This window comes from Dermacentor variabilis, chromosome 5, assembly GCF_050947875.1.
Source record: "Dermacentor variabilis isolate Ectoservices chromosome 5, ASM5094787v1, whole genome shotgun sequence".
Taxonomy (NCBI): domain Eukaryota; kingdom Metazoa; phylum Arthropoda; class Arachnida; order Ixodida; family Ixodidae; genus Dermacentor; species Dermacentor variabilis.
Genome location: NC_134572.1, coordinates 166,798,402 through 166,925,583, shown reverse-complemented (window position 1 = coordinate 166,925,583; position 127,182 = coordinate 166,798,402). Strand labels below are relative to the sequence as shown.

Genomic DNA, 127,182 nt, shown 5'->3' with positions numbered 1-127,182 from the left:
TCTGGGCTCTTGGTGCCGCAGCCCCTGCAGATCTTGTCCTAGGGATCTGGGCAGACATTCATACGGTGGCCCAGTCTACTGCATTGGTGACAGATGTCGACCTTCTTCCTGTACAGCGAACAGCGAAACAGAGTGCCTCCGTACCTGACGAGGGCAAGTACTTTCAGGCCTTCGAAGACGATGATGATTTTCGTTTGTGTTGCTAAGACGCTTGGCTGCTAGGGCTGTTGGATTCCTGTCGTTGACGATCCTCAAGTTAATGGTCCTGGCGTCTTCTTCGAGGGGTATGCTTCAGTTGACCCACTTGGCCGTAGAATCGTGTGCCGTTTCACATGCGTTGACCTCATATTGGCGGTCGTCGATCCCGATGGCCTCGAGCTTCTTGTATTTTTCTACGTTGGTGCTACTGGGTGTGCTGATAACGACGATGTTTTGATGGGTGTTGGGGTAGACGGTATCTTCGCTGGCGTGTGAATCGGGTACTCCTGCAGTCCGGTTTAGGCACCGTGCACGCGGACGGACGCGCCACTGGTGGCGGCCGTGCGCAGAACACGCGGGAGAGGAGCCTGGCGCGCGCCGTAGTCTGTTGTGTGGTTGATCGTGCTTCTCTGTTTTATTCACGTTTTCAGAGCAAGATAGGCAACACCATTCGCACGTGTGAGGCGGCCAAAGCTTCAGGGAATGTCGAAGAAGAATTGTTGCAGGGTGGGGGGCTCAAATACCGGTGAAAACGTGCCGGCGATACGGTTCTAATCATTCCCGGCAAAACCTCATCAGCGGGAGCAACGGTAGAAAAAAATGATCGTCGCTTCGAAGGGAAATTTCTTGCTCTCATCCTTTCCTTTGTCTCGTCGGTGTTTTTTTACACTCGATCATAGGTAGACGCGGGAGCAACGAAGTTCGTCTGCAGTGCAGCATGAGGTTTAAAGGCATTTCGCTAAATTTCGGAATGCTGTTTGCCGCTTATATTGGTTTTCGCTTCTTTACCGCGTTGCGCTAGCTAGGCAGCACGACTGCACGAGCGCATTGTGTTGTATGTTAAAGCTACTGAAGTTTGCAAGAACTGAAATTGTTGGTTTCATTTGGCACGGTAAATCCTCTCATCAGCTGTCACGCACTTCATGTTTCTACATCTATTTTATGCGTGGCTTCGCCTTTGTTTAACTGTTGCTAGTTGCTGCATGCATAACTCTTGTCGATTCTATTGAGCTGTGAAGTTTTCACGCTGCCTTGTTTGTAAAGGGTATAAATCACGCTGTGTCTCATCGGAATGATACCAAAGAAGTGCTTCTTTAACAGGTTTATTCTTTTCACCCGAGGGCATCTTAGATATTGTTTGCGTTTTTGGAAATGTGTTTAGAAAATAGGTAGTTCAGGGCGAGAATTGCTATTAGCTGCTGCATATGGTATTTTTGTTCCAGTCCCGTTTGGGACTGGAACAATTCGCGTCCCGTTTGGGAAGTCATCACACGTGGATGCTGCCTGAGCAAACTTAACACGCCGAGTGATTTGTTTGTTTCACAACGTAGTCCCTTCTTGCATGTGAGTTTTGTACTCAACTGAATTCTTTCTTATACTTACGCTGCAGACGGCTAAACGGGGCCTTGCCGCCAGCGCTCATCTACTTTGACTGGCGCTGCTCTGCCTTTAAATATATCATGTGGCACCTCTCTCTAGTAATATAAAAAGTACTGAAAAGTTAGTCAGTCCTTAGCTTTGTACGTTTCCAAGAAGCTCTCTCGGGGAATTTAAAATTGCAGAAACTGTAGTTCGTCGGCGTATGCAGCAGAATCGCATCGGTGGTACAGCACTAACACGCGCTTTTGTTAACCCGTGTGTTTGGTGACTTCGTTGGCTAGTGTACGCGTTTCCATCAATAAATTGGCAATTACTCTTCTTGAGGCGACTTCTACTGCAGTTATTCGGCGATGCCACATGTATTCATCGGCAGAAAAATCACAACGGCATATGCAGAGATTACACCATGTGTATTTGTTTGATATAAGTCTGCACTAACGACGGGTGCTTATTATTCAGGTACAGAAGCAGCACTGCGGCAAGGGTAGAATAAAAAAAAACATCGAGAGATCGCATCACTCAACAAAATTTATAGGCTAGTCAACATGAGCTCCACGTCATATAAATGGGGTTCTGGCGTTTGTCAGCGGGACACACCTTGCACGTATGTGGACCATGTTGTCTCAAACACCGGTAACATCGTGTTCATACCCGCTCGTACAGAGGTCAGCATCTTCTCTACAGCTGTTACCGCAGAAGAAGGAGCCTCGCACCCGAACAAAGGAGAAATCGCAGCCGCGAACTTCGGTCATCCTTGCTGCAAAGGGTTGTCGTCTGCTACTGCTCCTGCGTGTACAGTTGGAAGTGTCCGCTAGGTGGCTTTCTGTGGCGCCTCTATGGGGAACCAGCGCTGGAGTTTTCACAGCGCCTGCAGCGCCGCCCTGGCGGTCAGAACGTGCACAATGCAGCCTCCCCCGCGGACAAAAATTGCGTTGCGTGCCCTTAAAGTCGAAGGAAAACAAAAGGGCGCCGACGATACTGTTGCGTACACAAGTGCCACAACTAAGTCGGGATGAGGGAGGATGTATCCTTCTGCGTCTTTCCATCTAAACCCTACGAACAAGAACGGAGGCGGCGTTGGATCCAAGCAGTCAGGCGAGCGGAGTAAGCTCCCGTCTTGTCGCCCTGTCAAGCGGTGTCGGGCTGGTTTCTAAATCAAATTTTGCGTGTATCCTTGGTTTATTCGATAGTGAAGACGGTCAGCCATGGCAGACAGTACCAAACAGCAGAATCTGCTGTCGGTATTTCGTCGGAAACAAAATGAGCCATAGCATGCACCATCCGGCATATGTACCATTTTTCCTTCGCAATGCCACCGCCAAGCCCCTTCCAACGCCACCGCACCAAGTGAACGATACGAAAGGTAAAAATTATCCATTCATTGCCAAGAATTATGTAGGAGGGAAGCTGCCTTGTAATACGAGTTGTATGCGCATAGTGCCGGCGCACGCGCGACTAAGCCACCTATGTGTTTATAAATATGCGCATGCGGATGAGGACTCGGCGCTGAGATGCATCCGGCAAATTAATGTAATTAGTGCTAAATGTAGCCAGAATTGTTACGGATCAAGCAGCCGAGCACTCAAACCTTTGCTTGCGCGAGTCAGCTGATGCGATAAAGCTTTCTTCTCCATTGACTGCTGTGGCGAAGTAACATCAGAATTTTTAATGTCTAGCCAGAGAAATATGGAATATCTTCAGGCCAACTAATACTTCCGAAACCATAGCGCAGCACGACCGGAGCCATAACTGCTAGATTTGCGAGGCAGGCAGCCACGCAAGCATGGCATCGATACACGACGCAACCGTTAAAGAAACACACGTGCTCGCCGCGACGCACTGTGAAAAATGTATAAAGCTTAAAAAGCTTCTTTCGTCATTTCTTCACTTGATGGCGCTAGCTTCTTTACAAAAACTCCACTTGAAGGGGCGCGAAAACGGAAACATACGAACTATAATACGGCTGCGTATGCGTGTGTCGTCTGGTTGTGTGGCTGGAATATGCCGCGTTTCGTCGCCAGGGCGGCGTGCAACGCACTCTTTTCGACGCGCCGCCTATCCAGCGCTGGTTCCCCATAGACCAGAACACGACAGCCTCGCACCCAGACTAACCGAACGCATACTCTCGCACCCGGGTTGCCCGATCGACCGGCGCCATCTTGTACTGGGCTGCCAAAGCGTGTTCGCCGGCGACCGGCACAAATGGCGCGCGTCAGCTCTAGGACTCCAAAGTGCGGAAATGTGCCCGTTCACGCGGATCCAAAGTACAAGAAGTCATCTGGGCATCATTGCGTCGTGTTTGGATGCCAAAACAACCAGCGCAAAAGGAGCAGGTTGCTTAGCGCTGTTTGCGAAGAGCACAACACACGTAGGGAATCGTGCCGGTGCGGTGTTTTCAGCCTGCACCGATTTCCATCCGCAACGAAGAATGCCAAGCTGCGCCACCGGTGGATAGCTGCTGTGAATAGGAAGAACTACCAACCCAGTGAAAATGCACGAGTGAGTATTCGATCTCTGTATATTTTGGTGCCACGTTCAACTTTGCGCCCTACGAACGTAATATGTGTAACACGCAGGTTTGCTCCGAGCACTTTCTGGGCAACAAGCCTACAGAGCAGAATCCCGTGCCGGTGCTTCGCCTTGGCTATAACAAGAAGACGAGCCTTTTCGTGTTTTTAGTCATGCAGAGCCCTCGACGGTTAAGCGGAACAGTTGAGTTTGCGGTTAGCGATACTTGCAGCTGGTGCACGGCATGACCACTAAGCGTGAACCACAAGTTGTAGGCAATAGAATGTTGCCCTGCTGGTGAGCGTTATTGCTATGAAAGTAAACCGAAGTCTGCTCGTCACGTAGCACGCGTCCATAAAAACGTAAACGATGACTGCTTGTCGCCGAAGGTGCTCGTGCAGCGCGCCTGTCTTTACGAGCTGGTGTTGCAGGTGTCTTTCGTGACGAAATCATTTGAGCTTCCTGAGCTCTAAGCTGCGCGCGGGCTGTTATGCGGGGTAAAGCGCAAGATTTTTCCGTTCATATAGCGAGGAAAATAAGGTGGTTAGTTATTGTTGTATTTTGTAACAAAATTTTGCTCGTTCTCGCCAGTTTTTTTATTTTACTGTTTTCTTTTCTAAGGGAGCGCCAACAATCCGATATGGCCTCGCACAGGCGAAACAGGTCTGATACCAGGTAGCTGCAGTTGGTGGGGCTAATTTAATGCAGGTGCGGTTGTTGTATTGTACACAAAGGGGACCCTGATGATGCAGCTTAAAGTAGGGATGGTAATTTTATGTGCCCTGTCATGGTTTTTGCAGCAGCTGTACAACACCTGCATCTGTCATGCTCACCCTGCTATACGGGCTTTGACTGCACATGTAGTTGAGCATTATAACTACTGTAGTTCCTCATTTTCCATTGAGTGCAGGTTTAGCTTCGTATGCTGCTTGTTCGAGTGCGGTAGGCTTGTGTTCTGAATGTTGTACTCTTAAGTGGTTGCACGATACAATTTGCCTGGTGTATTTTTCATATTGAGAGGACTTTATATCTTCGCAATAGTGATGGCATGGGAAAGAACTACAGCCGTTCTTACTATAACATATATTTTGTTTTCAATGTGCAGGTGGTGAAGGGCAGGCGTCCGCTAATCAGGCAGTCTATAAGCCCAGTCATACGACCTCGCCAGTTGGTTGCCAAACGCGGCCAACCCTGTAGTGACCATGACAAACAAGACCAAACTGAAAGTGCAGAGGACAATGTTCTGCGTGCTTTATTAATATATGGCACCAACACAGTGCTGTATATTTCTTCACAGGTTACGTGCCAAAAATGCGGAGATATTACAGCTCACACGTGTTCTAGCATATAGTGCGCGGTTTTTACAAACGTAATAGCGTACTTGGCCGATGTATTTGCTTCTGCAGCCTGCACAGCACTCAGTGTGGCCATTGCGGACTTGCATGATGTCTTGAAGTTTGATTGGATCGAGACAGCGAAAATTACAGGTTAGAAAAAACGCGACACACGCCTTCCGCCCAGCTGAAAAGCCCAAGTTTCGCTTATGCGCCGGGTCGCATGCAGGAGACACACGGTACGATTCGGCGTCCGATCCGACGTGCGGCTCCGCATGCTCCGGCATGCGGCATACGACGATTCGGGGCACACGGTGCGTGCATCCGAAAGCTTGAGCGGCGCGTAAGCTCCGCCCAGATCCAGCCCCCCCAGCTTGACTTCATAGCCACGTCGAGAAACGCAATATAAACAACTCTGCACAACATTGCTTGGCTTTACGCGAACACTTTCAATAAAATTATGCCCCTGCGAGTGACAGAACACTTCACGACGGCGCGTTGTCCACTGACGACTCCGCTAACAGCCAGCGATAGGGCCGGTAGGCCTAGCTAGGCAGACGCATCCAAACCGAGCTCGTCGAAGAGCGCTTATGTTTGCCAAAACAATTAACATTGTACGCTTAGGTCGCCCGTAATTAAATATAATTGGTTTACTCGACGCAGTCGTTGCGAAGGGCAAACGTGCAAGCGAAGCGAGCAGCCTCGCTCAGGCGGTCGGTGTGTGATGTCTGCCCGCGAAATGCCCTCGCGTCGCGGCTCCCGAGCTCGCCAGTAGCTTAGTACTGGTGTGCTAGGCGCTGCTTTGCATAACAGGCACACGTTCGAGATAATTTTACTGAACTGGTAACTATTTCGTGTCGGAAACAAACTGCAGCAGGCAAGGAAAAAAAAACACTGCGAGAAACCGGCCAGCCAGCGCCGCCTCCGTGGAAGGAACGTCAGGGAACGTCACATGCCAGCCGCGCTGTCATTGGCTGCGGACGAACGACGGTGCGGTTGTCAGACGCGTCGGACGATGAAAATCTGCCCGGTTTGTCGCACGCCGGACGTCCGATCCGGCGCTTCGGCACGGCAAAACACCGGTTCCGGCTGCCGTTCCGGCGCGTCGGACGCCGGATCGGACACCGAATCGGACCGTGTGTCTCCCGCTTTAGCGTAATATAATGTGTAGGGCCGAGAACTTAATTGCGATGCCATGCTGCTGCGCCTTCGGCTGCCGCAACAGACCCAGCGAGGGCAAAAAGTTTTTTGCTTTGCCGTCCGGCGGGCGCAACGCAAAAAGAAGTGTGTATTCGCACGATCAGGCGGGCTGACTTCGAGGAAGTGGCAAAGAACGCACGGCTTAGTGAGTAAGGGCCGCGGCTACTCACAACCTCTTATTTCGAGCCTAGTTCACGCCTTCCGCTTCGAAAAAGTGTGTGTTCATGCTCTGTGTGGTTTTTAGCGCGTTGCTTGACTTCTTTTTTTTTTTTTGTGGAATGTGCTCTCTTTGTTTCATGTAGTTTCGTCTTGCGGTGAAATGCACGCATCTGCAGCTGGCCTGTAACATAAAAGCGACTTTATTCAGGGTGTGTTTTGAGCTCCACCAGAAGTTAGCACATTCTCGACGCTTTTGCAAGGCTCAGTAAGACTTACGATGCAGTCTAATTTTAGCTTCGAATCTACGCTCGCATGTATTGATTTGGTTTGTGGTGATTAACGTTTTTAACGTTCCGAAGCGACTAAAGCTAGGATGCAGGTCGTAGTGGATGGCTCCGGATAACTTTATCTAGCTCGCCCGGGGATGTTTAACGTGCACTTTGATCGTAGAGTCGTACGTGGGCCGGTAAATTCCTCGATGGCGTTTCATAATACTCGCTCGGGCGCGCTAGCGCTGCTTTAGAAGTTGGCGCCTCGGCGCGATTGTATTTCTTCAATAAATTTTATTTACTAGTTGTTACACCTTGTCATTATTTCGTATTATTGACGGCGCCTCCAGGGCACCAAAGCGGCAACGGGAACACCAAAGCTAGAAGCAGGGCTGGATGGGGCTCGCCGTAGCCTGTGCATGCCAAGGGGGTATAAGATCGCGGACAGCCAATTTTGCATGTGAACACTCCCTGCGACGCCTGCATTATTGTAATGTCACTAGCTCTTCAGAGACCTCCGTTAGCCATTACATGTGCCCTCCTGGAGCAGTACTTGTTCACACAGCCGCACACAGCCATCCGGGCTGTGTGCGGTCAGCAATCTCTCACGCACCGGCCGAACAAAAGTATCCTGCAGGTACGTAAATGAACCTACGAAACCACGTACACATACTTTTACGCTGTCAACACCTGAAACTTTGGTAATTACGCGCGTTTGAGTACACCGCGAGCTTGCGTCGTGTTTCAGCAACACGAACTCTCAACGTCGCGTGCTTTACGCCTTAAATACGCCTTGAATAATGGTCCTTTTCTCTATTTCTTCCGCAATTCGAACACGAAATTCTAAAGGCCAGTTACCGACTGACGAAGAAAGATCTCGATTGAAAAAACTGCTCCGCAGGGCTCGAACGAACTTTTCTGCGGATTTCCTCCCGTAGCGTGTTAGCCGTCGTCTGCTACGGCAGGCCCACCACCGGCGGCGCCACCGTCGAGGCCGCGCCGAGCGGAGGAGGAGGGAAGCGAATGGCGCTACTTTGGGAGATTCAGGGGTTTTACCTCTATTGGCCTCGAGCTCCACCACTGGAAAAGCTGGCGCCACCGTCGGCGTGACGTGCTAGGAGGGATCACGTGGACATAGCGGCCGCGTCGGCTGCTTCGGGCGCGCCGGTGCGAGCTGAAAACGAGTTTAATTCCCTCGTACGCTGCGGTCCTAATTTAGTGGCGAAATTTTCCCGCTTCGAATGTCTCCATTACAACGCTTCAAAGCACTACAATAGGTAGTGGCTGCCTTTGAAGGCGCGCAACATGGTAGGCTACTGCTCGGTTCCGCAGGGCCGGACGCACTTAACGGAGGCCGGTGTCAGCCTTATTCACACGTAGCCGCAGGACAAGAAGCTGCGTGAAGCTTGGCTCGCGAAACATAAAACCGGCAAACAGTCATCGGCTACAACTCGGGTATGCAGGAAGCACAGACGCGAGAAGCACAGACGCCCGGTCTGCGATGTTCTGAAAACGCGCACTGAGACGCTCGCCCGAGTCCGCTGCCCGACTAATGTCATGACGGTTTGGTCTATGAACTTGTCGATGCTATAGATACTCGCAAGTTCAGTGGAGTGGAAAGGCAGCGGTAAGAAGCACATTTAAAAAAAGCATGGCATATGGTCATGTTTGTGTTATGAATTAATGCACTCGATTACAAAAAAGGAGCAGCGGGAAATTGCACGCTGAGAACACAGATAAACATACAGTGCGACGCAACTCGAGAAATAATATTGAAAGGTCAAAGAATTTAGAAGAAAAAAAAAAGATTGAATCGTCGCGACGGGACATCACAGTCCCCGTAGGCGTCGAAGTCTCTACAATGAAATTATTTTTGAACAGCTCTGATAGCGCCCACGCAACAATGGTTGCTTGTATACTGTCAAATGCTCATATTGTGCGGCCTAAAGCTCATGACACGGTGCGAAAACGCGCGCGCGGAGAAAGCGAAACAGTGCGCGGACAAGCATGCAGACGCGCAGTCGGTCGCTGCGAATCTGCGCGATAGCTGAATTGAGGCTTCGTTCTATTACGCTCCATTTAGTTATACAAACACTATAAGAACATATTTCACATAGTTTGCTCTCAGCGTTTACCTACCTTTCACGCAAGAAGCCGGTTCGGGAGACTCCATCGCGGCGACCGCGCGCAGTGGCATTCACTGTACGTATTCGGTAAGGAGATAGCGTCTGTAAACGATTGTGTGCTTTCAGTTTGCCCAAGACTATTGTTTAGACAGTAAGAAACTTCTCTCGTTTCGAAAGTACTTATAGAAATGTCCGGGAGAGCTCGCGCGTGGTGTTTTCAGTGAGCGCTGACAGCAAAACCTATGAGGAGCGCGCCGCATGATCCCTCATACTACGCCAGCGAGGCGCTTCCGATAGATGGCGACTCCGTAACTCCTCGCCGCCAATAGGCGGTGCACGAGGCGTATATGGATGACGCAATCCTGACTGCGCCGATCGTTGCGGTGTTGAGGCCGCCCTTGGGTCTAACGACGATCTTGAAGTCATTCCTTGGGAGGGCCGGTATTCTGCTGGCCTTAATTGAGTACTTGTTGTTTTACGTTCCGCCGACGTCGCGGCGGTTGTCGACCGCCTCCCTCGCCGGTGCGGGAGTAGGTTTCGTTCTTAGGTCTATCCCTCGATGCGCTGGCGCCGGACCGGCTTTTGGAGCCGATAGTGCACCAGCCCGCACCTCTATGAAATTCTTCGGGGGACATCTCTCCTTCGACCTGGACCTCGATGCTTGGCAAAAAATTGGTGCGTAGGGCTTGGGTACTGCTCGTCATGGCGGGCGGTAGCACGCCTTGACTTGGCTCCAGGCGCGCGCAGCGTCTTAACGTGGCTTCGGGGTGACTCGCGTGAAACTTCCTCGTGAAGTAGCGAAAAATCGTTTCCCGATGTTTGGAATCCCACCGATGGCATCGGTTGTTGGGAACTCGGCGCTGACGCCCGTGGTTGTACCTGGGTCGCAAGCCCCAAGGGTAGCGTTGGCCTGGCGGCCTGGGGTACAACTGGAAGCATCCGAAGGTCCCGGCAAAGCATGAGTCGACTGGTAACAACAAAACAACTTGTTTATTTTAACATCGCAAAGAGTTGGCGGTCAGGTTGACCGAAGTAGAGAGACGGGAGAGCACTTTACTCAACAGAAGAAATCGGAGCCCTCCTTTTGGCGTCCGGGGGCAGCTGTTTTTATACTCTCGCAGTTGAGGGCAAGAAGGAACCCCTCAATAGACGAGCACGTGAATGTACAATGGGCTAATGGTGACGCACACTGTCGTAGCGCTGCCGGTCGGGCACAATGACTGGAATGAGAGGGTGACCTCTGCTGTCGCACCGCTTGGTTCGGGTACAATGACAGGAAGGAGAGGGTGACCCCTGCTGTCGCACCGCCTGGTTCGGGCACAATGACTGGAAGGAGAGGGTGACCCCTGCTGTCGCATCGCCTGGTCCGGGCACAATGGCACATACACTCACACACGCACATGAAGACACGTGGCATCGGAACATGCCTGGAAACGCCTGGAAACGCCTGGCGGGGAGCGTTGCGGCGACGACGAACGGGCCAAAATGTCTGCCGCCCCGCCGCAGTCGCGCCGGCAAAACCGCGTGTCGCAGGCGAAACGCAACAGACCGCCCCGCCGGGGGAAGGAGATCCCGATGGACAGGGGACTGCATCCGCTGTCCGGAGGGATGTCGCTCGATGATGCTCATAACCGAAGTCGGGCGTCCCTCGACGTTTCTTGAGCGCAGCGCACAGAGAAGGCCTCGTTCTCTCGTTCAGGTTCGCACGGGACACTGCAAAGTGACTTCGGGAGAGTTCACATTTTTGTTCTCGTTCCCGGCAAGCGTTAGAACTACGCTGAAACTCAACCGCTCAGTCAGCAAGCACGGCACAACCCTCACTAAGCCCTGCCAGGCTCTTTCCCCTTTTTATACCACTGCCTAGTTCCTTACAGTAGTCTAGCATCACTCAGAACGCGTCCACAAATTGGAAAATTGCACTAGAAAGCATATCATCACTTTGAAACACTAAACAAAAGCAATATGTTAAAAAAAATCCTGCCTCAGGAAGAAAAACATCAGTAACCAACAATTTTGAGGCTGATTCCTACGTTAGGGGCTTCGACTTAAGCCATCGGCGTTACCGTTGAGACTCCCCTTTTTGTAACGCACCTCAAAGGAATATTGTTGTAAAGCGAGGCTCCAGCGCAGGAGGCGGCCATTTTTGGGAGAGATGGTCTGCAGCCATTGGAGAGGGCAGTGATCCGTCTCAATGATAAACCTCGAGCCGGCTAGATAGCATGACAATTTCTGAACGGCCCACACGAGACATGCACACTCTTTCTCGGTGGCGCTATACGCCTGCTCACGACTGGTCAGCTTACGACTAGCATACAGGACGGGGTGTTCTACTTCTCCCTTTTCCCGTTGGCACAGTACAACGCCCATGCCTCGCTCACTAGCATCGCACTGAACAATGAACCCTTTTGTATAGTCTGGCGATCGTAGCACAGGCTGGTTTGTTAGGGCACTCTTTAGGGCGCTAAAAGCTCTTTCCTTTGTCTCGTCCCAGACGACTGTTTGAGGCTCTGTCTTTCTTAGAGCATCCGTCAGGGGAGCCGCGATATCAGAGTACCTAGGGATGTACCTCTGATAGTAGCCGGCGACACCCAAGAACGACCGAATATCGGTCTTGGTGCGCGGTTGCGGAAAGTCTCGCACAGCGGCCACTTTTATTTCAGAGGGGCGGCGACGACCCTGACCAATCACGTGACCGAGGTAGACAACCTCGGCCTGTGCTAACTGGCTCTTAGGAGCCTTTACTGTCAAGCCCGCTTCGCGCAGGCGGGTTAGCACTGCCCGCAAGTGTGCCATATGCTCAGACCAGGATGCGGAGAATATCGCTACGTCGTCTAGATACGGTAAAGCGAATTCTTGCTGTCCCCGCAACACTTTATCCATGAGGCTTGAAAAACAGTATGGCGCGTTCTTCAAACCAAAACTCAACACTTTAGGACGGAATGTTCCCATTGGTGAAATGAACGCCGCATACCTACTAGCCTCTTCTGTGAGTGGAACCTGCCAATAACCCCTGACAAGATCTAGGGTGGAAATAAACTGAGCGCTACTAACTTTCTCAAGGCGCTCCTCGATGTTAGGGATCGGATAAATTTGATCCTTAGTGATGGAATTAAGCCTGCGGTAGTCGACGCAAGGACGAGGTTCCTTGCCCGGTACCTCAACTAAAATCAAAGGGGAGGTATAATCACTCTCACCTGCCTCAATAACACCGAGCTGTAGCATTTTCTTTACCTCAGCCTCCATAATATCGCTCTGGCGGGGTGACACCCGATACGCCTTGGATCGTACTGGCTCTGGGGAGGTAAGTTCTATATCATGAGTAAGTACAGAAGTCCTACCAGGCCTCTCAGAGAACAGACCTTGAAACTCTTGTAATAGCTGGTGTAGTTCGGTTTTCTGCTCGGGCGACAGCGGTGCTTTACTGATAAGGTCACTAATGACTTGACCGGTGTCTTCCCTGTTCGTCACTGAGCCTAGTCCCGGAAGCTCGACCGGAAGCTCTTCAGGAACGTTTACCATCATGCACACCACTGCTTCCCTTTGTCTTTAACGTTTGAGCAGATTACAGTGGTAAACTTGCTGTGCTTTCCGCTTTCCTGGCAGACTTACCACGTAGTTAACGTCCGACAGTTTCTGAACAATTCGTGCGGGGCCCTCCCACTGCACGTCTAGTTTGTTGTTTAGCGATGTGCGCAATATCATGACCTCATCGCCCACCTCAAAACGACGGGCCCTGGCGGTCCGATCATAATAAACCTTGGCCCTCTGCTGGGCCTTTGCCATTGCTTCACCTGACAACTCCTGTGCCCTTCTTAAGCGTTCGAGGAGCTTAAGTACGTACTCCACCACGACTGGGTCGTCGCCCCTGCCTTCCCATGATTCTCGAAGCATGCGAAGCGGAGATCGAAGCGAGCGACCGTACACCAGTTCAGCTGGCGAAAACCCCGTAGCCGCATGCGGCGCGGTCCTTAAAGCAAACATCACCCCAGGCAGACACAGCTCCCAGTCAGTTCGATGTTCAAAACACAATGCTCTCAACACGCGCTTCATGACGGAGTGGAGCTTCTCAACGGAATTCGACTGTGGGTGGTACACTGAGCTGTGTAACAGCTTTACCCCACACCTTTCGAGAAAAGTTGTCGTCAAAGCGCTAGTAAACACTGTGCCCTGATCTGATTGGATTTCCGCAGGAAAACCAACTGGCGCAAATATGGACAGTAGTGCATTGACTATCTCAACTGAGCTGAGTTCTTTAAGCGGCACTGCTTCAGGGAACTTTGTCGCTGGGCAGATCACAGTCAAAATGTGTCTGTACCCCGTAGCTGTTACCGGCAGAGGTCCCACTGTATCAATAACGAGCCGTCTAAAAGGCTCCGTAATGATAGGTACCAATTTCAACGGCGCCCTCGATTTGTCCCCTGGTTTGCCCACCCGCTGACAAGTGTCACATGTCCTCACGAAATGGTCTGCGTCCCGAAAACATCCTGGCCAATAGTACTCTTGCAAGAGACGGTCCTTAGTTTTCTTAACTCCTAGGTGTCCGGACCACGAACCCCCGTGTGACAAGCGCAACAGATCCTGACGATAGCATTGAGGCAGGATCAGCTGATCGAACTCCACTCCTCGGCGGTCTAGATACTTCCGGTACAGGACTCCACCTCTTTCCACAAAACGCGCATTTTTCCTGGCGATACCTTCCTTGACATTGCAGCGTATGTTTTCTAGGCTACCATCCTTCTTTTGCTCGGCTATCAAAGCCGACCGGCTGACTTTTAGCAACCTATCAAGTCCGTCTGACGTAGGCGCGATGAACAAATCAGTAGATAGCTCTTCTAACTTTCCCGTGTCGGGCATTTCCTCTCCAGTATCTGGCGCCTTTAACGTTACAGACTCAAGTTTATTCAGTTCGGGCGTGCTCTGAATATCAGCTTGCTGTGCCTCTGACCCTTTTTCGTTGTTTGATAACGTCGGCCCCGCAACTACCGCCTTTGCAGCGAGCTCCCGAACCTTCGATCTGGTTAAGGCCTGAACACTAGCTTCACCAAACAAAAGCCCCTTCTCGCGCAGGAGGTGATCGGACCTGTTTGAAAATAGGTACGGGTACTGGGGGGGCAGCATAGATGACACTGCCGCCTCCGTCTCAAGCGCTCCGAAAGGTCCTTCAATAAGCACTTTTGCTACCGGCAGACACACGCTATGAGCTTCCACGGCTTGCTTGATCCATGCGCACTCGCCCGTGAACATATGGGGTTCTACATAAGACGGGTGAACTACATCCATCGTAGCTGCGGAATCGCGAAGCACTCGGCACTCTTTCCCGTTCACGAGGAGGTCTCGCATGTAAGGCTCGAGAAGCTTCATGTTCTCGTCAGTGCTGCCTATTGAAAAAAACACAACTTTTGGTGTTGTTTCCGGACACTGCGCCGAAAAGTGACCCGGCTTCTGGCACGTATAACAAACGCGCGCTTGCCTCATCTCGAACCGCTTTCTGCGTTCGGCTTCGGCTGCCGCCGTCTCCTTAGGTTCCGTCGCACTGCTTCCACTCGCATCCGCACTACGCGTGTTCCCCTTTGCTCTCATGGGTGTGAACTTCGGCCTCTCAAACTTCGAGCCAAATTCACCCTTTTGACCGTCCTTAGCTCCGCGAGCCCGACGCGTCACGAACTCCTCGGCTAGCTCAGCGGCTTTAGCCACCGTACAAACGTCTGGCCTATCCAAGACCCAGTACCGCACGTTCTCCGGTAACCGACTATAAAACTGTTCTAGCCCGAAACACTGCAGAACTTTATCGTGGTCACCAAACGCTTTTTCTTCTTTGAGCCACTCCTGCATGTTTGACATTAGCCTGTACGCAAACTCTGTGTATGACTCACTTTTGCCTTTCTCATTTTCCCGAAACTTCCGACGGAACGCCTCCGCAGACAGCCGGTACTTTTTTAGCAGACTCGATTTTACTTTGTCGAAATCCTCTGCCTCCTCTCTATCCAAGCGAGCGACTACGTCGGCCGCCTCGCCGGGTAACAAAGTGAGCAAGCGCTGTGGCCACGTTTCCCGAGAGAACCCCTGCTTCTCGCACGTTCGCTCAAAGTTAACCAGGAACAAACCAATGTCCTCTCCAAGCTTAAACGGCCGCATCAGGTCAGTCATTTTGAACAATACGCGTTCTCCTGCACCGTGTGCCTGACTTCCATTACGAGCGCGTTCCATCTCTATCTCGAGACGCTTCATTTCCAACGCGTGTTGACGGTCGCGCTCTTCTTTTTTCTCTTGTTGCTCTCGCTCTTTCTGTTCTTTACGTTCACGCTCTTCTTTTTCTTTCTGTTCTTTAAGTTCGCGCTCCTGTCTTTTTGCAGTCTCCCTCTCTTCAATGGTCTCAAGGCATTCCGACAGCTCGTCATCCTCAGCTTCTAACTCAAGAATAGCCTTTAGCAGTTCAGGTTTTCTTAGTTTGTCTGAGACATCCAGACCCAACTCTCTTGCAAGCTCCAACAATTTCGGTTTGCGCAACGACTTCAAATCCATGGCTGCTCTGAATGCTGCTTTCTCTACTGCTTACTATTGTCTTGCCGCAAACTAACCCGGCAGCAACGACAACCACAATTACCAGCTCTGTTTCTGACACTAACAAAAGCCTGGCAAAGCTCAGAAGAAGAAAGTCCCGCACTCACCAAACCTCGCAGGCAGGAATTCCGCGCAGTCGTTCCGCTGCAGGCAACCAGTCGTCACACAGGGCTCGTTGCACTGCTCCCGGATCGTCGTTGAGCTGCTCAGCATACAGTCAACTGCATCTCTTCGCTGCTGGCCTCCGTTGTCGCGATCTCACCGCTGGCAGACAGTTGTTTGGAGTCGGAGGCGATCTCACCGCTGCCAACCAGATGTTTGGGATCGCACCGATGGCGCGAGTTGTTGTCGGGAACTCGGCGCTGACGCCCGTGGTTGTACCTGGGTCGCAAGCCCCAAGGGTAGCGTTGGCCTGGCGGCCTGGGGTACAACTGGAAGCATCCGAAGGTCCCGGCAAAGCATGAGTCGACTGGTAACAACAAAACAACTTGTTTATTTTAACATCGCAAAGAGTTGGCGGTCAGGTTGACCGAAGTAGAGAGACGGGAGAGCACTTTACTCAACAGAAGAAATCGGAGCCCTCCTTTTGGCGTCCGGGGGCAGCTGTTTTTATACTCTCGCAGTTGAGGGCAAGAAGGAACCCCTCAATAGACGAGCACGTGAATGTACAATGGGCTAATGGTGACGCACACTGTCGTAGCGCTGCCGGTCGGGCACAATGACTGGAATGAGAGGGTGACCCCTGCTGTCGCACCGCCTGGTTCGGGTACAATGACTGGAAGGAGAGGGTGACCCTTGCTGTCGCACCGCCTGGTTCGGGCACAATGACTGGAAGGAGAGGGTGACCCCTGCTGTCGCATCGCCTGGTCCGGGCACAATGGCACATACACTCACACACGCACATGAAGACACGTGGCATCGGAACATGCCTGGAAACGCCTGGAAACGCCTGGCGGGGAGCGTTGCGGCGACGACGAACGGGCCAAAATGTCTGCCGCCCCGCCGCAGTCGCGCCGGCAGAACCGCGTGTCGCAGGCGAAACGCAACACCACGTTGAAACTTTATACCAGCAGGCTCCTGGCAGCGTGCTGCATGCGGAAACAGTTGAGCTAGAAAAAAAGCGTTCTCTCTTGGAAATTTCGGCCGAAAATAATAGTCATCCCAGTCACCACCAGGACAGGAGGACAGACAGGGTTAAAGCGTTACAAAAATCACTAGATAAACAGCAAGGGGTGTTCTACACGGATGCAGCAGAATATGAAAGCAGACCAGGTTTTGTCTCAGTGACGACACAGGCTAACGGTGAGAACTCAAAGAGCTGCAGTACCCCGCAAAACAGTGTGGAGGTTGCAGAGGAGGTGGCCATAGCCCTAGCTTTGACTCAAAAAGGGGTGAAAATCATAGTGTCAGATTCCAAAACAGCTATCAGGAATTATACCGCAGGGAGAATCTCCAAAGAGGCGCTCAACATATTGGAGAAAGGACCAATTCCAGAAGAATTAGTGAACCTTATATGGACTCCTGCCCACGAAGGCTTGCGCGGCAATGAGAAAGCGCATGCATTGGCCCGAGAGCTTATTTACCGGTCCACCAATGCAGCCTCTACAGCCAGGGAGCCCCTACAAGAAGAGGAAGGTATAAACACTTACAGCGAAATTCTCGATTATTATAGAATGGGAAGGAAAACACTGCCAGAGGCGCATAAGAAACTAAGTAAGCAAGAAGAGATAACATAAAGGCAACTCCAAGCGGGGGTGATCTGCAACCCCTACATTCTGAAGAGATGGCACGATAGCATTGAGGACATGAGTTGCAAACACTGCGGGGCAAAGGCGGACATGATCCACATACTATGGACATGTCCTAGATACAATAAACCAGATAGGGATAGACAATCCTGGGAGACTTTAATGACCAGCTCGAAGGAAGATGACCAAAGAGAAGTCATCCGCATGGCCCTGGACACCGCTGAGCTCCAAGGAGCATCAGCCAGCTGAAAGGGGAGGAGTAAACCGAAGAGACAGGAAGACTCTTGCCTCCTCGGGGCTCTTTTTGCGGGTGCAAATAAACGTTATTTCTCTCTCTCTCTCTCATCTAAATAACAACTCCCACTTGAGACCACGGGGGATGGAGTCCATAAATTTCTCGAAGGTTGCTGGGGCATTACATAGGCCAAACGGCATGACGTTAAACTCATAGAGTCCGTGAGGCGTAACAAAAGCGGTCTTTTCTCTGTCAGACGGGTGCATCGGTATCTGCCAGTGCCCGGACCGGATGGGAATTGACGAAAAGTGCGATGCGGAGTGAAGGCAGTCAACAGCATCGTCAATCCGCGGTAAGGGATACGGATCTTTCTTTATGACGGCATTCAGGCGGTGGTAGTCGACACAGGATCTCCACGAGTTGTATATTATTATCCGTCAAAAATGTCGTTACCCGAAAGCACTTTCAATAACCGAGTAATTACACTGCTTGGACGCAGGGACCACATTATCGATCCCTCTTGGACTTCATTAGGTAAGCAAATCTATTTTCATTCATTTAATCATCCTTATTCAACCCCATCCCATACCCTTGTATGCCCTGAGGCATTTATCCTCGCATTAAAAAAAAATAACCAAGTACGAAGTGGCGTCTTCCAATGCGTCTATGAGTGAGCCCACCGAACGCGTGCTGTCGCGCGCGGAAGCGCGTCTTTGTGGATGCAAACCACCATTTTCGCCGATACGAGACGCCAACTTTAAGGGTCAGTCGGCTCATGTGCTTACAGAGTCGCAGCCAGCTTGTCGACTCTTCATGCGGGGAACGCTACCGCGCAGCGCCCAAAGAATACTCGGCTCACGACTGGACCTGGACCATGGCATTACATGGTGCCCCGCGCACAACGGACTCGACGGGAACGAAAGGGCAGACCGCATAGCTCGAGGAAGCAACGACCGAGCAGCGGCCAAAACCCTAGAGGAACCACTCTCCGCAGTGCGCGACATATTAGAGAATCAGAGGAGGGAGAGCCGGACCGACGTCCCTCCGCACTGCAAACTAAATAGAAGACAAGCCCAAGACTGGCGTCGCATACAAACTTATTCATACCCACACCTAAACCTCTTACACAAGAAGCACCCGACATATTACACCGACACCTGCCCGTGGTGCGGCGCAAAACCCACGTTGGCCCACATAACGTGGGAATGTCAAGCAACGTCAATTCACCTTTTCAGACACAAGCTCTGACGAGCGCCGACGCTCGCTCCTTGGCTGCGGCGCACTGTTGCTTGACCACTTTGTTTTCTACCGTCCAAGCCCGGCATACAACAGCCTGCTCTAAACTGAGCTTGAAACAATAACTTAGTGATCTGTGTGCTCTTTTAGACGCAAAATAAAATCAAGTTTGAATAACGCATGTACGCCTGCCACAACTGTTTCTTTTTACCTTTGAAGTAACAATATTGCACAAAATATTGACATCAGTACTTGCGCTCGCGTTGTCGTCTGTCTACCAGAACGATTTGCGGACACCTGCGCGACAATGCCATGTCATATCAAAAGCTGTCGTATAATTTCATTTTTTGGTAGGTCATTGCACAGCCAGGAGGAGGAATAAACTTTATGTGAAGAAATGAGCTGACGGTGAGATCGTCCGGGGTGAGCACAGCCAACTATGCAAGAATTAGGCGTGCAAAGTATAAATGAAAAAATTGCATTAGAAATATCATCACACGGTATTGACTGTGAAGAATGACAAAGAGTCAAAACTGGGAGTTGCAAATTTAGCTCTTTATTGGGCAAACTTGCGCTCCGCAAAACAAGTAACACTCAATCGCAAAGATAGCGGCGAGCAAAGTCAGCGATCGTCGAAAATCTGTCCTGCGGGTCAAGTGCGTCAGCTTCAAACTAAATTATGGGGTTCTACGTGCGAAAACCACGATATGATTATGAGGCACGCCCTAATGGAGGACTCCGAAAATTTCGACCACCTGGGCATCTGGGACTCTTTAACGTGCGCGTCGCTTTTTAGACATCAGTTGTCGAAAGTTCCAGCGTATTCGCTGGCGCCCGCGCGCCTTCCAGAAAGTACTACACAATTCGTGTCGCGTACGCAGTCAGATTATACAAGGTTCATCGACAAGCAGACAACGGATAGAAGTATCAATAACATTAGCGAAACTTCCGGTACATACAGGCGCTTCCTGCGTCGAGTGATAACGTTTAGTTTTTGTTAGCCGGCGATATACTACGGTCACCGGATACAGATAAAGTATGCATGTTAATATAATTATGCTTGTTGGTGTATGAAAAAAAAATTACCGACGATTACGTTACTTCCTAATGCGAAATTTGAGCGCAGCAAATAAGCTGTTTCACCTTTTCGATAGATTGAGGCAAAGAAATCGAGCAACACATGTATGCGCTATCACAGAATTTTTTTTTTTTTCACACGTATTCCTTTAACAAAGACTCCACTAGGTAAGCTTCTGCTTCGGCGGCACGCACCTGGGGATTCTGACGGCGACGGCGCTGGGCCTCTGCTCTGGCAGCTCGTTTAGCAGCAGCAGCAGCAGCAGCAGCAGCAGACGGAGGACTTCCATCGGTCGTCTCGCTCATGGCTCAGAAAGAACTGGCAGATAATTTCGCAGTGGCGAACGGCAGCGGCAATTTCGGCTCGGGCGGTGCACATATACAGATCCACCGCCACCGATCTGGCTCTCTGATTGCCACCGCACAGGGCGAACGGCAGCGGCAATTTCGGCTCGGGCGGTGCACATATACAAATCCGCCGCCACCGATCTGGCTCTCTGATTGCCACCGCACAGGGGTTGATAAAGGGGTTGATAAAGGGAGGAGGGAAGAGATAGCAGCGACTGACTGATGCCGCTGACGCCGATAGTGAGTCAACCCCAGCTGCGGAGTTGGTTTCAGGGACAACGCCGCCGATGCCGACACAAACAATATGATACCCTCGCTTCCGCAGCGCTAAGAACCAGGTCTAGCCGTGGGAAGGTGGTCACGCATTCGTCGACGTGCCGGGGCCTACGTGAAATAACCGGCGCGTCGGCAACTGAAGAGCACCCTATCCGCCACACAAGAACAGGGGGGGGGGGACCCTTTCCTCCTCTTTCTGCATGGCGGCGACGGTGTTCTATGCAGTCACGTTATCTTGACTCTCTAGCGGCGTCAGCGGCATCCAGCGGTATCAGTCGGTCGCTGCTAGCGCTGGGGGGATGAAAGGGGGGCGGAGCTGGTTACGAGGCCGACGACAACGCCGACGACGACGCGAAACCCAGGAACGGACGCCAAAGAGCTGCGCTCTAAAAAACGTGAAAAAGTAGGCTCTGTGAAAGTAATCAAAAAGAGTTGAAACACCTGTAGCACTCACAAAAAATATCTAGAGCAGCTAAAATTTCCGTAATTCCTAGCTTGTCTATTCCCTGATTCTTCTTTCTGTCTAATCTTGCCATGGAGCAACCTCATTTATGTTTTATGTTCATTTATGTATGTTGTTTTGAAGCATAAACATCGCATCCAGGCCTTCACATTGAGCGGGATTGTATGTATTGATAGAAAAGCTTTCAATCAGTAAAGACCATGTTCTATTGTAACTGGTTTCAACATGTGAAGTCTGTTTTTCTCAACATTAATGAAATGACATACCGGTAAGTACTACAAACTAGAGAATCGGAGGTTTCTTTAGGTGTCATTAGTCGTCCTTTGCCAAGTTGTACTATTGAAGCGCTTATTCAAATGTATCAGGCCAACTCATTTGCATAATATGTATATAGAAATGTATATAGAAACAGGTTATTTTCACATTTTATACACTTCAAGTAACCAAGAAAGAAATAGCAGTTTCTTTTCAGCCTACTGTAATGTTTCGACTGAGAAGGACATTCAAATTGTTCTGTGAAGCACACAACAATTGCTGTGGCATATTTTATCACACAACACTGGATAAGGCAGCCAGCCGCTATTAAACCTCAGAAGAAATTATTAGCACCGTGCATATGATTAGGCACATAGCATTTTATTGTACTTTCTTAATTCATGCTTCCCTTCTCCAATTGTCACACTATAACAATATTACACAAACGCTACTGAACCGAAATAATATACTAGTATATACCTGAAAATACGATTTTAATCTACAATGATATTCAATCAGTCAATGATATATTTATTATCGGGCCCAGAAACAGCTAGAGCCTTCGTACTGGTGCACTTAAAAAGCAATATGTGACCCAAAATGTACAGAGAACACGAATGTGGTAGACAAAACAATGCGAGATAGAGAAACAAAGAGTGAAAAAGCAAACGAGGAAGCTTAAAAGGGAGTTAATCATACCGGATTATCTACATATATACAAAACAGTGGAAATGAACTCTTAAATATGCCAATACAGGCACAATTCTTATTACGTTTCTTTTTTGGAGTCGAGTTTTATATAGGACAGTATTTTATGATCAAGAAGCTATGCAGAATGTATATTGCCATAGACCACCTTACAAAGGAACAAAAGGTCCGATTAATTAAGTCTTGAGTCTAGAGGTGTTTGTTGAAGCAAGTTTGAGAGGGCTGGACTGTGGTCGCCAGAATGGCAAAAGTGGCAATTGAAGATAGATATCAATTTATTCGGGACGCGCTCAATCAGGTCGGAATTAGATTTTCACGTTGCACCCCAATCTACAGAGGCATACTCCAGTAGTGGAAGGCACACAGCAGAACACAATTTGAGAAACAGAACAGGTGAGTGGAAATCATGCAATATGTGGCATACAATTCCAAGAGCATGAAGGGCATTTAGTGCACATTTAACGTGTGTATAGAAGCTTAGCGTTTTGTCGAAGTGCACACCATGACATTTCATCGACCCTGGGCAGGGGAGCATCCCGAAGGGTGTATAAAATTGCGCATAGTGTGATTTCCGCGTGTCTGTTAATACCATCTTTTTGGAAGCATTTAAGAGTACCTTATTGCTTCTGCACCAGTTTGAGAGCGATAAAATATCATTTTAGAGGTCAATGCAGTCGTGAACACTGTTGACTGTCTTAAATAGCTTTAAGTCATCGGCATACAAAGCCATGCTGTTCATCTATTATAATGTTTTAGCACTAGCAGAAAGCAGGGAATGCAATACCGATTCAAACACTTTTGACGCACTGCAGAGAATGTAAGCCGGTAGTCAGTAAATACCATGTTAGCACCCGATTTGGGCACGGGCAATGTCCATGCTACCTTTAAAGGGCTAGAAAACGCACTATACTGAAGGTAACTATTGAAGATGCTTGTGAGAACAGGGACATGTATGCTTCCAAACGTGTTAATTAAGCAGTGCGGGAGGAATATCACCAAAACCGCAAGAGAGGGAAGGTTTGAGGTACTTCATACCCCCCCCCCCCCGCCACACATACATGCACGCACTTAGGGCAAGAACCGGGCAGTCGACGGGTGCACAACGCGCAGGCGCGCCGCTTCACTCCGGTCTCAAAAAAGGGCATCCCGAATGGCCAAGGGGATGAAAAGAAAGCTCTGTAGGCCAGATATAAGGATGCAGTTGCGGTGTCGGGCCATACAGGCGTGATGAAGGCTTAGGCTGTGCCATATATTCAGACGAACTGAAGAAGAAAGATGAGTGCTGTCCAGAGAGCCGTCAAGCAACCTACAGAATAGACGGACTAGTGCAGTGTGGGTCTGGTATTCCAGGGTGTGCAACTTGAGGGCTTTCAGGTGATCCTCGTAGGCTTGCACGAGCTTGTGATGTCCAAAAAGACGGGAGTAGAGAGTGAGTGTTGCCTGGCGCTGCAAAAGCACAAGTTTGTCATCGAGGTGAGTTTGGTAAGGGAACTATACTTATGAGCAGTACTCAAGCAGTGGCAGAATGCAGGAGTGTAGAGTGCTCTGAAAACCTCAGGTGCACAGGGAAGGGAGACATGGGACACAAACCCAGAATACAGTGCTTGTGACATGTGCAGAAAAGTGAGAGGAGATCTGAATGGGATGGGAAGGGCCTTAACGGTCTTAATAGGGGTGCCTCCGAGGAAGTAGGTTGGGCACGCAGCAGTTTTGTTGTGGCTGATACCAATGGCAGTACTTATTTCAGTGCTATACAAAGTTTTCATTGCGGACACAGTTGTTCACCTTGCCAGAAAGTATGTACTTCAAGCGCATATGCCGCATTGTATAACGCTGCAGTGGAAGTGTTAACTTGTTAATTAAAGACATTCTGAGAAGATGCATTAGGAACTTGGTTTTGAGTCAATCTCTTTCCTGACTGCAGTTTATAGTACCGCATCGAGAAGCATTTTAGAGGAAGCTTAAGAGATTTGGGCAGTTTAAGCATACCGACTGCACAAAGCACTGATGACCCATATTGCCCTTTCCCGCAATGCAATCACACCACCTGCTCTTTCCATAAACAGAAAAGTAGCTCAAATCCTATGACAGTTTCATTGAGGTAGTACGTGCTGCTTCTCAAGCAGGCATCGAAGCGATCCTGGTATGCGCGGCTACATGCATAGGTCTTGTATAATGCAGGTCCTCCTATACATTGCACGCAGTGAACGTATTGCAAACAGATCATTTTTTACAGTGCTCAAGCACAACGACACACAGATTCAAACATGACAGCACTGTGCGTCATGTTTCGTTCAGTGCGTTAGCGTTCTTCAGTGCTGCACGAGCGGTTTATCTCCAACTAGTCCATCAGACGCCTGCACATGAAATAAGTGAGTGAAGTAGTACTGTGAACTTGCACAGAATTGTATTCACATGCCGAATAGAAGAGCGCACTTTCTGCTGAAGCGGACGGCATGGCTGATGATGTACTTCAAATTGTTCGGCTACTAGCGTCTTTCGCTTTCGAAATTTATCTTTGCCGCTGGAAACACCGCAGAGCTCGCCTGTTTAACTTGAGTCACCTGAGACCACATGAAACACGCCGCGGTTCACCACCCGAAGTTCCACACGGTTCATTCGCCATATCACACACCGCACGAAATCAGGAGTGCCATATTCAAATCGCTGCAGCACCAAACGGAACTGAAAGTTTATTTCCTTCGACAGAGTTTCTCAGCTGGGCTCGTTCACTCACCAGTTACAAACTTGATGGACACGCTAGGCCTACGCGTAATGTAAACAACATCGGCGGTAGGCGAGGGCTGATTAACCAGACTTCGCAGTTCCGAAGCATTCATTCGTTTCGAGCACAACAAAATATACATACAAGCACAGGCGTTGTGGCAATCGTTAGTTGGTTGGATGTTTTAGCAGACGATCGAATTGAGACCGGCGGAACCCATTGGCGTCATCAGTGTTGGCGTCATTCGAACTCGGCTCGTATCCACGTCCCACTGCCACAACCCATGGTCATCAGTCATGTCGTTGTCGGCCTAGTATCACAAAACTGCCTTTCAGGAACACTGGTCGCGCGCGTGGTGCGTTCAACGAACTCGGACGATCGTTGGTGTCGGCGCATTCGCATCGGCGGCCATCACAGGCATAGCAGCTGGAGGCCTCACACCCACTGATTGGTGGACGCCGGCGAAGCATCGCAGCCTCTGATTGGTGCACACCAGCGACGCGTCGCCAATCTTCTAGAACCGGTAGTCGGCAAAATCTCTGCGCGTTGCCATGCGTCACCCTGTTCGCGACCGATGCTTCTGACGCATTTGGCGTATTGGCGCCTGCCGAAGCGTGCCGATGCACGTCAGTGGTTGGGGACTATAGGCGCCCATTCCCGGGCTGAGCGTCGCCGTCCCTCGGCGTAACCGCGCAAATGCGCGCGTGCTACTGATCGCGCCTTCATCGTCGTTTTCTTGAACAGCTGGCCCCGATGCCGCTCATCATGCCAGGGTTCCCATACTGTCGCTCCCTCTGCGAAGGCGCCGGCGCCACTAGCCCACTGCCAGCGAGTGCGGCGATTTCGGTCTCAAATATCTTGCGTCAATATGTCGCGAAATCAAAAGATGTATACAGCTGCGCTCAAATTTATCGCATGGGAGTATCGTATGATATGGTATGGTATGAAGAACTTTATTTAGGTCCTGAGGGATCAGTCTGTGGGAGTATCGTAATCACCGGACATTTTTTTCACGCCTCCGTTCTCATTCTTCTCCCATTTTGGCGACGTAAAATGTCACATCAGCTGTGAGCATAGCGTGGCGCAATGCCACTGCCAGTTGCCTACCATGGCGGGTAGCCCAGTGGGTCGATCTCGAATATGTGAGTCGATCCTGAAGATGGAGTGCACTCTAAGAATGGGGCCCATCCCAAAGATAGTGCAGTTAAAATTTTTAAGCAGTCCGGCGCTCCTCCTACGCCCTTCACGTGAGGGCTGACGTGATAGAGCGCCATCTGTAGCGATTTCACCCCATTCTCATCTCCAACTCAATCCGGAAGACTTTGTCTTCCTTAGACTTCAAATGGAGGTTAAATCACCCTTCCAACTTTTCAGCTTTCCTTTCTATCTTTAATGTACCGCCAACATAGCGTGAATCTCAGCCGCATAGATCTTATTTCCTACAGCTGACTACTACTTGGCAACTCATCACAATTGGCAACTGCCACAGCTATCGTGGTCATCCTCATCACCACCTTCAACAACAACGTCTTCATCATTAGTTCGTCCGTCGGTTCTTGCACTTATATTGTCGGTGTTGTGTTTCATTTCATTCGATTGAGACTGTCTGCTACGTATGTCCTGTGTACTTCACGTTCACGTTCTAGTTTTCATTTTATTTGAGGTGAGACTAATATCTTACGTACCTTTTCTGATATTCCCTCATTGTGAGTGTACACTACACCTTAAAAGATGAAGATGAAGAAGAAGAAGCATGCTCGAGGTCTCGTCATGGGGTCACGAGGTCGTCCGAGTACAATATATCACGTCGCTGTAGTCTGCAAGCGTCCACCAATTCTAAGACTCAGATTTTGAATCCTATCATGGCGAACCAGGAAGGAGCGACCAAGACATCAAAGCGAAGCCGCCGTTCTACCAAGAAGGCCGTCGCCCAGGCCAATGCTCAGCCTGTCACCCTGTCCGTAGCCCAGCCAGTCGCACAGCTGGACACGGGGCCCGACGCTCAGCCTGACGCCCTGCGCGACGCCCAGCCCGACGCCCAGCCCGACGCCCAGCCCGACGCCCAGCCCGATGCCGAGCGCGGCGCTCAGCCCGACACCCAGCCAACAATCCTGCCAACGTCGCCATTGTCCCCAGACGGCCCCCAAGAGCCCGGCGCCACCACGGCCACAACTTCCACGGTAATGACTTCTCCACTGGACCATATCCTCATTTTCGGCCATGGCCGCTTCCAGTGGCTCGTACTCCTTTGCACCACGCTCGCTTACTTCACAACCATCTCGCATAGCATGGCCACCGCCGGCCTGGCGCGTCCAATCGATCACTGGTGCAGGCTTCCTCCTGAGTACTCCGGCATTCCAGAGGCGACGTGGAAGAACAGCAGCATTCCGTTTGAGGCTGATGGCAAGACACGCAGTGAATGTCTGCGGTACGAACCACCATTTTCCATGCCGGAAGAACAAGGCGCTGAAAACCGCACAGTCATTTCCTGCGACGCAGGCTGGGACTACGACAAGGCAGCAGAGGCGGACGTTGGCGTATATTCCATCGTCAACCAGTGGGACCTAGTCTGCGAGCGCCACTGGATAATGGCCTTGCTGATGGCGTTATACATGTCGGGAGGTGTACTGGGAGCTGCGATATCGGGAATCAGTGCCGACACCGTCGGACGCCGTCCCGTGCTCTGCATCTCGATTTTTCTACTTGCATTAGCCGGCGTTACGCTTACTTTCTCCAGGACTCTCGCAATGTTCGCCACACTGCGCACCATCATATCTGCAGCAGCCTCCAGCGTCGTTGTCACATCCGTTGTGATCCTCTTTGAGGTCACTGACACACCACATCGAGCCCTTTTCAGCACCCTTGCCGTAGCTGGCGGCTCACTCACAGCAGTAGTCTACGGCGAGCTTGTCAACCAACTGGCCCCAAGTTGGCAGCTCGCCCAGATGGCTTACATGGCGCCCACCAGCATCCTGATAGCGGCGGTCTACTGGATGGAAGAGTCCCCCTGCTGGCTGCTGGCCGTCTCTAACATGCGGCGCGCGGAGAGCGTGCTGGGCTGGGCGGCACGAGTGAACAAGATTGAGCCAGAGGTGTTCAAGACGCGTCTGTCTGGGCTGAGGATGGAACTCAAGAGGCAGCAAGAACAGCCTGAACCGGGAGGACCAGAAATCTTCACTCAGGAACATGGTTTGTGCTGATACTTTGTAATGAGAATGTCTTAAAGGTGTGCTTTTCTGCTTAAAATCAGAGTAACCTTTAACCACGCTAAATTAAAGCTCCTGACGAAAGAGAGCGTTTGCAGAGATGTACAGACTAAACCCCTTACTACTTGGGAGCTAAGGAAGACGTCTGCCATTCTCATGATCAACATTTCTGTTGCGCTGAGACAGGTGCAATACTTAAACACAGTGCAGCGTCATCCCTCACAGGCTGGTCTATCATATATATTTCGCTACAAACATACATCAAGGAAATTTTGTCTTGATAGAAAAATATCTCATTCGAAGTAATAAACGTTAGCGTGGCTGAAGTAAATAAAAGCATGGCCACCGCTCAGCTAGAAACTAGTGCTCATAAGATGTCTTTGTGACGACAGCTTCAACTGTTTGCTAATGGCAAGTGCAAGCTGTGAGAACAATTTTTTCCCGTCTCTCCACTGCAGGCGTTCACGTCACGGACCTGGTGAGGAACGAGTCCCTGCGCTATCGGTCGGCTATCCTTTTCGGCTGCTCGTTCATATCGTTCGCATTATACTTCAACCTGGGAACGGGCGAGGTGATGCGAACCAACCTCGTGGCGCGCATGGCGCTGCTCGTGCTCAAGTTGCCAGGAGTGATGGTTGAAGTGCCCGTCATCACGTACGCCGGAAGGCGCAGATCCCTGGCGCTCAGCATGGTCGTCATGTCCATGCTTGCCTTTTCGCTGTCCGGGGCCTACACAATCGGCGCTTCTGACGAGCTGCTCGCCGCCTTGACCGTCTCCTGGCTGCTGGTGTTTGACTTATGCGCCATCACAATGTTCGTCATCTCGGCCGAGCTGTACCCTACCGTGATGCGCGGCGCCGGCGTCGGGCTGTGTTACACCTTCTGCCGCATGGGGGCGTTCGTGGCCCCGTTCGTCAACGAGATCAGGTCGGCCAAGCTGAAAGGCGTCGCATACGCTCTTGCTGCGGCGCTACTGCTGCTGTTCGGAGTGATGGCGATGATGCTGCCAGAGACGACGCGGCTACTGCCGGCCAACACTGTGCAAGAGATGGTGGGCAACAAGTGGAAACTGCAATCTCCCCTCAGGATAGCACGCGTTGGCAAGCGCAAGCGTCCCAAGAGTGAGAATCGAGATCGAAGCCGAACTCGCTGAAAGATGTCGGATGCGCCTGAGAAGGAAGTTCATTGACCTCGGCCCATTTGTCGCCGAACATGTGCCCTTCGAAAGAAGCACGCCATTTGTTTTACTTTATTCTCACCGCTGACGATACATGTAATATTTTCCGCTGCTTCATCTTCCCTTGTCTTTCTTTTGTCTTATTTATTGAGGTTTTCAATATATGAACGTCGGCAAATGCCAGCGTGAGCCCATGTAGAGTAACTTGTGTCAAATTGTGCGGCTATTTTTTAAAAGAAAGAAGCTCAATTACCTTCATATCTTGACTGAATAAAATGACTTAAAAATGCCTGATTCTTTTGTATAGTATTGTTTACAGATTTCTGTATGAGAGCGGTACGCACTTGTTCCTAAACGCAGCTGATTTCGAAATCGCGATTGTCATACATGAAATTTTCTTTCATTTGCCTATTCGTTGAAGAATAAAGCGCAAATGAAAAACTCTACCTGGGTTTGTTATTGCCGCTCAGATAATTCGGCTCTGAGTCTGTCCCTTGTAATGTCAGGCGACACCATTCCAAACCCGCTACGGTTGCTCAGTGGCTATGGTGTTGGGCTGCTGAGCACGAGGTGGCGGGATCGAATCCCGGCCACGGCGGCCGCATTTCGATGGAGGCGAAATGCGAAAACACCCATGTACTTAGATTCTGGTGCACGCTAAAGAACCCCAGTTGGTCGAAATTTCCGGAGACCTCTACTACGGCGTGCCTCATAATCAGAAAGTGATTTTAGCCAACACCTCCTAGACAAGAAGGCATGAGTGCTTGGCGAGTGACGTCACGGAAAAGAGGCCGGCGGCGCGCTTGGGGATCCGGGTTAAATGAAGGGATCGCGGCTTGGTTCACCTAGCAGCAGTATGCTTCCATTGACTACTCCGCACATTTTCTTCGGTCGAAACTGCGGAATGAGCAGCAGAACCCTTACAAAGCATTTATTTAGAGAGACAGATACAAAACAGCTTTGTAAAGCTTCTGCAGGCATTGATGCCAGCAGTCTTTTATAGCGTCGCGCTTTGTCGTCTTTGTAATGTACGTTATTTGTGAATTATTATTATTATTATACCCCACCACTTCATACCTATTACTTCAAATAAATTGAATCCATAAAAACATTTCCTTCTGTATTCTTGTACTTATGGTTTGTATGGCGGGGCAATGATGAATGTAACGCTTCGATTAGCTTCACAATCGCGTATGAACAATTTTATTGGGGCACAGGTACTTATTCCAATCTAGATTATGCTTGAACGAATAATATCGCTTTCGACGCACTAATTACCGCAGTACGCTAACTTACAACTCAAATAAGTTTAGAAATGGTATATAAAACATTCGTGCAGCTATTTACAAGGAAACAGCTGCCTTATTGCGCAGAGTTTCAGCTTTTCTCTTCTTTGCCTTAGCATCCAATATCTTGTCAGTCATCTTGAAGCAGTAGTTCTTCAATAAAATATTCGTGCTACACCACAAAAGGAGCCTTAACACAAATTCACATTTGTGTACATCCTCGCAGGCATCGAACTATGAGGAATCATCACTTTCTGTAAAGGCACTTTCTGTAATTGAGCAATTAACCTTTCCATATCTTTCAAAAGTAATTATTGAAAGAAGTTCTGAACATCTTACCCTGGAGAGCGGTAATACAATGAAGTCTGCACGTGTAAGCGCCCTAATCCAGGCAATCTGGTCTTCTTCATCTTGCGGAAACTGATTTTAGAGCGCAGCTCTTTGGCGTCCGTTCCTGGGTTTCGCGTCGTCGTCGGCGTCGTCGTCGGCCTCGTAACCAGCTCCGCCCCCCTTTCATCCCCCCAGCGCTAGCAGCGACCGACTGATACCGCTGGATGCCGCTGACGCCGCTAGAGAGTCAAGATAACGTGACTGCATAGAACACCGTCGCCGCCATGCAGAAAGAGTATCAGTCAAAGGCATCAGTCAGTCGCTGCTATCTCTTCCCTCCTCCCTTTATCGTGTTGTCCGCTTGCTGCGCGCGCTTCTGCCCCCATCGTTTGCCGCTGGGTGTACACGCCGCCCCCCTCCGCTTCCGCTTACTGCTGGTTGCTCTCGACGGCGGCGATGAGCCTCCGCTTCGGCGGCGCGAACTGCAGGGTCTTCTCGGCGGCGGCGATGAGCTTCTGCTTCAGCCTCGCTTACTGCTGGTTGCTCTCGACGGCGGCAATGAGCCTCCGCTTCGGCGGCGCGAACGGCAGGGTCTTCTCGGCGGCGGCGCTTAGCCTCTGCTTCCCCCACGGCTGTGACAACCTCGCGAGGCACTTGTATAGATCTCGTCTTTGAGAATCAAGCATTGGTGTACCAAGTCGAACATATATCAGTCTATTTCTCCGACCACAAAGCTTCCTTCATGACTGTCAAGAACTGTTAGTGGAGTCTTTGTTAAAGGAATACGTGTGAAAAATAAAAAAAAATTCTGTGATAGCGCATACATGTGTTGCTCGATTTCTTTGCCTCAATCTATCCAAAAGGTGAAACAGCTTATTTGCTGCGCTCAAATTTCGCATTAGGAAGTAACGTAATCGTCGGTAATTTTTTTTCTGCCCCGATTTGTACATGATTTGCTCCGGCAATCGGGCACGCATCACTTATTAGGCATAAGTTGGCATGACACTCCACATTCCGGGGCAATGAAGACTCGCGGTACACGCAATCGCAAGCACAGCACAAGTTTTAAGACTACATGCACTGGTCACGTCTAGAAAAAATGTGCGTTCGGAAGCATGCAACAGCATGGCCGAGCATGCTGGGACATTTTTTAATCCCAAAGCTATTCAAGGAGCGGCAGGGCTTCTGGACCTAATCGAATTGTTGTCGCCGCCGTCGTCCCATCGGTCTTCTCCGAATAGCCGGGTTTAACCATTGTATATCTTCCACGCTTCATTTTCAACACAGCTGTGCTGGTCGTAGCTTCGTAGCACGCTGCACGGAACTTCTATGTAGGCCTCTTTTGCATGACGTAGCTCAAGGGGAGAGGGTCAGCCAGAAAGCCTTAAGTTCTCTAGAGGGTGTTGTTTTAGCACGTGAAACCCCATAATTTATTTTTGACACCATTCCAATTGTTCCAAACTCCAAATTCAAATTATTTCAAATGATCTGTGCTTTGAATACGTGTGCTGCATTATGAGTGAAATTGCATTCCTGACACAGCAATTTTCTGATATTCTTGAAAGTATAAAACATAACGATAACGACGATGTCAAAAGTAAAGCATGGTAAGTTTCGCATATTTATGCGACAGAAATTAACTCTCCGAAGATCTTTAATTACGTGTGTGACTTGTTTTCCTCCCAACGGGCTTGTTTTACGTCCTTTTTTTATTTTGAAAGAGTTGAAATTTCTTTCTAGAGGAAACTTGTTCACTATTTATTTTTTACCCAGAAGCTTGTCTTGTATCATACTGTAAAAGAAATATGACTTAAGTGTTTAGCTGTTCTCGACTTGTATGCTTGTCGCCTGTCCTCTTCTTGTAAACGACGAATGTTTCTTTTTGATCTTGGTGTTTTAGTACATAGTACTATAACTTCCATCGCATAGTAAAGGGTTTGACGAAAACTCGTCTGACCAGGTAGAATATTTGAAAAAGTTGGAAGGCATTTCTAACTTTAGTTGATGCCAATGAAAGACAATGTCTTCCAGAGCAAGTCGGCGCGGAGAATGGTGTTTATGAACCTTATAATTCATTCGCAGAGGCTCGTAGTGTTCTAAAGCACAGCATCAGCGTCTTCGAGTAGAGGCGCAGCGTCTCGACGACAGCGTCTCAACATGCTAGCTGTTTCGAAAGTAGAATGCGAGAATGCAACCAGGGTCCGTATAACGTAACGCTTTTCCGTTCTGTTTCTATTCCAAAATGGCCGACACCGCTCGCTCATTGGTCGAATTTTTTGAGGCCGCGCCCATTTTTCGTGCCTGTCAAGCGACGTCAGGAATGCTCAAAAACCGCCACGTCAAAGCGACGTTTACGCACTCATTATGCTAAATTATGCCGAACAAACCCGCCAAATTCCTGGAATAACCGGCGAGTGCCCCGTTCCGTTTGGAATAGAAAATGGCGGCCTTCCTGACTGCGTTGGCGGCGGCGGCTCGTCAGCCCGGGCGCTGGATGAGGGTGCCCGAGGATGCGTTTGACATGCCAGACGATCTGTTTCGGCGGCACTTTCGCCTGAAGAAAGAAACTGTGCGGTGGCTGTGCGACGAAGTGGCGGAGGAACTCGGAGGCGTGGAGCGGCAAGTGTTGTGCGCGTTGCGATTCTTCGCAACGGGCAGCTTTCAAGCCTCGGTAGGGAGCGAGGAGACGATCGGCGTGACGCAGCCTGCGGTCAGCAAGTGTGTGCGACGCGTGGCGGAGGCAGTCGTCCATGCCGGGGCCCGCAACAAGTGGGTCCATTTCCCGAGGACGTCGGGGGAGAAGGCGGCCGTGAAGGAAGGGTTCCTTCGACGCGGCTCCATTCCCGGCGTCATCGGATGCGTGGACGGCAGCCTTATAGCCATCATCGCACCGAAGGGCGAACAGAAGGCGGCATTCATGTGCCGCAAAGGCTATTACGCCCTCAACACAATGCTCGTAAGTATCTCAATTTTTCTCTAATTCGCCCGTCATAGCAACGCGTGGCTTATGCTGTGTGCGCTCTCGTCAGATCTGCGACGCAGGCATGCGGATCCTCGCCGTCGACGCTCTGCGACCGGGGTCAGACAACGACGCCCACGTCTGGAGAACTACGTGGTTGCGTCGTCAGTTCCAGGAGGGGCATATTGCCAAGGCCGGGGAACACCTCGTCGGTGAGCAGCGGGAAAATTTTGTACAGTTGCAATTCTGGCAGCATGCAGCAAAGCCTGCTCGCGCCGTAATAGGATATTGAAGCCCGAACCCCTTATTCTATAGTAGGTTATTAAGTATAGGCGAGCTGTAGAAATTTTTTAATAGTATCTGCACGAAACAAAGTGACAACACACCTGCGCTGTACTTTAAACTAATTTTTAATGTGAGTGTACAGGGCACGTGTTGTCACATTCTTTTTTACACTGATAGTCATTTCTGAATGAAGACTGCACAAAGAGCTGCACTGCCCTGCTGCAAATAGGGATGCTACTATGTCCCAGCTATTGTTATCGGTGATCACAGTTGCGTCAGGTGCTCAGCCTGTATACTCCTTTATTGCAGCCTTTCTGTAGTAGGTACATCTTAGATGACCCATGCTTCGCCTAATAAACTTTGTGCAGTTCATACCATTTTTTATGATCCTGCAGGTGACAGCGGCTACCCCCTGGAACCATGGCTCCTGACCCCAGTCACAGGCCACCCTCCCATACACACTGCAGAAGGCCGGTACAACACTGCTCGTGCTGCCATGCGGCCCGTAGTGGAGCGGTGCACTGGGACTTATTATAATAATAATAATAATAATAATAATAATAATAATAATAATAATAATAATAATAATAATAATAATAATAATAATAATAATAATAATAATAATAATTATTTCTCTCTTTCCACAGAATACAGAATGAGAGCGGACGTAAGGGTAAAAGCCGCATGCAGCGGCTTGAAAAACACCCCCATTACGCCCCAGATGACAGTATGACGAGGAAACAGCTGAGTCATGACAAACGCAGAGAAATACTAGAAACATTGGAATACATTGCGAAATTTGTGAACGTACATACAAGGGCAAAAATGCAGTAGGGATCAGTAAGAAAATATACGTACAAAATTTACAACAGCCTTAGTGCATTTGTTAACATTGTGTCATGTAAGAAACAATAGCGCGACATACAAAAACAGAATGAAACACCATACATTAGTGCAGGAGCGGCAAAACACCAATTAACTTATTTTTCGTTATTTCTACCAGTGAGATGTTATTACGTTCAAGTGTGTTAAGGTAACAGGGAAGTTTATAGGCGCTTGATTAAAATTGGTACACAGTCCGACAAAACGGTGTAGACCAAGCGGTGCAACGGCGTACATTGTACATGGGCACATGGCTTTGAAGGTTGAATAGTGTCAACATATCTGCGTTGTTTGTTCTAATAGCATTCTTGTACATAAGAATTAATCTGAAGGCATAAAGATTAGGCACTTGAATGATGTTAAACTCAGAATAATAGCTTTCTGTGTGCGCATACCATGGTATGTTAGCAATTAATCTTATCACACGTTTCTGAGTAACAATAATCTTGGATAAATTATGCTTCGTGCTTGTGCCCCAGACACTGTGGCAGTAGTTAAGTATTGGAACTAAGAAAGCGTTGTATATTAATTGTTTAATTTTTGTTGATAGCACATACCGTTGACGACATAGCACCCCATTCATTTTGTTCATTTTTGATCGTATGTTATTAATTTGGGCATCCCAATTAAGCGATTCCGAGAAGGTTACTCCCAGACATTTGATAGTACGCACGATTTCAATATAGTTGTTCCAAAACCTAAGCATAATATCTTTTACAACTTTGGTTTTCGCTCGAAATACTATGGCTTTAGTTTTGCTTGTGTTCACATTTAGGTAATTTTCCTGCGACCACTAACACATGTACTGCAAAAACTCATTACCTCTAGAGGATAAGTCATTTTCTCTACTACCCGTAATAATCACCGTAAGGTCATCAGCGTAGGCAGTAAGGTTCACCGGTAGCTTAGTGTAAAATATATCATTTAAGTAAATTAAAAACAACAAAGGGCCTAAGATGCTGCCTTGCGGCATGCCCGATTTTATGTATTGGCCATCAGACAGAGCATCATTGTGTGCTACAATTTGTTTACGATGTTGAAGGTATGACCGTATCAAAGAATTAGGAATCGCTCTTATACCATAGTTGTTTAGTTTATTTACTAACAAGTCATGATTGATTAAATCAAAGGCTTTGGAAAAGTCAATATAAATTCCGAGGACAAGGAGCTTATCTTCAAATGCATTTATGATGAGTTCCTTTTGCTTGAGCAGTGCCAACTCAGTGGATCTTTTTGGCCTGAATCCGAACTGATCATTCGACAAAACGGAATGCTTATCTAAAAAATTAGTTATTCTCGTGTGAGTAATTTTTTCTATACCTTTAGAAATTACCGGTAGAATAGAAATTGGCCTATAATTTGACAATTCAGAAGTATCGCCTCCTTTGTGTATCACGATAACTTTTGCAATGTGCATCTGCTTAGGAAATACTCCACTACTGAGACAAAGGTTGAATATGTATGTTAATATTGGGGCTAACAAATCGATTATATACTTCAGAGGTTTTATTTGAAAACAATTAATATCTAAAGCCCTACTGTTTTTAAGATTTCTGAATACAGAAATTATTTCATTTTCGGTTGTAGGGGACATAAACATCGACATCGAGACTCCTGGTGCTTGGTGAATTGACGTGTTTATTGAATTAGTAGGGGAGCTTGCTGTATTTGTGATATTCACAAAGAAATCGTTAAAAGCATTTGAGAGATCCTGCCCTGTCAGCACAGCACCATCGCGCATAATGCAGTTTGGACCACTGTTGTAGCGACGTCCACGCAGTTTACCTAGTGATCATTGGGCTTCTGAAGAGCCGCTTCCGCTGCCTTCAGCGGTACCGCGCCCTCCACTACGAGCCAGACCGTGCTGCCAACATCGTTGCAGCATGTGCAGTGTTGCACAACTTGTGTCTTGACGAAGGTGGCATGTTGGATGATGTTAGTGATGACAGCAGCAGCAGCAGCAGCAGCAGCAGTGACGATGATAGTGGCAACCCCTATCCACAGAGAGTTCCCCGAGTGAGGGCAGCACGCATAATGTACTTGAAAGGCTGTGCTGCCCGGGATAATGTTATTAGCTCCTTCGGCGCGAGACGGCAGCAGCACCAGCACTACCTGAAAAGGGTGCGAAGGCGGCTGCGTCGACAGCAGCACCGACAGCAGCAATAAACACGTGCCTGACACTGCAGGTAGATGTTTATTACTGCTGTCTACACACCTAATAGAGAGCAGGAAGCAATTTGAAGAAATGTGTGCAATTAGTGGATAGCGTGCTGTTATCGAATCTGCTCAATCATAACCAGCGTTTTCACGTGTCCTCTGCCAGTGAGCTCTCACTACCGGAGATGATTGCTGCTTTGCTTGCTTTTGCTTTTGCTTGCTTGCTTTTGCTTGCTTGTTTGCTTGCTTTTGCTTGGTTGATTGATTGATTGCTTGCTTTTGCTTGCTTGCTTTTGCTTGATTGATTGATTGCTTGCTTGCTTTTGATTGATTGATTGCTTTCTTGCTTTTGATTGATTGATTGCTTGCTTGCTTTTGATTGATTGATTGCTTGCTTTTGATTGATTGATTGATTGCTTGCTTGCTTTTGCTTGCTTGCTTGATTGCTTGCTTTTGCTTGCTTGCTTTTGCTTGCTTGCTTTTGCTTGCTTGCTTGCTTTTGCTTGCTTTTGCTTGCTTTTGCTTGCTTGCTTGCTTTTGCTTGCTTGCTTTTGCTTGCTTGCTTTTGCTTGCTTGCTTTTGCTTGCTGGGGAAATGAACCTGGGTAAAGAATACGCTTAGGAACAGAAATGCAAAAATTCTACATATAAATTATATAATGCCTCACTTGGGCAAACTTGCACTACAAATGAAAATACACATAAAAGAAATTACCTTGAAAAAAAATGATTAGGGACAGAAATGTACGGAAAACAGCCATATCATCCTTTAGTGCTACATACAAAAAAAAACATGCATTCGTGTTTCAAGTGACATCACAGCACTATCAGTCTTCGCTGCCATGGTCACTCATGACCTGCACATCAGTTCACAAGACTGGCTACAACTTGGCGGCACAACAGCTTGCGAGGATGTATGGGCACCACCACCAAATGCTGCAGCGGTGATTTGAACAGAAAGATAGGCAACACTTGTACCTACACAGCACTAAAGGATGATATGGGGAAAAAAAAGCTGTCCCTCATGGTTGAGGCGGCTCGCGGAGGTGAGCCAGGGCAGCCAGCAGCTGGCGCAGCGTGGTTGCGATGAGACTAGTGGCCTCTCGCGAACCACGCATCTCGGCTACCAGCTGCTGCAGGACCTGCCGGATCGCCCTCTGCTCTTCCACCAGCTGCTGGTGATGCTGCGAAACAAATTCACTTAGTTAGCAACAGGTTATGCAATGTAAATGCTCGATTTGCACTGTTTGCAAGTGTTGCAGTTTCAGCAAGGTTACTCTTGAGGGCAGCGAGATCATTTACATATGACATGACAAATGGTCGTGCAAACGTACATGGTCTGTTATGTTAAAAACGTGTGAAACGTAGCAAATCCTACCAAGCTGCCTCTGCCTGTCAGAAGACGGTATTGATGACTATTTGAATTGTTAAACAAATGATGACCATGCCGTGGCGATACATGCAACCATGGAAATGTTTTGTAAGTTGCTATGTGTTAAAGAACACCTCAAAGGAGATGTATAAACGTGCATGAGCCAATGAGCCAAATGACTACAGATGCCTCTCATGTGTAACATGGTTGTAATGTACATTATTACCATGTGCACTAATCACCTCTTCAAAAAATGACCCGGCCAAGTCGTGCGCACCTGCCTATTTTGCTGCAGCAAGAGCTGATGGAAGTTGGTGGCCTCCGCATTTGCCGCCTCAGCTTGCTGGCCCTGCCGCGCATACTCGACGGCTGTACTGCAGGCCGCGTCCTCCAGCAGCTGTTGGCGGGGTGGCCTGCGGGGCTGCTGCCGAGCTGATGGTCAGTAAAATAAAATCAGTAAACAGGTTAAAAAAACATTCGCTCCGTCCTGCGTATACATTTTACTGGTTCATTATCAGGTGGAAGCCCAGAAAAATAATTCCAGCAACACACCGTTCACAAAATGAACAGTAAATTTGCATAAACAAAAAGGTCCCAAAAAAAAGAACAGGTCCCACGTTCTCGATTCTCGAACCACGTCCTGGCGGCGTCCTCCAGTGCGAAATAGACATTTCGCAGCTTGTCGTCGCTTTGCCAGCTGTTAAACGTAGCGACCCTCTCATATATACGTTTCCAGCAGGCTTTCCGGGTTCTCAAATGTGGAACCGCGCAACGTCGGTGGTTCCGTGGGCTGCTGAAGAATTATTGGGGCCGCTGCGGCTGCCATTGGGGATGTCTTCTTGGTCGTTTCTGGACGAACTTCTTGGACTGTCTTCTTGATCATATCTGGTAGAAGACCGTGTTCCGGCGGCAGTTGCTGTAGCCGGCGGCTTTCTCGGTGTTCCGGGACGACGTTGGTGTTGTATTTGCGGTTCGAGCTTGGATTACGGCTTGTCGGGGGCGTCCGGTACATAAACGTAAAGCACCTCCACCAGATGTCACGTGGTGGTGACGTTGAAAAACACAGTAGCAATACTGTGAACGGCAGAACTAACTTTCATTGGGCGAACCTGTGCTCACAAAACACGCTACACTTATAGCACAATGATAGCGGTGAACACGGTCGGCGATCGTCGAAAATCTGATCAGCGGGTTAATCGCGTCGGCTTTTATACATCAGTGGTCGAATGTTCCAGAGTAATCACTGGGACCCGCATGCCTTCCACAAAGTTCTACGCCATTCGCGTCGCGCATACATGCATCAGATTACACAAGGTTCGGCGACAACAGACAGCGGATAGAAGCATCGATAACATTCTAGAAACTTCCGATACATGTAGACGCGTCCTGCGCTGAGCGATAACATTTCGTGGACGGTAAAAACGCTCACCCGTAAAAGATAAACCAGATCACGTGTCAATAGCACCATTTTGCATGAGTGAGGACTAAGACGCATCTTTGAGAGCGCGCCGTGTATACAATGCTTCGTATTTGGTATATGTTATCGTCCTGATGGAATTTTGCCGTCATTGCGACTCAGTTTTCGTATCGTCTTCTGCTGAAAAAAACTTTTTCTAGAACGGTACATCACGGCGGTAGCGAAAATTCGCCTGGAGTGTCCATGTAATTGCAATGGCAATAAAAGAGAGCTGCAGGCGTAACGAACGCAGTGACCCGAATTTTTATTTTGCAGTAGTTGTAAGCACTCTAAGTGGTGTCCAAATTCACCGCCAGGCGTCAGCTACGTAAACAGTCTCACAGCATACTGGCTAAAGAATAGCGCAGCTCCTACAGCAAGACCTAATTGTTAAAACCTACATGGTGACAATGAAATACTACCTTAACTTTTTCCTTATAGTGGGGAGAGTGCCTATCTTTATAGGTTACATTAGATATTTTACAAGTAAAATCTAGTGTAGCCTACAAGAAAAAGGCCCTTTTGAGCGCAATAGTGTTTCTAAGGAAACCTTAGCACTCAAAATTTGATGCAATACATCAACGCAAAGCACCCGCCGTGGTTGCTCAGTGGCTATGGTGTTGGGCTGCTGAGCACGAGGTCGCGGGATCGAATCCCGGCCACGGCGGCCGCATTTCGATGGGGGCGAAATGCGAAAACACCCGTGTGCTTAGATTTAGGTGCACGTTAAAGAACCCCAGGTGGTCAAAATTTCCGGAGTCCTCCACTACGGCGTGCCTCATAATCAGAAAGTGGTTTTGGCACGTAAAACCCCAAATATTATTATTATCAACGCAAAGCAGAATAAATCAGCATTAGAGGCAAACAACTTCGTTAACGAGATTTTCCTCATCAAAAAATATAGATTGCCAAAAACAGGAACATAGCATAATATTGAACATAATTTTATAAAACACGACAGAATCTTAAAAGATAAAAGGTGCAAAATATTGTTTTAACATACACAATGTTTCATTATGTAATCGGTACTGTCTGCGAAGAAATTTTTTTAGAGCGCAGCTCTTTTGTTGGGGCAGGCGGCGGCGTAACCAAACGAATGAGCCCAGCAAAAAATGTAAGCAAACGCGGAGGCAGCGGGGGATGAAAGACGCGCGGAGGAAAGTGGAGAGGAACGTGCAGCGGAACCTAAAACCCCTAAACTTCGTAAAGTAGTGCCACGCTTTGAAGAATGCCGCCTCCTCCTCACGCGCTCTGGCCGAGGCCGACGCCGCGACGCTATTGGCCTAATAGCAGCACGTGGGCCCTCGGGCTGTGCATCAGCGTCATTTTTGGTCGAGAAGCGTCTACGGATTGGCGAGGAGCGCATGTTGGCGCCGTTGCTACGCTAGAGCAGTGTAGGCGGCGCCACGGTCGAGGAGGGAGCGTGAAAGAGAGGAGAAACGAGGAGGAGTGAAGGCGAAGGAGGAGAGTGTCGCTGCTTTATGAAGTTTAAGGGGCTTTAAGCGGAACCATGTCCCCCTCTCCTTCCCCATGGCGATGAGTCGTGCTTCCTAAACGGCTGCAGAAAATAGCGCCTCTTCCTCTTCGCAATCTCACTCACTCTCTCAGGCGGAAAGCGGTGGACAGTAAAAGACGAAAGCGCGAAAAGAAAAGCGTGTTGCCGCGACGATGACTACGAGATGGCGCCAGGGAAGCGCGCATCGTCTGGTGGGTCCGTCGGCGGTGGCTGCTGTGTAATGCGCCCACGCGCTCGCTCTCGCGATGACCGGATTAGCGAGGCAGTCACGTCGCGCTTCGCTCCGTTTGAAACGTGCCGCACGAGACAGATTGCCGGCGCCAGCCAATATATCGTGAAGTGAAAACACGTGCAGAACTGCGCAGAAATTTCGCATTAGGAAGTACCGTAATCGTGGGGGAATTTTCTCGAAGCTATTTGCGCTACGAAAATGCTGCTACAAAAGCCCGAACAGTTGAGCGTCCCATGCAGAAAAGCAGTTCCTTGATGTGAAACATAGGGGAATGGTGCAAGTTTTGCAGTAAACTATTGTTTCCTGATGCCTTTTACTGTGGTCGGCTGTAAAAAACGGAAATTGCAGGGGTTCATCTAGCTTACCATTGTTTACAACGAAGGCGCCAAATAAAAGAACGGACGAAGGAATGAGACAGGAGACTACCACGTAGGCGCCTACATGGTTGTCTCGTGTCTCCTTCCTTCGTCCGTTGTTTTATTTGGCGCCTTCGTTGTAATCATGCATAATTAACTCGCCCACCAGCACGTGCTAAGTAGCTTACCATTACCGAAGGTGCGGGTGCGCATAAGATTCTGCAGCAACTCGTGTTCTTCGATGGCATCCTCAAGTGGTTTAAAGAGAAGTTTATGGGGCGTACTACGGGTACGAGAATGCGACGACTCTGCCTGCGTGAAAACTGTGACCTTATCCCCGAATAAATTTATGCAGCCTCTTTTCACCGGGCATCTGTGAAGTATCTGCATGTCTTTGATTGATATTTATTGTGTAGACATACTTTGCCTTTTCTTGAAGTAAACCATTTGTCGTTTGTCTAGTTGTTCTGTCCTCTGTCTATCCCTGCTTGCGTGTTTATCTGTTACACTGATAAAATGCATGCTTTCATTCTCCTCCACATTCCGTAGGCGATTCTAGAGTTAATATGCCTTGCCTAAACTCATGCTAGGAACTGCTATTATATATATGAATGCTGTAATTTTTTTTTCGTCAATATTTAGCGACACATAATAAATTTCAGAAAGCAACAGGTCTGCTTCATTATAGAAACTAGTCTCTTCTTTCTGTTTATTTCTCACTCATAATCAAGCTTTGTAAGCGTCAGGGTATTTTATGTATTCATGTAAATGAAGAGGCCCCTAAGTGACAGCTATTGATGACATCTTAGTCACAGTGTGAGTGATAAGAACGTACACTAGAGCTACAGGAATATTTCTTGAAGACTCCAGCACTCTAAACTCGTAGAATTAGTAGAAAATCTCACGTCAAACGCACTTAACAATGCATAAAGCAAAAGAAAACAGACAAGTGCAGGAATGAAGAAATAAGGATTATATTCCCCAATATAAATACCACTGGTGTATCAACAGAATTTTTAAAAACTAGACGTATAAATCGATTTCAATTTGCCCAATGCTTATATTTCTACCCTGCTGCTACTCACGTGCTTCTTATCTCAATGTTACAGCTTGCCTCCTTGACGCATCTGTTGCATACTTCAGCACGGGAGTGAAGATCATGCCAGCTTAGCCTGCTAAATGCAGCCACATATTGAAGCCTGCTCCTTAGAGTAGTGGGTCGTAGATAGTAATTCAAACACAAGTTAGTGGTAGTTATTTACCTTTGTACATGCATCATGTGAGAGGTTTGTCAAAGTGTGCCACTGTTAGAACCTTGTAACAGTAAAAAAAAAATTATAAGGAATATTTCACAACATCAGGGTAGCTTCTGTTAAATGCCTTTCGCCGTGGAAACCCGGGTGCATTACTTCTTGGTCCAATAGTAATACGACGCAGGCCAGCATTATCACGACAGCCGAGCCGCATCTGCAGAATGTTCAGCAGTTCTTCGTGTGATGCGCAACGAATACTAAGCAGCATTTAGTAGAATTCTGGGGTTTTGCGATTTGATTATGAGGCGTGCTCCTTATCGTCTGCTCAGCGTTTCGCTTGCAGAAGACAAACAAACACTCGTCTACTCGTTCCGTTCGGTAAGCACGCATATGTTTTGAGTATTTCGAAACACATGAAGATAAGAAGCCCGGAAGGAGCACCTGCACTGTGCCTCGTGGTTTCATGTTGCATCAGCCAGGTGCGAGGTTGCCAGGTTTTACTGGAGAAAACAAACAAACTTGCACGCACACACAGATATTTAGAAATCCCAGCGCTTCCCGTGCACTTAAAGAATGTGCGAACGCGACAGGCAAAACCAAAGCAAGCAATTAGCGAGTTCCGCGCGTACATGCATGACCTCCGCGACAGGCATAACTGCCAATCCCGGAGGCCCTGTGTTGCACCATTGTTTTTCCTCTTGCCAGCAATGACTCCAAGCTGCAGCGACAGGTGGCGCTGCAGTAGACCGGCATGCTCCATCAAACCCGGCCGTCATCGCAAAAAAGAGGCACGTTTTCGCCGCCGGACGACACACTGCCCTATTCCAGTACACCATAAGAGCGTTAATAGCTGTCAGCGTCACTCTGATTCACGACGCTTCGAAAGACCTAAAATTCTACGGTCCTTCTTTCGCGCCTTTTTAGATGTTTTATTTTATGAAGGGATGTATTTGGATACAATTCATAAACCTTGCTACAATTTCGTCAATGAATTCTCTACAGACAATATCGTTTTCAAGAGCAGCATTTCTAGAGGACTCGGGCTTAGCTGAGCCAGCGGGCAGTTTGTCCGCCATTCGGGTGATGTGTCGCTTTGAACGCTGACTAAAGCAAAAGCATTCCCGCAGGCGATCAATAAAAAAACAAGCCAATACAAACAGCAGGACGTCTCTGACGTCTCATTCATGCTCACGCGGCCTTGCAAGTCACATGCTACTCTTCGTAGAAGGACACGCACACCAAATCTTCATTCCTGAGAACGCGTGGCTGCTTTTATCGCTGTGGGCTGCCTTATCAAAACTGAGTGATTGCGAATGAGCTGTATCCCATATCGTCCGCCTATTGTTTTTCCTTATCACTTTGTCCTCAGAGATATTGGCTTCCTTCGGGGGCGACTGGCCCCGTAGGCTGGAGCTGTGCGGCCAGCTTCAACAGTGGGACCAGTCCGCCTGAACGGCGCGGAAAACAAGCGGCTGTTCTTCGCGGATTCAGGATAATTTTTTGGGCGCACGTTTCTTTTTTCGCCGTAGGAATGAACGCCGCATTTATTGTAACCACGCTTTGCTTCGTAGGTGAGTGATTATTTGCACTGTTTGCATGCCTTTTTTTCTTTTCATCCCCGCCGGTGGGAGTTGTAATATTCGCCTCAAACCAACAATCGCTGTGTTTAAAATTACGCCCTGCAAAACGTCAAGGCGGAGTTTTTCTTTTGTTGTAATTTATGACCGCTCGTTGAACGGTCAGGATGAAACACGGGCTAACCGCCAAGGCGAATCAATGAATAAGGCGTTCCGTCGCTGATCACCAGGTCGCCAGTTTAATTCCTTGCCACGGATGTCGCAGTTTGATAACGGTGTAATTCAAAAGCACTCGTTTGCCATGCTCACCTGCATGTTGAAGAGCCGTGCCGCATTAGCAGCCTCTATTTTCTTCTCGAGTGTTAAACTCAGTCAATGGGTCACTCAACCGATCAATCCGTCATTCAACGTATAATTGACGCGGAAGAAGTTACGTTTGTTTGTCCTTTTCCCGTCTCTATTTAGTCTGTGCTGTCAGACAATCAGTCATGATTATTTACGGCTTGGGACTTTCGAAATGAATGCCATATTAACACGGGAGTACTGGTAACACCGAAATACTAGGACACTGAAACAGTACATGCTGTCGTTGTGTCCCGTTTAAAATTGAATTCCCGTCATTAAGTCAAAATTTAGGTGCCGCTGAAATGCGCGTCACGTGATATGTGCCCTGTCGTGATTACAGGCTGCCATTTTTATTTTCGGTTGCCAAAATCTGCTCGTTCAAAAAGCCGTTACGATCAGAGGTGGTTAGGACTTATCGCTATAGCAGTAGTTAGTTTTAGTGCATGGTTCGATCGAAGCCAGGACACCGATTTCTTTACAGTGAACCAGGAAACAGCGTGTAACCTCGCATACGATTCAGTAACGCTGACACAGCTTTCTTGCAGTTATAAACTATTATCAGTAATTCAAACGAACTTTCCCGGGGCACGCAAATGCACTATATATCTCTCGCTTTTTCTTTTATGTGACCCTTTCGTTTAGTAAAGCACCTGATTACTTTATATTCCGTTTTTTGTTCAACTATCCCACTTTGTTTTTGTTTGTTCAAATATTTTCAATTTTTCCTATCACCTTCTTTCTTCCGTTGGTAAGCTCCAGTAGGCATTTGTTGGTGCTGAGGCCCTAGCTTACTGGATTATTTTAAAGAGGCGAGTTCCAACCTTGCAGTGGATTGCCGATTACCTGATTACACTACAAAACGATCAAAGTGTCGAAGCCGTCATTGTATAATTAACAATACGAATTCTGTCGCCAGCTGGAATTTCACAGATTAAAATAATCATCTATTGTTGCAAGCGTCTATGCACTCGCAGTGACGCCCGTGAAAGTATGTTTCATTTCAGTGCCTGCTTTCTTTACAGCTACTGCGCGCATGTTAGATTTATCACCGCGCATCTAGCTACTTCCGTTGGTAATCGCATGTGTTATCAGTGACCGCGTGTCGGGTTGTCATTAATGAACCTCGTGAAAGCATTGCTTTCAGTACAATAAAGGCAAAAGGAAACACAGGGCGTAAATATTAGTCACCTTTGCGCAGCGCCTGTGATTTTCTGATGTTTCCCGAATTAAGCTGGACGGTGATAAAGTGAAGTAGGTAAAAGTAAAATGTTCACTATGCTGGGACTTTCACTTCAACCCGTATACGGCGTAATAAATAGCAACAAAACCAATTAACGGGTATTTCAGTTAATGATAAAATGGATTAAGCATGACGACTGGTTTCCCGGAAATGCGAAGCAATTGACGCAAAGCGCTCTGCTTCCGATGTGAATGCGTCATGGCAACTAGAATGTCTTCGTAATCGCAGGGCAGTGCATCATACGTTAAACGAAAAAATGATACCTAAAATGAGCCGTATGGTTTATTGCCACTTTGTTCACCGCTTTGCACGATTACCACGTAACATTCTTATTTATTTCTACTTACCATACTGTTTAACTATCCTTATTGTCTGCGTGTACCGTGTAATACCACATTTACCCATTTACATGTTATGGCTTTAAATTACACATGCCATTCCTATTATGATTTCTGAGGGGATCGACATATTGTTAAACAAAATAAGTAAATAAATAAAGATTAAGTCAATATTTAAACAATAAAAGAAAATAAATAAATAGATAATTTCGCGTACCACCAGTAAGTCGCGCGTGGGAAGTGACAAACGCACTGTCAAAGTTTTAAAACATTTGCTTCTGACTTACAGGTAAGATTTAACGTCCTGCGGCGACGTCACGGGCATGGCGACAGTGTACTTTCATGCTTAGGGATAATTTTAGTGAGATGACACTAATTTATCTGCGCATCAATCTGCGTGTATGAACGTTTATTTAATTCGATACAGCATTGTACCGATTATTCGAGGGTGCTGAACGCCGCAGGTTACGTTCGAAAACTGCTGACAGACAAAGAGAGTGAGCTGCAAGGGAGACGGAGAGCGTGAACAAAGGTGAAAATGTGTTTTTCCGAGCGTGAAAGCGGCCCGAAAATGTACGCAAAATTGCCGCGCGACTTGCCGCTCGAGGCACATTGCGTGCATTCGCGGGATTCTTTCACGCTCGGAAAAACACTTTTATGTAGCACGCATTGAGCAACATAAAGCTGTATTGGGAGTTCTTCATGTCGCTCGGCAATTTTCTCACTTACAATTTTCATCTAATTATAATATTTGAGAAGTTGATTACTTAGTCAAGACTAATTATCTAATTAGGAGGAATGAAAACTATGTTTCACTATCTCCAAGCGATGGCAGACAATATTGCCTTTGCTGTGTCCAGTTGCGTGGCGTTTGTGTATTTTTAAACTCTGGCTAAAGTTAGCTGGGGCACCCTGTATATGTGGAGCACTACAACGTGGTTCTATATTATCATGAGCAGGAATGTCTTTTTCTTAGACATGGACGGAGACGTTATTTCACCTGCCAAGTACACTGTGAGATGAACGGTTATGACTCCACTCGGTAGCCTTGACCTGAAATTTCTTGTTTGTTGTGCGGCTCATTACAAGTGTTGATGCTCGTTGCCGCGTGTTATACTCTCGTCACACGGATAACCTAACCGCAGCGAAGTTTCATACGCTAACCGCAGTTGCACCTGGTGACTTGATAAACCTAACCGTAGTTATTCCGCTCACCATGGTTCTCACAAGCTGAGGACAGCCACCTCATTCAAAGCTGTAACTGACAAAATGGCGGCCCTCAGCTGCGACGCCTGCAGCTGGGCTCTCAGCGAAACGTCCTCCCGAAAATGTGTCAACTGGCCTGTAGCGACGACGGATCGCCTTGATACACATTTGGCAGGACAAATTGACCGCTCTGTGTTAAACGCACGCAACTCGGTCATAGATAACGTTATGGTGGAGACTCTCAACTCCGGCCTGCCGGCGGGGGAAGATCCGTATAATGTCAAGCAAGTTCATCAGAAGCTTGAGAATCTGAAAAAAAAAGGCATACCTGTGAGTGGTATTCTTTACCGTGCGCCCGTTCAATTTCCGGTCAAAAAAGAAGGTTACTTTTATTGTTGATAAATTGTTAAATCCGTGAAACAAGTATGGTTACCTCACAACAACGTGATCGTCCTTACTGCTACATCTGAAAACGTGTAGCAGTGCCGCAGTCTGGTTTACGGTAACTGTGGTTACGTCAGGTTACTGCGGTTGGGTTTAACTGCCGTTAGGGCTGCCCCTGCAACAAGGGTATCAGTGGCTATAGGAACAGAACCAGCGTCGAGCTGCAGCATTTCAGAGCAGAAGTGCGCGACACGGACGTGCAGCACGTAAACCAGCTCGTAATCACGGCATTACTTGCACGCTTTTTAGGAAGAAGTCCCAAATTTCTCGCGTTCTTTCCGTTGACAACGGAGGGCACGTGCGTCCTCGAAGCGAGCTTATGACAGTGTAATGGCGATAACGGGGACCCGCAACGCAAGAGGAGAGAATAAATTCTGGTGTTTTACGGTGCCAACCAGTCAACCGCAGTTTCTCGAGTGGCCATCCACGAAACAGTAGCGCGCAAAAACGCTCGTGTCGATGCATAGGGTGCACGCTCAAGAACCTGGCGTGGTAAACACTAGTCCGGAGATCCCCGCTGCAGTGTTGCTAGTAATCAGATCGCGGTTATGGCATGCAGAACCGTAGCATTTAACAATTTCTTCAAATGCACTATATATGAGGCCACCAAGCACAAAGATTTACACGAATCGGTGTGACGTATACCCAAGTTTCACGTGATAGCTGAACCACCTCGGTGCTCCTTACCTCCTGCGATTATTTGCTCGACACTCTTAAGACTCCAAACGCTCGACCATCTTGTTTCAACCTAGGCGGTAATACTATCTCTTTAACGACCGTACGCAGTTCACAGTGCATTAGCCCTTGCCTGTTGAGCCTCACCGGAGAAACTGCGGCGGGAGTAGCAGGCGCGTTATCGGCTGCCTATCCCCTCGAGCTGCTCACGACTCTCAGATTATGCGAGCGCTGCTTTTGCACCTCGTCTTTATCATACGTGTAAGCGGCGTCAGGAGATTAGAATGAATTATCTAAGCGCTGCGAAAGCCTTGCACACCTTGTTGAACTAAATGGGATCTTGCAGAAATTTCCTGATCTTTACGGCAACGGCGGCGAGCTGGGTGTTGTATTTGCATGCGTACATAATTTAACTATTCTGATCGATAGAATTAGAACAGAGAACCCTTAGCAGCTCTAGGAAAGAGTTAGTGAGACGCTGTATCCGAAGGAGTTTCGGTTACAGGACGTTGACGCGATATGTTGCAACCTGTTGCAGCCGCGTTTAGCAGTATCTTTGTTGCTTTGTTCACTGCGTTCTCCTTTAGTTATGCTGTTGCTTATTCTAGCACAATACGATGCCATCGTGAAGACAGCGCTCATGACAATGTACGATTGTATTAGTTGCTTTAACGGAGATTGCGTTCTTTTTGGAGAACAGGCGGCCGCACTCTGCCTTTGCTCTGATCGCTTCGTAACCTGACAACTGCGTAAATACTGTAGCCGCCGGCACTTGGCCGTGGCTTGCACGTTGTTACGCCCGGCCGCTGAAGCGTTGGAGTCCGCCAAACGGGTGGCTTGATAATGCGCAAACACATGCTCAAAGACAATAGGAATTTCCTCTTAACAACGCATGACCAAGTGTGCAAGCTGCGGCCATGTTTCCGCGAGATTAGGCAAGAGCAAGGACAGGACGCACCGGGAACTATCGGAAGCATTCCATTACGAAAGTGAGGAGGCACCGGCTCTGTTAGAAATCCTTCGGTGCCACTTGCAGAAAGCGAACTCCTGCCTACTTTTCTTTTTAGTAAATATGGCGAGATGCGCTTACGAGTAGGAGGAGACGGGGAGGGGGAGGGGGGATGCCTGTACCTGCAATATTTCATTTGTGCGTAGTTGCAGTATTTAATAGGCTCAAGCCGAAAAAATGCCGGAGTTCAAACTTGTCAGTATAGCGCCGCGTACTGTTTTATGTTATGCTGCTATCGATGCAGGTCCTTGGCATCTGACACCAACCATACACGTGAAAGTCCCTTTAAATTTGTGATCCTCCACGCGTAGATCACTGATGCGTCGTCTATAGCAGAACAGCACGACGACGCCTAGAGAATCCTTATCATTGTTACGGCAAAAAATAAATCATGTGGTGATTTAGCTGTAAAGGAGAAGAGAAAGGCGCGAGCATTAGGTCGCATCTCTTTGAGGTTCCGGCTCCATGATTTAAACTGCGTTCACTACATTGCAAAATGTTGTTAAAGAGCTCACTCGACACACATCCTGCTTCTTCGAGGAGCGAATGGCAACCGACGGTGCTCCGGAGCAGGCACGACTGTCAGTTTCACTGCCGCCCTCGCACATTCATTCCCATTAGAGGAAATGTGGCGGGTGTAGCAGGCAGGTTATCGGCCGACTATCTCCTCGCACAAGAGTGCACGCCCCTCGAATTCCCCGAGTGCTGCGTTTGCCTTTCGTCATTATGATACGTCTGAGCGGCGTCAGAAGATAACAATGAGTAATCTAAGTACAGCGAAAGCCTCGCAGGTCTTTCTGAACTAAATGGTATCTTGTACAAATTTACTGTTTTTCACGTTAACTACGGCCTGCTGCAATTTGTATCAGAGTGCATAATCCTGTTTGAGCACTCTGGAATAGTACACTTAATCGACTCGCTATAGCTTTCTTCGTCCTGTGGAACTGACAGTATCAGCTCTAAATTTGTAAAAGAGACTAAACATTACTGATCTTTGTTTTTGGCTAAACTCTTCTAGCAGTCGCTTGATCATGGTATCCTTCCTTTTAATTGGAAGATCGGGAAGGTGGTTATTGTTCATAAATCAGGCAACAAACATTCTCTATTAAATTATCGACTCATTTCGCTAACAAGTATTTCTTGCAAACTGATGGAGCCCGTATTGTACAGTCATATCTTTAACTTTCTGAAATCAAACTCGTTCTTTACGTCATCACAACACGGCTTCAGGCGTTCGTTTTCTTGTGAAACTCAATTATTTCTTTTCGCTCACCGCATGCACTCTATACTAGACAAAAATTGCACAATCGATTGCACCTTTTTAGTCTTTTCGAAGGCTTTTTATAACGTTGCTCATGTGCTACTTATGCAGGAACTTTCCTTTTTAAACCTCGACCATAATGTGCTTACCTGACTTGAATACTTCCTAACCAATCGCCGACAGTATGTTTCTGTGAACGGTCATGATTCACCCCTAATTAACGTAGCATCAGGAGTTCTGCAGGGCTCCGTTATAGGTCGATTACTTTTTCTAATGTACATTAACGACTAGACCGATTGTGTGTCATCTTCAGTTCATCTATACGCAGATGACTGCGTTGTGTATCGTGTGATTCGTGATGATAAGGACCAGGAAATTGTACAGACTGAACTAAATAACGTCGCCTCATGGTGTAAAAACTGGCTCATGGAACTAAACCCCAAGAAATGCAAGCTGATGACTGTTACAAGACACAACGTGTGTAAGCCTGAATATATGCTTAACCACGTCCAGCTAGAACAAGTGTCATCCTACCGTTATTTAGGTGTAAATATATTATGTGACTTATCCTGGAAATGTTACATCGACTCCATAATGAATAACGCAAATCGTATGTTAGTCTACTTGCGGCGAAACCTTTGCGAATCCCTTTCAGCAATGAAACTATTATGGTATAAAACGCTAGTTCGATCTAAGTTGTAATACGCTGCTGCTATTTGGGGCCCATACAATGCTACTCCTGTTAATTCACTCGAAATGGTTCAGAATAATTCCACTCGTTTCATCCATTCAAACTATGATCGTACTTCTAGCATAACTTTTATGAAAAGCTAGTTGTGTCTACCATCTTTATCACTGCGCAGAAAGGCTTTTCCCTTATGCCTATTTCATAAAGTATTTCATCATCATATCCTCAGCAGTGAGCTCATTCTAGCACCTACTTATCTTTCATCTCGAGTTGATCACCGTCATAAAGTAACAGGCACTTTTTGTCACACAACCAGGTTTCTTCATACAACGAACGACTGGAACCACCTTCCTGGTGATGTCATGTCAGTCGAAGACAGCGCACTTTTCCGCCGAACCTTGTTTGCTTTCTTTAAACTGTGACCATGCTCGTGGCCACATGCGTTGTACTTGTTCAAACGCTGTTGCGCCATATTTTCTTTTTGTCCAGTTCAGATGTCGCTAGGTTTAAATAATTTGAATGTCATAGTACTCTTGTTATTTGATTTCTTAATGATTACGTCCACTGCACATGTCGCTTGCGTTATACAAACTCGTAGTAATCGTTGTTATTGCTTTTCGCATGTACCCCACTCCCCTCTATAATGCCTTGGCGCTTGCGGGTATGTCAAGTAAATAAATAAATAACTAAATAAATAAATACATACTCTCATCGATAGAATTGGAACACATAATTTTGGGATCTCTCGGGAAATTTTAATGAGATGCAATCTGACAGGGTGTTTCGGTTAAAGAACGTTGGCGCAGTTTGTTGCAATCTCTTGCAGCCTTCTTATAATATATAAATATATATATATATATATATATATATATATATATATATATATATATAAAGAAATGTCATGCAACAAAATACGGACAGCGCATGCCTTTCTGATAATCCTTCTCAGACTGAAATATTGAAAGTTCGAAACAATATGAGAAACCTGAAAATGATGTAATCTTTTTGGCGCGGCTCTTCACAACCGCCGGGATGGGCCCACGCAAGAGGCCGCATTTTTACCAGAGAGCTCGCCTTCTTGCATAGCGTTCGCCGCTAGCGTTTTCCGGTAAACATTACAGTTACATAAGCTGCAGTTGCCGGGAAGTGTGGGAAACGGTCAGGGATCTTTGAATGCTAACTACCGCGTTCCGCTTTTAAAGGTGAAACATAAGCGTCCTCCAAATTTTTTAACTAATTGACGAAAATTCGCCAATTAACTTCTTAATTACTTTACAGCAACTATTGCGATTTACGAATCACAGCTCGTGCGTTCGCAAGTAGTATTTAATTTATTCACTTTACAATACTGCAAGCATATTAGGCCCAAGCAGGAGTGGAACGCCAAACGAAGATTAGTACAAATGCGGTTTTACAAAACAGACTTCACAAAATAGAGTTTATAAATAGTTCGCACGTGTAAAAAATAAACTGCAACAAAAAAGAACTATAAAGCAACAAAATCTGTTCCAGTGCTTTTAGAAAATCAGTCGCCTACAAAATGAGCTTAGGAAGAGCGTTACAGTCAGTAATTGTCTGTGGAAAAAACAAACACATTGTGTTTAAATGCATTGGTTTTAGGAAATATTAGTTTAAGTGCAGGATCTTGAGTGTGTCCAGTCTTTCGGGTATTGAAGTGTGGAACATATGAAGGTACGGGCATGTCAAATTTACCTTTCTTTATATTATGCAACAACAATATGCGAGCGCATGTTCGGCGCATTTGCAATGTGAAAATATCATTTTCTTACACAAAATTAGTAGGCGAGTCACATGTTTTGTATTTACCACAAAAAGTTACAGTCACTCTAGAATTAAAAAATATGCTTCCACCTGTTTGACTATATAACAAGGAAGACCAGTTCATTCTAGCATATGCGGTAGTTTCCCATGCAACACCTTGTAGAATGCATTGGCAAAGTCTATAAATTATGCATCTATTTGACCTGGGTGATCCAATGTCATTAAAGAAACATGTGCGGTGTTAAATAGCTGAATCATGGTAGATCTTCCCTTGGTAAAGCCGTGTTGAAATGAAGGCAAAGCTTTATTGTTAGACAAGAAAGACCTTATATAACTAGCTATAACGTGTACAATAATTTTTGGACAAATAAAAGTAATCGACACGGGCCTATAATTTATTTTAGGCTTGTCATCTTTCTTAAGAATCGGCGCAACGGGCGCTGTCTTCCAACTGCAGGAAGGTCACTGGTATTTCAAGAATTCTGGAAAAATATTAGCTAAGTATCCTGCAATCTGTGCTGCAAAGTATTTCAAGAACGCATTAGAGATATCATCTCTACGCACGAATTTTTTTTCTCGTTTGATTTACGTAGCATAAACAGCACGCCCCCCCCCCTCCTTTGTTATCACTGGTATATCTGACATGAAAATTTCCTTCTGTGTGTCATAGCTGTCATTAGGGGAAATCAGTGTGAAAGAACATATTAAATGCATGAGCTATATCAGCTGCACTAGTTATAAGCTGATAATTTATTGTATTTTTTTTTAGATTCCTTTGTCTGTCCGAGATAAAGCCAAAGTTTCGACGGATCCGTTCGCAGAAAAATCAGGAAGCGAGAAATTGAAATAACGATGCTTGCAAGTTGTAGTTTTGTTGCCTAATCATTTTTCGATCCGGTGAAATGTTTCATGAACATTATATGCTACTTTCTCATCCGTTTTGGTTTACGTTTAACGTGAATAATCTCTCGGATAACCCATGGGTTATTGCAATTTTTGCAAACTTTCACACAGGTGCAATGCTTTCAATACAGAAAAACACTACTTTCTTTAAACGAGTGACGGATATCCTTAGAATGAACATTGGTAACAAGTCTTCTCTCTAAATAATTATTATTTGAGATGTCATCACTTCGTTTAATGTTTCTACAACTGCCCAAATTAAGCCCATTCCATTTTGCACTCCTGAATACGACCCGAAGAAAAAACAACTTATGGTCTGAAATACGGGGATCCCCAGCAATAATGTCATTATCCATTTGAAAGTTTTTTTTTCAGGATGACATTACTTTCAGTATATGCTTTCGCTAAGCGTCAAGCAAAATTCGTGGGCGTTCTGTGTGCTTTAGCGCTTCTATGCATTAACGAGCGTTTTGTTAAAGAAGTGTTTGGATCGCACCGCTGGTGCGATCGGTTGTTGGGAATTCGGCGCTGACGCCCGTGGTTGTACCTGGGTCGCAAGCCCCAAGGGTAGCGTTGGCCTGGCGGCCTGGGGTACAACTGGAAGCATCCGAAGGTCCCGGCAAAGCATGAGTCGACTGGTAACAACGAAACAACTTGTTTATTTTAACATCGCAAAGAGTTGGCGGTCAGGTTTGACCGAAGTAGAGAGACGGGAGAGCACTTTACTCAACAGAAGAAATCGGAGCCCTCGTTTTGGCGTCCGGGGGCAGCTGTTTTTATACTCTCGTAGTTGAGGGCAAGAAGGAACCCCTCAAAAGACGAGCACGTGAATGTACAATGGGCTAATGGTGACGCACACTATCGTAGCGCTGCCGTAGCACCATGTCGAGCACGATCTCGTAGCACCCTGTCGTAGCGCTGCCGTAGCACCATGTCGAGCACGATCTCGTAGCACCCTGTCGTAGCGCTGCCGGTCGGGCACAATGACTGTAATGAGAGGATAATCCCTGCTTTCGCATCGCCTGGTTCGGGCACAATGACTGGAATGAGAGGGTGATCCTTTGCGGTCGCATCGCCGCAGTCGCGCCTGGAAACACCTGCCGATGAGCGTTGCGGCGACGACGATCGGGCCAAAATGTCTGCCGCCCCGCCGCAGTCGCGCCGGCAAAACCACGTGTCGCAGGCGAAACGCAACAGAAGCGAGCAGAACAGTGCATATTTGTGGCGAGTTCTATGACGCATATCTTCAAACTAGTGTCATTCTGGAAATTAATTCCAAGTAAATACGCCTCGGATGCTCACTGTCTACAATTCGTAAATTTCAGTATGTGCTGTAAGGTAACTAGATAAGAACTGAATTAATGAATTAGTGGTAATTAGCCGGATATTGGTTTTGATTTCTCGTGCAAATAGTGTCTGCCTATCTGAGAATTGCAGCTTGCTCAAGGATTACGATTCTGTTATTTGTAGCGGGCGATTTTTTTTTTTTTTGATTCCGTAAAACTTAGGAAGTGATCACCCCGTGTAAGGGAAACGGCCAACGTTGGCCGATGCTCTTAACATCGCCAGCGTACACTTCTTGAAGAGAAACCAGGGAGGAAACACTCTGACCTGTCAAACGCGGATGCCGTCAGGGTGACACGACGAAACGAATGGAGGAGATTGAGAGGTGTTTGAATAGTCGCGGCATTGTCGGAAACGTGGCGCATATGGACGCACATTGTTCGGGACGTTCGGTGTAAGGAGGCGACAGTGACTCGCCACGTGTCCATCACGGCCTCAATAAAAACAAATCGGACGATTGTCTTCCGTGCGCCAATGATCTTGAGGTCGTGCATACTGCACCAGTGGCCGGAGTGGAGCGGAATCGGGCGGGCGCAAAGGCGGGCGAAGGGAACCGTAGGTCTGTGGTGCAGGCCTCGTAGCGACTTCGGCGTACGTCAGGGGAGCGGCAGTCGGAGCCTGCTGGGTAGAAGGCGAAATGTAGTCTGCTACCTGTGCCTTGATGACAGATTAGAGAGCGGGCGCCAACGGAGAACTCGACTGGCCGTGTTAAAGTGGAATCGGAGAAAGCTGAGAAGCCGCCTCTTCACGGACGAACTCGTTGATCTGTAGCAGCAGCGGAGTGTTATTCGGGGCAACAGCCAAGCTCGACATTGAAGTGCCCTGAGGAGGAGGAGAATAACGGGCGGCTATGCGTTGTTCGCGTAGTTCGCCTAAGCTTTGACAGAGACTGACGAGTTCAGAGACTGTCGCCGGATTTTTCGCTAACAACATCTGGAAGGTGTGGCCTTCAATGCCTTTTAAGATACGGCGAATCATCACGGCATGAGCCATTGTGATGTAAACGCAGTTACAGGGGTTGACATCATATTCTATATAAAGGGTAAATGTCTGCTCGCACTGCTGCGCGCGACACACAATCGTTGCTCGGCGCGAAGCTTGCAAACGGCAGGGCGCCCGAATACCTCTGTCACGTTAGTTTTGAAGGCCGTCCACGTCGTGAGACCACGTTCGTGGTTGCGGTACCACGCGCTGGCGACACCGCTCAAATAAAACGACACGGACTTCAATTTTTTGGTGTCATCCCAGTGGTTGTGGGTGCTCACTCGGTAGTAGTCAGCGAGCCAGTCTTCTACGTCATGATCTTCGATACCGCTGAAGATGGGTGGGTCACGTTGACGCAACGGGCCGGGGCAGACGACGGTAGTCACCAGGGCGGTGGGTTGTGGTTGTGGTGGTCATTCTTCCGGCTTAATAAAGACGGGCAGCGGTGTCCGATTGCGAAGTTCCAGAATTACTATTGTACTCAGCGCCTCCACCAATTGTAAAGGTGGTTTATTCCGGTCGTAGAGCAGCAGCGACAAACGCAGCTCCAGCAGGTAGGGCGCAGCCAGAGAGCCAACTGTGAACGGGCCAAGTGGTGGTGACGGGGATATTCAGTCTGCCGATATTTTTCGTCACATAGTATAATAATTATAGCACCTTATATAGTATTCTCTATAATATTACGCGACAAATATGATTAAGCACGATAGGTTGGTACTCTTGGTGGTACAGATTCCTGCGTTTTTCTTATAGACTTATTGTTCCTCTTAATCTATATTTGTTTTTCGCGCAAATAAAATGATAATCTCTGACAGCGGTCAGGAGAAGGGCAAGTACTTTCTTTCTGACATCTCGCCATTTTCTCCTCTTTTTTTTTTCAGGAGCATCGTCGTGGGATTCCTCTGCAAGTCGTCCGTTTCATAGTTACAACATACGGCGAAAAACGGCACCGCAACTAGATTTCGCGAAAGACGGATATTGCCCCGAAGATTGGGTCGCTTTCGGTGAGCGAGCCTAAATTACTCGAGATGATGATAGCGATACAACGCACGACCAAGGCAACATCGAAAACGTCTATTTTTTTTTATCCGCCTTTGTCGTTTGCTCCTTTAGACGTTTCTTAGCGGCGGGTTAATTTGTTAACTTTGTTTGATGGCTTACTCATTGTTGTTCTATTTTGCAAAACTTATTACATTGAGTTAGTTAGTTAGTTAGTTAGTTAGTTAGTTAGTTAGTTGCTAATTAATTTTCGACAAAGCATGACAATGCTTGGTAATGGTGAGGCTGAACTTAAAACCCTCGAAAAAGCTTGCCTTCACATTGAGTGCAATGATAGCAGAGACCACAAACGGCTGTATTTAAATTAACATTACCTGCAAGACATGATACATAGGCTTGCTTACCCTGCGCTATCGCACGTGATACGGTGACTAGAAAAAAAAGAAAAACAGGCCACCCAGCAGCACGCTAAAATTTTGAACAATAGGTAACTGCATTGTATGTGTGAACCGAATACTATGCCAAAGAAACAGAAATGAAGGAAATGTTATCTTGATCTCTTTTTCAATATCCGCAAAAATGAACCTCTCTCGCACATTAACTAATGGAGAGAAATTTCGAAGGAAATTGTAATTTACAATGTTATATAAGGGATCGTTGTTCGATCTCGTATGTTTTTAGTTGAATTACTGATTCCGAAAATGTGTATGTGTTTGCGGCCTTAATGTAGGAAGAGAAAAAACCGCCTTGATTGGCCTTATGATTCGCGAACGCCACCCTAGTCAGTTTTTTTTTCTTTCTATTATGGAAGCTCTGTTCAATAAATACTCGTGCTTTAATATGGTAAGGTGCGTTCGTAAATTGACAAGCCATGAAGGAATCAATTTAATTTTTACTACATGACATGAGAGCTTTGTTAGTTATCAAACCGATGTCATACAGCAAATTGGAGATTGCAGGAAGAGGCCTTCGTCCTGCAGTGGACATGAAATAGGCTGATGATGACGATGATGACAAGACAGTGGGGGAATATGGCATAGGCACTAGGAATAGCAGGGGAGAATTATTAGCAGACTTTGCGGAACAGAATAATATGCGGATAATAAATACCTTCTTCCGCAAGCGGGATAGCCGAAAGTGGACGTGGAGGAGCCAGAAGGTCGAGACTAGAAATGAAATAGACTTCATGCTCTGCGCTAACCCTGGCATCATACAAGATGTGGACGTGCTCAGCAAGGTGCGCTGCAGTGACCATAGGATGGTAAGAACTCGAATTAGCCTAGGCCTGAGGAGGGAACGGAAGAAACTGGTACATAAAAAAAAATTATGGGGTTTTACGTGCCAAAACCTTTTTCTGATTATGAGGCACGCCGTAGTGGAGGACTCCGGAAATTTCGACCAGCTGGTGTTCTTTAACGTGCACCTAAATTTAAGTACACGGGCTTTTTCGCAATTTGCCCCCATCGAAACGCGGCCGCCGTGGCCGGAATTCGATCCCGCGACCTCGTGCTCAGCAGCCGAACACCATAGCCACTGAGCAACCACGGTGGGTCGAAACAGGGACATAAGAAGCCGATCAATGAGTTAGCGGTTAGAGGGAAAATAGAGGAATTCCAGATCAAGCTACAGAACAGGTATTCGCCTTTAGCTCAGGAAGAGGACCTTAGTGTTGAAGCAATGAAGACAATCTTGTGGGCATCATTAAGGAGTGTGCAATAGAAGTCGGTGACACTATTTGATTCTGTCGAAACCTCAGCAGTCATCGATGCATTACGGAATCAGGGCGTAGACGAGCCGTATGTAAAAATACTGAAAGATATCTATAGCGGCTGCACAGCCACAGTAGTCCTCCATAAAGAAAGCAACAAAATCCCAATAAAGAAAGGCGTCAGGCAGGGAGATACCATCTCTCCAATGCTATTCACAGCGTGTTTACAGGAGGTATTCAGAGACCTGCATTGGGAAGAATTGGGGATAAAAGTTAACGGGGAATACCTTAGTAACTTGCGATTCGCTGATGATATTGCCTTGCTCCGTTAGACAGGATACGAGTAAGCTATCGCAGGAGACGAAAGGTCTGATCAATAAATGTATGAAAGCCTCTAAACCTACAGCTAGAATAGAACTGGCAGAACTTTCCCAAGTTAATCAACAAGCGTAAGACAGCTGACATAAGGAAGTATAATATGGATAGAATTGAACATGCTCTCAGGAACGGAGGAAGCCTAAAAGCAGTGAAGAAGAAACTAGGAATAGGCAAGAATCAGATGGATGCGTTAAGAGACAAAGCCGGCAATATCATTACTAAGAGGGATGAGATAGTTCAAGTGGCTGAGGAGTTCTATAGAAATTTATAAGGTACCAGTGGCAGGCACGGCGATAATGGAAGAGAGAATAGTCTAGATGAAATTGAAATCCCACAGGTACCGCCGGAAAAAGTAAAGAAAGCCTTGGGAGCTACGCATAGGGGGAAGGCACCTGGGCAGGATCAGGTAACAGCAGATTTGTTGAAGGATGGTGGGCAGATTGTTCTAGAGAAACTGGCCACCCTGTATACGCAATGCCTCATGACCTCGAGCGTACCGGAATCTTGGAAGAACGCTAACATAATCTTAATCCATAAGAAAGGGGATGCCAAAGACTTGAAAAATTATAGACCGATCAGCTTATTGTCCGTTGCCTACAAAGTATTTACTAAGGTAATTGCAAATAGAATCAGGAACACCTTAGACTTCTGTCAACCAAAGGACCAGGCAGGATTCCGTAAAGGCTACTCAACAATAGACCATATTCACACTATCAATCAAGTGATAGAGAAATGTGCGGAATATAAGCAACCGTTGTATATAGCTTTCATTGATTACGAGAAAGCGTTTGATTCAGTCGAAACCTCAGCAGTCATGGAGGCATTACGGAATCAGGGTGTAGATGAGCCATATGTAAAAATACTGGAAGATATCTATAGCGGCTGCACAGCCACAGTAGTCCTCCATAAAGAAAGCAACAAAATCCCAATAAAGAAAGGCGTCAGGCAGGGAGATACCATCTCTCCAATGCTATTCACAGCGTGTTTACAGGAGGTATTCAGAGACCTGCATTGGGAAGAATTGGGGATAAAAGTTAACGGGGAATACCTTAGTAACTTGCGATTCGCTGATGATATTGCCTTGCTTAGTAACTCAGGAGACCAATTGCAATGCATGCTCACTGACCTGGAGAGGCAAAGCAGAAGAGTGGGTCTAAAAATTAATATGCAGAAAACTAAAGTAATGCTTAACAGTCTCGGGAGAGAACAGCAATTTACAATAGGCAGCGAGGCACTGGAAGTCGTAAGGGAATACATCTACTTAGGGCAGGTAGTGACGGCGGATCCGGATCATGAGACGGAAATAATCATAAGAATAAGAATGGGCCGGGGTGCGTTTGGCAGGCATTCTCAGATCATGAACCGCATGTTGAGATTATCCCTCAAGAGAAAAGTGTATAATAGCTGTGTCTTACCAATACTCACCTACGGGGCAGAAACTTGGAGGCTTACGAAAAGAGTTCTACTTAAATTGAGGACGACGCAACGAGCTATGGAAAGAAGAATGATGGGCGTAACGTAAAGCGATAAGAAAAGAGCAGATTGGGTGAGGGAACAGACGCGAGTTAATGACATCTCTGCTGAAATCAAGAAAAAGAAATGGGGGGGGGGGCATGGGCAAGACATGTAATGAGGAGGGAAGATAACCGATGGTCATTAAGGGTTACGGACTGGACTCTAAGGGAAGGGAAGCCTAGCAGGGGGCGGTAGAAAGTTAGGTGGGCGGATGAGATTAAGAAGTTTGCAGGCACGACATGGCCACATGGCGACATTAGTACATGACCGTGGTTATTGGAGAAGTACGGGAGAGGCTTTTGCCCTGCAGTGGGCGTAACTAAAGGCGTAACCAGGCTGCTGCTGCTGCTGCTGCTGCTGCTGCTGATGATGATGATGATGATGATGATTTATTTCATGCGTCGAAAACAAACCTAATGTCATCAGAGAAAGAGAAAGAAGGAAAGGAACGCAGGGAGGTTAACTAGATTTTGTGTAGTTAGCTTCCCCTACACGTGGAGAGGGTGAGGGGTAGTGAAACAAAGAGACAGAGAGAAAGAGAGAGAGGACACCAGTCTTGATCACGCTTTCCAGGCACAGCGTATCGAAAATCGGGCACTTTAGAAAATCGTGTACCGTAGAAGAGCTCGAATCGTTTTCTGGGCTGTTCAGTCGTGAGCCCAGGCTGCCAAGACCGTTGCTTCTGTAAATGGCCTATCCCCCAGCGTATTCAAGGTACGCTGGAGAGTCGGGCGTTGTTTACCAAAGCGAGAACAGTGGCACAGAAGGTGATCGACGATATCTTCACACTTGCAGGTATCGCACATGGCTGAGTCTGCCATTCCAATTCGATAGTTGTAGAAGTTAGTGGAGGCTACTCTTAGCCATAGTTGGACACAGCAGTATCGCGTCACGTCGTGAAAGGTTTGATGGAGATTGCAGTTTCAGTAATGGGTGGAGGCTGTATAATCAATGGTTAGAGTTATGCGGGGTGTGCCAGCAACTCAAAGTGATGGTACGCGCGAGATTGTGAAGCTTTCTTGCAGCATCTGCTCTCGATAAAGGCATAAGGAGTGTCAGTGCTCCAGTCTGGGCACGTCGGGCAGTGTCATCGGCGAAGTGATTACCGACGATGCCACAACGGGCCAGCAATGACTGAAATATTATATCGTGTCCGCGTTCAGAAACGCAATGACAAATTGGAACTGATTAGGGAAATCAGTTGCTCCTAATTTCCGCGTCGTAAACTTCGCGCGCTTTGTAGGGCTGCTTTCGAATCGCATAGTATTGCCCATTTGCTAGTCGATTCTTTTACAATGTATTCCAAGGCAGCGCGAATAACGGTAGGCTTAGAACCTGTAGGTGTCGTGACGCGTGAAGTCTTAAACGTGATGACGACCGATCGAGATGGAGTAACAGTGACACCCGTCTCACTTTCTGAAACTGGACCGTCCGTCTAAACAGTGGTCTGGTTAGCGTGCGAACTATGCAAAACCTCCAATGGAATCTGCTTGAGAGCCGCGGCGGTCAAGCTGGCCTTCTTCGCAATTCCTGGGAGCGCGAGGTACACAGGTCACTTTTTTCAGGCACCACAGAGAAGATCTCGTTCTTGTTGCGAGTGAGTATGTCATTGACAAAGAACTGCTGGTTAGCCGATATTGATCTGGAAAACGCTGCATTGTGTCTGTTAATTTCATCGACTCACTACAAGCAAAACTGCCGCGCGACTGGCCGCTTGAGGCACTTTGCGTGTTTTCGCGGGCTTCTTTCACGCTCGGAAAAACTCTTTTATGCAGCACGTATCGAGCAACAATTTCAATTTCAATTTCAATTTTATTTTCCCCTCTTACAATACAGATGGAGGGATTGCAGAAAAAAGCTACACCAGGGCAGCTTGACAAGTCTACAAACCTAATGTTCAGCAGGGAGGCAGTACTAGAACTTGTACAATTAAAAAAAAACAGATAAGTATATCAAGTAATCACTAAAGTATACACGAAACAACAATACGTACACACAAGTAAACTCAAGCCATGTTATTTAAACACATAGTGTGAAGCTGTATCGGGAGTTGTTCATGTTGCTCTACAATTTTTTCGTCGATACTTTTCACGTAATTATAATATTTGAAAATTTGAATAATGAATTGAGTTTAATTATCTTTTTAGGCGGAATGAAAAAAATAATCTGAATATCTGCAAGCGACGGCAAACATCATTACCTTGGTTCTGTCCAGCTATGCGGCATTTACATATGTTTAATGTTTGGCTAAAGTTACTGTGGGACACCCTGTATACAGCGATGCTTTCTTAAAAGAAAATATACTGTTGGAAGTCAGCGCTCTGTTCCCTCTGCTGTCCCCTCTTGTGTCCTGACGCTGTCAACCAAATTTAAAGCATGTTTTACCCACAAGCCCAATTTTACACTCTCCATGTGATACTTTCTTGTTGTTGGGACTACACAGGCTTTGGCGATGTAGGATAAGTGACCTACATGTTTGTACATGGTGCTGAAGTTATTAAAGGACTATCTAACAAACAGTTATCAGTGCCTTAGCATAAGTGATAGCGAATCCACTTACGCTGATATAAAGAAAAGGTGTCCCGCAGGAGTCCATTCTCGGGCCGCTGTTATTTTCAATTTATAGTAATGATCTGTGTAATATCGGAGCTGTCTTCTCTCAGCTAATGATGTATGCAGACGATAAAAATGTTTCCCTCAGTGAACCATCTGTTCAAGGGCTTGAACTTAATTCTTAATTAAACTTAATTGAACTACTTAATTCAACTGTCACACTAGTTCAGGTTTGTTATGTTGCAAATGAACGTTAACAATAATAAATATATGATCATTGCTCCTATAAATAAGCCACGCAACATCACTGCAAGTTTTATATTTGAGGGGAGAATACTGGAACAAGTAAAGAGCCAAACATTTTTAGGGTTGTGGTTCAGTGAGGGCTTAACGTGGACTAAGCACATAAAAAAGCTCGCAACATACCTGAGTAAAACTGTAGAGTGTCTGTACAAGATTTGATTCCTTCTTCTTAAATGACTGAAAATTGAATTGTATTACGCGATCTTCTCTTCCAGGCTAACATATTGGGTTCTGGTGTGGGGCACAACGTCGCAAAATAATTACAGAAGGTTGTTAGTTGTGCAGAAGCCAATGTTAAGATCACCTGAACAATGCTATGGGCTCACTAGGGATTTAAACGAAGGACTGATCTTTACAAAATATTCTATGCTGAAGGCCAACCAAGCGTATTACTTCAAACGTATGCAATGGATTAAACGAAATGCGCTGGAGTGTCTACAAACTACATCAGAAAATACATATCACTCAACACGTCACAAAAATAGAAAAAGCCAAAACTAAGTACTAACTTCGGTAAATAGAGTATAGAGTACCGAATACCACCATTGTTAAATCGCCTGAACAACTCCAGTAACACCAAAGTTGTTTGTACAAACGATGTCTTCAAATCTGCTTCGATAGAACATAATATTGAGTTTGTGTAAGTAGTCTTATTTTTCTTTTGTTATTGTTGTAGTTTGTTCCTTTAATTTGGTATGGACAGTTTGTGGATGTATAGTTCTTGTGGGTATATATATATATATATATATATATATATATATATATATATATATATATATATAGTTTCGTGTTGTATAGTAAGCTGTATTATTATTTTTTTCCCTTAGTTGCACTTGTTTGCTGATTTTGGTCACCACGCGATTATTACATGCTTCTGCTTGTAGACATGCGTGTCGAACTTCGTTATGTGTAGAGGCCTTTGTCAGGCTGTATGGCCTTTAGCTTCTGCTCCCGCTCCAGCAAATAAGCAGGACACATAAACTGTAACATGTAGACTCCTAGGTCTAACAAATTACTTTTTTTTTCGTGACACTGTATCATATGTGCGAAGCAGGTATGCTGGCTGTGCAAAGCAACCGTCAGAGTGGTTGGGCTAGAAGATAGGAGAGCGATGCCAAATAAACGGACAAGTTGAAGTGAATACCAACTTTCTGCTTTTGTAGAACAGATTTGTGTATTCGGCATCCCGCCTGTGCTTAGGGTTCAAGACTCTTTCGGCTGCCCTGTGCGGTGTGCTAGGGTCATGGTTAGCTCACATGCTAGAGCAACCATCCCGGAAAGGGGTTGCAAGGTCCCGTGTTTGTTGCCCAGACATGGACGAATGTTCCTTCAAGTACGAAGCTTTGTTTCCGAAACACCCTTATGAATTCGCTCTGTGGCTTCGTACTAATAAACGGGTGAATTGCAATACAGCCCTGAATAAATATGTAAGAGAAAAACCCGCCACGACTGTGAAACAGCGAGCGACTAAGACACGCATGACATGGTCACCTAATCGAGGATTTCAAAATTTAGCGCATACTTTGTTATTTTCTTCATTAATTGCCCGCCGGAATTCTTTCATATGCTATTCTAATTTAGTCACTTATACTTCACATACAGCGACATTTAGCGTTACATTCCTTCTGAAGCGTCAGGAACTCGAAACAGTTTCTTTCTTTTTTTATTAAACAACATTCCAGATTCTTTATATTACCTATGTTTTCTCTGGACTCTGCTCGTGCCCACGGTTAAATCATTATTGCCCGCCTTTCTTTTTTTCAGGCGACAGTTGCTATTGGTTTGCCAGCAAGGAAAGCCGGCTAATGTACATCCAAGCCCTTCGGCACTGCCAGTCGCTCAACGCGAGCGTCGTGACTGTGGTCACGGAAAAAGAACAAAGTGAGCTATCGTTGTTCTGCTATGTAGGCCGTAGCGATGTCTGCAAAGGCGGTAACTAGCATCAGCAGCAGCAAATCGGTGCAACTCACATTCTCCGTAACACGTATTCTTCGTTGAACCGTTCCGAATATAAAGTAAATTTACCGCAATCAAATCTTACAACCTGCCGTCAAACAATTACTCACTTCAGTTATTCCACGTAGAACCTGTTCCTGCGTAAATTAAAACTTGTGTTTAACTCGTCCGTATTAGTTTTGTCTGATTGTTTATGCTTATTTTACTTAGTTGAAAGATTAAGCTAATGAGCAAGCAAATGAAGTTGGTATTTCAGCCTGAAACTAACGGTATACATTCGGTTGGTTCCTACCGTGCTGAGACTCGGAGAAAAAATATGCGGAGCCCGCTCTCGATCGCAGTCAGAGAAAGCGTGCCTCAGTTGAAGATTCAGCTGCTCACCATAGCAATCTGAGGCCAGAATAGCAACACACTTCAGTTCCTCCGATGTAAACAAACAGGACGCGCAGACGTCGAGGCATCAGCGCTCATTTCCCCGCGGCAGACGACACTGCAACAGCAGAAGCTACAAGAACCACGTGACCGAACAGCCAGATCTCCGTCGCACTCGCAGGTTATGTGCACTAAATGGCCAGGTCAAAGGGTGCGGGCCACTCCGAGCTCTCCTAGTTGGAGTGTTGCGTTCTGAAAGAACCAGCCGACGGTGTTTTGAGCGTTCGATTTTCACCAACGCAATATTGCGCGTGCCGCCGCAGTAGTTTGGGATGCAAAAACGAGAAGCCGAATGCGCATTGAGTGACAGTCAGCGGATAGTTAGCGCACAAGTGACCTAGTCTTCTAAGGATAAATTAGCGCGATTCAGAATTCTCTCTCGTCTTCTCCCCTCTAAACAGAGTTCCTGTTGAGCTATCTTAGCGATGCAACGACCAACCTATGGATTGGTCTCGACCACCTACCAAACAGGACGTGGGCATGGATGGATGGCAACGCTGTTACTTACACGAACTGGATCATCGGCCAGCCTCGTCCCAAAGGCGTAAGCTTTTAATGCGAAGAATTTTTTGCTTCAGTCCGTGCACTTTACGGGAGGTCGGTAGGTAGGTAGGCCGGCAGGTCTTTCCTGTCTCACCGCACTTCGGACCTCTGTGGAAAAGAAATTCTCTCTGCCTTCGAGCACAGCAGCCCAATGGTCTAACCAATTAAAAAAAATCTGGAGTGGCTGCGCTCGCTACCCTTTACCAGCAGAGATGAATCCAGCGCTTTCCCCAACTTCACCTCTGAAAGAGTGCTGCGCAGGCTGCAGTGCGCTCACAACTTAAGCGCTTTCGTTTCGAAAACATGAACTCTAGGGCAAGTGGCAAATAAAAGCTCGTTGTTTCTAGCTATTCTATTTGGCTGTGTACTGATATCAAGAAGTCTAAAGAAATTTGCCACGACATTCAAGTTTCTCTTCCTAAAATCAGTGAAACAAACATATTCATTGAATAGAATCCGTACTCTGAAATTAGCCGTCTGAAACATGAAGCAGGTAAAAGGAAAGCTCTTCCTTTATTTCACTATTCCCTACTGTATCTTCGTGCCCTGAGTAAGATGGCGGTGACCTGGCCTCGCTTTCAGGATATCATCTCCACTCCAGAACTTTTTTAAACCTCCTTCCACTTAGCCACGATCGCACGCACACTCTCCTCGTGCCAAAGCCGATTAGCCCTTTGAGAGATTTGGCGCAGGTGTCACGTGCCACTTTATCATCGTTTTTCCTCGTGACAGCTTTTGACGCTTCGTTGGACTGCACTGCCTCCGGAATTGGTGCAAGGATGTAATAAAAAGAAATTACCCTTTTTTAAACCTCCTTCCAGTAAGCAAGGAGGTTACAAAAATAAATTCTGGAGCGGCAGCCCTTGTAATTCTTACCAGCAGAGGTGAATCCAGTGCTTGCCCCTTCATCCTTGAAAGCGCGCTGAACTACACGGAGGAAAGTCACAGTTCAACTGCTCTTAATCTGTTAATATAAATTTTAGACTAAAACGAAAATAATAAAGTGTTGTTTCGGACAGAAATATTGCCATGGGCTCAGCAGTGACACCCTTATCTCCCAAACAAGTTGCCAAGGCCTACAAGCTTCATTCTAAAACAAGCGACACATACAGGCACATATAGAAATTGGCTTTTTGAAAGTCGTTGCAAGTGAGAAGAAAGTGCTACCCGCCGTGCTTGCTGAGTGTGTGGTGTTGGGCGGCTGAGCACGAGGTCGCGGAATCGTAACGCGGCCACGGCGGCCGCATATCGATGGGGGCGAAATGCGAAAACATCCGTGTACTGTTGCGTTCTCCAGGGTAACGTACCCCACCGCTGCCGAGTTGTTGCGACGCTTGTTCATCGAAGCTCGACCGACGTTACTATTCGGTAGCGTGGCGTTGTCGGCGGGCTGTAGGCATCCCGTAGACCATGGCGACCAGGCAAAGATGAGACGATTTCTAATGCGAAACTTGCACGGTTTATTCAATGGTTGCTGAAAAATGAGAAGAGAATGAAGCTCAAAGTACATTGCGGGGCCCTTTAAGTGGGCCCACTAAAGTCGTAGGCGGGATCTTGCTCACGTCAACGTCACGTGATATGCACTGACTTCCACTGTGCTTGGCGGCGGCACCCACTCACGCGGCGACCTTTCACGAGCCCGCCTCCGCAGGTGTCAACCAGCAGGTCCGGGATCGTAGCCGCTTATCCTTTCTTCTAGGCGGCGTTGGTTCGCGGAAGTTCTCCTGTAGAGCTTGCCAGTTCGTGGAAAGGGTGTCTGGTTGTGGAGAGGATTTACAAAAATCGCAAATTTTCTGAAAACGAAACTATCAAGTTTACAACTCTGTGACTCAGCAATGAAAAATGATATCACGGTACTGTGAATTGCGCCTCATAGTACATCTAAAGCGGACAAAACTAATATGTCACACTGGATTCTAAAAAATTTTATTAATATGGAAATACAGCTTCTGCAGGATTCTTGCGCGCAACGTAACAAATTCATGTAAGATATAAATTGACGTATCGAACATCTCCGCTTTGAATGATCTAATGGGTGCCGCTATTCTCGATGCAGAGCTATTAATATGTGCTTCTGTTTTTTTCGAGCTTTCGAATTTGTGAAAATTATTTCAACAACATTCAGGCCCTAAATCAAAACTGTGCTATTAACAGTCACTATAACTTAACTTTCTCTCTCAAATGCAACAAATTTAATTAAAATCAGCCCAGGGGTTATCTCAGAAAAGTGTTTTTTTACATGTATTTGAATAGGCCGCGTCGGAGTTGTGCCCGAGTTAAAGCTCCCTCTTGAGCGTGCTCCCAAATTTTGTAAGTGTCCCTTCTGTCGTCTGTCCTTGCGGCTCCGTAGCGCGTTTTACTTCAACAGGGGATATGCTAGCTCCTGTGCACTACACGGCCCTTCTTGTCCACGCTGTGGCAGCAGTGCATTTATGATCCCAGAAAGCTACCGGTCATGCATTTCTGACAGTCAAATTAGCCAAGAAAAAGGAAGTATTTTGTCACATAGTATACTGTAGACACATGTTCTTGGTGTGTTCGGATATAAAGAACGTGCACCATGCCCCGATCTCCTGCAATTGTTTCTTTTTTTTTTTTTTGGTTGCACTTCGCAATGAAATTCACCTGCCGAACGCCCGAACTCTGCAACTGGTGCCAGCTCGAGGGTTTTTTAAGCTTATGGGTTTTTAACTTTCGTTGTTCCAGATGGCTTGAAAGTGTTCTGGGAAGTGTGCTGCTTAAGTGACAGAAGTGAAGACAGTTACAATAAATAAATAGCTACAGAATAATACAGTGCGTTCACAACATAAAGATGTAAAACGCTATTTTATTACACTCCGGTACTGAAGGACAGTTTGCAGGGCATTTCGAATAGGCAATCCAATGTAGAGGTCTTTTGCTTCCGTTACACTTAACCGAAAGTGTTCTGGGAAGTGTGCTGCTTAAGTGACAGAAGTGAAGACAGTTACAATAAATGAATAGCTACAGAATAATACAGTGCGCTCACAACATAAAGATATAATACGCTATTTTATTACACTCTGGTACTCAAGGACACTCAAAGACAGCTTGCAGGGCATTTCGAATAGGTAATCTAATGTAGAGGTCTTTTGCTTCCGTAGCAATTGTAGCACAAGGTTATCATACAACTTTTCTAAACCTACTTATAAAAGCAACGAAAGGTTTCTTGTTCATGAGAAGCAATTTAAAAAAAATTCATAGGCAGCTCCGAACCTTATTTCAAGCTCGCAAATACAGGGAATAAAAGTTGCTTTAAATCTTAATTATCAAGGCTGGTGCTCTACTGCCAAGTTTTCTCATGGAGTAAGGGTAGCAAAAAATTCACTGACATTTACGATACTCCCTAATGCGAAATTGTAGTGCAGCTCCTTGCGTGTTTCCATTTCACTTGTAAATCATTTGTATTATGATTATATAAGTACACGGTTTATATTAGGAAGAGAAGGCTGTGAGTAGCGCGCTTTGTTTCCACAAAGACGGCGCGTGCTCCTCTGGTGCCATGTCGTATCCATCTCCGCCGCACAGCCCGTCTTGCGCGGCACTAAGCTTTTATTCTCATGCTTTCGTTCCACCAACGACGAGAGCGGCCCTTCGTTTCGGGGAAATGGTGTCCCCATTGTCAGCGACGACAACATCCAAGGGACCGTCACACCGAGCCTTAGTCGTAGCCGCCCGCCATCGCCCCTTGCAGGAGCAGTGATCGCCGTCACACACGCTCGTACCGCGGACTGACCTCGGAAGCTGACGCCGCGGACGAGCGTAGCTCTCCCCACCTCACACCCCCCTGGCCCCTCTGGAAGCGCAGATGAGATCGCACACGTGGCTTCGGATGCTGTGGCCGCCGGCAACTCAACGTATGCGCAGACCATATCCCATCAGCTCCTCCTCCAATTTTCGCCTCATGCTTTCACTGTATCCTCCTCTTCCACTTTCCTCCTCTCGCTCTCCTCTTTCACCTCCCGCTGCGCATCGTGTTCGCTTTCATCTTCCGCTCTGCTCCTTCGTTCGGTTAGGAGGCACGACGCTGAGGCACGCTGACGCTCAGCGCAGGAACGGGCGCCTAAGAGCTGCGCTCTAAAAATATCCGTAGACTCTGAAATAGCCGACCCCGTCTCCGATTATTCCATACGGAGTACCATGGCAACGATGAACCCTGCCGTCCCGATGTCGCGTCTCCAAGTCCGGCCGTCTCGACTGGAGGAAAATAATTGACCGACTCGCTCAGTCCTTCACTGCACTGCAGACATGCCCCCCCTCTCCCCTCGTCTGGATTATCGCGAGCACGATAGCCGTTCGCGTTCTCGCTCCTTCTCCCATTCTACCCTTCGCAGCGGCTGATGCTGCTGGTAACACAGAAACTTCGGCGGCGACAGCGCGTATCTGGCACATTCCGGCATGAAATTTTCATGCTGTGAAACCGAAAGTATGGAACCGCAACGTGCTGTCCCTGCACCCAGCTTTCCTCCGCCATTCACTCGCCAGTGCACGCGTTGTTATAGCGCACCTAACCTCGGTCCCTATGGTATCGATTCAATCAAATCTTTCAGTTGTGAGTCGCACCGCAGCCCATTCCCTTATCTTTTGTGTTCTGTTTGGCGCCCAGTACACCCAGAGGATTCTTAGCGGAGCGCTGTCGTAATACGAGCACAGGAAACTGGTTTTATCTTGCGTGCAGTTCCCTTCTTAGGTATGAATGATGGAGGTTCATGGTGGCAGGAAGAAATTTTATACGATATAATTATTTTAAAGTTTACGAAGACAACGCACAACTGTCGAACTGGTCGTCCAGTAAAGGCAGATAATTGAACTGGCCCAATGATCTATGCTATCAGATGGCCGTGCTGTTAAAATTTCTTCTCGGGTTTACGTGCCCAAGCCAAAATATGAGGCATGCTGTAGTAGGGGCTTCAGAATCAATTTGTCTGTATGGTGTCTTTTAACGTGCTCCTAAATCTAGGTGCACGAGTGTTTTTTTTTTTATTATGCTGCTATTGGAGGGCAATGGTTGGGCTGGGTTAGAGTAACCACGACCTACGCAACACCATAGACGCCAAGCGTCCGCGGCGGGTCTGGGCATTGCTGCATTAGCAAGCTTGTCCCGCAGCAATAGTGGATTAACAGAAGTGAGCCGTTCTGTTTGGCTGCAGAATTTCAAATTCATTTATGCCTTCGGTCCTCGCACTTGCGAGATATTGGCAAGAATCAGCACCGTGGGATCTTTCCTTATCTTTGCGAGCGAAAGCACTTGACATGACATGACAAGATCTTTATTTGAGTCCTGAGGGACTGAGACCTCGGACAGCCAAAACCGAAGGCTCCCGAAGATCAAGTCGGTGGCTCCGCCCACAATAGAACCGGGAGATCAAGTCCCGCGGCAATGTCGTGGACCCTCTGGACAGCCTGGAGTTGAATGTGGAGATTGCTGCTCTTGAGAGATTCCTGCCATTGTTCTTTCGGGATGGGTGGATAGGCGTTAAGGGCTGGGCACAGCCAGAGCATGTGGTCAAAGGAGCATGAGTCATGACCACATTTGGGGCACGACTGTGTGTGTTCAGGATCTATCCTGTTAAGAGACCGAGGAGTAGGATATGAACGGGTTTGCAGAAGTCTTAGTGTGGTAGCCTGAGGTTTGTTCAATTTGGGGTGAGGGGGTGGAAATGTCCTCCTGCCTAGTCGATAATGGGAAACAATTTCGTGGAATGTACATAATGGATCTTTGTGGATGTTCACCTCGTTCCAAGCCTGGCTACCCGCGACAGCGCGGTGCGTGAAATCGCGCGCTCTCCGGTGGGCCTGCTCGTTAGGATTACATCCAAGTGGGTTAATTGAGCTATCTAGATGGGCTGGGAACCACCAGATTTGGTATCCTCCTTCGGTACTCTCCCTAGTCCTTTGATCACAATACTGTACGCCTATTCAGATGTGAGGGCGGACGAGAAGGATCTAACCGCTGTGCGCGAGTCTGAGAAAACGATAGCGGGAACTTTTGAGCTGTGAAAAGCCAGAGCAATCACCGCTTCCTCCGCCACATGGGCAAACTTAATATAAACAGAGGCTGCATTGACCAGGTTGCCCCCCGCGTCTACCACCGAGACAGCGAACTTATCCCCCCTGTCATTTCTGGCAGCATCGACAAAGAGGGCATCTAGTTTCTCCTGGTTGATCTTTTTAAGGATGGACTTGGCTCTCGCGAATCTTCTACCCTGGTTATGTACTGGGTGGATGTTTCGCGGGACGGGGTCAACCATGATGCGAGCTCTGGTTTCCCGGGTCAAGCTAACTTTGGTCGCCGGTTCATGTCTAGGTTGGATTCCTGCTGCTTCTAAAATCTTAATCCCTGGCTTAGTGGATGAAAGTCTCATTATCTGAGCCGCTGTGTGAGCTTCTATTAGCTCATCGATGGTGTTATGGAGTCCTAGCTCCAGCAGCTTCTCAGTGCTTGTGGACTGCGGAAGGCCGAGCACGCGCTTGAGGCCGGTTCTGATTAGGGAGTCGAGCTTGGCCTTTTCCGCTTTACCCCAATTAAGGTACGGCGCGATGTAGATGACATGACTCAGGAAGAATGTCTGATAAGCTCGGAGCAAATTATCCTCTTTAAGATCGCCTCTTCGATTTGACACGCGGGCTACAAGTCTTAGGACAGTACTAGCCTGTTCAGTGAGCCTGTTGAGGGCCGTCGAGTTACAGCCCTTGGCATCAATGAGGAGACCTAGTATCTTGACCGAGTCATTCCTCGGTATCGGATGCCCATTTTTAGCTCGAATTTCTATCGACAGAGTTTCCAGAGGTGCAAGATTTCTGACCCCCTCTCTGGACTGGCGTTATAACAGTAGCTCTGATTTACCGGGGGCGAGTTCAAGGCCCATGTTTGAAAGAAAATCTTCGGTAGCCTCCAACGCGCTTTGTAACGAGTGTTCGAGCATGGCTAGCGATCCGCCCGGCGCCCACATCGTAATATCGACCGCATGAATGGCGTGACCCACGTTCGGGATTGCAGCGACGCGAGTAGAGAGTTTGTGCATGGCTATATTAAGAGTGGGGAGGTGCCTAGTTCGTAGGGTCCTCCCGCGACCATGCCTAGTCGGAGGTGTGCCTTGCGATCCGCGAGGAAAATCTGGTGTAATCGTGAAACCGCTGGTCCATGTTGAGAGACGAAATCTCTGTCAGGATGTGTTTACGCGCGACCCTGTCGAAGGCCTTGGAGAAGTCCAGTGCGAGGATCCCTCTCACGTCGCGAGTAGGGTTATCAAAGATTGCTTTCTTAAGCAAAAGCATAGCGTCGTGCGTGGACAACGCCTGTCTAAAGCCGATTAGGTTGTGTCTAAAGAGCCTCTTGTTTTCAATATGTTCAGTGATCATGTTAAGTATCGCGTGCTCCGCAACCTTTGCGATGCATAATGTAAGGGAAATAGACCGCAGATTATATATATTTGGGGGTTTTCCTGGCTTGGGTATGAGTACCACTTTTGAGGTACGCCAGTCTATCGGGACCTGCCCACTTTTCGATACCTCATTTATTTTGGCCGTGACAATCTCGATTGCCCTATCGTCTAGGTTCCTGAGGAGTTTGTTCGTGATTCCATCAGGTCCCGGGGCTGATCTGCCATTTAGATTGAAGAGAACGTGTCTGATCTCTGACACGGTGAAAGGTTCGTCTAGATCAGGTGCCGAGAATCCCATGTAGTTCACACGCTCTACCGGGTGATCCGCGTCTTTGGCGAGGAGGAGATAAGTACGTGCTAAGTTGTTGGCCCTGTCGATGAGACCGATTGCGGTTTGCTTCTTAATGAGCCTATCCGTTGCAAGGCTAAAGGTGTCCTTAGACTGTTTATCGTTGAGGAGACTTTTCAGTAAGCTCCATTTGCTACCTCTTCGCATACGCCCGTCCGTTTCGGTACATGTCTCATCCCACTGCTGCCGGGCGAGCTGGGCCGTATAGGTTTCAATCTCCTTGTTAAGAAGCGCGATTTTACATCTGATTCTACAATTAAGCTTTTGGGTCATCCACCTGGCTGAGAGGGCGTGTTTGGCCTCCAGAAGGTGAGCAAGTCTCGAGTCCATTTTAGGAACTTCAACATCCGTAATGATTTCTTCGGTTGCTCCTTTAACCGCCATGTTCAGATTATCTAGCAGATCTGCATACGTTTCGTCTGGCGGGACTGTTTCATTTCTGATTTTTCGAAAAAGGTCCCAGTCCACATACTCATATCTCGCGGGTGGTCTGGGTTTGACACGCAACAGAATTTCAAGTATGTAATGGTCACTGCCCAGCCCCTCCTGGAGGTTGTCCCACGTACCCTCGATACCTCGGAGGAAGGTCAGATCGGGAGTCGTACCTCGACTGACCGAATTACCGGATCTGGTGGGGAGCCTTGGGTCTGTGACGAGTATTAAGCCGAGCTCTGCAGCGTTGAAGGCCAAGTTCGTCCCATTTGCACTTTTGTAACTGTAACCCCATTCCGTATTGGGTGCGTTAAAGTCACCCGCAACAACGAGAGGCGCGCTTCTCGCCGCCCTAGAAGTGGTGCCTAGTAATGTTTTAAAGTCTCTTTTCCTGTCCGATGGTGCGCTGTACACGTTGAGAATGAAAATTTTAGAATTGATTGTTCTGTTGGGTACGATCTCTATTAACTGGGCCTCGAGGCCTGCTTTGTACTCGCGGACCTCGTGCTCAACGAACGAGATGTTCTTTCTGATTAGGGTAGCGATACCTCTGCCCTTTTCTCTCCTGTATGCTACCGTGCGGTACCCCGAGAGGTAAATTTCCGCTGTACATAGTGTTTCCTGTAACAATATATCTTGCGGCTTGTCCGCAATAGACCTGATAAACTGTCCCAATGGGGCCTTGCGCCTCTGGAAACTTGCGCAGTTCCACTGCCAGATTTTCAGATTATTGCTGTTTGCGTTCGCCATTTTGCCTACTGAGTATGATGAATTAGCCCTTTAGACCCACTTTCGGGATTAGGGTTTGCCTGATTCTGCACTGTCGACACCGTAAGCCTGCCTTTGGCTTGGACCTTGGGTCTCTCTAGTTGCGTTAATCTCGTCTCTTTGGAGTTAATCTCTTTGGAAAGAAGACTACGACGGCCAAAAGAGCAAGCGAAAGCACTTACTCGGTAATTCGTTGAGGTCGCCTAAATAGCTTAGGTTGCTCGCTTAAAGTAGACAATATTCTCTCGGGTTCACAAAACAAGTGCCCGACTAAGCGCACTTGACAAAGATAAAAGCGAAGGGATGTGAGGGTAACTGAATGTAGGGCCACGACTTCAATTGTGTTTTTACTTGCGATTCAGAAATCAGATGCATGGCAATGATTTCGGCTCAGACCGAAGGCAGTAGAAGTTTCTTCACGAGGTGATAGGGGTGACGACTACCTCGATTGGACGTTTTTATGTCACCTGAATATTAACCGACGTTTCGGGCGCGTTGCATGCTGATGAAAGTATTCCTCGCCATCTGATTTGTAGGAGGACTGCACCGAAATACTGACCGGAACGTTGCACCCGGGACGATGGAATCAAGTTCGCTGCAATGCGAAGAGGATGCACGTCTGTGAAAAAAAACGAGGTGGGAGGTTTTCGCAGATTGCTCATGTCCGATAATTCGTGCGTATTGTCATGTTTTAAACGTTACTCGGTCAGCCAATTGAGAACGAAATTCTCCACGCATGTAGCTCCATCTCCTACTTCTGGAAGTCGCTTCGAACGAAGGCGCAGTGAGGCGAAAAACAGCGATATCACTTCTTTGGACAATCTCAATTTGCGGAAAGCGAAAAATGGACGACTAAAGGAAGATACCGCACAAATGAGCGATTTAAAACACTTTATTTAATGCACATAACCTGCATAAGCGTGAACTTTTCTGCCAGAAGAAAACCGCGAATGAGAGCTCTAAGAAATGAAGCGAAAAACGAACAAGCAACCGTACTGTGGGAAAACCCAGTAAATCACATGTCACACCCCACGCTACACGCAGGTTGAATTTGAAGAATGTAACCAAAGGTGGCTGACGTAAGTTATTTATTGCAGAAGATTACGCATTTGGTATGGTTGGTTCATGATTATGAGCAGAAAACAGCGCTAAACAACACGACGGTAGAGAGTGTCACAGAACACAGCGCTGACTAACAACCAAGTGTATTTGTCCTTTCAGTCAGCATATATATACACTCTACCACTCTATCAACGCACAAACGCAACAGAAAATTCAGAACGCGCACGGGCAATAAATTGCAATCTATGAGATAAGAAGGCTATCTCCTTCGGAAGAAGAGAAATGGAAGCGAAACTTACACATACTTCGCCGCTATTGGGAATGTGAAAGGCTTGGGAAATAAGACATGCGCGGTCATCGCGGTATTTCCACAAATAGGTCACATCTGTAAAAGACGGCTTGCAGCCACGTTCATTCGTTCGTCATTCTCTCATAGCGGTAGAGTGTACATATATGCTGATTTAAGGAATAAAGACACTTGGTTGTTAGTCAGCGTCAGCACTGTAGTCTCGGTCTATCTCTTCGTCCTGGTGTTTAGCACTGTTTCCTCCTCGTTATTCAGTCCGTTCTTATAAAGGTGGTTTTGGACAACGTAAGTGAATTGTGTTTGTAATATCTAATCGATAGGTTCATGCTTCTTCCCTAAAACGATTATTACGCCTCATACACTCGTGAGGTTTGAAAATACCTACATTTTCCAAATTGCGATAGGTTCTCCTAATTTACTATCCGCACTTGGTGATTTGTCTCATCACACGTCCGCTTGATCGCCCTTTTCAAGAAGAAGCGTTATAGCGGAGCTAACTCCATTTTCATTTTCCCCATATATCTGAGACAATGTGATGCTTTCACTAGATAACTGCCGAAACATATTGAATTACATCTATTGCATTTTAATCAGGAGGAAGCGCTAAGATTTATGGACATATTTAAAAAATGAAAAAAAAACGCGAAACGAATTAGTTTACGACCGAACTTTTGTTAACCTGGACTGCCAAATGTAGCTAAATGTCAAATAAGCTTAAGTACATTGTTTTTAGCTGCGTAACTCAGTTTCCAAAAATATATGACTGTTAAAATGTGTTATTTAGTGTAGTGCGTAGTATATATATATATATATATATATATATATATATATATATATATATATACATATATTCAACAGTTTTGGTAAAATTCTTATATTGTTCAACAAAAGTCCCAGTTATTGTAGCTAAGAACAATGGAACATATATAGGTTCTGTTCGCTTTCCAACGCCACAGCAGATGCCACCTGCAAAATTGGGATATGTGTTTCCTTATTGTATTAGGTAAGACCTGGATATTTCATCTTTAAAATGTCCGGCATACCACTATTTTGTGTAGAAATTATTTTAATAAACATCAGCTCCCACTTGTCGATAAAATTTAACATTAAATTTAAATTTTGACCCTCTCACGCTGTCGAAAGCACTGATTCTAAGTATTTCACACTGTTCTCCAGTAGAAACTTTTTTTTTATTCTGAGAAGTTGAAAAAAAAGAGAGAGAGACGGTTTCAGGAAACTCCACTGTCATCGAGTCGATTGCAGTGCGTAAGGTCGCATAAGAAAACAAAAATATCTTTCTCAACCTGGTGGTATTAAAGCTCATTCACACCAGCGACTGACAGGTTTCGCACGACCAAGTTGTCCGCAAAGCGACCAGTCGCAAATTCTCGCAAATGCTCACTTCTCTCTAAAAGCGACTTTTCTGGGCCAGTCGCTCGCTGTTCGATTTTTCAGTCGTGCGACCGCGGTCGCAAAACTGCTAAAGCAATCAGCGCCGCGCCAAAAGTTGTGTTAGCATGCGTTTTTATCCGCAGTCCTCGTGCGCCGCACCATATACAAGGTCCGCGCCACCATGGCAGGCTGCAGTAATGTAATTGACGTCTTGGGCTCCTGATGCTGGGGTGCAGCAGTTCCAGCAACGTGTCGAATGTACGCGGCAACATTCGTAGGAATCCGAACAGCAGCAAAGCACAAAAATTACGCACCGATACCCTCCCAACGCGAACTAGAAATTACAACTCACTCTCGATATTGCTCCTCGTCATGCGCGCGGAGTTCGAGCAGGAGGCGGCTTGCGTGGCCGGCCACTTATCGCAAACGGCGGCACAGGCGCACCCGATAGCGTGGCTTTTTCTTCGAAGCCTTCCGCGCTGCCGCGCTGCTGGCGCCACGCAGGGCACAGCACATCATCACCGTGACGACGGCTTCCTGTTCGCTCGAAACCAGCCGCGTTTTGAGCCAACAGCAACAAATTCAATGGCTCTTGCCTGAACGCGAAACCAACGAAGTGCTTGCGAACTGCATAGATCCCTATAGTTCTCGCTGAAAACGATAATTAATCTCCTGAATCGCGACTTGCAGTTCGCACTCGCCCGGGCTTGCCGGTGTGAGCATCGGTCGCGTTCAGTCGCCTTTTGGTCGCCAGTCGCGAATGGTAGCGCGACTTCGTGAAGTCGCCGGTGCGACTGAACCTTTACTGTTGCATACGTCGGCAGTTTTGGACATGTCAGCGTGTCTTGCTGTTCGCAGACAGGTCGCTGCCTCCTCGGCCCTCGACAAAGAACAGTTCTCGATGCGAGCTGGCATTGCCCGGTTCCTTCGAGTACCGGCAGTCGTGCTACCGCGTGGGTTCGTACCAGGACTGGGACCGCGCCTCGGAGAACTGTGAAGCCCAGGGAGGCCAGCTGGCCGACGTCCGCGATGTCTTCGAGGAGGCCTTCCTTTCTGTGAAGTTCAATTTCCGAGGTGGCCTGTTTTGGATCGGTCTGCAGGACGCGAAGGTGAGTTGCAACGCATGGCGGTAAACTGAACTGCATGTTAGTTGTGCACATTAGACAGAAACTTCAGAAAAAAGCGAAGCACGAGTCAATTAGCAACTGAAGAAGAAATGATAGGTGCAGTATGGAGAGACAGGAGTTCCATGCAACATATCCAGATGACCTGTGTGTTTGAAAGAAAACGAATATCACCTATGTTGTGGAGAGTAAGAAATATAGGCGGAGTTTAAGAAATAAGCTGCCGTGTATATTACGTAGAGCTGATAAGTATCCATTTATTTCTAGAGCAATAGAAAAAGCTGTGAAGGAGTGAAGACGCAGTCCGGACTAGTAGGTAATCAGAGAGAAGAATGATATTAGAAAACTAGGATGGATTTGGATGATGCGAGACAGGGGTAGTTGATTGTTGCTGTGAGATTTCTTTCACTTTGTAGTGTTTCCTGATGTGGATGTGGTTGGCGGTGGTGACCGGGATGATGAAATAACCTCGGTTTTACAGGAGGCTTATGAGGGCATTCGCAAATTGAAATTGAATTCATGCGATTGATGATTTCATTGCTTTTGTCCACGACGGCAATTCTTCTTTAGGAGCGAACAGAATGCACTCTCTTAATGGGATTGTTTGTATGCGCTACCGTGAAAGGCTTAGAATGCGAGATCCTCTCAACGTCCTTGTCTGTTTACAGGACAAGCAATGGCGCTCACGCGGTACGTGCAAACACAAACACCGACGTATTTGTTCCATATATGGAAACTTCCCTGCTAAAGAAAAACAAAAGATAACGAAAACACTTGGAGTCCTTTTTGGCTATTTGGAGGCAACACGGTTGCTCACCCATCGCGGTGGCTTAGCGGCTATGGTGTTGCGCTGCTAAGCACGAGATCGCGGCTTGAAATCCCGGCTGCGGCGTCCGCAGTTCGATAGGGGCGAAATGCAAAAACACCCGTGTCTCGTGTATTGGGGACACGTTAAAGATCCCCTGGTGGTCAAAATTCATCCGGAAACCTCCACTATGGCGCGCCTCGTAGTCAAATCGTGGTTTTGGCACGTAATGGCCCCGAATTTATATTTAATCTGTTCTAACGGTTTTTCGCCGCCCCGGCCAAACTGGCACTTCAATACTGCAACTTTTTCTATTTGACTTTTATGACAAGCTTACCAAGGAGCACAGTGATTGATACGTATCATAATGTGAAATTAGTGTTTCGTATAAATATGTTAGGTGGTTTACACGGTGTATGTTATCGTTATTGCGGCTTACCTGCTTCGTGATAATGACACAAGCCTTCCCCTTCATTTACTAAACCAATCATGCAGTAGCTTGCCTCGCACAAAGCTATGGCTCCTGAGCTGAAAGCAAAATAAATCGTTGCTCAACGTTTGAGTGTTCATGCGGGATAAGTGCAGCTATCAAGGGAGGAATCAGATTCATGGCGGAGAGACCTTTTGTACAGGCTTCACTGACCGTGTCTGACCTTCCAGTGCACCAGAAGAGGCTATAACAGACTCGGTAGAGTTGAGGGCTTTTGGTTAATTTTTTCTCAACTGGGTCTTTTTTTTTTTCGCGTCCACCAAAAAGTCGGTAGATGGGCTTTCCGAACACAATTTTTTGCTTGGCCAGTGCCTTTTGACTCAAATCACAGTTTCGTTGTTACCAGGCTGTTTGTGAAGGCTCTAGGAATCGCCCGATACCCAACTTTCGACGTAAGGCAAGTATTTCGACGTTTTCTGGAACTTGTTCGCTGGCGTCGGTGCGGTGGTGACCTAAGCCTAGTCTTGCTCCGCGGCCGCCGGGATTGGCCCTGACCACTGCGTCGAACCATACGACATGGCGTCCGAGATGGAGACGGTCACGTCTCCGACGAAATCGATGCCCTGGTCCCGGTCAGATGTTCGTCGAGGTGCAAGGGGAAAAGATCTCCCCTGAGCAGTTCCACACTGGGATCGGCTGGTGGCAAGTGGCCCAGCGCATAACAACCCCGGGGAGCGAGGGCTCCGCCACTCGCCAGTCGAGGCCTGAAACAAGAGACTACTTCAATCCCCGATAAAGGGCGTGCTTTGTCCTATGCCAAGATTCAGGCCGTCCGCATCGGGGACAAGATACACGAGGTAGGCGTGTACCAAACCACACCATATGGTTCGGTCAAGGGGATCATTCGAGGCATTCCCATCGAAGATACTCCGGCGGAGATTGACAGGAACGTTGTCAACTCAAGGAATCCATTAGCAAGAGGGGCGCAAAGAATTGTCAATACGACTACCGTGATTGTAGTTTTTGAAGGCCAAAACATTCCAAATTATGTATGTTATGGCCCTGTGTTGAGGAGGTGCAGTCTGTACCACAAGCATTTCGATGTCTGCAAACAATGCGGCAAAGTAGGCCTTCGAAAGAGATACGAGTCCCGAGCGTACTTGGCCCTTAATACTTTTGGTTACCTGGGTCTTGACGCTAGAGGTCGAACTAAGAGGTTGAAACCACCTTGGTCTTTCGCGAGCCTCGATTGTTCGTTGACAATTCCTCACGTTCGTGCTAAGCGGAGTTCTCCTTTGGCGGCAACGCGTTCGCTCGTACTGGAACATCTTGAAACTGAATATGCAAGCCATCCTCAAATTTTTACTGATGGCTCTGTGGACAAGGTCAGAGGATCTAGTGCAGCTGCTTTTCACATTCCCTCTTTGAAGTATGATTGGTCGGTTCGCTTCACTGCAGTCGTGTCCTCCACAATGGTCGAAAGCGTTGCCATTGAGGCAGCTCTAAAGAAGCTACGGTTTTGTACGCCTCAACCCGTTGTCATTCTCACAGATTCGAAATCCGCCCTTCAAAGGTTGGAGCATGGGTTCCCTGCTGATGCTTTATGTCTAAGCTCCCTACGCTCGGTGCACAATCTCCATATCAAAGGCTTCTCCATACGATTCCAATGGGTGCCCATAGAGCGCTGTCTGGGAATCCTTTGAGAAAAGTACCTCAAGAGGACAAGAGACTCTTCAGAGAAGCGATGTCGTGCCACTTGAGCTCTTTGTGGAGCTCACCTCACAAGCCATGTGTGACTAAGGGTCTCAAAAGAAACCAAGCCACTTTACTGCTCCGCATTCGCACGGGCTCTGCTCGTACCCCTGCGTGGATGTGTAAGACTGGCCTGGGGTTGTCTCCATTATGTTCAACGTGTGGTGTGTGCAGTGACATAGAACGTTACCTTATGCGCTGTACTCTGTATAACGCGGAAAGGAGCGTGTTATTCGGGTCCCTCAAAAAGACAGGAATTCCCCACAGTTCTCTTCAGGACATTGTTTTCCCGCGCGGGAACCAGCTAGATAGGAAGGTGGTTTCTCGCCTTCTTTTAAATTACCTGCAGGACACGGACTTGGCCTCCACATGGTGACCTTAGGAGTGACTATGTGTAGTTGTGAGGTCTGTGTCTGATTTGTATGGTTTATGTATTTTAGGTGTCGCTACGGTGGAGCAATTGCCGGCAGCTACTGCAAGGCTAATCCCACTAGTAGCCTACAACCACTCAACTCAACTCAACTAGGCCACAGAAGAAAAGTTTGTCCTAACCCCAATATGAAAGTGTGCTTCGACTGTGGGGCCAACAACCCTGTCGACGGCCACGAGTGTAACCCTAAATGCAAGCTCTGTGGGGCACAACACCCAACGGCCGATAGAGAATGCAAAAACAAATACAAATCTCCCTACGTAGTAACGAAAAGGAGGTCGGAGCGCAAGATGGCAGAACAGCGCGTACAACAACTAGCACCCGGAGAGTTTCCTCCGTTGCTGAGGTCAGCAGGAGTGAGCGGCACAGCTGGTCGCCATGAGTCACGCTCGCGCGGGGACAACAGCGGAAGCCGAAACAAAAGCATGAGCCGCCGCCGCCGATCCCAATCCAAAGACAGAGTCGGCTGGGCAGACGCAGTAAAGTCGGGGGTAGCCAAGAGAGAGCAGCCGCAACAGCAGCGTCAGCAGCGGCAGTCACCACCATTGAAAAGTGGCGGAGTGAAGAGAGAGAGAGAGAGAGAGAAAATGATAAATGAAAGGTAGAAATGTTAACCAGGACTGAGCCCGGTTGGCTACCCTACACTGGGGAAAGGGAAAGGGGGACGGAAAGATTAAAAGAAGCGAAAGTCCACTGGGGATATCAGTCGGTCACTCAGTCCGGATCACAGACGCTGACTCAATCCGATATCTTTCAAATATCGCAGCAGCGCTTTTGTTGCCTTTTGTAGCTGCGATATGCGAGGCCATGGTCCCAAGATGTTGTTCAAGGGGAACGGCTTTCCATCTAGGGAAATTTAAAGATGAAAGTGAGGCGATGAAGGCGCTTAGAAAAGCAAACGAGGCGTTGTGGAAGGACACTGAACTAGAGGCGACAGCCAATAAGCTCAATAAGGAAATGGCAGAGATCAAGAAAATGATGGCGGTCCAGCTACAGCAGCAGCAAGCACAACAGTTATCGCCACAGCCACAGCAGATGGCAATGACCGAGGATGAACCAGAAGTAGCGGTGAAACCGAGGACAGAGAACGCGGCCGCGGCGGGTCCAGCAGCCAAGAGAAGGGCATTTGAATATCTTAAAGAGCGTAGACTCAGCAATTTGGTAGACAACCTTGAAAATAGGCTCAACCGCTTTGAGGACTATATTCGCACGACGTTCACGAAGACAATCACCGACCGTTTCATAGCAATTGAACAGACGTGCCCGCAATTGGCTACGACAGTGCAGAATTTGGCGACGTAAGTGGCTAACTTTCAGCAAACATGGATAGGACATCAAGCACCACAACCACAACAGCAGTGAAAGACCTTCTGGCCTGGCATTGGAATTGCAACGGTTTTGCTGGGAAAAAAGTTGTACTTCAGTAACGCTTAGACCAAGTATCAAGAAAACCAGATATTATCATGTTGCAAGAGACCCTCATTGAGGAGGTCAAGCTCTCAGGTTGCCGGTCCCACACCAGCCCGCCAAGCCTCCGGGCGGCGGCCGGCAGTAATGGCAGGGAAGTGTGTACCTTGGTGAGAAAAGGCATCACGTACGTCGAGCACGAGTTGAGCAAAAGCACAATCGAGCACACCATGGTAGAGGTGGTTACCGGGGAAAAGCAGAAGGAAAGCACTTATCTGATAAACGTGCACAGTAGCCCATCACACGGAAAGCAGAAATTCAAAGCACTGTTACACAAAGCGTGCAACGTCACGGGTCCCGACAGCAGGCTGGTAACCTGCGGGAACTTTAACGCGCCGAATCAAGCCTGGGGTTATCCCAAAACATTTACAAAGGGCAGGGACTTAATGCAAGATGTTACCGACTTGGGACTAAATCTAATCACCCACCCAGCATACCCTACAAGAATCGGCAACTCGATCGCTGAGACACAACGCCCGATCTCTCTTTCGTCAGGGGTAACGGCGGCGGTATCATCATCATCATCATCAGCCTGGTTACGCCCACTGCAGGGCAAAGGCCTCTCCCATATTTCTCCAACAGCCCCGGTCATGTACTAATTGTGGTCATGCCGTCCCTGCAAACTTCTTAATCTCATCCGCCCACCTAACTTTCTGCCGCCCCCTGCTACGCTTCCCTTCCCTTGGAATCCAGTCCGTAACCCTTAATGACCAACGGTTATCTTACCTCCTCATTACATGTCCTGCCCACGCCCATTTCTTTTTCATGATTTCAACTAAGATGTCATTAACTCGCGTTTGTTCCCTCACCCAATCTGCTCTTTTCTTATCCCTTAATGTTACACCTATCATTCTTCTTTCCATAGCTCGTTGCGTCGCCCTCAATTTGAGTAGAACCCTTTTCGTAAGCCTCCAGGTTTATGCCCCGTAGGTGAGTACCGGTAAGACACAGCTGTTATATACTTTTCTCTTGAGGGATAATGGCAACCTGCTGTTCATGATCTGAGAATGCCTGCCAAACGCAGCCTAGCCCATTCTTATTCTTCTGATTATTTCCGTGTCATGATCCGGATCCGCCGTCACTACCTGCTCTAAGTAGATGTATCTCCTTACCACTTCCAGTTCCTCGCTACCTATTGTAAATTTCTGTTCTCTTCCGAGACTGTTAAACATTACTTTAGTTTTCTGCAGATTAATTTTTAGACCCACTCTTCTGCTTTGCCTCTCCAGGTCAGAGAGCATGCATTGCAATTGGTCCCCTGAGTTACTAAGCAAGGGAATATCATCAGCGAATCGCAAGTTACTAAGGTATTCCCCGTTAACTTTTACCCAAATTCTTCCGAATGCAGGTCTCTGAATACCTCCTGTAAACACGCTGTGAATAGCATTGGAGAGATCGTATCTCCCTGCCTGACGCCTTTCTTTATTGGGATTTTGTTGCTTTCTTTATGGAGGACTATGGTGGCTGTGGAGCCGCTATAGATATCTTTCAGTATTTTTACATAGGGCTCGTCTACACCCTGATTCCGTAATGCCTCCATGACTGCTGAGGTTTCGACAGAATCAAATGCTTTCTCGTAATCAATGAAAGCTATATATAAGGGTTGGTTATATTCCGCACATTTCTCTATCACCTGATTGATAGTGGGAATATGATCTATTGTTGAGTAGCCTTTACGGAATCCTGCCTGGTCCTTTGCTTGGCAGAAGTCTAAGGTGTTCCTGATTCTATTTGCGATTACCTTAGTAAATAGTTTGTAGGCAACGGACAGTAAGCTGATCGGTCTATAATTTTTCAAGTCTTTGGCACCGGTGGACTTTGAATGGCGGAACACGGGGCACGAGTTGGGCAGCGACCTTTACATTGTGGAGGTCGCTGTCCCACTCGGTGGCAACGACGAAGTCGGCAGAAGCTTTCGGAAACATAGACTTACGGAATAGGACATGTTTCGAGGGTTGTTACCCGAGGAGCAGACCGACATCACAGACATTGAGGAGTTGTCAACCGATATTGTAAACAAGGTAGAAAAGGCCACCAAGGAAGTCGAGACGCACGAGCGTGTCCACAGGGTCGACAGCCGCCTGGCCCACCTCATCGCTGCCAAGCAGTCCATCCTATCTAGGTGGAAGCCGCAGCGGACAAACAGAAAGCTACGCAAGACGGTCGTCGAACCCAACCGCGAGATCGAATCCCACAGCCGAGTGCTATGCATTCAGCAATGGAATGAGGTTTGTAACGCATCGTACGGCCAGATGCACTGCGGCAAGACTTGGAATTCGCTAAGACATCTTTTGGATACGACAACGACCAAGTCTCATCAGCACCACAACCTGGCCAAGATCGTCCACAGGGTGCTGACCGAGCACGGGGAAGACGAAGTGAAGAAACGCCTCGACGACAAGTACCTGCTGGTCACTCCCACAGAAATGCACCCGGACTACATAGGCGAAGCAAACGAGTGGCTAGATCGAGACATTGAAGTATGGGAAGTAAGGGCTGCCCTGCTCGATCTCAACAGCAAGTGCGCCGCTGGTCCCGACTGCGTTACGAACAGAGCGCTGAAAAATCTTAACGAAGCGGCCACAGAGAGCCTCCCGGCATACTTCAACAATTGCTGGCGAGTCGGGTCACTACCCGGGAAGTGGAAAGCAGCCAAGACCATATTGATTCCCAAGCCGGGCAACCCACCCAACATGAGAACCTCCGGCCGATCTCTCTTACGTCCTGTGTGGGCAAAGCGTTGGAGCATGTACTCCTGTAGAGGTGACGAGGTACTTGGAAGACTCGGGGCTTTAACCAAACACCATCATCGGGTTCCGAAACAAGCTCGGAACTCAGGACGCCATGATGCAACCGAAAAATGAAATCCTCGATGACACTACCAACACGAAAGACAAGCGAGCCATCTTAGGTTTGGACCTTCAGAGCGCTTTTGATAAAGTGAGACACTCCGCAATCCTGGCCCAGGTGTCACGGCTAAACATGCGCAAGAGAACAGATGTGTACATCAAGGATTTTTTGATGGAGTGGACCACCGAGATTATCGCCGGTGACCTGCGCCTCCAAAAGAAGCAGCTCGGCAGTGTCGAGACCCCCTAGGGCTCGGTCATCTCGCCATTACTTTTCAACTTTGTAATGATATGGGTGGCCGAGCGGCCCTCGCGAGTCGCGGGGTCCGACACACCATCTTTACCGACGACATAACACTCTGGATGCCAGGAGGAAGCGACGGACACATCGAGAATACATTGCAAGAGGCGGTTAACGCTATCGAGGAGCAGCTGGACGGGTCTGGGCTCGTCTGCTCCCCAAGCAAGTCTGAGCTGTTGGTGATTCCACCGAAAGAAGCTGCTGGGAAGAGGAAAGGCAGCGAACCTGCGAGAGAGCAAGAGACAGTAAACATCAAGACGAGCGGCGGTCACACGAACCCGGATATCGAGAAGATCCGAGTGCTGGGGATGCTGATTGAGCGCAAACGAGTGAACCGCGAGACGGTCAACCGTGTCGCGGCCAAAGTCACCATGGCCATTCGCCTCATCAAGAGAGTGTCACACAGAACAGCAGGAATGAAGCAAGAAAGCCTCACCCGCCTAGTGGAATCCTTCGTTATAAGCCACATTGCATACGTTGCTGCTTTCCACAACTGGAGGCAGTGCGAGCGAAATAAGATCGATGCGCTCATACGCAAAGCGTACAAGGCAGCTCTGGGACTTCTCGACTGCACAAGCACCTACAAGTTCCTGGCCCTGGGAGTGCATAACAACCATGAAGAAATCGCCGAGGCGCAGAGGACCGCCCAGCTCGCACGGCTATCGGAAACAAGAACGGGCAGACAAGTGCTGCGTGACCGAGGCCTGGGGACAAAGGAAAGGGGGACCCGAAACTACATAAGTGCCTGTACCGGACGCAATTAGTAGACGGCTACGGGTATGTCCGGTGCCAAGAAAGATGAACCCTGAGTTCCACAAAGAGCGGCGGGCGGCGAGGGCCAAGGCGCTCATCCATCTCGATGCCAAAGACAGGGGTGCCGTGTTTGTGGACACGGCAGAGTATCCAGATGACAGAAAGGCATTCGCCGCTGCGGTCGTCGGGGCATCGACCGGTGCAACGAAAACTGCAGCGAGTGTGCGGACTCGAGGGGCGCATCGAGCCGAGGAGGTAGCCATTGCCCTGGCCGTGGCCGACCCCGAGTGCACGACTGTGCTCTGAGATTCTAGGATGGCAGTGAGAAATTACGCCAGAGCAAGGGTGTGTGGTGAAGCCGCGCGTGTGTTACTTGCGGTCGATCTCGCGAGTGAAAATTGGTGTGTGGTGATAAAGTGGTTTCCGGCGCACATGGGCAGTGATGTGTCAGATCGCAGCAACGCAAAGCACAATGAGACGGCGAACGCGGCGGTGCAAGGACTAAAACCGTGCCACTGCCACTGCGGCCGACCCGTCGTGATGGTGGGAAACCAAGGACAGAATGACCTCCTGCAACGAAATTGTGAAGTGGTACAGACTAGAGTGAAGGACTATGCCGCCACCTCAACCGGGCTTGACCCCTAAGGAAGCGGTGTTATACCGACAACTTCAGACGGGGTCGTTATTCACCCCGGTGCTAAGCAGGCACGTGTGTCCGAGTGCTTATGTCAGTGACCTGTGTTGTGTGTGCCGAAAGGAAAGAGCTACTGCAGTTCACACCCTTTGGGACTATGCCAAGAACCCGCACGAAGCTGCAACGATGACAACGACCCCGCCGCGGCTCGAGGCCGCAACGAGGTGCTACGATTACGAAGTCCAAGCCCAGGCCGTCCAGCAGATCTCGGCGGCCCTCGAAAGGCAACGACCGAGCGAAACCGTAGGGAGGCTGCCATCCCAAAAGAAGGGCAAGCGCGGTCGACCAAAGGGAGTAGTGCGGCCACGGCCGGAGCAGAGGCGCCACACGCCGGGATGAGGTCATGGCCGCGTCACGGTGACGCCTACCTTACAGGGGAAGGCTAATCGTTCTGCAGGCATTCCTGGTCAAGTTGCTTCGCTCGCTCGCTCGCTTGGCCAGTTACCGCCAAATTTTTGGATCGGGCATGTCTCTTTCTAACGTGTTTACTGCCTTTTTCCTGGAGTGATCCCGAAGGTGGTTGTGCAGTATAGAAATGTAACCAAGTCGATGAAAATAGTGACGAACTTCAAATTTATTTTGAGCCGCGCTCATGATGATGATGATGTTGCCGATGATAACAATGCCGATGATTATGATTGTTATGATGATGGTTGTTTAATCATGGCGATGTTGATGGTCATGATGATTATTACCAGGATCGCTGACGACTAAAAGTTAGAACGCGATTCGACCTCTAGCTGATGTCGATCAAGCGTTGTTGATACGGCACAGTTCTCCGATAAATTATGCGCTTCCTACACCCCGTTATCTCCCACTCACGCAGGAAGACATCGTCTTTCGTCGAGTTCAACTAGAGATTGAATCGCCTTCCAAGTTTTATTGCGATAGCAATTATGGTGGACACCGTAGGCTCATTTTTGCCGTCTCTGTGATGTTCCGCATAAAGTCCAAGGGTGATCACACGGTCACTGCGCATCGTATGCTGTATGTGCGAGTGAAAGCACTCGAGAGGAGCCGACGAACGCGGCTCATTCTGGCGCGCGGGAGGAGGAAGGCGGCACGCCGGCACGCCAACGCGCCGCGCCGTCTTCCATTGCCCGAAAGGCCGTCAGCGGATGGGAGAGAGGGAGAGGTGTGACGGGTGGGGCTCCGGCCGCAACTGCGTGTTTGGCGACCGGGGGCAAGGGGAACTGACAGCTCATTCTCGCGCGCGAAAGGGAGGAATGTGGGGAGGCAGCGCGGCAGAGATGGGGGGGGGGGGGGGGAGGCGGCTTCTACTCCGTAAGCAACGGCATACTCTGCGCGGCGTTTCTTGAAAGCGATATGCAGACTGCTCATACTTTTGTGGGTGCGATCTTATCGCCGTCAAGTTTGCGTTTGCAACAGCACGAATGTCACTTCTCTCGCTGCTGCTTGCGCGCTTGCTTAAGCCAGCGTTTGACAGCGAGTGTGCGCGGTCTTGAAGTGTGATGTACTCATGTTTGTATGTGCGCAAGGACACCGTGCTTGTTCATTCAGTTACTACGCGAACGTTTCCAAGTTTATACGGCCGATAAATTTACTATCTGTATTTCGTATAGCCGTCTACTAATTTGCTATTGCAATCGGGCGACACTGCGACTTTTTTGTGTACAACCACCGTCGGAGTGGACCCGCCTCAGCAAGAACTCAAACCCCAGGACCCCAGACTCGGCAGAACGACATATCCACTGATCCTCAGAAGCAGGTTTACTGATAATTACCGCGGGCAAAATGCGGATGAGCTTTCATCGGGCAGCGTAAAGGATGAGTTGTTCGGCGTTCTCAGTTTTTGTCAGTATAGAGCAGATTCAAAGCACTGCATTCGGCCGAGTGGCACGCCAGTGCTTTCACATACGGTGAGACCGCCATCTGAATTCACAGAAGGGTATTCTCACCCACGACAAACCACACTGCAATTGGCTGGCGTTATGAGTTAGGTGCCCCCTGGATGATGGCACATTCATTTGTCGCGCGCTGCCGCTTTACAGAAGTGAAGCGAGACCTCAATCATGTGTCAGTATTCAAAGACAGCGCGACATCCGTATTTGAGCGGTGTGTCACTTTTGTTATTTCTCGAGATGCTGGTTGAGGCGTCCCTGGTTGTACACTTCTTTTGTTAACTCTGTTACTCATGTATTTAAGAACTGATGTATTGCACAGGTTGGCCTGTTCTGTCGATGCAGTTAAAACCTAATAAATCCTTGAGGACGCTGAAAAAAACTGAAGTCACCGCCATAATTATGACGTAATCAGGAGCTCCTGTGAAAATTTCTAAATAGAAACACAGCCACTTTTATTTTAGTGGCATGAGCACCAAGTGACCCTCTTGTTTCTTGCGCAGCACTTCCGGTTCATCTCCTGAGACGAGCGGGGACAAAATTCGTGGGTTTCATTTAGATACGATGTCAGAGCGAGCTTATTTACAAGTTGAGTTACTGAAGTTACTGAAGTGTGTGGAATAATTAGAATTAATTAGAAATCAGTGAGGCAACCCGGGACGGAATTCGAAATAAATTAAGAAAAGCAAACGCATACCACAGTACAAAATTCATGGGTTTCACTATATATATGACTTTAGAGCATAAGCTTAGTTACAAGTTCAGTTACTGAAGTGTCTGGAATAATTAGACTTTATTAGACATCACTGATTACCGCGCACCAAGCCACAGAATTGTACGCTTTAGAGACCCGCCACATGAGCACGAAGTTAAGAGAAATTCCTGGAAACACGGAAGTCGAAAGCGTAAGTAATGACGTCGCTAATGACGTCACACACAATAAGGTGGCACGCTATTTAACCAGTTCATTAATGGAAAACTATTGCCTCCGAGTTCGGTTCGTGCGTTGCGTTCGCCTAAAGTTAACCTAAAGAACACCGACGCCGAGGTGCGAGTGCCACCAAGAGACACCTAAGTCAGAAATTAGGGTCACAACAATTTTGTTCCTTTTTCTTTTTGATTTGTGAAGTCTCCGTTGACGATGATAGCCCTATTTTTATAATTTCACAGCAGGCTATCAAGAATTACAGCATCTTCATTTGACTTTCCTCTCCGTTTATGGGATAACTATTTGCTTTGGTCCCCTAATACCTGATTTGACCTCTCAAGCATGAGTTACAGCATGTTAACGTCATTTTGGGGGCGCAATGTAGTCGCATTGAATGCTGTGCGAAAAAATAATGTAATAAAATAACTAAAATTTACTTATTAGTGTCTTCTGTTTTATTTTCTCGCTCCGCCCCTCCCGACCATTAGGCCACGGGACTGTTCACGTGGGTGAGCGGCTGGCCGGTGCAGTACACGAACTGGGCTCCTCTACAGCCGGGTGCTTCGAACGGCGATCGACGATGCGTCGCTTCCGACTTCGCCACGGGAATGTGGAGCGTCCAACCCTGTGACACGCACCTGTCTTTCCTTTGCCAGTTTGACAATGGTCAGTGGCTATCGGCTCTCGCGTTCGATACATTTAGAGGGCGTTAGGATAACCCGACAAAAGTCGGAATGTCCGCATTTGTCGTGTCATGTCTGACCTGTTTGCCGTGTCAGATCGGACACGCACTGGAGTGTACGTTGTTCAGGCTTTGTTGGTGGGCTAGTTTGTTCGGATTCAAAGGGAACGAACAACAGCGCGAACGGACGAGGACGAGACGAGAGGGCAGCGAACGCGCACGTCACCTTCTGGTCTCGTTCTCGTCAGTTCGCACTAGTATTTGTTCACTGTCGATTGTACTGTTGGAGGAGTGCTGGATTCCTTGCGTTAACACCTAATCACAGCTATCGTACTTTGACCTGATTCCTAGTAAAAGGGACTGCAGTGAGCTTGGCAGGGCGTTTTGAGGTGGTATTGTGGTGTCCGATACCAACAGGATTCAGCAAGCCGGGCGGGTTAAGTGACGTCCATGTTTGCCGAGTTTCCGCACCTTGCAATGCTGACCAATACGTGTCGTATGGCTGGTTAGTTTTTCGTAGCTTTGCAAAATGCGCAAGGCACATAAATTACTGGTAAGGGGACCATATTGATATTTATGTCTCCTAGAACACGAAGGATAACTTCGTATTCGATTGCGCAGTTTGCGAGCGGCCATACTGACATTAATTAATTACTAATTAATTAATTAATTAATTAATTAATTAATTAATTAATTAATTCTTTATTTGCCTTACAGGCTTTCAAGAAGGCATTGTGTAAAAGGGGAAGTACGTCAATCTATTCGTAAGAAATCAGGAAGCGAAAAAAAGCATCAGTACAATAAAAGGAATATTCACGCAACGCAGCAGTATGGAACATTACTGCGATATAAGCAAATATAATATCAAGTCGCAATAGCATTAAGAACAGTAAGCAGAGTAACACAAAAAATTAATTATGTTCCACGAGTGTTTTTTAACTAATCTAGCCAAAGTTCGTACATCTATTTTGTGTCCCTCCAAGCTTCTACAGATATGCGTCGATTGACTTGGCTGCAATGAATTCCATAACAGCTCTGTGGTCCATGAATGGACTTGAAACTAATTCCCAGGGGAATAAGAAACCATTGCGGGAAAATAGTAAAAGACGAAGTTGTCTGAACTTGCCCGTTCCTCTTAATAGCTCTTTCAAGCAAGTGCTAGTGGTGACATGCGCCTGGAGGTAATACCAAGCCAGTTGCTCCCTCCTTGTCTTTCTTTATTTCTTTTGTGGTGTCCGTTTATTTCTATGCAACCAATTAATGAATCCTAATAGGATGGTTGAGCTACCCTAGAACAATTTCGGGGCTTTCTAGAGCACGATTAGTAAAACCCACGCAATTGTGAGTGCTGATAATAATAACAGTTCACTGATGGGCTTCTATATTTAGTTGAGTTGATAGATGCTCAAGACCATTAATGTGCATTGAACTCCTCCAGTGTTTATTCAGCATTCTCGCAAAGTCATATTGCTTATTTGTCAGCGTGAGTCATTCCTATAGCTTACGTTTACGTAGCTTCCATATACAGATGGTCGCGAAAGCCTTTCCGGTACAACAACTTTACTAACGAGAAATAGTAATATTCCTGCTAATCTGGTCACCAATGTTGAGTAAAATGCGAATTAAAGTGAAAATTCTCGGTTCATTGCAGAGAAGCCGCCCGAGGTGAGGCACCACGACGGCCCATGTCCGGAACACGCCAGAAACTGGATCGACGTGGGCAACCCTTACTGCTACTTGCTCGAAGCAGAGCACGTCGTGAATTTCAACGAATCCGTCGCCATCTGCAATAGCAAAAGTAAACAAGTGTGCGCATATTGCAGAAAAAAAATTATGATAGATTATCGTTACCTGAGTTTGCGTGTATCGTGAGTGAGATGCGTTCTATTTGTCGCAGACTCGACGCTTGCAAGTTTTCACTCTAAGGAAGAAATCGGAAGGCTCAGTCCGTATCTTCGCAAGTCACAGCACCAGCTGTGGATTGGGCTCGTCAGTGAGCACAACGGTACGTGCATTGAGCACATCGAAACCACGGACCACACCCTGCTGAATACGCTGGTACTCGTCCCACCTGACAGGGAAAAAAAGAAGTCTACTCTAAGACTACCTTCCCTTTTTTTATCGTCTTTCATTCCTAAGTGTTCTTTTAGAACTTTCAAAACCCATCATTTGCTCGGACGCACACACCACCCACGCACTCGGTGTTGCACACGGCCATGCACACGGCTATGGTGTTGGGCTGCTGAGCACCAGGTAGCGGGTCTGAATCCCACTCACGGAGGCTGCATTTTGATAAGGGCAAAATGCGACAACACCAGTGGGCTTAACTTTAGTTGCACCTTAAAGAATATCAGGTAGTTCAAATTTACGTAGTCCCCCATACTACGACGTGCCTCATAATCAGATCGTTGTTATCACACGTAAAACCCCATATTTAATTTTAGTTTTTACAGCGAAGCTGTATGCCTCTGCCGTCCAAGGAAATTCGTGTCGTTGTTGTAAGCAAAGTCGGCCGATCCCGAACTTAGTCCAATGCCGGACCGACACGCAGCGGAGGTGAAGCAGGCGTTAAGCGTTTCCCATACATGGGCCGATCCCGAAGACAGTGCAATGCCCGGCCGACCCGCGGTGGATGTGAAATCGGCGTTAAGCTCTCGCCATACGTGGGCCAATCTGGAAGATAGTGCAATGCCGGGCCCACACGCGGTGGAGGTGAACCAGGCGTTAAGCATTCCCCATACGTGGGCCGATTGGGAAGAGGTTGTGCAATACCGGCCCGACCCGGGGCAATAGTGAAGCAGGCGTTAAGCACTCCCCATACGTGGGCCGATCACGAAGATAGTGCAATACCGGTCCGACCCGGGCCGGAGGTGAAGCAGGCGTTAAGCACTCCCCATACGTGGGCCGATTCCGAAGAGGCTGTGCAATACCGGCCCGACCCGGGTAAAGGTGAAGCAGGCGTTAAGCACTTCCCATACGTGGGCCGATCCCGAAAATAGTGCAATGCCGGACCAACCGGCGGCCGAGGTGCAGTTCGGCATTAAGGAGACCACATAAACGGCTTCACTGGTCATCTTCCTTCATAGACTAGATTGGCACTGAGTTTGTTTAGCATTAGGTAAGTTTTACCCAATACCAGCGACGAAAAAAATAATCAATCGTTCACATAAGCGGAAACACGCTTCTGGCTTCAAGGCAGTGAGGAGTATTTTATTTCTACTGTTTAATTTCTATCGGAGATAATTAAACCGGAATCCGACAGACTGGTCGAGGCGTCTGAGGAGGATAACGAAAAGATTATAGTCGAAACCGTGATTTCTGTATTACTGATAAAACTACTGGTAAGCAATGTAAGCATTTCATGCGCACCATCAAGCGTAGGTTACGTTGGTGCGGCCGAATATAAACGAATAAATTCTTGTCACTTTGCAGATAGCTACGAATGGCTGGATGGTTCTCCGCTGAATTACGAACACTGGAAGAATGGTGAACCGAGCAGCATCGACGAAAACTGCGTCGAGATGCGACATTTCGACGCCCTGTGGAACGACATCCGCTGTGATGTGAAAAACGGCTTTCTATGCGCTGTGGAGAAAGGTGAGCGAATAATTTGGAAAATTTGAAGCATGAAATAAGAAGAAATAACATCGCAGCGCAAAAAGCGCCACTTGGGTGACTACTTTCTTAGAGATGCTGTAAGTTAGCAACTTTTATGGCTCGCCCAAAATTGCGCAGATGGCCACTGTTTTAGCGATGGTAGCTGATCATCCTGCTTTGCAAACGCGCGGTGATCCTTTATTATCGTCAGTGATTTGCCAATGTGCACAAACATCCCTTGTCGGAGGAACTAAATGCTGATGAACTAATTGCATGTCACGCAGCGGAGTCGCCAGGCCTTCATTTTTTTAAGTGAAGTTTTTCTTGGTAAAGCCGGGGCACAGCAGTCGAATAAGTGCACGCCGCTTGAGAACTACCGGAAGGCATCCATTCTAGACCAATAATACGAGTCTCAGAGGTCACGTGTTGCGCCAGTCTTTCGAGCGCAAGAAGCGAAGGCAGTGGCTTCATGAAGAGTGGGCATTCTGCCCGCCCACCTCCTCTCTCGTCCCGGTTTTCGGTTGGTCATTTTCTTTTCGGAACAGTGTGAACCGGCACCGAACGCAATGTAATTGTTGAGTAATCGGATCTCGGAGGTGACGTATAATCTAAACTGCGCCGATGCCGCAGACTTTAATGAAAGGTAGGGCAATTTTGGAATCTTTGTAGTTAAGCGGGGGGACTAGATGGGTCGATTGTTACACCAGTCCGTGGTATGTCACGGAGCGATGGTTTCAAAGCGCCTTATAACACTTTCCCTACTGAGACGTTTCGTATGCATTCCAATATTTCCATATATTTATTATAAACATTCTACGAAATTTATCCGTAATCCAGATATATTCCGTGAGAATTAGGCGGAGACATCCGGAATAATTGGAATGGCATACACAACGTTTCAATATTGTTGTGAGCGATTGATTGACAGCGTGTTCGTCAGATGCCTTCAGGCGCTAAATATGCATCTCTCTGTTCAATGCTTCCCTGCGCGTGCACGCATGCTGACAGTGAGCTTGCATCGTCACTTGAAAAATGTCGCAATGATCTGCAAGTCATCCCGGCATTCACTCTCCTACCATGGCGCCATGTGAATTTGTGTTTTCATTCAAGTATGAAGTGTACAATTGTTGCTCTGATTATACTGAATTCATATAAGCTATTATATCAGTTGTGCATAATATACAGTTGCACGCGTCGTGTGTATCATTGAATAGCAGTGACACTGAAACGTTTCGTAAACGCTTCGCCTAACGTAGAATCCAACAGGGGCGTTGAATCTGGCACTCTTTCTTTTACGATATGGCTCTCCGCTTTCTGTGGACGTGATCAGAAAAGCTAGCAGCATTTTCTTTCTGTCTCAAAATTTTGGTTACAGGTTACTTGGTCCATCCGAAGGAATACAGTAAACTCTCAGTTGTACGAACGTCGGTTTATCGAATATTTCAGAATAACTAACTTTTTAAAAATACTCGGCAGTGTTCTTATAGATTCTGTGCAAAAATGTTTCACTTAAACGAATTTCGGAACCGTCAATATTTCAATTTAAAGAACTCGCTCAAAGGACCAAGGCTTGCACTGCACTGCACTGCAAGCGCAACCGATGCCCGCCCTCATCAAACCGCCGCTCCAGCGGCAATGTAACGTCGCTGGCGCTACAGCGCCCCTGGGGTAAAGCGGCGGCGCGGAAAACGAACGGCAACAAGGCATGGCCTCCGAGATTGCCCGCACAAAACGAGCAAGCATGTAATCTCGGAGGCCATGGACAAAGTAACATCGCTGGCGCTTACAACGCCGCCAGAGCAAAGCGGCGATCTGGCACACCACAAACCATGTGGTGTGTGTTTTTTTCCGACCGGCTAGTCCTGGCATGATTGTCGTCTCTTTCCAGTCTCGTCGGTTCCGCGTGTGCCCACAAACGACCCACGTGGTGTGTTTTTCATTGATATGTACAAATTCCACTTCACACATTTCTAACACTATGGATGCCATGTCTTTTGCTCCATGAATTGCACTTCAAACTTTTGACTCTGTGTGCCATGTCTTTTGTTGGTCTAGTGAATATTCAGTTTAGTGAACTTTCAGTTAAGTGAACTATTTTCTTCAGTCCCTTGAAGTTCACTCAAGTGAGAGTTCACCGTATAATGCAAACAAAACAAGGCACAAGGAATCACGCAGAAACTAGTTCTGTGCTATACTTCGTGCGCTCGTCCTGGTCTTTCTCTTTGCTGTTTTATTATTCATGTCTTGTTTAATTTGCGCTGAATTCTAAGACATAATTGTGTCACTGGCCCCAGCTTCCAGGGCTTTGCTTCCTGTTTAGGGTTTTAATGAATGTTAGATTCACCTCCTTTCCTAAGTATGCCAACTTTCTAGCGAAACTCGTATCTTTTCAAGCCGTGTGCAGGAGAAGAAAAGATCACAATTTAGATCAATGAACAAGGTTTCTGCACCTTTGCCCATGCAATGTGGTTCCTTCACGTGTGAGCCAAGTCGTTCTAACATCCGCATACCCGGCAAAAGCAGAGGTGCCTTAGCACATGAGTTCATGGAAGCCTATTAGTAAGCAACAGAAAGCAACGGTATGGTTGTATCAGCTATACATTGGTGACCCTCCAGCGATTTTTCGCGTCTTTGTTAGAATAAGCATGCACGTTGACAATTGTAGTTCCATTGCAATATGGTGCGTCTTCGGTGCGCAAAATGTGTTTGCGAGCGCTGGAACTTTGCTTCTAGAACGCACCTGTCGTCTGAATAAAGTTGGTTGGCAACGACGGTCGTTTCCTTAATTCTGTTCACGTATTCTCCGTCACAAGATGTATGGAGAAATTGCCTGTAGCCAGGAATTGCGGTACGCAAGAAAGATGGCAGAAAAAAAAATGGCCCCTCGACGCGATGTGATTGACTGGACTGTGGGTCACAAAATAATCGGTGTGCTAACCCTGCTGTCCATTTTTTTTCATTCATTCTAGAACCTCAAGGGGACAGAAACGAAGGTGAGTGTGATACTTTCTTTCTTGCAAGATATCTCAGCATATTTTGCTGATTTGTCGAAAATGTTACATGGCTTTCATTTACTTGTATTGATAAACTAGAGGCTCTCACTAATTCAATATTCTACGTGACTCCGCAGACGACTTTGAAGTGTCGTAATGTTATGAACAAGTAGTGAACAATACGAACATTATAAATATTATTCTTCATCGCTCTGTGCAAAATAAGATAGTTTCCTGGTAGCGCATAGATCACCTAATTTTGCAGCCGATACTCAACATTTTTCGTGGGAAAAGCAGGAAATGTGAACGTTTACGCTATGGTTTGAGACATGTAAGCCTGTATAGTACAAAAATATATTCGGGAAAGGCACAGCCCACTGCATACGAACCGTAGCCATCGTTCGACTTTTTTTATCCAAATGTCGCACGGCATTTACCACCAAGGTAGCACATGGCTGAATTGTAAGCAGCATACTCACAAGTTCCGGAATCCTATACTAAACCATGCAGTTCCTTGTTGAAATTTTCCTACCTTCGTGATATAAATTTTAATTCATGATTCGCAGGTACGTGAATGTAAAGTGATGTGCATTTGTGACAATTTTTACGGTAATAAGAAGCGTCCACCTACAACATCGCCTTTGCTGTCTTCGTGTCTGTCAAAATGTGTTTTTTTTCTTTTTTTTTTTGGAGCGTGGGTCTGACAAAGCCGAAATGCATTCGTCACGGCAGCACTCATAGCGGTAGAGTAGAGTCTACAGCGTTGTCCTACTGTGTTGTGAGCCACCCAGCTCCGAGCCGCAGTGGTCGAATTTGCATAAACACTCGTGTACTTAACTTTAGGTGGACGTTAAGGAATCCCACATAGTCAGAAGTGACCCGGAACTCCCCGTTATGGCAACCCTCGTAATCGCATCGGGATTTGTGCACGTAAAAGCAGAGAATGAAATTTTTCGTGGCGTAAAACACCGCATTCACGGTTCTTCCATTGCTCCAAATGTTTATAGAGAACGTTTTTTACGAAGAAAATATTAGCTAAGGACTAAGAATTAATAGTCATATGGATCGGCTAGTAAAACAGGTTTACTTGTGGGCCACCTATACTAGCTGTCAGTCTCAATAGAAGGCCGTGTACTTAAAATGTGGGGTGATTTTGTTTAAAGCGTTTCGTATCCTGAAAACTGTTTTAGCCCCATCGCGAGAACAACTGGGAAACAACGACTGCGGCATATCCTTTCTTCTTCTTTTTCCTTTTTTTTTAAACAGCGGGGAATTAGAGGCAGGAATTTGGACATTCTTTGCATTGGTTGAGCACGCACTATGTGCTAGATGAAGTTGCAAATTATGTCGCTTAATCTTTTTTGCTATTTATTTACTGTATTAGGCTCTACGTTTGACTTGTATTTCTGATATTTATGCTCGTCAGACAATCTGCCGTGCCATCTTATAATAGCGTATCCGTCTGTTCCATAGAAAGTTTCTATATGCAAATACGCATATATAACGACAAGGGCATTTATTTGGTCTGGTTGATTCATATTTTGCACTTCGTTTAAAACGGCACATGAGAGCCAGATGAAAATATCGGACCCAGAGGCAGTAAAACTTACAAAATTTTTAACCGGATGGCTTTCTTCTCCACTGGGCTTCTTTCTGTACCACGCCAGGTTTCTCTAGTGAACAGTGACTCTTTGTGTCATGGCTAAATAGAGTAATAGTGCATGGAGCTGGATATGCTGAAGTATATTCCAAAATAGAGCAATTTCTAAAGCACCTTATCACCGAACCAGTTTCAGCAAAGTATTTGTGAGTACGTTCACATAGCAAGTCGTCTCGACGGCTGGTAGTCCTCGCATTCTTGTGATTCGCACGAAACACTACGGAAGCCTTTACTCTTAACCGACACCTAGTCAAGGACGTGAAAACGCAGAATTATTCCGTTCGGTCAACTATACAATAGAGTTGAATGAAACTTGTGGCATTTACAAATGCAGTAACTGCTAGCAAATGATCCTTTACATATTTTGCATCAACATCTCGTCGATTTTTTTTTTACGCATTACCATTTTAACTCAACAGGTAAAGTGACATCGCGATTCAATCCACGGTGGTCCACAGCCACCATGATGACAGCTTGGCTTAGTATATACGACTTGTACTCATTAGTAAAAGTCGTATAGTAGAGTACGAAGTACTCTTTCGCGCGTGGTTAGGGGAATTTGCTCTAGTTATGACTGAAAATTTGTGCTGATGGCTTATCCTCTTACTCTCTATCTAAATTTATTCCTAGGTGCCGCGGCAAGTCACTCCGGTAAGTCTCTACATGAGCGTATGTATTGTTATCGATTATCGCTTTCTTACTTTACCAACTCCAGTTCTATAATATATTTCTGCACCTTGAAGTTTTCGTGAACCCTTTGTGCCAATGTGCAAAAAAAAGTAATTGCTTGCTCTCATTGTTATCACTCGTGTGAGTGCTGTGAAACCTCTAGAAACAAATGGGAGATCGTCTGCTCCACGCAGCGATGCTCCAATTTTAATTCACCCAATCACCATCAATTTTCTATCCCTTCACCCCTTCCTGTTCGCGTTCGTCACAATAAATTGCATCACCAAAAGTTATCACGAGGACATCGAGACCGTATCTCGTGCTTGAGCCTTTAAAGTTAAATAAGAGTCATTTAACCGCTAAGATTCAGCCATTTAGTTTTCCCGAAATTTTTTTATCAAACTAGCATTTTTGTATATTCTCCCTTTAACATGACCGCATTTCAACAAATTTCACTCTTTACCTATAGCTGTTTGTTTCTTTTTTTCTGTGTGTTTCTTTTTCTCCCGCGTTAGCATTTGGAGCATGATAGCGAATAAAAGTAGGTCTGCAAAATGCGGGAAGCCGGTGACTTCGTATAGGTATATATATATATATATATATGGGAACATAATAAAGGAACGACAAAGAATGAAAGTGTCCAATTCAAGAGATTCGCTGAACTGTGAAAACCAATCAACAAGGAGCAAATAAGGGATATCCTAAATTATAGCGTGAGAAAGACTAAGGAAGCAGTAAAAAATGAACGCAGCCTGAAAATAGTGAAAAGGAAACTAGGCATCGCGGAAAACCAAGATGTTTGCAATGAAAGATAGGCAGTGTAATAGCATCAGCAATCTCGAAGATGTAGTGAAAGCAGGGGAAGAATCCTATACTGACCTGTACAGTAACCAAAGCAGCCACGATACCTCCGTTTGAAGTAGTAATGAACAGGTTACCGAGGCTCATTCTATAACCAGTGATGAAGTTAGAAGGACCTTGCAGGACGTGAAACGGGAGAAGCGGCAGGAGAAGATCAAAGATGGTGGAGACAAAGTGCTTGAAAAACTATTGGCCCTTTACATGTACTATCTATAGACTTCAAGATTCCCAGAAAACCGGAGGTGTGCCTACATTAAACTCTTCCGCAAAAAGGGATACGTTAAAGAACAGAAAAATTACAGGCCCATTAGCTTACTTCGAATATTATATAAAATATTCACCAAGATAATCTTTCAATAGAATAAGGGCAACACTGGACTTTGGTGAACCAAGGGAACAGGCAGGTTTCAGGAAGGGATACTCTACAATGGATCACATGTATGTCATCAATCAAGTAACCGAGAAATCCGCAGTGCACAATCAGCCTCTTTATATGGCTTTTATAGATTCCGAAGAGGCATTTCATTCAATCGAGATACCAGGAGTCATAGAGGCATTACGTAATCGAAGAGTACAGGACGCTTACGTATCTTGGAAAATATCTACAGAGATTTCACAGCTACTTTAATTCTACACAAGTAGGAAGATACCTATAAAGAAAGGGGTCAGGCAAAGAGACGCAATCTCTCCAATGCTAGTCACTGCGTGCCTGGAAGAAGTATTCAAGCTATTAAACTGGGAAGGCTAAGGATTAAGGACCAACGGCGAATATCTCAGCAACCTTCAATTTGCAGCTGACTTTGTCCTGTTCAGCAACACTGGGGACGAGTTACAACAAATGATTGAGGATCTTAGCAGAGAGAGTATAGGAGTGTGGTTAAAGATTGATATCCGGAAGTCAAAGATAATTATCAATAGCCAGGGAAGGGAACAAGAGTTCAGGATTGCCAGTCAGCCTCTAGAGTATGCAAAGGAATATATTTGCCTAGTTCAGCTGATCACCGGGAAGCCTGATCATGAGAAAGAAGTTTGCAGAAGAATAAAAATGGGTTGGAACGCATTCGGCAGGCGTTGTCAGATCCTGACAGAAAGCTTACCATTATCATTAAAAAGAAAAGCGTACAAGCAATGCATTCTACTGGCACTGACATATGGGGCAGGAACTTGGAGACTGACAAAGAAGCTCGAAAACAAGAACCGCGCAAAGAGCGATGGAACGAAGAATGTTAGGCATAACCTTAAGAGACAGGAAACTAGCGGTGTGGATCAGAGAGCAGGCAGGGATAGCCGATATTCTAACTGACAATAAGAGAAAGAAATGGAGCTGGGCAGGTCATGTAATAGGTTAGATAACCGGTGAACCATTAGGACTACAGAATGGGTGCCAATAGAAGGAAAGTGCAGTCGAGGATGGCAGTTGACTAGGTGGCGTGATGAAATTAAGAAATTCGAAGGCGCTAGCTGCAATTGGTTGGCACTGGACAGGGCTGATTGGAGATCGCAAGGAGAGGTCTTCGTCCTGCAGTGGACATCAAATAGGCTGGTGATGATTGTGCGTGCGTGCGTGTGTGTGTGTGTGTGTGTGTGTGTGTGTGTGTGTGTGTGTGTGTGTGTGTGTGTGTGTGTGTGTGTGTGTGTGTGTGTGTGTGTGTGTGTGTGTGTGTGTGTGTGTGTGTGTGTGTGTGTGTGTGTGTGTGTGTGTGTGTGTGTGTGTGTGTGTGTGTGTGTGTGTTTGTGTGTGTGGGGGGGGGTGGTGCGTGCTTGCGTCAACCACCGTCAGTTTCACCTCGAAGAGGCAAGACGTGTGTTGAGTGGGCTCCTGAACAACACCCATGCGGATATTCAGAGAGCTGTGACGTTCAGAGAGGTGTGACGTAATGCTAATGCATTTCTCTCACACTTACCGCTGACTCACCACTTATGTTGTTTTTTCTATCTCTCGCTCTCTCTCCTTCGAAGGCACGAAGGCCAGCGCGGGAGTGTACGTGGCCGTGGGCCTGGGTGCTCTGCTCGTGCTCGTGGCGGCTGCATTCGCCATTCAACAGGTGGTGAGGTACTCCCAGTTGAGGCGCCGGAACGGAGGACCGTTCTCCTTCGAGAACCACGTGTACATCGACCCGCCCGTTCAAGATTTAAACGCTTCGCTGGGATGAACGCCTTCACCAATCATGTGCCGGGTAGCCGCAACAAAGCCTCAACAGCCAACACACTAAAAAGCACATGAACGCTCTTAAATCGCGGCTTCCAGCTTCAGGCCTGCATCATCAATCCAGCCACGCCTGTGTAGAGCGAACGCTTCAAGCTTAATTGGGGTTAATGAATGTGCGGTTCCCCGGTAAGCAGTGACAGTGATGGTCGCACCTTGCGGGACATTAGGACCCAGTGGGTCATGTGGGCGGGTTACCATTTCTCACTCACCGTACGATGGAAACTTAATTTGTGTGTCATATTCAGAGCTTCGTCAGTCGATGTTTAGATGGAGACATGAAGCATTTAATGGGTGAAAAAAAATTTGCCTATTTGCCTGTCAATTTATTAGAGGTACTATCACTTCACCAAAGCATAAAAAAACGACGAAAAAGGTACTTGTCTTTTTTTCTGTTTGTGAAGAGAGCGCAGATTAGGGAATTATATTACATTCAATATTTTGAAAGATAGCGAAAGGATGGCGATAAACAGTACTTGATCTCAGAACGGCCGTTTTCGATTTCTGTGTGCGTGTGTATCTCTCATCAGCGTAACACATATTTGAGCCTATTTTCGTCAGACCCTCCATGAAAGGGTTACGCTCAATTGGCTCGTTCACAGGTCCATGAGAAAGCATTATTTTCAGTTGTGTTGCACCCGTCGTCCGGAGACTGCATTGTAAACAAGGTTTTCATCAAGCGACATCTTTAAAACTTTGTTAAAGGTCCGAAACGCGCTCCTTACTTAAGATTGTGCATGGTTAATAAAACTTCCGCCTAATACATTTTTGAATGTGGTGTTTTTTTGAACGACGAAGCGTTTAGTTTATGGCAAAGAAATGCGACACGGCTGCGGACGACACTAAGGACGCCGACAGGAAGACGCAACAGCATAGGTTTAGCCTGTCACACCAGGAACAGCGTCTAGCCCGAGCCCCACTTCAGTAGCGCTGGCGATCCGGCTGCGGAGCTTGGCACGGCGCACTTCTTCCTTACAACTTCCCCCTCGCTGAAGACGGAGCCGCTCAGGAGGCCTAAGGCGTCTTGAGGACGAAGGGCTCGTGATATGGCTTGAGCCGATCTACGTGCACAGTTTCGCGGCCTCGGCGACGCAGGTCCGTAGGGGGCGTCAGAGGTTCGATGACGTAGTTCACCGGAGAAATTTGCTGTAGAAACCGGTAGGGTCCATGGTATCGGGATACAAACTTGGAGGAGACACCTGGTGTCGAAGTAGGAGGCACCCACACAGTGGCGTAGCTAGGACGTCTGGCACCCGGGGCCCGTAGGTCTTCTGTCACCCCCCCCCCTCCCCCGGAGTGTAGCCGGCGGAAAGAGGGGTGTCTTCAGACGTATATGACACCCCCCCCCCCCACACTGGCCCCTTGCACCTGGGGCCTACGGCGCCCCCCCCCCCCCGCCTGTTGCTACGCCACCGCACCTACAACCAAACGAGATCGTCAGGCGAAAACTGGTCGTGGGGGCCCCTGTCGTCATGTCGAAATTTCTGTTGCGCTTGTTCTTGCGTTGTAAGGGAGCGAGCTAGTTGCCGACATTCTTCTGCATACCGGGCGGCTTCGGAAACCAGTGTACCCTCTGATAAGTCGGGACGGTAAGGAAGAATAATGTCAATGGGAAATGATGGTTCGCGGCCATATAGAAGAAAGAAGGGAGAAAAGCCTGTCGTTGACTGGGATGCGGTATTGTAGGCGTGCGTGACACAAGGAAGGATGAGGCCCCACTTGGTGTGGTTGGAGGCGACATACATCGAAAGCATGTCGCCAAGAGTTCGGTTAAAGCGCTCAGTCAATCCGTTTGTTTGCGGGTGATATGCGGTGGTACAGCGATGAATAATGCGGCATTCAGCGAGAAGTTCTTGAATGACATCGGCGAGAAAGACGCGGCCACGGTCGCTCAGGAGTTCGCGGGGAGCGCCGTGACGTAGAACGAAGCGTTGAAGGAGGAAGGAGGCAACGTCACGAGCCGTCGCGGCTGGCAGAGCGGCCGTTGACATTCTGTGCAGGAGCGAATGTACTTTTACACAAATGTGTACATACCGCGCCAATAAAACCTATGACGTAGTCTGGTGTATAGGTCTTAAAGAGACCAGCGTGTGCGCACTGAGGGTCGGCGTGGAAAGCGGCGCATACATCAGTGCGGAGCTGCCGGGGTATTCCAAGCAGCCATTTGCGGCCGTCGGAACTGTAGTTACGGCGATAGACGATTCCGTCGCGGATGGCGAAGTGCGAAGCTTGTCGGCGTAACGCTCGGGATGGTGGGCGTGTAGATGAATTAGAGATGTAATCTATCAAAGATGAAATCCAGGAGTCCTTGCGCTGCTCCAAAGCCATGTCGACAGAAGCGAATAGGAGAATAAATTACTAACGCGAACCTGTCACTCCATGTCAAGACGCAAAAAAAAAAAAAAAGACGGCGTGCTTTGCAATCAAGCGCTCCTTAGCTCTTAAAGTTCACTCATCACGTCGATAGCCATGCTGCGCGGGAACCGAGCGCTAATCGCCATCTACATCGATTTATTAACTTTCGTTCTCTCTGGCTTTTTCAGTAACTTCTACAAACTAGATACTTTGATTACCTGGAGCGCTGCTTGTAATTCTTCATCTTATGTGACGGGAGGTTAGCCTGCACCGAAATGCCACTTTGTAGTTTTAACTATACAAGGTTACCGCTGAGTCGCAGCACACATAAGCGCAATATGGGCTTGATCATCTCCCAAATCATTCTTGTAGCATTTATCGTTAACTGTCACCGTGTAGTGGTGCGTTCTCCAAGCGACCTAATTTAGCAAGGGACAAATTTCCCTAAGACATGGATCATCGCTTGCTGTACGCCCGCTTAAGTTTGAAGCGAGACGCTACAAACCGACAGTTACCTCTTGCTGTAGTTAGTTACCCCCAAGCGATATTTAAGTAAACTTATGCGCCTTTGGGTAGTTCCATAAGCTATGCATTTCATATAAACTGACCAATAAAATTCTTCTCAATGTACTACACTTAAATTATAAAAAGAAGTTTAACGTGTTTACGTTCATCGTCTTTGTGATTGCCTTGTGATAAAATAAAACATTTTTGGCTGACATAGAGGCTTTCTTCTTTCTGCCTCACAAAACACTTGTCTACTGTGACATTAACGCCAGCGGGATTCTCTAGCATTCCCACATTGCATAGAGATTTGTAAGACAATAAATTGATATGGTGCCACTGTGGGTGCCAAGGGAACGGAAGCGCAGTCGGGGACGGCAGAAAACTAGGTGGCGTGATGAAACTATCAAATTTGTAGTATGGAACCAGCTAGCGGCGAAATGGCAAGTGGGAATAAGCTAGCGCAAGATAGGGCTCATTGGAGACCGCAGAGCGAGGCCTTCGTCCTGCAGAGTACTTAAAGAGATGATGATGATGATGATGATGATGATGATGATGATGATGATGATGAAACTGATAAGGAAAAAACGCTTCTGAGAACAGTCACCTCTCGGGTTCGACATACCTGATATTTGATTTATTTTGGCTCAACAACAAAGTAAATCGATTTATCCCCTTAACTCTGTCTATAGCTAACACCCTTAACTTGAGGAAAAAAATGGCTGTGGCTTAGCTAAGGTTAAGCCCAGGATGCGAAGCATACTAGCCTTTATATATACAAAATATACAAAGACAATATACAATATACAAAGACAATACAATATACAAAGACGGTCACAACAGTGCTTTGACATTAAAGCACATTCTGTAGACATTTAACAGTAACCCCAACACGGGGAACACACGCGCACAGAGCTGTTCCTACAAGTACTGTTTACGCTGCAGACACCTGTATAGCCATAGCCATGGTGTTTCGATCTGCAGTCCAGCGCCACTGAGAGCATCTGTATTCTACCTAATTAACCAATAAATATCTACAGCACACTTTGTTGGATATAGTACCTCAAAACTACAAAGACAAGTTAATTTAAAGCCGCACTATATTGAATGCCCTTCGCGTAGCAATTTCCTATTATCACCACGGTGGCTATATATACAAAGAACAGTTGTTTTGACAACCCACACTCCAGAAATGTTTACACCAAGGGTGTTTGCTTGTCACACGGGTAACACCCCTACCGTCAGGGCCTGCCAATATTTATAGAGGATGACAACGGAGCTCTAACTATACCTGCGATAACAAAAGACGTAGTTGAAAACTATGCAATCATTCTGACGGCCTTGGGCGCAGAGAAATATCCGGCAGAAGAATTTCACAGGGATAGATATGAAGCTTTGTTTTATGCACTTTTTATGTCGCCAGACACAGCTGTCGTCATTTTTGCTTACAAGAAAAAGTCGGCAAACAAGATGCCATCATTGGTTCCGGGCCGCCAACAATTTCACCATGCGCTTTAAATGTTTTTGTAAGGCTTTAACGGTAGGGGTGTTACCCGTTCGATAAACGCCTTTAAGAGTGTAAACATTTTTACAGTGTTTACACACTTCGCGTCAAAAGGGTGTTTTAGCGGAACGATACATCTTTACGGACACGAAAAAGGTTGTTTTGGTAATCAAAACATCCTCACACTCACACTTTTCCAAATTTGTTTGGCCAAAGGGTGCTTCTGGTGATCTAAACCTCGATAATGGTGCAAAGTGGTTTACAGTGAACGAGGCATTACAGAGGCAAGTGGGTAGTATGTACACAAAACAAATTTACTCGCGCAGTAGAGATGCAATATTTCGTTATAATTGGTATTAGTTGTCTCTAATGCTTCCAAACTTTCCATCGTCGTAGGCTTTGTGGAGTATCTCGTGTTTTAGGTTCAGTGCATGCTATCAACTTAGAACCAACATAAACTACAGGGAAGACAAATGAAGCATAGACAAAGCAATGCGTCTTCATTATTTTTTGTCGCTTCGGTATGAAACATATAATTTTGAATGTTCGTGCAACGTATGTTAATTGTACAATTCAAGCTAAGTACATTTCAGATAAGAAGTTTGATTAAGGGTACCTGCGACTGGAATTAAGAAAAAAATACGTTGATGCAGATTGCTAGTTAAGCACAAATGAATCGCATAAAACAAATGCATCTAAAATAAGTAAGACAGGGAAGTACAGTAGTCTCCAAAATTTGCGTCGTTTTTGGCGGTGGTTCGCTGTCGCGCTCTGCCGTGCTGCAGCGAAATGCCGTTTAACTTAACTGCCTCGCTCTCCGCCAGATATTGCGAAATGCCCGTAAAGCAACAGGATTCAATGCCATCAGGACTAGATGGCAACCAGAGGTCAGCGGGACGCCTTGCATTGGGCGCTCATGGGAAAACTACAAATGGAGCTGTTCATGATGAAATGGGTTGGACAAGTTTTGAATGAGTCAAGCTCAGAGTAAAACTGATTTTCAAGATCTGCTGAGGAATATGAAAGAAAGTAAATGGGTTGCGAGAGTGTTGTGGTATTTGTACAGAAAGGGCATTGACTGACAGTGGAGGAAAATAACTAGGAAGCTTACCAGCGAGCACCGGACCGGTATAGTGAGCAACATGTAAACAGAGAAGGTCAAACGCAGTCAGAGAGCCTGAGATAATTTAATTGGTGGCATGAAAAAATTGTCGTGACAAATATCATGAAAAAAATGACAGTCACATTAGCATACACCAAAAAAGGGTGAAGGCGAAAGCCTGCACGTTCAAAAGACATCCATTAAATTACTTGACATTCTCATTGGAATGCGTTGTTGCTTCTTATTGCTTGTTTTCCCTGGCTTAAGGTTGTGGGTTTGCGTGCCTTGATTAAAGCTACCTTAACCTGCGCCTTAATGAACTTCACCAAAATTAACACCAAATGTCGTGGTTTGGACTCCCACCAAAGGTCCAAGGTTCGACTCTCACGAAAGGTCATGGGTGCGAGTGGCGACCTTCCCACTGCACCTCAAGCTTGTTTTTTCTGCGATGGTCGCAGGACCATTACTTTATTGCCGACTTCAAAGCGACGCGTCCTGGCTGTCCGGTCGTAATACACCTTAGACCTATGCTGGGCTTTAGACATGGCGTCTTCTGACAACCTACGAGTCTTCCTTAAGCGTCCTACTAGCTTAGGTACATATTCCACCACAACGGGGCCTTCAAAGCGTCCTTCCCATGATTCGCGAAGCATGCGCCGCTGCGATCGCAGCGAGCGGCCGTGCGTTAGCTCTGCTGGCGAAAAACCGGTTGCTTCATGCGTCGCAGTCCTCAACGCAAACACGGTACAGGCCCCCAAGCACCGCTCCCAGTCTTTCTTCCTTTCGAAGCATAACGCCCTTAACACGCGCTTCATAGTCGAGTGTAGCTTCTCTACGGAACTGGGCTGCGTATTGTACACTGAGCTATGAATGAGCCTTACCCCACATCACTCTAAAAAAGTCGCGGTTAGGGCACTAGTAAACACGCTGCCTTGGTGGGATTTTACTTCGGTGGGAAAACCAACTGGCGCGAATATCGAGAGGAGTGCACTAACTGTTTTCATGGAGCTAAGTTCTTCAAGTGGGGCCGATTCGGGGAACCTACTAGTGGGGCAAATCGCTGCCAAAAATGACGGTATAGTGAGGTTCTTGCTGGAAGTGGGCCTATTGTGTCGACTACGAGCCGGCGAAAGGGCTCAGTGATGACCGGCACTAGCTTTATTGACACTCTTGCCTTTTCACCCGGATTCGCAACGCGCTGACATGTGTCGCAAGTCCTCAGAATTTGCTCGGCGTCGCGGAAACAAGCTGGCCAATAATACTACTGTAATAGTGATCCTTAGTTTTCTTGACACCTAAGTGACCAGCCCAAGAGCTTCCTTGCCACAAGCGCAAAAGATCCTGTCGATAAGGCTGGAGCACGACCAGCTGGTCTTATGTGGCACCCCTGCGATCCACATACTTCCAGTACAGTATATAGGCCGCCTCTCTCATAAATGTTCACGTTCTGCGTGCAACACCTTCGTTTAGGTGGCTTCGGGTGTTCAGCAGGCTGGGGTCCTTGTTTTGCTCGGACTTCATGGCTGAACTATCTATCTCTAACAGCCGCTGCAGGCCTTCCCAAATAGGTGGTACGAACAAACATGGCAACTTCTCTTCCAAAGCACCCTTCCCTGCCACTTCCCTGCCGCTGCCACTACCGAGACCTCTGCCTGCGCGGGTCCAAACTCCTGCGGTTCCAGCGCGGTGGCATTCTCGTCGCCGCTTTCTAATGTTCCGAACAGCCATCCACCTCAGTTAGTGCCGTTTCCGCGACTGCATAACTACTTTGTTTGGCGCAAAACAACGGACACAAAAAAGACGTCAGGACAAGGCGCTAGGGCGACTGCTTTTGCAGCTAACTCACGAGCTTCCTATATCGTTAGCGCCATCAGACTGGCCTCTCCGAACAGTAGCCCTTTCTCGCTCAGAATCTGATCCTACATATTTGAGAACACATAAGCGTACTGCGGACGAAGCGTAGGCGATACGGCAGCTTTCATCTTAAGTGTACCGAAATGTCCTTTAATATATCGGTCACAAATGTAACTATATATACATTTGCAACCGGAAGACATGCACTGTGAGCTTCTACAGCGTGCTTAATCCTGCAGCATTCACCCGTGACACACAGCTGTGTACCACGCCCATGGTAGCCGTGGAGTCTGGCAGTACGCGACAAGGTTTCCCGTTTACTAAACCTCAAGGTCGTGCATGTATGGTTCGAGCAGCTTCGTGTTCTCGTCATTGCAACTGACCGATAAAACACTGCTTTTGCCTTGTTACATTGTGAAGAATGCGCCTTGGTTTGTGACAGTTCTAGCAAAGAAAGCGTTTCCTCGCTTCCAGTTTCTTTTGCTGCTCTGCCTTAACTGGGGTCCCGGGCGACCAGGAAGTATTACATTTTGAGGTGCTCCCTATCATAGGCTCGTCCTATACTTATATTACTTTTTTTTTGGGGGGGCGGGGGGGGGTGTCTTGGTTTCGGCCTGCGGAACCTGAAATTGCGATCGCCTTCTCGATCGTCGCTGACTTCACGAGCCCGACGCGTCACAATTTCCTCGGCTAGTTCAGTGGCTCTGGCCGCCGTGCTAACTTTTGGCCTATCTTGAACCCAGTACTTCACCGGTTATAAAATTTTTCAAGTGCGAAGCACTGAAGAACCTTTGCGTGATCACCACAAGTTCTTTCTTCCTCGAGCCATTCCTTCTTGTTTGGCATGAGCGTACACTCAAATTCTGTATAGGACTCATTGTTAGCCTTTTCCGTTTCGCGGAACTTCCGCTGGAACGCTTCTGGTGAGAGCCAATACTTCTTCGGCAAACTCGACTTTACCTCATCATAATACTCAGCTTACTCTCTGGTTAAACGAGCGATTACGTCCGTTGTCTCGCCGGGTAACAGTGTGAGCAGACGTGGCCAGATTCGCGAGAGAACCCTTGCTTCTCGCACGTCCGCTCGAAGACCAGCAAGAAGAAACCAATGTCCTCTCCGAGCTCAAAGGGCGCATTAGCTCTGTCATGTTTAACGGTGCGCCCTCTCCTGCACTGCTTCCTTCGCCCCTCTGCCTTGTTGCTCGAGCGCGTTCCATTTTAAGCTCGAGTCGCTTGAATTCAAGTGCTTGTTCCCTTTCCTCACGCTCTTTCTGTTCTTTACGTTCCCGCTGTTCACGCTCTTCTGCCTGCCTTTTTGCAGTCTCCTTCTCTCTCACGGTCTCCAGGCATTCCGTAAGCTCATCATCTTTATCGTTTTGAGCGAGGACAGCGTCAATCAACTCTGGTTTTCGGAGTGCGTCAGTGACATCCAGGTGCTAATCCATCGCCAGCTCCAACGACACCAGTTCGCGCAATGACTTCAAATTCATTGCTGTTTTCAGAGTGGCTCACTCTACTATACACAACTATCTTGCCGCAACTTAACTAGGTCACAACAATAGCTCGAATTATCCCTTCGGTTGAAACCCTTCAACATAACCTGCCAAAACTCAGCAGAAAAAGTCCACACTGACCACTTTGCAGACAAGAATCCGGCGTAGACCGTCGCAAACGCTGCATTCATTTGCGACTTGGTAGACAAGGCTCGTAGATCCATGTCCCACCACTGATTACCGGTTGTTAAAGGGACGGAGTTTTGTGAACCTTCAACATCGTCTGCTTGGAGCTCGAACCAGGTTGACCATCATAGAAGGTTCGGCAAGGAAGACGAGGTGATGTAAAAACAAATAACAGTAGTTTAATACATCGTTACGGTTGAGCGGGGTGCGACAAGAGAAAACGTGCAGAAACGTTTGGCGTGCGTGCAGCTGCACGTAAGGGCAGAGAAGATGTGACCCCACGTGGTGGCTCGCTGGCTTTCTTTTACCCTACACCACCTGGGAATCATCATTTTCTGCTGCCCCTTGTAGAGGGCTTTGTCATGACACGTCGGGGCTAAAGCCCCTGCATCTACGCGCCACCGCCTCTTTCTTAAGTAGCGACAACCTTTGTTGTGCGCCGCCGTTTCCCCTCACACCAAATCCGGTTCCGGCATTTCCGGTTTAAACGTTTCCGGTTCCGGCGTTTCCGCGTCCTGGAGTTGCGCTGCGGGAATTTCCGCTTTGACTGCTGTTAGACGATGGTGAGACGCCCGCGCGTGCTTAGCAGAGCTGTGGCAGTCACCGTAAGAAAAATGCAAAGGGGACAAGCTGTTGTATTTTGCTGAAGTAGTAGTTCGCGGTCGCTGTTGTCCAAATGCACGAAAAACGGCAGTGGTCTCCAAGCGCCCAGGCACTACATTCCACTGTACGTTGTCGCTCGTGCCACAACCCGTCGCAGGTTGACGCGAAGCAGCGAACACGAGCAGATCGCTGGTTACAGTAGGTGGTAGTTCTTGGATGGAATCGCATTCACAGTTTCAACCACAGCTCGTGCAATTAAAGCCTCTCCAGCGGCGCGAAAGTAAACAACGCTAAAAAACAAAGTGTCACTTCCACTCGGAACAGGAAGCTGCAGCTACGTAAGTTCCGCTTGACGCCGGAAGCTAAGGGGGTGAGTGGGAGAGGAGCGTGGAGGAGGAGGGCAGGTTGGCGGTACTAAACCTGGTCGGCAGGAACGTGTATGGAGGGGCTTTAGTCGGGGCAACCCACACAGAGGGGCACGGGAGGGAATCCACTCCGTGGCGTAAAGGCTCTGAGCGTCGTAAAGAGGAGAGCAGGATTTGCACATTCCGCGCATAATCCCGTCGCCTACATCCGACGGACAAGTCTGTTTATGTTGACGAGCGTGAAGGTTAGGCACGCCGTGTCCCATGCGTTTGGCATTCACACCCTTCATTGGTGCATAAAGTGAATCGTAAGAACAGTAATAATTGGTCTCAATACTTTTCGCAGCCCGTTTATTACCGAGTGGGTTGATTCGATGGCGCTGCTTTCTGATGCCGAAACGCATGTAATCAGGTGGTACATTTGGTGTTTTATGAGCTTGTTTCTTTTTCAGTTGGAAAACTAAGCATGCAATAGTTCTTTTTCCTTTTTTTGCTGAACACAGACCAGTTCCATATTTGTTTCTTATGTCACCAACATGTGATTTGGCGTCTTATCAATTAGACCAGTCATGTAATACTTTGTGATTAGCTAATTGAATGTCTTCAATAAAAACATTACTGGTTGCATCTCTGCTCAAGTATACACTGTGTGTTTTCCGTTTCCCGCGTTAAATAGTCCTTATTTTTATTCCCGGTCCATGTTAGCCGAATCACTCCATGCATAACCTGCAACAGAGCCCAACACAATGGGAATCCAAGGGAAGCATAGGGTAATGCAGCTGATTTCCTTTTGCTCACGTGTACTGTCAAAATAATCAGAAAAAGCGACGTGAGAACTATCAGCAGGTGGGAGCCCAACCCACATTGTCTGCAGCATGGTTGCCATTCTACCATTGAGGCACCTGTGCGGTTGTCCTTCCGAACACTTCCTTCGCTGTTTGTATGTGGGTAAAACACAGAACCCTGGGAGTGTTCGCCAGGGCCACTCGTTGCCATGGCGACAAATGCGGATCGTCTATTCAACCACAGCCCGATCGTGGTGGACTGCTTCGGTTGAGTGCTCGGGTTTGTATATACATACCTAGGGCAGTGCAATAACGTAGGACAAACTGAAGAATGCAGCCTTGATGTAAAGCTCGTACACAATGCAAGGTAAGAGGGAGGCGGTAAAAAGTGGCAACAGCAATTCATTAGTCTGCCCCTCGCTCCCTCTATCTCCAGCTCTTTGTTGTGTCTGGCGGAGCTTCCTACGGGAACTGCTGCTGCTTATCTGGTGCTACAAAAATCGAGGAACGCACAAAAGACCGCAACGAGCATTCTTAAAGAACAAAATAGATGTTCTCACATTTCACAAGGATTCTTATGTCTACTCTAGGAAATTGCATGTTGAACAGAGGACAGTTTCAATGAAGGCTTCTAAATATCGCTCGCAAACGTATGCATTTATTTAACTAAATAAAAAAATTATGCCGCACAACAACAGTGCGTGATTGAGCAGTAAAAGCAAAGAGAAATGCCGTGCCTATGAGTGCAGCCGGCGTAACACTTACTAGCTTGCGTTCAAGCTATGGACGCCGAAAAACGAAATCCGAAGTGTGGTTCAGTTGTCCACACCAGCCCTTTGGAGCGCTTCAGTCAATTCGGCCTAGATGAATCAGGCTAGGTGGCCACTTGCCACCACCCCGTTTCAAAGGGGATGCCGTTAAAGCATCGTCATCATCACCACTTCCTTCTATGGGGGCGTCCACTCTTGTTGAATTTGTTTCTATACGCTTGTTGGGTTAAATATGTAACAGCCCTGTTCTTTTTTATAAAATCTGATTATAGGGCAACACTCAAAATCGTCCATATGCATTAGGTAATACTAGGCTTTTCCGTGCAGTTCAGTTTCTCTTTCTCTGAACAGTGGCGCTTCATGATAACAGCACAATAATGGGAAAAAGAAGCCCACTACGTAAATAACAATGCCTCGCAAACCAATTACAACTCAAATAAAATAAATGCGTAAGCCCTACGTAAACAAAAAATAAACAAAAGTCTACTGATAATAATTGTAATAATAAGTAAAGCAAAGCAAACGGCTCTGGTAAAAGATATTTTGCAGATTTCAAATCAATTTCTTGAAAGGTCTTTTCTCTGTATTCCAAGTTTATAACTTGATGGAGTAGAAGTAAATCGTAAAAATCTTAAAAATAAGAAATAAATTAATCAAGCATAACCAACGTAGCCTTTTGTTTGGCACAGGTAATCCCAAGCGGCTCAGTAATGTTCCTATGGTTGCAGCCTAGCACCAATGCTACACGTAAGAGCACAATAGTACTCTACATAAACCACATCACTCCAAAAAACACTCGCCAACCTATTCGGGCAGAGACTACCTAACATTCCGATAGCACTGTCACGCTGCAGTCACTTTTGCCGTCAACCACGGCATGGGCGTCTTCCGTAATAGAACGCTTGTGTGACGGCCTTATTGCGTTTGGTAATATGATGACGATGGGCGGTGGCATTAGTGGTGCCGATGAATAAAGTAACTTTTTCTTCAAAAATAGCACAATACTATTGCGGCGGATAAGCCAAGAACATATTGGTACTACGCATATTTAAGAAGATATTTTTAGAAGTTGATTAATTTTAATAACAATTAAAGAAAAGCAAATGATTGTGGTTACCGACACTTTCCAGATTCGAAGTAAGTTATTGTGCCTTTTCTTGCAATTGAAATTTAAAGTTTACTGAGGGAAAAATAAATCGTACAACTGTTGTAGAGAATGACTCAAATACGGAAACATTAATTTCTTTTCTATTTGCCAGAAATAACCATAGTTGGCTCTGTAAAGGTTCGTGCCCCTAACGTAGGTAGTACAAGCGTATTGTGACCGCAGGTAATGATACAGTACAGTGACAGGGGTTTAAAATACTGAAGTTGAGATCGAGACCAGATAGAGAAAAGGCTTGGTAGCGATAGGTGTAGTAAAATGTGATTAAATCAAGCAGGCTATATGTGGCTATTTGTCCTCTCCCCTTTTCAAAGTGGATTCCAATCATTATCATCATCATCATCATCATCATGTCTGCAGCCTACTGTAGTCTATTCATTATCTCTGAATGTGTTTCACTAGTAACCTCTATAAGTAATTACTCGCGTTAATGGACTCTTTCTCAAGGAAGTCACGCCTATGCGCAACTCAGGGGCGCGAATTCCTCTTATTTATGGAAGAACACTTTCTGATGAAGAGGGCTGAATGGAGTTCTACAAGTAATAAACATTACCGAAGGCGATCGGAGTGAATCTTGTCGCAGCGGGACGGGCCCTTAGTCCAAGCTTCTGTGGACTTGGCTGCCGGGCGAGCCCGATTCACCAGCTGTCGCTGGTCATCCAGGCTAGAGCTGAGCAGCACGGCCTCCCATGAGGAACTGGCTCAGGTTTAGGGTTGGTGGGAACCGCCGGATTTCCCTGACACACCCAGGTATTACCGATCAGGAAGACATTCGCAAAAATGGGTTATCTTTAGCGATTCGCAAGCCGCTCTCACATTACTACAGAGCAATAAGAAAAATTCTTGGAACACTTTGCTATTGCATGAGACACACAAAGAACTTACAAAAGCAATCGCAATGAACCACGTAATTGCATTCCAATGGATACCTGGACACTGTAATATTCCTGGTAATACTGCAGCGGACGCAGCTGCGAATCGGGCGCACAATAACGTAAAGACAACCAATCTTCCTCTATTGCGTAATGAAGTCCGTCTGCTCCTGAGACAGCTTTCTTGTCGCCTCAGCAAAGCTACCTGGTTTGATCAGCAAACTAAAAACTCTGAGTTATACTTTATAGACCCATGTATAAACTTATCAATGCCGGAAAATCTGAGAGACGACAGAAAATTCGAAACATTGGTACACCGCCTGCGTCTTGGTACTGCATTTACGGAACACTTCTTGAACAGGATAAAACGTGTCTCTAGTCCGCAGTGTTCTTGTGGCGATCCAGACGATGTGAATCATCTTCTTCTGGAGTGCTCGAAATACGATCCACAAAGAACGGTACTGCAAGCTAATTTGTTTATATTAGACAGAAGACCATCCACTCTAAGAAAGATACTTGGCCCATCCCTTATGAAAATATGAGACGAGTTTCATGTGAAAGTCTGATGAGTTTTGACATCACAGCCATTAGACTTTCTGATGAGTTTCTTTGGAATTTTCTGATGTATTCCTAATGTCATTCTAAAACATATTGGCCACCGTCTTTCTGTAGAATTCTTGATGAGTGTTTTTCTTGCGAGCATGAAATGTCTTCCTAATGTGCTCTCCAAAGCAGTTTTCTTGTGACTTTCTCATGTCTTCCTAATGAATCTCTAATGAGCTTATACATTCGACTGCTGGTGCTCATAGCACTCCTATAACAGAATTGGCCACCACGTGTGCTAAAATTTTCTTGTGTCCCAATGGCAGTCAGAGCTTATTTAAATACGTTACCTGTGCGTGACTGTCTTTGGTGCTTGATATATGCAGCCTGTATGCATGTATGTATGTCCAGCGAAGATGCAGCACTTTTGAAAACATGTACATGGGCCCTACTTATGCTGCATGTTAGACATTACTCAACGAAAGAAATTTAACAAAAACATTTATTGGGCATATCAATGCTTCCTTAAATGCAGAAGGAGGTTAAATGATAGGAAAACACAGTATCAGTCTGGTTACGGATGTAATATTTTCCTTTCATTTAATCTCGCTACTTATCATTGAGGAGAGGCTGTTCTTGAGGTGGAGTGTCGTCATCTTTAAGTAAGTGCATGTGTACCCTGCATGGTAGAAAGGACAGAAAATTAACAAAACTTGGCAATCGACCACAGAAATACACACTGTATCACTTGCTGCAGAACGATCTGGAGATGTTATAGCTAGTTCTGCGAATTTTATGTGGTGTCGGTTCACACAAAGTTGTTGAGGAACCCCTGCGTGGCCTTTGGGTGCAGCAGTAACTACAGTAAGCAGAAATTGTTCTTGGCTGTACAAATGTGCAATGTGGATCAGCTGTGGCATGTGTACATGTCGTGAACTACTTCAGCTATATTGGTTTCCACTTGACAAAGGACAGCAGTGTCTGTGTATTGCTAGCGTGAATGAGAAAATCTATTACTTGGCATGGAAATGAGTGTAGGAGTGTTTGTGTACGGGCAACCCAATGCATCCCAGAGACATCCAAGTGCCAGTCGTTATAGAATATTTGCATCAGCTACGGGTACAGTTCTCATACATTTCAAGCCTACTATGTCATGCCTGTGTTGGCCTCCTGAATGATGGCATATATCCCATTCAAGAAATACACCACACCATATCTGGGGTTTTTTATCGTTTACACCCGAGCGCTGCTTTCAGAGGGAGGGCACAAGTTGAAAAACAAATGCGTAGAAGCATGATAAACAAGCTTGCATAAAAAGAATTTAATAAATAAGCTTGGTGGTTGCTATCTCACGTAGTTAGAGAGTATTCCTCTTTGTCATGCAATCATAATGAGCATTGACTGACACACGTCCCATTTTTGGATGTGGTATTCCTCACCGATTTTGTTGTATCAATCTGTTGCCATAGGCGAACGAAACAGATAAACAATCTAAGTCCAGTGCACAGCTTGTCGTGTCAATGCATGGTCAAATGGGACGAGCACACTGGTTTTTTGTGTGAATTATGGTGCTCTCCTAGGCGCATGCTGAGGCACCGGCTAGTCAGCGTGCCGTATGTACATTGGACCAAATATGCACATGATCAAAAGAATAGCCTACATTACCCCTGAAAGATAGGAGACAAATTTGGGTATCTTTAACTAAGCAAGCCTCCAATGCCTGGGTGCCTTTGTCAATTAACTTGTGGACTGCAATGCACATATATTTCCAGCAAAAATAAGTTAGGCAGCATATGCACAACAGTCATGTTGTATGGTCTCTCTTCCTTTGCTGCGCAAATTTTGTCCTGAAAAGTTACATGAACTGATTGAATTGAAAATTGAATTGAGAAAGGCGAGGAGGCAAGCGAGGCTTGCTTGGTTAAAGGTAGCACCAAATTTGTCCAGCACGTGTAAGAGGCACTGTACTGTATTCCTTTCACATGTGGTCAAATGTACATAGCGCAGACTGGCTGGTGCCTAAATATGTACCTATGAGATCACGATATTTCACTCAAAAGACCAGTATGCTCGTCCGACTTGGCCACACATATCCGCAATTGGGCTTCAGGCCGGATTAGGATTGTTTATCCGTTTTCACCCATGGCTGAAAATTGGCAAGAGAAATCAGTCAGGCACACCACATAAATAACAAGTGTGAGCCAGCCCTAATTATCAATGCATGAAGAAAGGCATCCTTTGTAGATTACAAGGGATAGAAATTAGTCTGTGCCTACTTCTTTTTATGCAAACACCATTTATCATGATTTTATGCCTTTGTATTACAACTTCTGCCATCCCTCTCAAATTAACTGGTGCACAACACAAGCGCACATCCAGTGCTATTTTTGTTAATCCTTCCATCAACTTAAACAGTCAGTTGTTAGCCAAGGTCATGTTGCATGGTCTCCCTTCCCTCGCTGCGTAAATTTTGTCCTGAAAAGTTACATGAACTGATTGGCAAATTCAAATGGACACTACAAGTTTTGCAGAGTGGACACAGCTGGTTCTCAGAAATGCACAAAAGCAGTGATGCGTATCTGTTGGCATCCTGTAGTGTGTGCAAACTAGCTGTGACGCTGCTGCAGTAGACACACTCACAACTGCTACAATGCCTACCAGCATGAATAGGGGAAGCTTGCAAAGAAAATAATACGAAGAAAGCGAGAGAAAAAATAGCTTACCAGAAAACACCTCACTACTTAAGTAACTACAGCACAATGAATACTGGCCCTCCTATTTCATTTCAAGAAATTCGAGTTCATCAAATGTGTATTTGCCAGTGACAGTTATTCTGAGAACAAGACAGACATAATTGTAAATATCAATGTTAAACAATGGTATGCACACTGCGTGCTTAGACCTGTGACATATGGCACACTACACTTCGAATTCTAACATGGACAAAACAGCACATGTGTGTATCATAAGCAGAAAGGAAATTAAGGAAATATATGCTACAGCATAGAAAACAGTTCCAAACAAATAAAACCAAAATAAAGAAGAAACGTACTGTGTAATAGGCAAAAATAAAATGGACTTTCAGCCAAGCAATTGATGCGAGAAAAATACTAAACGTCAGGGCATGCGAGGTGTAGTTTTAACAGAACAAGATAACGTGTGCATAATGTCTACAAACACAAATAAGCAGCAAGTGGAATAAAGTTGCATAAATATTTAGCCTATTTAGCAAAATGCATTAAGTAATATGTCGATACACTTATCCACTAATGATACCGAGATCCTACTTTGGTGAACACGTACACTTAAAAGCATACCTGACATGTCAATCCAGATTACACGCCGTGCTGCTGCAGCCATGGCCACGGGTTATGTGGACACTGTTGTGGGTCACGGCTTCACCCCTACAAAGAGAATTCTGTGTTAACTTATAGCTGTGGCACAATAAGACTATCACATCGTGAACACATGCAAGGAGCATGTAAAAACAGTCACGAAAACAATGACTGCACTGGTGCAGGGTGGGAACAGAGCACAAAGTCGAAGTTACTGATGAATGTCACGATAACAGGGACCCCTTCAACACGGCAAAATTTCACACGCAGCAGCAGCAGCGCATTACATGAATGTTTGTTTACATAACGATTCTAGAGTTTCTTTCACGACTTCAAGTAACTATCCCTTGTAATGTTTAGTTACGTCAAAGTTATGGCAACACCCCTTCAAAACAAACCTGTACCAGTAGCACGCTGTGATTGCCCACATTTTTGTCCCCTAATACTGCTCGTAAAGCGAAAACATTGTAAGCAGAGATTATCTACAACGTCGAATCATTTATAAGCGAGGAAACGTCATTGCAGTAAGAATCGGTCAAGAGGTAGATGAGTCGTTATCATGCGACTTCAGCAGAAAAGCGGGAGCTCACGCACAAGCGCGCATGATGAACACGATTATTTCCGAACGTAATCTTTCTCATCAGAAGAAAACACTTATCAAGATTTTCAATTCCGCATTATGGCAATAAATTCGCGCAAATAAACTCTGACACCCAGCAAGCATCGGCATAGGTTTCACTGTTGTCGTGGGAGTTCTCTTTCCTACGTTCGCAAGGCACCCTATGCCCACACGAGAAGCACGCACAACACGTGTGTAGTTAGCAAGCACGGTTACTCACCTGTTGAATGGCACGACGCGGTCGAAAAGCGCCCTCCAAGTTGCCGGTGCTTCGATGTTACTCCCAGCAGACATACCGGTGCATAGTGGACGAGCAGTGGCACGCTAACAATACGCATTATTTCTTCGCGACGTCCACCGAACTTTCCACGACAACCAGAGACAAAGGGAACGCACTCCACGGCATGAACATCGTTGGTCCACATTTGGCTGGCGCGCCACGCACACGGCGAGTTTGCAGCGAGACACAAGCTGTCTGTGGCACTTATGCGCACGCGAACTAAGTCACATTTCGTTACAGCAAACACAAATACACACGATCAAACAAGCACACCGTTACAGCTCGCACGACCGACCGACTCGTAAACAGAACGACAGGCTGATTGGATTGGATTTGATTGGATTGAAAAGGGGGTGGTGGGTGGCGCCACCAACAGGTCGGTTGGGGCCATAGAGTTAGTAGAACAACTCTAGAGGAAATGCTGGGCCGGAAACGTGGGAACCTCTAGGGCGCCGCCCTGTTGCTACTGGTCAATGTGGCCAGCGCAATTACTATTGAAAGAGCTGAAAGCAAGCTTATGCTTTCTCATCTAAAGACGCATACCTGATGGCTTTATGAAGGTGGTACGTTAATATTAAGTTTACAGAAAGCGATCGCTAAGTCCGCGACTTATGTAAATCACGACGTACGCATTCTTGCAATAAAGGATAACGCGAATTTCGGTTTCGAATCTGTTTTTTGGATGCGTAGTAGTTTCGTACAGTTTAGGTTTGACATGCGATCGCGCGTCGACATCGGACGTAATGGCACACACACTCGTGCCTTGTGTGCCACCGAAGCCCCGAAGTGCTCTGGCATATACCTTCACATGTAAGTAAACAAATGTATCTCCTTGTTGAGAATATCACGCGAGTAGGCAGCTCTTGTGGTGCATCACAATCGTTTGAGAAGCGTCACAGTAGAGCATTTTTCTGCATGCGGAGCGGTGTTTTTATTTGCAGGTTTCCCTTCAGTAGGAAATTGCTGGACAGGCGGACCAGCGCACCGGAATTGTACTGGCGAAGCCGCAAGCAACTCAAAGAATCTGTTTAATTGTTGCACTTCGAACAATCATGCTTCTACAAAGGCCACAGCAGACAAACAGCCTGATGCCGAGTATTTCTGTGCCACGAAGTAATCAAGAGGCGAGTGCCTAATGCGGACTAAATCGAGTGCATCGAGACTTAGAACGGCAGAAAGCTCAGCTACTTGGTAAGGATTCATTATGCAAGACAGAGGTGAGGCGTACAGACAGGACACAAGAGTAGAGAAGTGGGCGGCGCTCGTGTTGTTTGCTTGTAAATACTCTACTCTTGTGTCCTGTTTGCACGCCTCACCTCCGTTTTGCATAACGAGTGCATCAACCCACATATTAATAGCGTAGGCGTTTTATTAACTGTGCAATATTTTCAGCACTTCCTTGCATGCCATTTCATGTGGAATATCTTTTCTGGTCACAAATTTGTGCAGCGAATCTATTTGCATGATTGACTCCGGGCCTGCGGGAACGTTCACTTGCACTTGATGCTGAGTCTTTTACATGTATCCATAAACTGAAGATATGCACATCAGATCCCTGCGAGCATTTTCAAAATTCAATTATTTCCAGTTTACAATTATTTACAACAGGCACATATGCAATACTGACATAATCCCGAGTACCACTAAGCAGCTGGGACACATTTTTGTTGACCATACTCGCAGGTAAAATAAGTAGATCATGTGGACAGCTACAGCTCATTCTCCTTAAATCAGTGTGTACAAGGGGTATGCAAAAATAATTTTTTTCTCGCGCAGCGATTATTTTGCTGTATAAGCAAGAGAACCCACCACGTTATTGTAACGTATCTTGCACATCACACTAATATGTGCTTTAATTTACCGAGTGAGATGAGTTACTTTTATGGCTCATTCAGTCATATCACACTGCAAGCTGCATTCATCAATCTTCAATTGGATTTTGCAAATGTTTAATGAAACATGTTTCCCTTTTATGCAGATATGCAATGGCAAGCCCTTCCGTGTGTTCCAAAGGTAAAATTTAAGCTCTAAATTAAAAAAAGACATTTTTAGTCAGAAACAAGCAAAAATGGTGAATGCAGAGTATCGAAGCCCAAGGTACAGAAATTATGAGAAGTGTCGAATGATTTTAAGGAAAGAGTCGTATTTGAAAATGCAAGACTCTTTAGTGGAGGTCAAGCAAGTCAATATAGGTAGAATTCTCTGCAAAATTATGCGAGTGAGGGGATGTCAAACAATGGGTCAGGAAATGCGTTGTTTTTCTGCAAAACAAGAGCTGATTGCCATTACATAAGTCATTTTAGCATCATGAGACTGGTGCTTGATAAATTCAGAAATAAACCAAAAAACAAGACAAGCAAAAATAAAAAAACAATTTAATGATGCTCTCTCCACACTGGGATAAATAAAAACAAACACATCACGTCTAATGTGGACATATCAGACGCCTTGTGAAACACTAAAGGAAAAATTCAGTTTCGAGCTATGGAACTTGCCGCATAGATGTGGGGGGCCTTGCACTAATAGTGATAGTTACCACTGCATTTAGAAATTGAAAGCATTCTTGCAGACAAGGATGATTCTTTATATTTTTGGCTACCACTTCAAATGCCTCCACCAAGTGTTACAATGCTGCACGCAGCCATATTAAGGATCTCGCAGCAACACCTGCAGGTAAAAAGCAGAAGCAGTCAAAGTCCTGGTGTGTACTGGACACTATGTTTGAAAATTTTTGGGCAAGAAGAGTGCAAGAAGCAGACATAACTGCATTGATTTCAATTATTTCCCATTTGAATGGCCTTTTCTTTTTGCTTAGACAATGCCTACGCCTAGTCACAGCAGCTCCCTCATACAGACTCCGCAAGCCAAGAGGCCGTGGAGGCAAATGCAGGTAAGAAGCAATAGCACTGGTATCGACATTCATCTAATTTCTTTCGTTTAGGCAGCCAGCACACCTCGAAAAGCCACCTTGACTGCGGGTTTGTCACCCTAGTCGCCAAGGAAACATTTGAGGGAAAGCGGCAGGCAATGTGAACAGCCACTTCTCCATGTAAACGATACTCTTTCTCTCGGATGACTCCTACGCCTTGCCACGCCAGCACACTTGTGCACAAAGATGCCGTGGAGGCACGTGCAGGTCAGAGGCAAGAAGCAGTGGCACTGGTGTTGACATTCACCCAATTTCTTTTTCTTACACTGAGGCAGCCAGCACACCTCGAACAGCCACCTTGACTGCGGGTGTGTCAGTAGATTCCTGTTGTACATATGCTCATAATAAACTTCAGTAAACTTGAACTTGATAATAAACTTGAAGGCAAACGGGACATTGATGCATTGTATTTTTGAACATTTATTGTACACATACAATCTATGTTAGACTTTGCAGTGCTACAGAGCGTATTTTGAAGCTTCCCCCTATATTTTGCACCTTTAATTACGTATGTGTTGTGTGGCCCTCAATGCAGTTCATGTTGTAGCAGCTACTTTGTCTGTGTATCGCACATTGGCTTAAGCTCGTGATATCCACATGCTTCTCTCACATATACAAAATAAAGTTCTATGTAGTCCTCAGTGTTACAACAAAAAATGAGAGTAAACAATCCGATCGTGGAATTGTG

At 47.0% G+C, this 127,182-nt stretch overlaps 2 protein-coding genes and 2 long non-coding RNA genes across 5 annotated transcripts; 3 read left to right on the top strand and 1 right to left on the bottom strand.

Moving 5' to 3' along the window:
* Positions 1-26,668: 26,668 nt before the first annotated feature.
* On the top strand, positions 26,669-29,389 carry LOC142583694 (solute carrier family 22 member 12-like). Its single transcript, XM_075694181.1, has 2 exons — positions 26,669-27,995; positions 28,471-29,389. Exons 1-2 carry the CDS (start codon positions 26,669-26,671, stop codon positions 29,163-29,165), a joined length of 2,022 nt encoding a protein of 673 aa, XP_075550296.1. The 3' UTR covers positions 29,166-29,389.
* Positions 29,390-44,672: 15,283 nt separating this feature from the next.
* LOC142583312 (macrophage mannose receptor 1-like) lies at positions 44,673-108,138 on the top strand. Of its 2 annotated transcripts, XM_075693735.1 has the most exons (13): positions 44,673-44,843; positions 57,950-58,072; positions 66,289-66,405; positions 67,314-67,456; positions 76,944-77,043; positions 80,027-80,277; positions 93,052-93,229; positions 94,897-95,043; positions 95,143-95,250; positions 96,678-96,842; positions 99,812-99,835; positions 102,126-102,146; positions 104,985-108,138. In XM_075693735.1, exons 1-13 carry the CDS (start codon positions 44,804-44,806, stop codon positions 105,176-105,178), a joined length of 1,611 nt encoding a protein of 536 aa, XP_075549850.1. In that variant the 5' UTR covers positions 44,673-44,803; the 3' UTR covers positions 105,179-108,138. The 2 variants fall into 2 exon arrangements, with proteins under 2 accessions (XP_075549850.1, XP_075549851.1); XM_075693736.1 differs by lacking the exon at positions 102,126-102,146.
* An 11,677-nt stretch (positions 108,139-119,815) lies between these two features.
* LOC142583315 (uncharacterized) lies at positions 119,816-123,875 on the bottom strand. The gene is made up of 3 exons (XR_012828593.1): positions 123,506-123,875; positions 122,649-122,735; positions 119,816-120,010 (listed from the first exon to the last, which is right to left on the bottom strand). It is a non-coding gene; the product is annotated as an uncharacterized LOC142583315 (long non-coding RNA).
* A 440-nt stretch (positions 123,876-124,315) lies between these two features.
* LOC142583314 (uncharacterized) lies at positions 124,316-126,882 on the top strand. The gene is made up of 4 exons (XR_012828592.1): positions 124,316-124,756; positions 125,544-125,578; positions 126,381-126,455; positions 126,766-126,882. It is a non-coding gene; the product is annotated as an uncharacterized LOC142583314 (long non-coding RNA).
* Positions 126,883-127,182: the final 300 nt, after the last annotated feature.

Coding starts and splice junctions, on each gene's coding strand:
- LOC142583694 (XM_075694181.1), top strand. CDS start 26,669: ATGGCGAACCAGGAAGGAGCGACCAAGACATCAAAGCGAAGCCGCCGT. Junction 27,996..28,470: donor AATCTTCACTCAGGAACATG/GTTTGTGCTGAT, acceptor TCTCCACTGCAG/GCGTTCACGTCACGGACCTG.
- LOC142583312 (XM_075693735.1), top strand. CDS start 44,804: ATGAACGCCGCATTTATTGTAACCACGCTTTGCTTCGTAG. Junction 66,406..67,313: donor GGTCACGGAAAAAGAACAAA/GTGAGCTATCGT, acceptor CCCTCTAAACAG/AGTTCCTGTTGAGCTATCTT. Junction 96,843..99,811: donor TCTATGCGCTGTGGAGAAAG/GTGAGCGAATAA, acceptor CATTCATTCTAG/AACCTCAAGGGGACAGAAAC.